This window comes from Hyaena hyaena, unplaced genomic scaffold (assembly GCF_003009895.1).
Source record: "Hyaena hyaena isolate Hyena2069 unplaced genomic scaffold, ASM300989v1 scaffold_1385, whole genome shotgun sequence".
NCBI lineage: Eukaryota > Metazoa > Chordata > Mammalia > Carnivora > Hyaenidae > Hyaena > Hyaena hyaena.
This window is the reverse complement of record NW_024082011.1, coordinates 126014-232363: the sequence shown is the minus strand read 5'-3', so window position 1 is coordinate 232363 and position 106350 is coordinate 126014. Positions and strand designations below refer to the sequence as shown.

The following is a 106350-nucleotide window of genomic DNA, read 5'->3' as shown; positions in this document are numbered from 1 at the left end:
CAGAGGCCATCTTGTGGGCAGGCCGTATGCCTGCTTTGTCCTGGCCTCTCCCATGCTGGGGAGACTTCTGGTTGCCTCCTCCCCTCTTCGGGCTGTGATGCCGGCTGTCCTGGCCTCATTTTCAACTCTGGTGAGAAGATCCCCTCCCCACAAAGGTAGCTGGTAAAGATGGGCTTGCTGTGGTTGGGACCTCTCTAATAAATCTAATCTGAATGTGAATACAGAAGACACCCACACCCCCAGCCCCCATTGGGTTTGGACATACTAACTTTGCAATGTCATGTTGGATTTAGCCACTTTCCCTGGGGAGATGCCTCAACTCAGGTGTCAGCCATCAGGATGCCTGCCTGATGGCCCAGCCCAAAGCACGGCCACGTGTGCTGGAGACCACTGCACCAGGCTCCCCGCAGGGCTGTGCTCACACTCCTGGGCTCCCCTGCTCCTACCTGGGCTGGATACTCAGTGTCCCAAGGTCCCAGCCCTGCCCGCTCCCCAGAGCACCAAGGTCTCCAGGTGTGAATGAGAACTCAGCCACAGGGGAGCCGATGGGGGCGTCCCATCAGTGTGTTCGGCCTTTGGGCCCCTTGCCCTGCCCCCCCTTCCCTGGCCCCCCCTTCCCTGGCCCCACAGTCCTGTGACTCCTCTCCTTTAGGGGTCATCAGGCCAAGGGCACGCTGGAGTGTCCCCTGATGCCACTGATTCTATCCTGACTTCTCCACTGCAGGCCAAGGGACCCACACCCGGGAGCCACACATCATCATGGGCCACGGGACACGGCAGAGTCCTAGTTCCCACAGAACTCACAGGCCAGACTTCCTGCTATAAGGAGTGACATATTGGCAGAGCACTGCACGGGAGGAAGACAGGCAGCGAAGGCTCAGGGCAGAAGGAAGGAGGGTCGAGGGGGTGGGAGGAGAAGAGCCCCAAAGAGCCCATCCCAGAGGGTCTGGGAGCCCAAACTTAGGAGGTAGTTTCTTATTTTAAGACCAGAGGAAAGTTTTGAGAAAGGGGTGATGTGCTCTGACTTACATTTAGCCTCTTTTTTTAAAAGTTTATTTATTTTGAGGGAGACAGAGTGTGAGCAGGGGAGGGGCAGAGAGAGAGGAAGAGAGAGAATCTCAAGCAGGCTCCGTGCTAGACGCAGCACTCGAACCCACGAACTGTGATCTGAGTGGAAATCAAGAGCCAGATGCTTAACCGGCTGAGCCACCTGGGTGCCCCTAGGCTCCTGAAGGAGCAGAGTGGGGCCTCCCGGGAGCAGGGCAAGGCCTGGGTGGGGGTCCTGGGCTTCACCAGGGTGGGCTCTGAGCGGAAGAGAGGACAGCTCCTGCTCACAAGAGCAGAAGAGGAGATCAGCTGTGAGCTGGGTCTTTATCCAGGTTGGATATGCAGGGAGGAAAAATCCTTTTCCTACATGATCTTCTACAAAAGCAGGTTCCCAGACCTGCTACCCCCCATCACCTGAGGCCCAGGGCATTCTCTGTCCCAGAGCCAAAGGACCTGGGACAGGCCTGGAGGACAAGGGCAGGAATGGACACAGGCCCTGACCCACACCCCGGGGATCTTTCTGGCTTCCTCAGGCCTAGAAAGGTGCCAAGGCCCAGGAGGGAGAAGGAAAAGTTCAACAGGACGAGGAGAGCCTGCAAGCAGATTTGCAGGTGGGGTGGGCCTTAGGTGAAGAGAACCAGAGAACTGGTAGGGAAGGTGGGAAGTCTGTTCTGAGAAGGATTGGGGTCAAAATGATGTTAATAGGGGAAGCTGTGTCCCTTGCATGAGCTGGACTAGGGAGGTCTGGAAGTCAGCAGGCGTCCTCTGTATATCTGCTCTTTTGGAGCTCAGGAGCAACCGGCCCAGCGATCGAGTCTGTCCGGGGCTGGGCTGGGCCACAGGGGAGTGCACACTGGCTCTTACGGAGCCAAGAGAGATGGAAACCCCACGATTAGGCCTGAGACTGAAGGTGGCAAAGTTTGCCATAAACCAGATGTTGGGGGGGTGGGGGGGGTAGTAATCCCGAGGGGTGGCCATAGGAGTCCGGGAGAGAAAATGGAGGGATTTGGAAAGTGGGGCAGGATTTCTGAAGACCTCAACCGCCCTCTCTGGGACGTGGGCTCCAGTTAGCCAAGTGGCTATGGCTTCTGGGGTGACATCTCTGTGCTGTTCTGGACCCTGCTGCAAGTCCACCAGAGCTGATACGGGTGCAGTGGGGTGGCTGGGAGTACCACCTCACCCCTCCTCTGGAAAGAGGCAGCCCGTTTTCCCAGCTGCCCTTCCCTTGGGCACAGCCAGGTATCCTGGTCTGTCAAGGGCCTCTGAGAAATGGAAGTAGCAGAAAGGATTGCTATTCAACCCTTGGGTCTTAAGCTTGCTGAATCAGCTTCGAGCCGGCCTCACTTTGGGATGGCAGCAAGTACCCCTCCATGTTGGTGGGGTTCTGGTCCAGAGTTTGGGCTGGGACACCCCTTGGGGTCTGATCCAACTCCCACCCCTCCCTCATTCAGCGGGTGGCTGCTCCCAGCCCAGGGGCTGGTCACTGGTGGACTTTCCAATGCCGAGGGGCACCTGGGATGGGAAGGGGTTCAGGAGACTGTGCAGCCCCAGCAGCTGGCCCTGGACCTCAGGCAGGTGGCTGACGTTCTCTGGGCTACGTTTCTTCTGACTCATGAGTATAATACCATCCATGCTCTCGCCCCATACCGTTCCGTTTAGGGAGCCACCACCGGCAGCCCCTACGGTAGATGCTCCCCTGATTGCTAAGGCCCTACACTGGCCCAGGGTTAAAAGAGGAAAATGGGGCCTGGGTATCCAGGGCATGGCTTGTCCACAGCTGCTGCGGTCGGCACAGCTGCTCAGAGCAGCAAGTCCCAGGGAACCTCACGGGGCTGGTGGCTGCAGGCCTGGGGAGGACAGCTACCTAGAAACTGGAATTTCAGTCTTTGCTTCAGCCATGCAGGCCAGCTTCTCCACTGCTTTTGCTCCTGCCTCAAGCCCACACAGCAAAAACCTTGTGGCCGGCTGCTGAACCTGCCCGTCCTCCCTGTGGCAGGGCTCTGAGGGGAGGAGGCCTGCTCAGGGAAGAGGCAGAAGGAAGTACTTGAAGAAGCCAGATCAATATTGACCCAAGCAAAGGCCCCATGGAGGCAGGAACACAGCCTGGAGCCCCAGGGCCCCAGATGACCAAGCTGTGAGGAAAAGGAAGGAGCCGGAGGTGGTGTGATGCCAGAGGTTCGTGGTGTGACCCCTGGGCGGGACACCGCAGCCCTCCCACTCTGGCCCTGACCCCACCCTGCAAGCCACTCAGAGGCCTCTCTGGGATGGCCACCTCTCAGCGCCCCGCAGAGCCCTGGCCGTGCCTGCCTGTCCTCATGATGACGACTCAGGGCAGGAGATTGGGGATCGTCTGTTGTCTGTTGTGGTGGTCCCAGCCCGGGGGACCTCCCTGTGAGGAGACTGGGGGCCGTGCCCTTGGTGGGGGGAAGGGGTCTCTGAGACAAGGCTGTAGCGTGGGGTTCCTGGGATCCAGGAACCTCTCAGGAACCTGCCCATTCTTCTGTGGGAAAGGAGCCCATGAGGGATGATGAAGGACACCGAGGGCACTGTTTCCAGCTGTGCGTGTGCACAGGCCACTGAGGCGGTTCAGGCCTGAGCAGCCTCCCAGTCACACCCCTAAACCCACACCGTCACAGTGCATACAGGTGCGCTCAGCAGCCTCCACACGTGAGTGGCTCACAAGGGGACTGCGCCAAAGTTATCATAGAGGAAGCAAAAGGTGGGCATGGAGACCTGGTGAGCTCCTGTGATGCATGGTAACGAAGGATGGGGGGCTCCAGCTGCCCACAGGTGTGGGGCGCAGGGCTGCGCCCCCCTGCCCAGAGTGGCCACCCTCTAAGAGCCGGAATTGGTGTCATGATCCACTGCAAGCTATCTAATTTACTTAGCCAGGCTATCAGGCAGGGCTCAGAAACCTCTGTTTCCGGACTTGGAGGCAGACAAGGCCAGCAGAGCAAACATGGTCAGATGCTGACCTGGCAAAAAGTGGATGGCAAGAGAATATGGGAGCTCCTGGGACTTCGGGGATGGAGGGCACAGTGCGCGGTGGCCCAGTCAGCTGTTGCTGAAGTCAGAGCCATGGGGGCCCAGGCAGTTGCCGCTGGCTCACTGCCTGAGCCCTGGCTCTAGGGTCTGGTAGGTTTCATGGTCCTTCTGTAGCTCTGAAGTCAGTAACTGACCCACACCCCCCGGGGCTGCCAAAGCACTTGTCTACCTTCAGCACCTCATTCTGGGAAAAGCAAACCAGCCGATGTTTCTTTTGGCCCAAAGGATGTCCTGTAAACACTGCCCAGGACAGCCTGACCATGTCATCCGCAGTAGGGACACCTCAGTGTCAACGCGGCCCTCTGCCAGCAGGAGGCAGGTGCATGTGCAGGAGCGGGCTCGGGGAGGCCCAGGTGGATGCTGACGGCCGCTGCCCACCCCGCACCCTCTCCTCATGCCAGCTAGGCTCCGACAGCCTTCTGGACACCCTCCAGTGGCCTGGCAGGGGCGGGAGGTGGACATGCCCAGCACTACCCAGGTCCTAGCTCCTGAGCCTTTGAAAGCTATCTTACAGGGAAAAAAACTGTTGGCAAATGTGATAAAGTTAATTAGCTTGAAATGAAGATGAGGACACTCTCCTGGATTATCTGGCAAACCCTGAATGCAAGCAATGGCCTATAATCTTAAAGAGGGACGCAGAGATGGGGCGCCTGGGAGGCTCAGTTGGTTAAGCGTCCGACTTCGGCTCAGGCCATGATCTCATGGTTTGTGGGTTCAAGCCCTGTGTCGGGCTCTGTGCTGAGAGCTCAGAGCCTGGAGCCTGTTTTGGATTCTGTGTCTCCCTCTCTCTTCTCTGCCCCTCCCCTGCTCACGCTGTCTCTCTCTCTCTCTCTCTCTCTCTCAGAAATAAATTAAAAAAAAACCATTAAAAAAATTTTTTAAAGAAATAAAAAAACAAAAAAACACAATTTTTAAAAATGTAACTCAAAATTGAATTGATCAATAACCTCAGTGTAATAGCAAAACACCTAAAACTCTTAGAAGAAAATGTAAGGATAAATCTTCATGACCAAATCTTGGCTTTGGCAATGGGTTTTTAGATATGACAACAAAAGCACAAGCAAGAAAAGAAGAAAATAAGTAAATTGGACTCCATCAAATTAAAAACTCTGTGCATCAAAGAACACTATCAAGAAAGTGAAAGAAACAAAACAAAGCAAACAAACAAACAAAAACACTAATAAAAGAGGAACTGAAAAAACAACCTACAGAATTGGAGAAAATGTTTGCAAACCATCTATCTGATAAGGGTCTAGTATGCAGAATATTAGAACTCTTACATAACTCACAGAAAAAAGACAAAGAACCCAATTTAAAAACAGGCAAAGGACTTGAGTAGAAATTTCTCCAAAGATATGCAAATGCCTATTAGTCATTAGGGAAATGCAAATAAAAAACACAGTTAAGGTACAATTTCACATGCACTACGATGGTTATAATAGGAAAACAAAGACCAGAAAACAAATGTTTTCTGAGGATGGAAAAAATTGGAAACCTCACATAAAACAGCACAGCCCCTGTAGAAAACAGTTTGGGAGGTTTCTCAATAGGCTAAACATAGATATGATCCAGGATTCCACTCCTGGGTATCTACCAGAAGAAGTGAAAACAGGTGCTCAAATAAATGCTTGCACACACATGCTCACAGCAGCACTATTCATAATAACCAGAAAGTAGAAAGAGCTCCCATCAGTGGATAAGTGGGTAAGCAAATTGTGGTATATCCATACAACAGAATAATCAGCCATAAAAAGGAAAGGGGCACCACACAGGCTACAACATAGATGAACCTGAAAATATTATGCTAGGTTGTATATTGTATGATTACATATATATGAGATACCCAGAATACCCAGGATTCATAGAGACAGGCCACGGACTGATGGTTTGGCTGGAGCCAGGGAGGAAGCAGGAATGGGGACGGGCTACTTAATGGGGATGGGGTTTCGTTTCGGGGGGATAAAAATGTCTTGAAACTACATACAGGTTATGGTTGTACAACATTGTTCACTTCAAAATGGTTAATTTTATGTTATAGGAGTCTCATCTCAATAATTTTTAAAAATTTTTAAAAATATTTATTCATTTTTGAGAGGGAGAGAGACAGAGCATGAGCAGGGGAGGGGCAGAGAGAGAGGGAGACACAGAATCTGAAGCAGGCTCCAGGCTCTGAGCTGTCAACACAGAGCCCGACGCAGGGCTCGGACCCAGGGACCGTGAGATCATAACCGGAGCCGAAGTGAACAGTTAACCGACTGAGTCACCCAGGTGCCCCTCAATAATAACTGTTTAAACTTTATTAGACAAACAGTAGAACAATCATTTCCAAGGTGGGGGTGGTAGGTGGAGGGATTGGCAGTGCCAAGGAAGGGAAACCCCACCATCTGTGCAGACACCACCCCACAGAGGCCTCAGAACAGGGAGTCTGGGCAAGGGATGGAAACAGGCTAGTTGGTTGATAATCCTATGAGCGGAGCAGCTGAAGCCCCATGTCCCCTACCCCCACACCACACAGCCAGTGACCCCTCCAGCCACATCCTGGCTGGAGCCTGAGTTTGACCTTGATCCTCTGGGGAAATTGAAGGAGACAATGGGAAACACACAACCCAGAAGGAGGTGATTCCCTGGATGGAATTCCCAGGATGGGGTGGTCACCGGGACCCCCTCACCTGAATGGAGCAGGAAGACATAGTTCTTGACATGGGTGTGACTCTGTAAATGTCCCCATCCCATGGACAACCCCAGGGACGACATCCATTGGAGCATTTGGGAAGCATCAGCAAGAATAGTAGACAAAACTTAGCAAGTAAAAATACAAGGCACTTGGGGCGCCTGGGTGGTGCAGTCAGTTAAGTGTCCAACTTCAGTTCAGGTCATGATTTCACAGTTCATGAGTTTAAGCCCCACATCAGGCTCTCTGCAGTCAGTACAGAGACTACGTCAAATCCTCTGTCCCCATCTCTCTCTGCCCCTCCCCCAATGGTCCTTTCTCTCTCTCTCTCACTCAAAAATAATAAACATTAAACAAAAACACAAGGCATTTGTGCTTGATATCAGAAAAAAATATATATAAAAATGTTAAATGTGACCTGGTGCAATGTTTTCATTGCTCCCTTTTATCTCAGATGCAATGAATATTTGTGGGGGCACTTGCCCCAGGCACCAGATCCAAAGATGAGAGCCCAGCTGGGGACACTGTGACCATGGCTTGGCTCTGGGGAGGAAGGTCACAACGGTTCAGATCCCATGTGTCCTGGCTCTGTAAGTCTGGGTCAACTCTTATAACTGTTTTCTCTGGTTGGGCCTTGGTCCTCATTTAGTACATTTAAGAAGGTGAGATAAGGCTCAAGGAAAAGCCATCTCTCCCTGGTGGAGCCAGTGTTAGGAATGCAGTTCCATTAGATGGGTCTTGGCCAAGAACCCAGGGAATTCTGCCTTGCTCTGGCCATCCCTTTGGGACCCCAAAGGGAGCAATGGTGGAGAAGAATAAAACACCAGAGTTCTTTGGGCCCCGAACCACAGAGGCCTGAGGCTGGGCTGGAGCCCAGAGCCTAGACTTTAGGGCTGAGGGTCCATTTCTGTGGCCTGTACCCAAGAGAAAGAAGAGCCAAGGGGCTGAAGCACAGCCACCTGGACAAAAGAGAAAGAGCGGTGGGCCCACCAGTGAGCAGGACCTATCAGCTACAGGGGCGCGTGGACTGGCAGGCAGCAGCTGTCAGTCACTAGGGGCTGCAATGCTCTGCTCAGGCTCCCATCTCAGCCGCAAACCTGGTCTATCCTTTTCTTTCTTCTGTAAACCCGCCATGACTACAGCAGAGGTGCGGGTGACCAGGTGTGGAGAACGTGAGATCATGACCTGAGCTGAAGTCAGAGGTGCAACTGACTGAGCCACCCAGGTGCCCCCATGCCTGCTCTTTCCAGATCCACGTGTCCAGCTCTCCAAGGAACAAGAGGCCTGTGAGAACATTCCAACACTGCCACCCCACCCCGACACACACACATTGGGTGAGCTTTCCTGGCAATTCCCAGCTGCCACAGCAGCTTCTCCTCCAAGTATGTGTCCTCACCCCAGTGGAGGAGCTGCTTCCTGGAAGGGGACGCCACAACGCTGTGTTGGGCCTAAGGAAATTCATGCTGACGCAGAAGGGGAAACCTCTTGGCTGGGTCCTCCTTCTTTATCCACGTTGTGCTGTTGTCCTCACTCACCCTGGAAACAGCCTCCACTTAGGGGGGCCCTCAGGTCCCCTGAGGTCACAGAGAAACCCTCTGGCCTTCCCCCCAGCTCCTGCATCCTGTTTGTGGAGGAAGGCAGAGCCACCCTGACCGGTGGGAAGGTGTCGTCCCACCGGCTGGCCCAGGCTTTGTAGGAGAGAAGCTGGCCGGAGAAATCGTCCCTTTGGTTACTGCGTCCTTGAGGGGATGAGGCTCAGCACACAGTGGGTGCGGCCCGGGGGAAGCCTCCCCACCCTGCTCCATCTGTAACCCCATCTGGCTCTCTTGTTGGGTCTTGTCCTGGCCTCAAGAGCAGCAACCCTTTGGAAAAAAATCCCTCGAAGGTGAATTTTTACAAGTTGAAAACGTATTTCCTATTGCAATTACTTCCACACTGAGAACGATAATGCAAAGCGCCCCCAGATAATCAAGGGAAAGTGTCAGAACTGCGTGAAGACCACACGAATGTGCACACACTGGTCACAGCTACTAATAAGTCCAGTGCTGTCTGCAGGCAGGAGGGTGCAAAGCGCCTCCCGTGGGGGCTCAGGAACATCTGGAGACTCGCCAGGCTGCAAAGGTCAAAACCCTCTTGTAACCAACGTGGGGCGGTGGGGGAGGGGTGTATTCCAGGACACTCCCTGAAAACTCAGATTTTCCCAGTGACGAGCCTATGTCGCGGGGCTAAATATGTTCTGCTAGTCCTCCATTGTCACACTCTGTAGTGACAGATGTGTAAGGACTTTGAAAGAAACTCTTGGTACAGGACTGATGGCAGAGTTGGAAAACTGTCCTGGGTCCTTGTGTTCTCACTGGTAGCGGGCTGAGGTCTGACCTGGGTGGGCTTGTAGTTTCCTCTCTGCCTCTCCAGGACCAGGAGAGACAGGAGGACCCCCACTGCCCTCCATTTTCATGGTCTGGCAGCAGGAGGAAGGACCGGGTGTCACCCATCTGCCCCTTCCTCACCCGGGGCCCAGAGCAGCACTGGAGGGTCGGGTGGGGTGGGAACAGAAAGCTCCTGCAAAGGCAACATCCTGGCTGGGCCTTGTGCGAACAAAGCATAGCCTACGTTCCTGCTCTCAACGAAGAGCCCAGCCCTCTGGTTTAGGGGGGCCCTGCCAACAGGAAGTCCTGAGCCCTGGGTGCGTAGTGGGGCCCAGGCTTCCCAGGGCCCACCAGGCTGAGCAGGAAGTTGGCCAGGGTTCTACTAGCTGAGCAAACAGCAGGTTTCCCAGGAGGATGAGGTGGGTGAGGCCCCAGCCTGGGAGAGGGGTGAGGGTGGGGTATATGAACCACAGCAAAGCCTGCCTCTGTTCCCAGGAGCAGCCTCTGAGCCTAGTCCGCCATGAAGCTCACCGCCGCCTTCCTGGTGCTCTGTGTGGCTCTGTTGAGCCATCCTGGTGAGTGCCTGCAGGCCTTAGTCCCCAGCTCCTGGCTATCCTTGGCAGAGGCTCTGGTCGGGTCCCCTGTTGTCTCTGCCTTGGGCACAAGGCCACTCCTCCGCTCACCAACTCCTGGGGCTCCTCATCCCTCTGGGCAGGATGTTCTGCTCCGTCCTGGGGCTTTTGAGGCCCTCTGTGGTCTGCCCTGCCCCATAACGCAGGCTTCCTCTCCTGTTCCCACTGGCCCTGGTTTCTCCTATTCACCCAACACCAGGCTGTACCAGCGTTGGCCCTGGTCTGGGACTACCCATCTGCTCTCTGCCTCCTCTTTCAAGGCACATCCCAGGTGCCCCTCCTCTGGAAAGCCTGTCTTGGATCCTACTTAGAGCTTTCTCCATCTCCTTTCACCCTTGGGCCACCTCGTAGGTCCCTCTGTCCAGCCACCTCCTTGCTGGGCCACGGCGATCTGCTTACATGACCACCTCTCCCAACAGGCAGGGACTCCTCAGGGCTAGGCCTCCCCTAACTTAGGGTAGCTGTCAGTGGGTGGTTAGAGGTGGACACAGCACCTGCAGGAGACAGTCCTTTGGCAGGTGTCCACGGAGGCCCAGTCCACACAGGGGGGCTCTTCTCTACTTGTGTTTGCAGCGGCCACTTTCTTCGTGGACACAGTGGCCAAGCCTGTGGCCTCAGCTCTGACCAACCTCAAGCCTGCTGTGGAGGCTGGGGCAGAGGCCCTGGCCGGGGCAGGAGACCTGGTTGAGACAGCAGCCATGGCTGGGGCTGGGCCCATAGGCAACCCCCTTCTCCAAGGCTTCAGCCCCCTGAAGTTCATCCTGAACATCCTGGGGGTCCCAGTGAAACATCTCATGGAGGGTTCCAGGAAGTATGCGGCCGAGCTGAGCCCTGAGGCCGTGGGGGCCATGAAGTCTCTGCTGGTAATGTGGGTGCACCCTCCCTGTGAAGGCAGGCCTCCCCAGCCATCCTCCCAGAGTGGAATGGTCCACTCCTCAAATTGCCCCAAAGGCATCCCGGCCCATGTCAGGGAATCCTCCTTGCCGGCCCCCAGAAGCAGGATTCCTTGGGTGGGAACCCTGTTGACCACATCTGAATGGCAAGGGGACTGCTGAGGGCCCTTGGGAGTGAGGTATGACCCTGCCGGGGACTCTGCCCAGAGTCCTAGCTGTGCCCCCCCAGTGCCCAGTGGGCAGAGTGGAGAACACACTCCAACATGGCTTCTCCTTTCCAGGGGGCCCTGACGTACCTTGGCTGAGCCGAGGCTGGAGGATCTCTGCCTGGGGACAAGGTGCTGCCATCTGCAGGTTGGGGACCTGCTGCCCAGCCCTGACCATGCAAGCCTTCCTTCCCCTACTCTCCCAATAAACATGGATAGGAGTGGCTTTGAGGCTAATTTCTTCTTACCTTGGTACCAATGCCCGTTTCTCCCCCTGCTGAAGCGATGGTGCTGAAGGGGCCTACAGGTGGGATGGTCCCTATGCCTCAGGAGGTACACCATGCCCCAGATTACGTGAAGGTGTGTGCATGTGTGTGAGAGGCACTACTGACATTGGGCAGGTGACTCAGAGCCACCAATTAAAGGTGACAGGGATTGGGCAAGTATTAGAGTTAGTTAAACTGGGATTTCCCCCCCCCCCCCGCACACACACCTATTATGCTCCACAATTGTTTATGAAGCATGGGAATTATTTAATCCTTGGAAATTGGTGAGAACCCTCCAAAGCTAGCCATTTGTTGCTAATATTTGAAAAGCTTTGGTTCCCTCTGACATAGCTTTCTTTCCTGGAATGGGGCAGGACTGAGGGCTGCAGGAAGTCTATGTCATGTTTGATTTTTCTCTGTGGTTTCTGGTAGTTTATTTTTGAAATAATTTAGTGGCTCTGGGTCCTTTGGTTCTACCAGAAGACCCACCATTTCTGGATTGATCCCCAGTGTTGGTGGGAAGGTGCCCAGAGCCTGAATATTGATGTCTGTCTTGAGGGAAATTTCCCAGAAAACTCCTTTTTGATTGATAAATTATATCTCTGGAAAAATGTAACTCTGCTTCATGTTTTCTGGGAAGAGCTCTCCCTGATTTGACTATCAACCCACCACGGACAATCTGAATCCATTTGTACATATTTTATATGAAAACATGAGTCTGGCTTTTTTCTGTTCCTATTTTGAACAAGGACATTCAGGGCTTTAAACGGTGGGTGGGGGGCAGTTGTATTTTGACAAGTTTATACATCAACCTAGAACAGGGGAGGCAGCCACTGGGATCCAGATGAACTTTAAATCTCTCATCAATACCACTGCCCCCAAGATTCTCAAGAGTTCTGAGTCTTTGTGTAAGGCTCTGGTCTGGACAAAAATGAACCGATAATTAGATGAATCTCTATGCGTCTCTGGTGAAGAAGGCAGTGGGGACATGACCTGACCTGAAATGACCACAAGCCAATTTCTGGGGACATTATGTATGCTCCTCAGTTAATGCACTGGGTTAAAATATTCAAGGCATCCCTGGAAGAACACTGTAAGCCACAGGAGCTTGTTGGAACTGATAGTGGGTTGGGGGGCTCAGGCAAGGACACCGTCCTGAGATGACCCTGCTACCTTCCACCTCTGGAGCCTTCCCAGGCAAACACTGGAGGGGAAATCACAGTTTAGTAGAAGAGGGCATCCATGAGTAGCACTTGAAACTCCAATGCTGACAGCAATGGTTCGCTTCCTCCGTCCTGCAGACTTCTGGGAAGATACCAACCATAATTCCAGGCAAAGAGGGAATATGGCAAAAGGCTAGATTTCCTTAAATATCCTATTTTGCGAGTCACCTGGGTGGCTCAGTTGGTTAAGCATCTGACTTCAGCTCAGGTCACTGATCTCACAGTTTTGTGAGATTGAGCCCCACGTTGGGCCCTGTGCTGACAGCTCAGAACCTGGAGCCTGGTTTGGATTCTGTGTCTCCCTCTCTCTCTGCCCTGCCCCTGTTCACACACACTCTCTCTCTCAAAAATAAATAAAAAATTAAAAAAACATCCCATTTTGCCCATTTGACTTGGTAACTATATAAATATTTTACATGATTCTAAAAGACCAAATAAAAAATTTTAAAGAACTCTAAAAATTGAAATTATAAAAGAGGAACAAATCTAACTTTATTTCCCATGGTGGTACAGTCTCTGCAGACTATTCCAAGGCACCTGGCTGGTTCAATCTGTAGAGCATGTGACTCTCAGGTTCATGTGTTTGAGCCTCATGTTGGGTGCGGAAATAGTAAAAGAAAAAAAATTATTCCAAGTAACATGAAAATACAGTAATTTAACTCTACATTCAGTGCAGGGGTGGTAATACCCCAAGGATGAGAACAGTAAACACAATCAAATTTTTCTTGGTGCTGGCACTTGAGATTTCTGGCAAAGTGGAAAGAAGGTGCTAATATAAGATTATTAAAGTTCAGTAAAAACTTTAGGGCTCAACATTTGAACAGAAAGTACAATCATAATTACCTGCTGTGTTTTATCTTCAGAGGAAAAAAAATCTCTTACCCTGTCCCCTGAAAGTATCTAGAAACTGACGAATCTGGACTGTGGCCTCTAGATATCATTTCTCACTGATGAAACCAGGAGTCTCGGAGAAATGGCTGGTTCCAGATATGAAACCTAGAACATCTTTTCATACCAGAATAGAATAAGCTACTAAAGACCACCAGGATGGTGCCAAAAAGACACAGGGACCAGTCTGAATAAATCTCTCACTGGCCAAAAATGGGGTAATTTGAATATCAGTGATGGTAATAAGTGCAGTGGATGACACTCATCAAATATGACTAAATCTATGTGTTTTGGGGGTGCCTGGGTGGCTCAGCTGGTTAAGTATCCGACTTCGGCTCAAGTCATGATCTCATGGTTCGTGGGTTCGAGCCCCACGTCGGGCTCTGTGCTGACAGCTAGCTCAGAGCCTGGAGCCTGTTTCAGATTCTGTATCTCCCTCTCTCTGACCCTCCCCTGCTCATGCTCTCTCTCTCTCTCTCTCAGAATAAATAAAAACATTTTTTAAAAATCTTAAAAAAAAATAAACCTATGTGTTTTTTAAACAGAAGGGAAAAGTAGCCTGTTTGGTAATATTCTGAGGACACAAGAAAATCAGTTCATCATTCTGAAAACTGAAAAATATTTCAAAATACAAAGTTAAAACATTTTTTAAATTAAAAGACAAGTGAGAAATTATGCAAGACACATTAACTGATAAAGGGTAAATACCCTGTGCACATAAGGAATTATGAATTAACCAGAAAAGGACAAAATCCTCAACAGGCATAGAATTATATGAGGAACCTGAAATAGCAAAAATATGCTGTTATTAATAAGGGAAAGATAGACAGAAACCACAATGAAATACCATTATACCCACCAGAGTGCCAAAAACGAAGTTGGAGAAAAACAGGTATTGGCAAAGTTGTGGAACAATGGGAAAATCTCATAAACTTCTGATGGGAGAGTAAGCAGAAACACATTGGACAGGAATAAGCATATCTAGTAAAAATCATATGCACGCCCCAACACCTAGCAATTCCAGTAATTTCTAGCAACTACTTCCAGCAATCCTGGCACCTAACAGAATGTTCAGAACAGAATCGTGTGTAATGGTTGGGAGAAGGAAACGGAAAACTAGAAAACACAAAGATAGTTGCAGAGAAGGGTAGATTTTGGAATATTCATACAACGCAATATCACATTGCAGCTATTACAGCTACACGCATTAACATGAGTGAATCTCAGGGGTGCCTTAGTTGGTTAAGCGTCCGACTTTCGCTTAGGTCATGATCTCACGGTTCGTGGGTTCGAGCCCCGCGTCGGGCTCTGTGCTGACTGCCGGCTCAGAGCCTGGAGCCTGTTTCAGTCTGTGACTCCCTCTCTCTCTGACCCTCCCCTGCTCACGCTGTCTCTCTGTCTCCTAGAAATAAATAAACATTAAAAAAAAAAAAACAAAAAAAACCCATGAGTGAATCTCAAATAATTCAAATCCCATAAAACTCGCCCTTTTAAAGTATATAATTCAGAGGGTTTTCAGACTATTCACAGTGCTGTGGCACCGTCACTACTGTTTAATTTCAGAACATTTTTATCACTCCAAAAAGAAACTCTGTCTTCTTGGAGAATGTCTATTCAAATCTTTTATTCATTTTATAATTTATTTTTAATGCTTTTTATTTTTTTTATTTTTGAGAAAGAGAGAACATGAGTTTGGGAGGTACAGAGGGAGAGGGAGACAAAACAGGCTCTAGGCTCTGAGCTGTCAGCACAGAACCCAACAACGGGCACAAACCCACGAACCGTGAAATCATGACCTGTGCCAAAGTCAGATGCTTAACCGACTGAGCCACCCAGGCGTCCCTCCTGTACCCATTCTTAAATTGCATTGTTTTCCATCATTGAATTGTACGAGTTCTTTATATATTCTGGAGACCAGACTCATCAGATACATGGTTTACAAATATTTTCTCCGATTCTGTGGGCTGTTGTTCCACGTTCTTTTCCTTTGAAGCACAGAAGTTTTTCATTCTGATGAAGTCTAATTTATCTGTTTTCCTCCCTTTGGTTGCTTGGACTTTAAGATGTCTTATCTAAGAAACTATTGCTCAAACCCAAGGTCATGAAGATTTATACCATGTTATTTTCCTAAGGGATTTTATAGTTTTAGCTCTTACATTTAGATTTTTTTTTAATTTCTTTTACTTTTTGTACATGGTGTGATATTGAGGTCCAGCTTAATTCTTTTGCTTCTGGATATTCGGTTGTCCAGTACCATTTGTTGAAGGCACTGTTCCTTCTCTACGTAGGTGTCTTGGCACTTTTGTCACAAATCAATTGGCCACAGATGTAAGGGTTTATTTCTGGCCTCTCAATTCAATTCCATTAATCTATATGTTATCCTTAGGTCAATACCACACTTCTTGATTACTGTAGCTTTGTAATACATTTTGAACTCAGGAAGCTTGAGTATTCTAACTTTGTACTTTTTCAATATTGTTTGGCTATTTGAAGTTCTTTGGATTTCCATGAATTTTAAGACCAACATGACAATTTCTGCAACAAACAAAAAGCCAGCTGGAATTTTGATGGGGACTACAGTGAATCTGTAGATCCGTTTCTGGAGTATCACCATCTCAATAGTACGTAGTATTTTAGTCCATAAACATGAAGTCTTAACACTTATTTAGGTCTTCTTTCAATGTTTTAGAACTTTCAGTGTACAAGTATTCCACTTCTTTCACTAAATTTCTTCTTAATCATTTTATTGTTTATTGTAATGCAATTGCTTTAATTTTATTTTTGGTTAGTTCATTGCTATTGAATTGAAATAATGATTTTTGTATATCGATCTGGATTCCATTAACCTTGCTGATTTAATTAACTATTTATTTATTTATCCCCACCCCCACCCCCCGCACCTCACGCCTGCAGAATTCATTTACTAGTCCTAATAGGTTTTTGGTATGTGGATTACCTGGAGTTTTCTATATACAAGTTCATGTCATCTACGAATATAGTTTTACTTCTTCCTCTCAGATCTTATTACCTTTTCTTTCTTGCCTAATTTCCCTGGCTAGAACTTCTAGCAAAATGTTGAATAGAATTGGCAAGAGTAAACATCTTCTTAGGGTGGAAGCCTTCAGTCTCTCACCACTAAGCAGGATCTCCGTTATGAGTTCTTTGTAAAAGCCCTTTATCCGGCTGAAAAAGGTCTCTTCCATTCCTGTTTGACATTTTGTCTTTAAATGAAGGGCTATAGAATTTTTCTGTGCCTAATAAATGATCCTGTGGTACTGCCCTTTATACTACTGATGAAGTGTATTACATTAAGTGCAAATATTAAGCCCACCTTGCATTTTTTAAAGATGAATCCAATTTGGTCATGGTGTATAATTTTACAAATTGCTGGATTTAGTTTTCTGGTATTTCACCAAAGATTTTCCTATCTGTATTCATTAGCAACACTGGTGTGTAGTTTTCTTTCCATGTGACATCTTTGTCTGGCTTTGATATCAGAGTAATATTGGCCTCACAGAAGGAGTTAAGAAGTGTTCCTTCCTTCTTCTAATTTTTGGAAGGGATTGTGAAGAATTATTTATTAAGTACTGGGGGAAATCACAAGTGAAACCATCTGGACTTGGTCTTTTCTTACTACATAGTTTTTGTTTTTTTGAGGGAGAGGATGTGCAGAGGGGCAGAGAGTCTGTCAGTGCAGAGCCTGACTCAGGGCTTGAACCCATGAACCGTGAGATCATAACCTGAGCTGAAGTTGGACACTTAACTGACCGAGCCACCCAGACTCCCCTAGTTTTCATTTTTTATTCAATTTCTTTTTATACATTCACTCAGAATTTCTATTTCTTCCTGTCAGTTTTGGGAATTTGTCTATTTTATCTACATAATTTCATTCATTAACCTAAATTGTCCATAGTATTCCATAATAATTATTCTGTAAATTTTGTAGTAATGACCCCCCCTTTTATTCTTGATCTTAGTAATCTTTTTTCCTATGCAGTATAAAGCTCAATTTTGCTGATCTTCCCAATCAACTTTTGTGTTTGTTGATTTCTCTATTTTCTATTGCATTATTTTCTGCTCCAGTCTTTATTATGTCCCTTCTGACTTTTTATTTTCCTTTGGCCCGTTGGTATTTAGGAGTACTTTAAACTTCCACATATTTCGAACTTTCCCAACTTTCTTTTTAGTTTCACTTCATTATGATCAGAGGATATATTCAGTACAGTTTTAGTTTTTTAAAATTACTGGCTTGTCTTATGGCATAGCCTATGGTCTACTGGAGAATGTTCCATGTGTGCACTTGACAAGAATGTGTATTCCGGTACAGTGTCCTATACGTGTCTGTTAGGTCTACTTATTCTACAGTATTGTTCAAGTATCCTGTTTCTTTGTCGACCTTCTGCCTAGTTGTTCTGCCCATTGGGAGTGGGGCGTTGGGATAACTATTAATGACGACCATCTATTTATCCCTTTCCTTCGGTCAGTTTTGCTTCATGTAGTTTGTGGTAATTGTTTAGCTCATATTGTTGTTCATCATTATAAAATGCTCTTTATCTCTAGTAACGTTTTTGGTTTCTAAGTCTGTTTTGTCTTATTAGTAGAGCCACACCAACTTTCTTAGTTTGGTTGGGTAATACCTTCCATCCTTTTACTTCCAACCTATTTGTGTCTTTGCATCTAAAGTGTGTCTCCTGTAGTCCGTGTATGCTGCCATTATTTTTATCCAGTCGGAGCTTGTTTAATCCATCCATATACAGTAATATTGGATTTATGCCTGCCATTTTACGTTTTCAGTGTCTCATGCTTTGGTCTATTCCTGCTTTACTACTTTTCTGCATTAGTATTTTCTAGTGTAATACTTAATTTCTTTAATGATTTTAACAATTAGAACACAACTGCAAAAGAAGATTCATATATCCAAATTATCCCAATTATACTTGTTATCCCATAACTGAATCCTCAAGTCATTAAAAGGGTTTTTTAATCTACATCAACATAACCAGTTTATTCTTTTATAGATGAATCTATTTAACTTTGTAGCAAAAGCTTATCAACTTCTCTCCAAGTTGAACACTTTTTCAAGTACTAATTCTTGTGCTGGCACTAGAGTAACATCAAAATCAAATTTGCATAATTTGAAAAGCAACCCTAAACTTCCCAACATACCATCAAATTGTTCCAAATTTTTCTTGTTAGCAGCCAACTTACAAAATGTGATTACAGTTAAAATGTTAAGACAATGTACAAAAATCAGCATTCTTAGTTTGTATCATGGTACAACATAAAATCCAACATAAACTCATGTACCCGTCTGGGAAGGTCACAAATACTCTTTTCTTGGAGCTTCAATTTTTGTTCATTCATATGCAGCTTGATATTGGTAAGAAAATGTGTATACGGTTTGCTTTTGATTACTAAATATTTGGCAAGCATTCCTTTTGTTTCAAGATAATCTTAAACTGGTATTAAAAGAACTGTAAACTATTGTTGAAATCTCTTCATAATTTAACCAATGAGCTAATATTAGCAAAAGAAGACAAGATCATTAAATTGTCTCCTCTGTCTCTGAAAAGCTTTTTTTTTTTTTTTAAATGTTTATTTCTGAGAGAGAGAGACAGTGTGACCAGGGGAGGGTCAGAGAGAGAGACGGAGATACAGAATCTGAAACAGGTTCCAGGCTCTGAGCTAGCTGTCAGCACAGAGCCCGATGCGGGGCTCGAACCCACGAACCGTGAGATCATGACCTGAGCCGAAGTCGGACGCTTAAAGGACTGAGCCACCCAGGTGCCCCCCTCTCTCTCTCTCTGAAGAGTCTTAACTGGTGATAGTTCTCTGATTTGAAATTACATATACTTAACAACTATGACACTTTTCAGTCTGTTTTGGAAAAGTAAGTGGAACTATTTTCAATCAGCATCATAAGGTGAAACAAAATGAAGGAAATCAGGCTCATAAAAAAAAATTCCAATAAATCCAGATTTTTGACCTAACAGCTGGAGCACCATCTGTAGTAATAAAAACAATTTTTCTTTGTATCTAGAAGAAAATTTCTGGCAGATGTAAAAGATGCAAAAATATCTATGCTGTAAGTTTGATTTTAGGCTGAGAGTTCCCATTTCTTTGTAAATTTGGAAGTCCGTTAAGAAAAAGCATACACAAAGTATTAACTGGTTAGTGCCTTTTATACTACAAAAGTCTTCTAAATTAAGTACTTTCAATTTTTCAAATTTTGAACCAGTTGGTCTTTAATAGTATTAGGAAGGTCTTGTAATATAGGTAACTGTTGGTGTAACTGAACAGATTTCATTTTTGTAAAATATTTAGTGTCTTCATTTTCTAACAAAATTTCCAAATAGAAATATAGGAGTTTTATACCATATCACCATTGAAAAATTCTTTTCCTGTGGAAGAATACTAGCCTTTATATAGCTGGCCAAATCTACAAGCTCACGTCCTGTTACAAATAGGAAAAAAAAAAACCTTCTGGTGGACTTTTATTTCAGGTGATTAATTTTGTCTATTATTTTTTTTAAGTGTTTATTTTTGAGAGAGAGACAGAGCATGAGCAGAGGAGGGGCAGAGGGAGAGGGAGACACAGAATCTGAAACAGGGTCCAGGCTCTGAGCTGTCAGCACAGAGTCCGATGAAGGGCCTGAACCCAGGAACCACGAGATCATGACCTGAGCCGAAGTTGGACAATTAACCAATTTAGCCACCAGGCACCCCTTGTTATTCTTTTTTGACTGTTGACAGGAAACACTGAATTCAGTTAAGTATTTAGAAAGCATATTTTAATGTTCACTTTATTACCTTTTTTTTTTAACAGAGGCTTTTCCTTTTCCTCTGGTGCAGTAAATTGTAATTGTCATCATGAAATTCGTGGATATACCTTCTAGTCTTTATTGTTCCAGTTGTGGGACTAGCTCACTTCTATTTATATCAGCCCTGATTTTAAATTTAATAATTTGACCATAGTTTTTAAACCAGAGAAGTAACTTCTTTGAAAATGAACAAAGGTATCTCAATTGCTAATAACTTAGAGACATAGTAACTCATGTTGCCAGCATTAAGCAAACACATTACAGTATAAATTGTTTAGTAAAATAGGGCAGAAACTGTTTTCTGACATCAACTGATGAAGTGTTTATGTCTAACACAAGCAATACATTGGTTTCTAATCTTACACAATGTGTCAGATACAGGGAAATTTGGTCCTATCACAACAGTGAAGTTTTATAGAAAAGCATTTTAGTTCCAGTCACACTAGCTATGTTTCAAGTTCTCAAAAGGCACATGTGGCCAGAGGCTACTAGACTGACAAAGGTCTAATCCTCTCCATAAGGGGATACTAATACTTGGGCTTGGAATTTTTGGATTCCTTCCATCTGATGCATTGCTGTATTAAAGTATCTTAAAAAAATTTTTTTTAATGTTTATTTTTGAGAGAGAGAGAGAGAGCACAAGCATGGGAGGGGCAGAGAGAGAGAGAGGGAGACACAGAATCTGAAGCAGGCTCCAGGCTCCCAGCTGTCAGCACAGAGCCTGATGCAGAGCTCAAACCCACGAACTGTGAGATTATGACCGGAGCTGAAGTCAGACGCTCAACTGAGCCACCCAGGCGCCCCTTAAAGTATCTTTTAATGCCTAGTAATTAATTGTTCAGTGGAGACACACTGGATCTCTTTCGTAGACTAAAATCTGCATGAAAAATAATACGAAATGCAGTAAAGCATAGCTTGAGAAACAAAATTCTTTGCCTCAATGTTTTAGTGAGGTCAGTAGAGGAAAAAAGACAGTTTGCTCTGGAGGCAAACACCTAAGAGATGTGGAGTCAGGGTTTGCTGCCTGATGAAAGTAAGGAGTGACTGCACAAAACCCACAAATGAGGGATAAATTGAGGTTCTTCCTGAACATTTCTAATTCCCCTTTCTTTCTTCGATAATGCTGCAAGCCCTCCTCAGCTTATGGACCACACCAGAAGCCAGTTAACTAGTTATATTGTTTTAATCCACCCCTCACACACAGCACTACTACAGCAACCTTTCTAAAACATAAACCTGGTAATGCTGCTCCCCGCTGCTCCCATTTAAAAACCTTCGAGGGGTGCCTAAGTGGCTTAGTTGGTTAAGTGTCTGACTTTGGCTCAGGTCATGATCTCACGGTTTGTTGAGCTCAAGTCCACACCTGCTTCAGATTCTGTCTCTCTCTCTCTGCCCCTCCCCTGCTGTCTCTCTCAAAAATAAACTAACATTATGGGGCGCCTGGGTGGCTTAGTCGGTTAAGCGTCCGACTTTCGCTTAGGTCATGATCTCGCGGTTCATGGGTTCGGGCCCCGCACTGGGCTCTGTGCTGACTGCCAGCTCAGAGCCTGGAGTCTGTTTCAGTCTGTGACTCCCTCTCTCTCTCTGACCCTCCCCTGCTCACGCTGTCTCTCTCTCTCTCCTAGAAATAAATAAAACATTAAATAAATAAATAAACATTAAAAAATATCTTAAAACCCTTGTACGGCTCTTTATCACCACCTATAGGGTTAAGTTCACCACCTGTGGCTCAAGGCTCCAAAGCATCCACTGTGTTCCCACCACTCCACTTGTGAGCTTCCCACTGAAATACCCACATGTCCAAAATCCGTTCTATTCATAATTGCACACATTTCACAAAGGGTTTTACTGTAGTAGCTATTAATCATCTGGGAAATAAGTTCTTAGTCCTTCAAAACTAGCTCTAAGGTCATCTCTGGACAATTTTATAGGCTCATGTAGGCAGAGATTTGCTCCTTCCATGGCCCGGTGTACCGTTAGCACACAGTACACTGGATTATAATGACCGATGAGCAACTTGACGTCAGAAACCAGGGCTGATAAATCTTAGCATAACATCCAACAAGAAAATTTCAAATGAGTATCAATCAGTATGGTTACCAAGAAAAGTACATAAAGAACAACTCTGATTCAACAAAATGGACAAGCATAGGGCTCCCACTATCGGGCCTGTTCTAAGTTACCACTAGCAAGCATCCTATCAACAAGGAGGAAGGTTCTAACTCACAAAGCTCACAACGTTGAGCATATACCCCTGACACCTATGTCACTGCCCTGAGAACCAGTCACCTGCATCAGCATGAGTATTAAAAGGCTTTGGTCATGCCGTCATTCCTTTTCAGTGTCTTTAACAGACCAGGTTTTCAAGAATTACTTACAGTTGGGAAATGGATAGTACAAGTGGGTTTGCTGTGCAGGGAGACAGGGAACTCACAGGGCTGGTGGAGGAGACAGGAACTAAGACACAGTGGTGCCGATGGGCTCCGTGGGGCCTGCAGCTTCCTCATGGTGCTAGGAAGGCCCCAAGAACCTTTGAGCCTGCCGCCTCTGGTCGCACTGGTGTAGTGAGCAAAATCTTAGGACAGGCCCCAAATAACTGAACAGCTTCTGAACACATTAGAGTGATGTGAGGGCTGGAGTTCAAAGAAAATTGTAAAAACTTACTTACTTGGTTAAATATGTTAATGTTGCTAAAGAAACCACAGAAACTGGTTCACAACCCGCCCTGTAATCCACTAGTTCTCCGAATTCCTAGAAGACGGGTCGATTAGTTATTTGGAGAGCAATCTACTTCGAACATCTTATGTTTTATCATTTGGAAGAAATTAACTTAGAGAAATGTTTCTCAACCTCTTGTAAAATTATAGTAAAAACTATCTTCTGTACGATTCTTCTAACACGTAATGTTTATCAAAACTGTCTTTACAAGTACTTGTGAAAGCTTTTTTTTTTTAAGTTGATTTATTTATATTTTGAGAGAGTGTGGGCGGGTAGAGGTGGGCAGAGAGAGAGGGAGAGAGAATCCCCCAAGAAGGCTCTGCACTGTCAGTGCATAGCCCCCACAAGTGGCTCTCATAACCAACTGAGGCATCCAGGCACCCTTGAGAGCTTATTCTAAACTCAATTTAAATGTGAACACCTACATAACACTCCAAATTGGAATTCTGAGTATACAAAACATGGTTACCTAGAACCCCAACAGCTTTATTCCAAATATTATTTCACTTCATGTTCCCTTAGGTACTTGGGTTCCTCTAAAGAACCTAAACTAGAACTGATAAAGTAACACAGGCTTAATACTTCATTTACTTTTTCATACTTACTTCTTGACAGTTATGAGAAGGAGCAAGACTTTTCTATTATAGAGGCAAAATCACATATAAAGGATTAAGTAGAAAATGCCTACTTTAAAAACTGGACAGTCTTGGCAAACGTTCATGGTCATCTGAGTTTAAAAGGACTTTTTCTAGGGGTGCCTGGGTGGCTCAGTTGGTTGGGTGTCCAACTTCGGCTCAGGTCATGATCTCAGGGTTCATGGGTTCAAGCCCCGCGTCGGGCTCCGTGCTGACAGCTCAGAGCCTGGAGCCTGTTTCGGACTCTGTGTCTCCCTCTCTCTCTGACCCTCCCCTGCTCACGCTGTCTCTCTCTCAGAAATAAATAAAACATTAAAAAATTTTGAAAAAAAAAATAAAGGACTTTTTCTAGCATACATAAAAACTCACATCTGTTACAGAAGTAGTTTCTAAAAAGCAAATGGACTTTTCGCTCAAGAGATTGAAGTCCCATTTTTAAAGTTTATATATACGATAATATATACAGGTGAAAAGCAAAACATCTAGTGAATTAGTATAACCCCAGCAACACGATGTTTGTTACCGTATTTAAAAGCATTTATTTAAAATCATTAAACTCCTTCCAAAAAAGACGGAAGACACATGAGCCTAATTCTTATACTGAACGAGGTATATTGGTAACAACGACGACGACGACAACAAAGTTCCTAAATGCAAATGGACCATCAGTTGCCAAATATCAAACTGAACTTTGGCAAAGATAGGAGTGTTACACAGAAAAACACAGTCAATACACTGTCTCCCCCTGTCACGGTCCATATTCACTCACCCTTTCAGAGGGTGAGTTACAATCCTGTCCCGGATGACCCAGAATTTTAATCATGTGGTCTGCTAACATTTATTCATCTCAAACCTCGGTACTACAGCTATACAAATTACACTTTTAGGATATTTGAAACAGATATTGAATTTATTGGTTGGCTATGAGTAGGAAAATACATCAGTAAAGAAAAGAGACCCTGTATATAAATATAATACTAGCTAGTTACAATTTGACCAAGAAGGTTCCACTGAAAAGAACAGTAAAAGCCCTTGTTACCACCAGTCCATAGGTACATATTCGGTTTCCCACGACCCTTACGGAAGAGCTGCCTAGGCAAATGCGACATTCTTCGAGCTTAGTGCAGATAGTGTGCTGGGTTCTGTCACAGGAACGGGAAACACAAACTAGCCCAGTGCATATTACACGAAATAACGTACTGTCAATAACGACTAGGTCCTCTATTTTAGAGGCTACTTCAACATACCGGTTATTAAACTTTATGTAACCAAAAAGAAGAGCCAAGTGAACATCTTAAAATACTGTTTCCAAGTAGGGTAGAGACACTTGCTAAAGGTGCCGTCTGCAGCATCTGCAGCATTTGTATGCAATACTCTGATCGGTTCATTAAAAGAACCAACCGCTGTAGTTGCTTTGCCGAGGTTGGCTTTTGTCTTACAGGTGACATGACCCCAAGACCTTAGAAGTCACTGGGGAAACGAATTCCATAAATTATATAGTAAAAAATGGAATACTACAACTGGAATTTGTCACTGAAAGCTTGAATACTGAAAGCTTGAATATTAGAAGAGCTTTGAAATTTTAAATTCAACATTTAGAAGTGCATTCCACCCAATTTAATCACGTCCTTAGGTTTCAAAGTGCTAACTCAAAATAAGTTTTCCTGGCTGTCACCAAATCAAGAATAAAAACACATTTCTTGGAGATGTTCCTTGCCTGTTTTCTAGGACCATTAAAGTTGCAATCAACAATTTATTTCTACAACTTTAGTTTAAATTATGTCATAAATTAATTTTGATGAACATTATTTCAATTCTCAAAGCATAAATAATTACCAGTAATACGGTAAAATGTACTTCAAGAGATTTACAAGGAATTGAGTGCCTCCAAATTTCAGATCAGCAAAAACAGAAAACATACCCCGAAATTCTCTGTAAAACATTCATAAAATAGATTTATCCAGCAAGAACACTGAAATTACATTATGGCAACACCACATTAAATATATGTGTTACAGAATTTTGGAAAAAAAAGTCTATACTGTGAAAACGTACTAGTTTTTATTGCATTTTAAGGAGTATGGATCATTGGAAATTATTCAGGACCCAGAAAATATTTAAAACACAAAACCTTGCTTAACAAAAGTTATCAGTCTATTTTGGTCTGACTGTTCATTCCCTACAGACCCAAAATATTTCTTTCTCTTTTGAAGGTGACAGTTGTAAATCTACACTCTTGGTTCAATCTGTCACTATATTAAGATGGAGAAGCTGTTCAGATGGGCCCACAGAATGCAGTGTGCCCAAAAGAGGCAAGAACAGTTTCGAAACACGACAGGCCCTCGTATCTTACTATGCTGTCGCCAAATTCAAATATATTGCAGACAATAACAAACACAGATGAAAACATTTTGTGTAAAGCTCAAACCTTTAGCATCTAACAAGTGCACTCTAGTTCCAGCATCTATGAAAAGAACATATCCTCCGCTAACAAATACAAGTGAGTAAGTGCTTCTCCCTCCCCCGTCCGTAAAGCTCTCTGGGCCTATTCTCGCATCACCTAATGCAGGTCACAGGAAAAGCAGTTCCCTTGCCTCAACAGCCCAACCAGCTCCAGCTCGCCCTCGCTGGAAATTGTCATGATGCACATTACCAACACAGTGTTTAGGAAAAATGAGTAAACACACCTTTTATTCACACTTTACAAAAAAATAAAAATAAAACAAAACAAAACAAAAACCCCATAAAAAGTTATGCATTGGTTCTACATCAGTAATACCAGCTTTCCAATGTACTGATTATAAACTGGATGTGTTTGGTGTCAGCACAACTTGAAACAAAAAGCAAAAAATAAAAAGCCATCACAACAAAATCCTTAAAAACCTCAAAGGAAAAACCAGGTCCCAGACAAAGATTCAAGATCAACACCTTTTGGAAAATTCTTTAAAAAAGAAAAAAAATATCATTTATTTAAACAGTATGTAATTTTATTTTCTCTTAAAAACAGAATAAGCACATTTAAGTGCTGAATATTTTTCATAAAATTTTAAGTCATTATCCAAAATGACTCACTCTCTGTATAAAAATTGTTAAGAACATCTCAACAGTTTTACTCAACGCGCACATGGTGCCCTTTTGCTCCCCTGCCTGCAGTGGAAACAAAAGCAGTTAGACCACGTTCCCTCCGAATTCATTTGATTTTTGAGAGAATGAATGAACAAGAACAGAATACGTACAAGTTAACTTTGCAAAGTTAAAAGCTGGCTTTAATCTCTAATCTACTCCTGGCACTATGGGCAAAATACAGGGTACGATGCAACTTTTACCTTGGTTGACCTCCTAAAATGACTTAGTCACTTTATAAATGATCTGAAGAATTGTCGTAGGGACCTGTTTTGAAAATATATCTCATTTATACTGTTTCATAAATGGAAAATTCTTTTCTTTTTCTTTCTTTTTTTTTTTTTAAAAAAGGAATGATTAAAAAAAAAAAAACATGGAGACTAAGGAGTACATGGAAAACAACAAGAATTCACATGATAGATAGTAGTATTCTGGGTGACGAACAGCACTGTGCAATGACAGACACCAAGAAGCAGTGCTTGGGTCTGATGAGCAAAGACCCAGGGACCCACCCTATGAATATGTTCAAAATGGGATATTCAATGCTTCACAATGGAAAAAAAGCCACAGCTCATACAAAAGCATTTTCATAAAATTCTCACAAATGTTAAAACAGTATTTAAAAAATATAAAAGAGGATGCACAGATTTTCTCTGCATGCACAGGCAGTGCTTGGTGAGAACGAATTTAGGCAGGCACAGTGGAGATAGGACAGGAAGTGTCTCAAAAAGGAGTTAAGAAGCTGTATCCAAGCAGCTGGAATTTTTTAACTTAAAAAAGTTAAAGATTTAAAAATATCAGAATGTACATATATCAACCATTACATTCAGTCCATAAATGCCTACAGATCATTCACTGCTCAGCTTATTTGTCCTGGTAGACAGTTTTTGTAAAAACCCAGGAATTCATGGATAAGTTGCCTCTGGTCTGAGAAAATGTCCAAAGCTTTAAGCAGATTTAGATTTAAAGAGCAATGTTCTCAGTTTAAAAATAAAGTAGTACAAAAGGGCTAACAAAACCCTAACAGTGCAAATCATCAGCAGAGAAAGTCTGTTGCAACTTCTTTTACAAGCTGGCCTTTATAACACATGAAACAGTAAAAAAACTTAGCCTTAGTTTACAATACAATCATTTCCAAATCTGATTTTCTCAGTACAAAATTTCATAAATCAGGTCTTCTGTGGATCATATACAATCATAAAGGCTAAATTCAAAGTCTATATTTTACAAACAAGTCTGAAAAGGGAGGGAGTAAAGTATGGAAGAATGGTCTCTGGATGTTATTATTACTGGCCTCAAAAAAGTAGTGCTACAGATTTCTGTGCAAAGAGAAGATGTGTTCAAACATTTTCCTATTTCAAGGCATGAAAATATTACATTGGATAGAAGAAACAGGAAAACTACTTGTAACAAGTTAAAGACAGGTGTAAACACACCGATCCCTGTCTAACAGTATATAAAGCATGTTGGGCTCAGAATTTGTCTGTTGCTAGCACCTGGCTTTCATACGATATCCTTATCAAATAATCAAGATCGAAAATTCAAATCATCAAGGAAAAGAAAAAAACAAAACAAAACCCTGGTGGCCATACCTCACTCCCCTATATTCAGATTTCATGAGTTTACAAGTGAAATTGAGGTCGTCCTGAAGGTACTTGACTACCTCCTGCCAGGAAGGTGAATGCCGTTAACTTGGGGCAGGAAAGGCAGTAAGAGCTCCAGTTGTGCAAAAAGTGAGAAGTGGTCGGAGGGGATGAGTGGATGTGGGCAGCCGCTGATGTTATTCTCAACTAGCCAGTGGTGGTCCAGAGGTCCCAGGATGCCTAAAGTGTTCAGCTGAGGTTTAGAATAGAAGATGTAGTCAATTATACCCTGAAAAACAGAAGGAAAAAAACGATAAGGCCTCACAGAAGAGAACACTGAAATACTGAGGGCTTTAAAGACATACCCTTACAGTCACGTCTGGTAAACAAGGGGAGTACTGGCATGTGAGAGGTGGTACGACATAAACCAAATTGTCCCCAAATGTCCAATCTAGCAGAATGAAGACGGTTTAGGGACAATAATTGTACATTCTTCCTCTTTCTGGACTTTCTAATCTTTAATGAGGCCTACAAGATCCTTCATGGTATGGCCTCTGCTTCTCTGCCCTAACTTGTACTATTTTCCCAGGCTCACTACGCTGTTACCATGCTAGCCTTTCTGTCGGGGGACAGGGGGTGGGGCGGGAAGACACTTCTTGTAGGTGCCAAGCTCTTTCTTGCCCCAGGGCCTCCACGTACACTGTTCCTTCTGCCTGGAACACTTTCTTGTACTTGTCAGTTGGTTCATTTCTTCTCAGCCTTTGTCTCTTGAGTTCAGTCACCCTCTTAATACCTGCCACCACCTCCAAGCTTGTCAAGTCGTACCCCAACGTGTAATGACACACTCATCTGCGTGGTTGAGACCTGCCTCTCCCACCACACTGTGAGCTCCATGAGGGCAGGGCCACATCTGCCCTGAACATCCTCAGCAGCCCCCATGCACGGCGCCTGGCGTCTCTCTGTTTGTCCCTCTCCTCCCTGTAATTTGAGCCTCTCAACATGGTTTCAGGCAAAAATACTGAAGCAAGTTTAAGTGTCTTCCTCCTATCATGTATTGCAATAAGAACGAGAGAGAAAAAATCTCTAATCTCTCCCACATTTTGGTTATCACCCTTGCCTCCTCTTTAAAAATTTTAATGTTTGTTTATTTTTGAGAGAGAGACAAAGTGTGAACAGGAGAGAGGAAGAGAGAGAGAGGGAGACACAGAATCTGAAACAGGCTCCAGGCTCTGAGCTGTCAGCACAGAGCCCGATGTGGGGGTTGAACTCATGAACCGTGAGATCATGACCTGAGCTGAGGTTGACACTTTAACCCACTGAGCCACCCAGGCGCCCCCGTTGCCTCCTCTTTAAAACAAGAATCTAAAAAGCTGGTTTTCACTGCCTCATCACCCAGCTATATTCTTTAACTCACCACATTCTAGTCTCCGTGCCTAGCTCTCCAGTGAAGCATCTTTAACCAACATCTTTCTGAAGCGTTAAGCACACTACTCTTTCCCTAGAAAGGCCTTCTTTCCTTGGCAGGTAAGCTCCTACACTGCCCTGGTTTTACTCTTCTGATTACTCTTCTGTCGCTCACATGTTCATTTTCCCCAGTCTCCTCTAGCCTCTCTTCAAACTGACACATTCATTTGTTCCCAGGGTTAAATTATTAACTACAGCACTGTGGGTCTTCCAAAGTCAAATTAAAAAGACTTCAAGCTTTTCAACAGTCTCTCAAAGAAGTCTAAATGGCCCTCCTCCTCTGAAATTAAAATCCAGCTAACACTAGTATTTACATTCTAACAATCTACAATCTAACCTGAAGGATTATTTTTCCAGGAGGTTAGAAATGGAAATCTAAGATTTAGGAGAACAGAAATTCATTAGATGGTTAAAAAGGACAGATGAATGCAAGCCCTAAACAACCATCGATATTAAAAATGAGGATATTAAAAAAGCTCTAAGGCAAGGCTCCATATTATAAGCCGTTAACTGTGTATGAAGGAATATAAATAGAAGATATATCTTAAAATGGCTAATATAAAACACATTTTAGCACTCAAGGAGTACCTTTCAGTTAAATTAAAATATGAGAGATGAAATATGCCACTCCAACTGACACCAAATTAGATACTACATGGTACTCTCTGAACAGCTGTTAGCAATAGCATATAAGAAATGTAACTGCCCCCCAGGGCGCCTGGGTGGCTTAGTCGGTTAAGCGTCCGACTTTCGCTTAGGTCACGATCTCGCGGTTCATGGGTTCGAGCCCCGCATCGGGCTCTGTTCTGACTGCCAGCTCAGAGCCTGGAGCCTGTTTCAGAGTCTGTGACTCCCTCTCTCTCTGACCCTCCCCTGCTCACGCTCTCTCTCTCTCTCTCTCCTAGAAATAAATAAAACATTAAAAAAAAAAATTAAAAAAAAAAAGGAAATGTAACTGCCCCCAAACAGTGACAGTTAACTCAGGATTTACTATCATTATTCCATCTGATTTCTCTCCCTGGAAATGATTCTATCAGGCACCTCTCAAGTAGGAATGGGACACCAATCACATCAAATTCCACAGAAGAGTGATAAGAGAACACTGATGTGAACGGATTCGAGATGGCTGCTTCCAGGCTGAACACACACCCACACTGGTTGAGAGAAAGCGCAACCATGTGTGCACACAGAGCAGCTGGGGGGAGGGAGATGGCATAGAGGGAAAGAAGAGAGAATCCAAAGCAGACCCCACACTCAGCAAGGAGCCCAACGTGGGGCTGCATCCCACAACCCTGGGATCATGACCTGAGCCAAAATCAAGGGTCAGACACTCAACTAACTGAGCCACCCAGGCACCTCTATGCAACCACATTTTAAAGACATAATAAAGTTACAAGACTCTCCAAAAAAGCTGGAGGTTTGAAAAGCTTCTCAATCTCAAAAGTCACCTTGAAATCAAACGTGTAATTTGTGTAAGGCATCAGGCCACTCTCGTAGGCACTCTTCAACTTGAAACCATGAGTGATCCTTCCATTGGTTGTCCCGTTTTTCCCGTTACAGCTGAAGTTTGTAAGACTCTCATTATATCTCAGTTCCTTAAAGTCTTTATGATTTGTTTCTACTCCACCGGTGCTCAAGTATTCTACAACACCTATAATGAAAATACAGGTCCTTTGTTCACTGTCAAGTCTGATACGCAGCATACAAAACTATGACATAACAGTAAATACTTTAAACCGCACGTTCCTCCTTCCTAAAATGGTTGGTTGTTTTACATTTCCTAGAACCTATCTAAATCCATTTTTACATGGTTTTGATCACAGTATACTGCATATTTTATACTTTCCTTTGCTGTGTCACATGAACTCATGTGTCTTTTTTTTATTGTTTATTTTTGAGAGAGAGAGAGAGAGAGAGAGACAGAGAGACAGAGCACACGCAGGGGAGGGGCAGAGAGGGAGACACAGAATCTGAAGCAGGTTCCAGTTCCAGGCTCCAAGCTCTTGGCACAGAGCCCAATGCAGGGCTCAAACTCATGGACAGTGAGTTCATGACCTGAGCCTAAGTCAGATGCTCAACCAACTGAGCCACCCAGGCACCCCGAACTCATGTGTCTTTTCAATCACCATTTTTTAATGGCTGCTTAATACAACTGCCCTGGTGTTTCCTATTTGTTAAACCAGTTCCTTTTTTAAAAAAAAAATTCAGGACCACCATAATCAACATCTTAGTATGTAGGTTTCTGCTTATGCTGAATTATTTACCTGGTATAAAATACCAAGATTAGGATTAGATGTGCTATTATACCTATTGCCCATTACACAAGAGAACATCACTGGTTAGATGGGCTCTACAAATAGTTCTTTTACTTTGCATTTCATTAGTTAGCAAGGTTGGACACTTCCCCATGCACCTGCCACTGTATTTTCTAACACTGAAATGAGGCTTACTATGTATTATTTGACTAGTCTCTCTTTGACCCTCAGATAGTTTGTAGCTCAACAGAATGAGCTACCACCAGAGACTAGACCTCAACTACTTCAGCAGCAGTAATCCCCAGACAGACAGCTTGATGACACAGACTAAAGAATTACGGATCTCAGCTACCTTTATTTGCCCTGAAAACGAATTTTAACATAGTTTTAGCTCCCATGTATCGTGATGGCAGTGATGTGCTAGTGAACTGACCACCCCAAGTGGACATATGTGCGTGTGCACGCAGCTCATGCACACAACACACAAGTCCCGGGAAAAGTGCTTTGTGTGAATCAGAGTACAATCAAGAAGGAGCTGAATATAAAAAGGAATAAATACTTAATTTGATATTATAAGAACGAAATGTGGCTTATAGTGTACTTATAGAAAGTACAGTGTACTTTCCAATGGAAAAGTATTCAAGAATAAGCCTTTCTGTATTCTTCTATTTTGTAATAAAAATCAAGATCCCTATTCTTTTTTCCTCAAATCACTTGCCTGATCTGTGTAAATAAAGTATCTCAATTTCCACCTAAGGTGTATTTTTCTAATCAAGCCCACCAAAACGGAGATCCTGTAAATATCCTATTTAAACTGCTTTATATTACTACTTGCTGGAATCCCAAAGTGGTGGTCCTACTAACCTTCTCAGAGTCTGGATTACGTGTCACCTGGGAATATGGAAATCTACTCACACATTCTTTCAAGCTACCGACCACGTGTTTATTGAAGATGATTAATGTCCTTCCTTAGATTTTCATGGTATCTCATTTTCAAAATAGTCTCCCTATTCGCACACAAAACGTTAAACCTGATTCACAGTTGCCGTTACGAGGTGAATATTCATTTTGACTAAATTTGGAATTATGAGAAATGATACCTTACAAATACATTTAAGTCAAAAAAAGCATTCTACATAAAAGAACTTTTCTTACCAGAATCTGGCAAAGAATTAAGATCTGCACATAACACCAGTGGAATAGTTCCAAATTCGCCCAATACACTGGACTGGAGGTTTCGTGAGGCTTTATCAATAATGTTCTTCACTTCTGAGAGGAACATCATAGTTTGAACCAACTTCACATCAGAGTATTCGGGGTCCCAATGCATATGAGCATTAGCCACAAGAATAAGTTGTTTTTCTGTTCCAAGATGGGGCTTTCCAGCTATATTAGATAAAAAGAAAAGAAACAGACAGACAAAACCCGCCCATCAGCCCATATATTCTTACAGGATCTGAAAGCAAGTAGTATCTCAAGAGTTTCCAAATGAAAAAGGACCCTAAAATCTACCTAACAATCTCCCACCTGACGACTAAGTCTACTGGACCACAAACCTGAGAAGTAATCATCTATGCCTCGGAGGGGAGGGCATTCTACTTGAACAAAGTCCATTCTTTTTTTTTTTTTTTAATGTTTTATTTATTTCTAGGAGAGAGAGAGAGAGAGAGACAGCGTGAGCAGGGGAGGGTCAGAGAGAGAGGGAGTCACAGACTGAAACAGGCTCCAGGCTCTGAGCTGGCAGNCTTCCAGTTCGTGGACTGAGCTCATATCGGGCTCTGTCTGGCAGTGTGGGGACTACATGGGATTTTTCTCTCTCCCTCTCTATTTTTGCCCCTCCACTGATCATGAGCACGTGCTTGTGTGCGCTCTCTCTCTCTCTCAAATAAACTTTTTTTTTAATTTTTTTTTTTTTTTATTTCTAGGCGAGAGAGAGACAGCGTGAGCAGGGGAGGGTCAGAGAGAGAGGGAGTCACAGACTGAAACAGGCTCCAGGCTCTGAGCTGGCAGTCAGCACAGAGCCCGACACGGGGCTCAAACCCACGAACCGCGAGATCATGACCTAAGCGAAAGTCGGACGCTTAACTGACTAAGCCACCCAGCCGCCCGGAACAAAGTCCATTCTATCTGGGCCAAAACAGTTGTCTCCTTGAAACTTTTGGCTTCGTCAAGATGTACTAAAATGAGCCTCACAAAATCAAACCTACAGCCTTTTTTCCTAGATATATTTAATACAGTCACTAAGCTCCATCTTTATTTTTGACTCCTCAGGTTAAACATCTCTAGTTCCAACTGTTCCTCAAGTGACAGAACTTTCAGTTCTCATGGTCACTCTAAATATACTTTTAGTTTGAAATAAATGGTCCATTGGGGTGCCTGGGTGGCTCAGTCGGTTAAGTGCTCGACTTCAGCTCAGGTCATGATCTCAGTCTGTGGGTTCAAGCCCACACTGCACTGACAGCTCAAAGCTTGGAGCCTGCTTCAAATTCTGTGTCTCCCTCTTTCTCTGCCTCTCCCCTGCTTGCACGCTGTCTTTCAAAAATAAATATTAAAAAAAATTAAAGAAAAAGACATAAGTGGTCCATTGTTCCAAAACTCAAGACATTTAAAGTAATGATTACAAGTAGGTCAGGAGAAGTTAGCTTACAGAGTATCTTTGCTGCCAAGAAATTACAGGGGTGTATGGAGTTCTTCTGAGCAGTTATTTTAACTAATATTTACTTAAACATTGCTTTTGAGTGAAAAATAGTGGGAGCAAAAAAAACCATTTTTTTCCTCTGGCTTTATGCCTTTCAAAGTTTGAAATACTTTTCTGGGCACTGCTTTCTCAACCTTAAGCTTTGTGGTACAGAGAAAGGGATAGGATATTTTAGAAAGGACTTAAATTCTCACTGAGTTTCTTCAGGTGTTAGACAAGACTATTAATACATAACTAATTTTCTGCTATTAGATTTTGGAGGTCAATTTTACAGGAAGTGAAAAGGTCACTCACATGACATTTCAATCAATTCCTTTCGAAGTTCTAGCAGTACTGCAACTCCAATGTTATCTTTTGTCATGACTCTGTTCAGCATGGCTTCAGACCCTTCTGAATTTGCCATTGCTAGCTGATTAAATTCAACAGTGTGTTTCTGAACCAAAGTAAATCTAAAACACAAACAAAAACACACACACAAACACAGAATTGGGAATACCAAAGTATTAGCTTTGTGGGAAACGCAGTTTTCCCAAATTTCCTGAACAAATACAATGGCATGTAAATCACATTATGGAAAATCCTCCACACTTAACACCAAGCTTCCTACATCCATTTCAAGTTGTTCTCAGTCTATTAGTGATACATATAACATCTTGAAATACTTTTATAACTTAAGATAACGTCATCTTCTGTGTAAGTTTCATGTTGAATATTCCATCTTGTAATTTTTAAATAAATATTTTCCAAAATCTGGGTTTAAGAATCCCTCTACCATCCTAGAGGGAATGCTAATTACAAGGTGTTTCAATTAACAATTGGAGTTAAACCCTAGTAAACACCTGAAGAAACAGCAGCACTTTCAACAAGTCTCCAAAACAAGATCATTTCTGGTGATTTAAAACAAAACCGTTCAAGAGTACTGTTTTACTGAGTAGCAATACGATGCTTCATTCTCTTATTTGCCAACTAATTTCCACACCCTTGACTTGCTGAGAATACTGAGAAAATTTTCTTTTTTAAATGTAAGAGGACTTACTTTTCCGTCTTGAAGAATATTGCACAGCCATCGACATGTTTTCTTTCTTGTTCTGACATTGTCCTAGCTCTAGATTTAGGACTAAAGAATCCATTATAGCCACGTTCTTTCAGTTCTACCAGAAAAAAACTGTAATACTGTTCTGTTTCAACCTCCTGAAAAATTGTAAATGGCAAAGTTATTTCATTAGACAAAATAAGTCCTATGCATTAACTTTATATGTATAGTTTGAGGGGCTGAGATAATTTCAAATGACTGATCTGCAAAATGAGGAATGTAACATCTTTTCAAAATAGTTTATCTGAAATCAGTCATAACACTTCCTTGTCATTTTACAGATACAAGATGGTATCCTATTGCTTAGGAATATATAATGGAAAGACACCTCCATGTGTATCCTTTCTTATATTTTATAACTTATGGGGAACAAGATTCAGATCGTATTTTCAGACCACGGGGAAAAAGTGACTTGTCCAAGGTCTATGAATCATTATGAGAGTAGGACTGAGACCCCCAAAGTTACTGTGCATCAGGTCCAATGCTCTTTCCTCTATGTCCTAATTCTTCTATTATTACTATGGTAAAGCAAAACCATACCTTGACAATGCCACAGTTTCAGTAATATTGCCATTCAATTAAAACACAGTGTGCAAGGGCATTTCAGAGGGAAAGATGAGTATTTTAACTGCCATAGCAAATGCCTAAAACCCAAATTAACTGATCTGCTTAATTTGGCAGCACAGTGCAGCTAAACAAAGCAGGGAGTGAATGCTCCCAGAAAAAAGAAAAAGTCAATTATTTTAAGATTGCTAAAGCTGGAACTTCAAATGTGTCAGGGTATGTATTCCCACTTTTGCTCCTTGCAAAACACTGGGGCATTTGTGTAATTTAAACCCTCTTCCGATGACTTACCTGAAGACTTATGATATCAGCATTGCAGCTCAATATTTCTTGAATAATGGCCTTTTTCCTGTAGTCCCAATTTAGTGCCCAAGATGGACAGTAGCCGTATAACTGCCGGGTCGCATATTTATCACAAAGAACATTATAGCACATGACAGAAAACAAGGCTGTAGGAAAGATAACTTTACTTATTCACACACGTGGCAGAAAAAAAAAAACATAATTAATATCAATAGTTTTCACTTAAATGCTAAGTTTGGCTTTATTCATTCAACATATATTCGTTGAAAGGCTACTATATGCCAGACATAGCGGATACAAATAAAGACGGATAAGGAAGGAAGGACAGATAGGTGAACAAATTATAATAGTAATCTAATGCCTCAGAGGTACCCACAGAAGGCAGAAAGCTCAAAGACTAAGATTTTGAGCCACTCGGTCTCTAAGACCAGGGCTCCTAATTTCTATACTCCTTCTACCACTTTGCTAACTGCTAGTGTATAATGTGGAAAACTGACAGTTTTCTTAACAGGCATTTTCTTCTAAAGAACAACTATTATTATTCATGCAAAAGGAAAGAGGTAATATCATAGATCAAATCCTATTACACACATAATGTAATTCCCAAACTATTTTCATACAATTTAAGTTAAAAGGAAATTAGGGGTCATCATTTCTGTTTCAGGTAAGTGTCTTAGCTGTCTTAACAATTCTGTAGTATCACATACATTTGGAACACAACAGGGTTTGAAAACTTTCAATATAAAGATGGTGGTATATTTATTATAACAAATGAATCTGATCAATTCTTTACAGCACAATTAACTGTGCAAGGGCATCTTTTCAACATAATTTCTTAACAATGGCACTACTGACATTATGGGCAGGTAAAGTATTTGCTGTGGGGGGTTGTGCTGTGCACTGTAGCACACTTAGCAGCATCTCTGATCTCTAACCATGACACGTCAGTAGCACTTCCCTATTTGTGACAATCAAAAAATGTCTCCAGACATTGCTAAATGTCCCTCAGTGGATAACAATGCCTCGGGTTGAGAAGCATTGCTTTACAGCATATTACAGAGGCCAGGTAAGCAATAACTCTTTATTGTGATTTCCCAAGCCAAATCAATCTCAAGCATTCAACTATAACACAGCCCATAATCTAAAGAATGCCAACAACACTGTTAGATATGTAATACCAAGTAAAAGTAAGTTAAAAAAATAAAAGGCTACCAACCAGTTGGCCTTGTTCTGTCCGGTTCTTGTAACATAATCCAAGATCTTGGAGGTGGCTGTTCTGTTGAAACTAGTTGAAGATAAACACAAAATTAAGTAATATTCTTACACAGCTTCTTAAAAAAATCATTTAAACAAATGACCACTTACTTCTTTTTGCAGTACCTGCCAAATTATCAAGCAAATAGTTCAGTAGCCTTCTTGTTCCATCTGGTTCCAGATAGAGGTTCATTATATCCTGGGTAAGTGGATTTCCTGGAAATATTTTTTAAAAAGGTAAAATGAAACCAAGAAAGGTAATAAAATATTGCATAAGTGAAAAAACATACCAAAATTATTAGATCTATAGCAATATATATAGTTATTAGTAAGATACCAAACTAGAGAAAATATTTTTTCAGTTCTTGATGTGAAGAACAAAAATGACTGATACCACATTCTGCAGAAGTATCCAGAAAACAATTATTGGGGACTGATGTCAATCCAGAAGATCTCGAATAGTGCTCTGTATCTGGCCCTGCCTCATCAACACTTTTGAGACAATCAAAAGCAAGTGAAACTGACAGGGAAGAATGGGGAGGAGGACAAGGCAAAGAGGACAGCCACTATAATGAATCAGAGAATCATAACTTAAGAACACAACAAAGCTAATAAGAAGACATCCTCATGATAGATGTAGTCTTCATTTAGATTTTTAAAAACTCTACAAAGTAATAAGATTGGACAGATCTGATTTAAGGTTAAGTCTCTGGGGTGCCTGGGGCGCTCAGTCTGGTTGAGCATCCAACTCTTGATTTTGGCTCATGTCATAATCCCAAGATCCCAGGTTGTGGGATCAAGCCCTCTGTCAGACTCTGTGCTGAGCATGGAGCCTGCTGGAGATATTCCCTCTCTGTCTCCTCCTCTGGCCCTTTCTCCTGCTCATGCACTCTAAAATAATAAAAGCATTTTTTAAATTAAAAAAAAAAAAAAAAAGAAGAAGAAGATGAAGTCACTAAGGAAAGGAGAAAACCCCAGGGCTGTGAGCCATCTGTAAATTTAATAATTGTTTCTGAAGTGCCAGTGACAGCAAATAGTAATGATTTACATACATCTACAAGAGTCTCAAATCCACTCAGAAGAATTTATGTGCTTATGAACAGTACAATGAACTGTTTTGAATACTGAAGGTCCCAGATACCACAGCTCTACTTTATGAAAGGCTAATACATTTTATATATTGAAAAAGACACATGACTTATAAATTGTTATAAAGTGATTATAAGATATTAACTATGCCAAATGAAAAAGGATATTCCAAAGATATTGACCCCCCTCACTTTCTCTGTCAGAGCAGTTAGAAAGAGTCAGCAAAAACAGGTTTAAGTAAGATCCAGAGTTTTATAATATAATATGACTATGTCCAGTTTCAGGTGAAATCACTCATTCTACCAAGAACTAGGAAGATTTCAAACTAAATGAAAAAAGATAAACAAGACTCCAACACCAAGATGGCAAAAACATTAGAATGATCTGACCTAAATAGAGGAAGCATGTTTCAATGAGAAATTCAATAAATGCTTCAATGAGAAATTACAAACATGCTTGAAATAAATGAAAAAAATAGGAAGACTCAACAAAGTTTTGACAAATGAACAAAACATTTTTAAAAATAGGGAGATATTAAAAACTGAAACACTGAATAAATGAAATAAAAAGCTCAGTGGATGGCTTCAACAGAAAAATAAAGCATCAGAGGAAATAATCAGTGACCTTGAAGATAGAACACTAAGAATTACTCAATCTGAACAACAAACAAGAAAGAAAACTGAAAAAAAAAAAATTAATGGAGCCTCAGGAACCTGTGGGACCACAAGAAAATTCTTAGGTTCATGTCCTCAGAGTTATGGAAGCAGACAAGAAGCACAGAGCTGAAATAGTACTCAAAGAAATAACAGCTGAAAAACTCCCCAGATCTGGAGAAACACAAACATGCGGATTCAAGAGTCTGATAAAAATCCAAATAGGACATACTCAAAAGAACCCACAGCAAGCCACACAATAACTAAACTTCTAGAAACTATAGACAAGGAATATCTTGAAGGCAGCCAGAGTAAAACACCTTCCCTCTAGGTAACAACTAGAGGAAACACAACTTGAATGAGATTTGTCACAAACCATGGTGGTTAAAGGTAAGTGGCACAATATCATTAGGTGTTGAAAGAAAAGAACTCACAACCCAGAACCAATCCCCAGTGAAAACAGCCTTTAAGAATGAAGGAGAAATAGGGGCGCTTGGGTGGCTTAGTCGGTTAAGCTTCTGCCTTTCACTTAGGTCATGATCTCGCGGTTCGTGGGTTCGAGCCCCGCGTCCGGCTCTGTGCTGACTGCGCCTGGAGCCTGTTTCAGTCTGTGACTCCCTCTCTCTCTGACCCTCCCCTGCTCATGCTGTCTCTCTCTCTCTCTCTCTCTCCTAGAAATAAAGAAAACATTAAAAAAAAAAAAAAAAGAATGAAGGAGAAATAAAGACATTCCTAGAGGACTGAAAACTATGAGAATCTGTTGCCAGCAGACCTACCCTAAAAGAATGGAAACAGAAGTTCTCTAAATAGAAAGCAAATGATAAAAGAAGGAACCCTGGAAGATAAGAAAAAAGACCATGGTCTTTAAAAGGGACAAACATAATAGGCTTTCCTTTGCTTAAGATTTCTAACTCATGTTCAGCCCATAAAATATCTTTGTAACACTGATTTGGTTCTAAATATAGGTAGAGAAAATATTAAGACAATGATACTATAAACAGGGAGCAAATCTAAGGTCATAGAGTTGGAGATTCTATATTTCACTCAAAATGGTAAAATGATAGCATTAGGAGACTTGATAAGTTATGTATGTTATCACATGAAACTCGCTTCAAATATAACAATACAAGCAGGCTGAAAAGGATAGAAAAAGATATGTCATATAAACCTTAATCAAAAGAAAGCAAGAGTGACTAATTAAGATCAGACAAAGTTGATTTCAGAGAAAATAAATTTACTAGAGACAGAAAATGACATTATATAAAGATAAGAGAAGACAGCAATTCTAAATGCATCCACAAAATGACAAAACTGAAAAATATTTTAAGCAAAAACTGATAGAACTGGGCAACAGAGAAATCTACAATTATGCTGATATTTTAGCACTCTTCTCTCAACAATGATAGGACCCAAAAAAAAAAAGAAGTAGACAATAAAAACCCTTTAAATACTATCAATCTAATAGACCCAAGAGTTAATATAGAGGATCCAGTTGAGATAAGATTCTACCCAATTGATATTCTTGTCCAGTGTCCAAGGGACATAAACTAGTATGAACCAAATCCTGGGCCACAAACCAATGAACTCCAACAAATGTAAAAGAACTGAAATCACATGGAATTCTTCAACCACAAGAGAATCACACTAAAAATCAATAACTGAAAGACAAAAGGAAAATCTGCAAACACTTGGAAAATTCTAAATAATTCATAGGTCAAAGAGGAGTTTTTAAGGAAATTTTTTAAATGCACTGTATTAGTGAAAATGAAAACATACCAAAATTTGTGCTGGACACAGCAAAAGCAGAGCCAAGAGGGATATTTATAGCACCTAATGTATACATTAGAAAAGGGAAAGTCTCAACTAAAAGGCAATCAATAGAATGGGAGAAGATATTTGCAAACAACATATCATAGAAAGGGTTAGTATCCAAAATCTATAGAGAACTTACCACATTCTATAAAAACAAATAATAATAAAAAAAAAAATCCAGTGAAGAAATGGGCAAAAGACATGAACACACACTTCTCCAAAGAAGACATCCAGATGGCCAACAGACACATGAAAAAATGTTCAACATCACTCATCATCAGGGAAATACAAATCAAAACCACACTGAGATACCACCTCACACTTGTCAGAATGGCTAACATTAACAACCCAGGCAACAACAGATGTTGGCGAGGATGTGAAGAAAGGGGATCTCTTTTGCACTGCTGGTGAGAATGCAAACTGGTGCAGCCACTCTGGAACACAGTATGGAGGTTTCTCAAAAAATTAAAAACAGAACTACACTACAACCCAGCAATTGCACTATTAGGTATTTATCCAAGGGATACAGGTATGCTGTTTCAGAGGGACACATACACCCCAATGTTTACAGCAGCACTATCAACAATAGCCAAAGTATGGAAAGAGCTCAACTGTCCATCAGTGGATGAATGGTTAAAGATGTGGTGTGTGTGTGTGTGTGTGTGTGTGTGTGTGTGTACACACAATGGAGTATTATTTGGCAATCAAAAAGAATGAAACCTTGGCATTTGCAACTACATGGATAGAACTAGAGGGTATAATGCTAAGCAGAATTAGAGAAAGACAAATATATGACTTCACTCATGAGGACTTTAAGATACAAAATAGATGAACACAATGGAAGGGAGGCAAAAATAATATAAAAACAGGGAGGGGGACAAAACATAAAAGACCCTTAAGTATGGAGAACAGAGGGTTGCCGGAGGGGTTTTGGGAGGGAGGACAGGCTAAATGGGTAAAAGGCTTAAGGAATCTATTCCTGAAATCACTGTTGCACCATGTGCTAACTAACTTGGATGTAAATTATAAATAAATAAATTATAGAAAGAAAAAAAAGGTGGAGGATACAACATAAAAATATAAAAACCCATCCAATTCAAAAAGATATATAAACCATGTCTGACTTATTTCACTTAATATCTTGTACATCCATCCATGGTATTGCAAATGGCAAGATCTCTCTCTCTCTCTCTCTCCCCCTTTCTCTCTTTTAATGGGTAATATTCCATGAAGCATTATTTGCAATGCCCAAGATATGGAAGCAACCCAACTATCCATCCATAGATGGATGGATAAAGATGTGATGTGTACATTCAATGGAATATTATTATACTAAGTGAAATAAGTCAGAGGAAGACAAATACATGATCTCACTTATATGTGGAATGTAAAAAGCAAAACAAATGAATGAGCAAAGAAAAATCAGATTCTTAAGTAGAGAAAACTAGTAGTTGCCAGAGGGAAGAGGGGGGGAGTTGGAGAATGGGTGAAATAAAGAAAAAAAAGTCCATTGTATTATGTTCAGGAACATATATATGGAAAGCAAAATTTAATACAATATCATTTACAACCATTCAAAAAAAAATCTGCCCAAACAAAAAGACTTAGAAATAAATCTAACAAAACATTTACCTGACTTATATACCAAAAACTATACAACACTGATGAAAAAAAAAATCAAAGTTCTAAATATAGGGAGAGGCATGACAAATTCATGGATCAGAAGACTAAACATATTCAAGACGTTAATTCTCCCCAATATGATATACAGGTTTAACACAATTCCAATCAAAATCCCAGCAATATTTAACTATAGACAAGATTTTTCTAAATGTATATATGGAAAGGCAAAGGAACTAAAATAGCTAAAAACATTTTGAAAAAGATTATTGTAAGGGAATCAGTCAATCCTATTCCAAGACTTAATTACCTTATTTCCACTTTGAAGTAACTACTGGCAAAGGGACAGACACATACATCAATGGAAAAAAGAATCCAGAAAAAGATCCACACAGGTATGTCCAACTGATGTGGGGGAAAGGTGTAAAGGCAATTCAGTGGAGGGCAGACTTCTCCACAACTGGTGCTAGGGCAACTGGACATTCACAGGCACAGGAATGAAACCTGAACTAATCTTCACTTCTTTTAGCTCGATTTTAACTCAGATCACAGACTTAAATGGAAAACATAAAACCATGAAACGTTCAGTACAAAACACAGGAGAAAATCTTTGGAACCTAGAACTATTCTAAACATTATCAGACTTGACACCAAAATGCAGGATCCATGAAAGGAAAATATGATAAGCAACTTTAAGAAAACTAAAATCCTCTGCTACATAAAAGACCTTGTGTGATATTGTGATTTATAATAAATATATATCTCATCTTCATCCACTGTTCCTAAAGCTCCTAAAATCCTGAAAGTGATACCAGGTTTTCTTCTGAAGTGAAGTTGTAGAGGTGTCTCTTGTGTTGATGAAGTAACTTTCGGCACCCACAGGAGGATGGGGGCTTGCTGACAGGAACCAACCATGTGACTTCCAGTCCCAGTGAGGGGAGGAGGGCCTGAAAGTCAGCTCAATCATCAAGGCCAATGATTTAATCAGCCATGTCCATGTTATGAAGCCTCCATAAAAACCCAAAAGCATGGGGTTCAAAGAGCCTCTGGGATGGTGAACACATGGAGATTTGGGGAGAGTGGCACTCCTGGAGAGGGTACGGAAGCTCTGTGCCCTCTCCCCATACCTTGCCCTATGCACCTTTTCCATCTGGCTGCTCTGGAGTTATATCCTTTTATAATAAATCGGGAAATCCAGTGAGTAAACGGGTTTCCTTATTACTGTAAGCCACTCTCACAAACTCATCAAACCCAAGGAGGGGACTGTGGGAACCTTGATCAGAAGCACAGGTGACAACCCGGCTTTGTGACTGGAATCTTAGTAGCAGTCATGTAGGACTGAACCCTTTATCCATGGAATCTGAGGCTACCTTTGGGTAGGTAGTATCAGAATTTAGTTGAATTACAGGACACATAGCTGGTCTCCTAGAACTGCTTGTTGGTATGGGGGACAGCCTCGCAGTGCTGGAACTGGGTGTATTAAGTGGGTAAAGGCTACACACTGGGGAAGAAGTATCTGTAAATCACATATCTGACAAAGACCTAGTATCCAGAATATATAATGGACTCTGAAAATTCAACAGTAAAAAAAACAATCCAATTAGAACATGGGCAAAGGCATGAAGAATATTCCACAGATGGTAACATACAGATGACAAGTAGGCACATGCAAAAATGTGCAGTATCTTTACCTAACAGGAAAATGCAAATTAAAACCACAACGGGATATCACTATACATCCATCAGAAAGACTAACATAACAATAGTGACCTGACAACACCAAAGCTTGGGAGGATTCAGAGTAACTGGATCACTCATTTATTATTGGTGAAAATGTTAAAAAGTATAGCCACTATGGAAAAGTTTGGCAGATACCTAAAAAACTAAATGACACTAAAATATAACCAAGCAATTGCATTTCTGGGCATCTATACTAGAGACATGAAGACTTAGGTTCACATAATAATCTGTGCATAGAATTGTTCCTAGCTGCTTCATCCACAACAGCCAAATACTGGAAACCAGCCAGATGTCCTTCAACAGGTGACTGCTTAAACAGATCATGACTCAGCCATACCATGGAACACTGCTTATCAATATAAAGAAGCAAACATACAACAGCCTGCATGAATTGCAAAGAATTAACCTGAGTGAGTGGAAAAAACCAAACTCAGAAGGTTATATACAGCATGATTCTTCTAACACAATATTCCCGAGATAACAAAATTATAGAAATGGAGAACGTATCAGTGGTTGTCAGATGTTAACAAGCGAGTGGGGGCAAGCTCAGAAAAACAACAGGATTTGTCCAAAAAATGGTATAATCAGTCAAACTATACTTCTAAGAAAGAAACCTAAAACCTAGATATCAAACATTAGAGGATCTTTCTGAAATGAAAGAGCAAGGGATTCTCAATACGAAGGTGCCACAAAGACTGCCCTAAAACTCCCCAATGCTTCAAAGGCTTTCATACACATTAATTCAATGCAGATATTTGTGACCAATGACCCTAACTTCAAATAAAGTTTGTGACTCCTTAGAGAAATGAATGCATTTTTGTAAAATAAACACTGTTAAGATCACAAAACCTGAAACTAAGGGGACATAAAACAGTAGCTGCCTCTGGGATGACAAGGGGAGCTAAAGAGGAACAAAGAGGGTTTTTACACTCTGTAATGTTCTATTTCTTTGCATTAGAAAACATTAGACACAAAAGTGACACAGTATTAATTGTTGATTCTGATGGTCAGTATACAGATACATGTTGCTACATTTTATATTTTTGATTTTCAAAGTTACAACAAGAAAATTTTAAAAGGCTTTTAAGAAGCCTTACTCTAAGTGCGCCTGGGTGGCTCAGTCGGACTTCAGCTCAGGTCATGATCTCACGGGTCATGAGTTCGAGCCCTATGCTCTGTGCTGACAGCTCAGAACCTGGAGCCTGNGGGAAGGGAGGCAAAAATAATATAAAAACAGGGAGGGGGACAAAACATAAAAGACCCTTAAGTATGGAGAACAGAGGGTTGCCGGAGGGGTTTTGGGAGGGAGGACAGGCTAAATGGGTAAAAGGCTTAAGGAATCTATTCCTGAAATCACTGTTGCACCATGTGCTAACTAACTTGGATGTAAATTATAAATAAATAAATTATAGAAAGAAAAAAAAGGTGGAGGATACAACATAAAAATATAAAAACCCATCCAATTCAAAAAGATATATAAACCATGTCTGACTTATTTCACTTAATATCTTGTACATCCATCCATGGTATTGCAAATGGCAAGATCTCTCTCTCTCTCTCTCTCCCCCTTTCTCTCTTTTAATGGGTAATATTCCATGAAGCATTATTTGCAATGCCCAAGATATGGAAGCAACCCAACTATCCATCCATAGATGGATGGATAAAGATGTGATGTGTACATTCAATGGAATATTATTATACTAAGTGAAATAAGTCAGAGGAAGACAAATACATGATCTCACTTATATGTGGAATGTAAAAAGCAAAACAAATGAATGAGCAAAGAAAAATCAGATTCTTAAGTAGAGAAAACTAGTAGTTGCCAGAGGGAAGAGGGGGGGAGTTGGAGAATGGGTGAAATAAAGAAAAAAAAGTCCATTGTATTATGTTCAGGAACATATATATGGAAAGCAAAATTTAATACAATATCATTTACAACCATTCAAAAAAAAATCTGCCCAAACAAAAAGACTTAGAAATAAATCTAACAAAACATTTACCTGACTTATATACCAAAAACTATACAACACTGATGAAAAAAAAAATCAAAGTTCTAAATATAGGGAGAGGCATGACAAATTCATGGATCAGAAGACTAAACATATTCAAGACGTTAATTCTCCCCAATATGATATACAGGTTTAACACAATTCCAATCAAAATCCCAGCAATATTTAACTATAGACAAGATTTTTCTAAATGTATATATGGAAAGGCAAAGGAACTAAAATAGCTAAAAACATTTTGAAAAAGATTATTGTAAGGGAATCAGTCAATCCTATTCCAAGACTTAATTACCTTATTTCCACTTTGAAGTAACTACTGGCAAAGGGACAGACACATACATCAATGGAAAAAAGAATCCAGAAAAAGATCCACACAGGTATGTCCAACTGATGTGGGGGAAAGGTGTAAAGGCAATTCAGTGGAGGGCAGACTTCTCCACAACTGGTGCTAGGGCAACTGGACATTCACAGGCACAGGAATGAAACCTGAACTAATCTTCACTTCTTTTAGCTCGATTTTAACTCAGATCACAGACTTAAATGGAAAACATAAAACCATGAAACGTTCAGTACAAAACACAGGAGAAAATCTTTGGAACCTAGAACTATTCTAAACATTATCAGACTTGACACCAAAATGCAGGATCCATGAAAGGAAAATATGATAAGCAACTTTAAGAAAACTAAAATCCTCTGCTACATAAAAGACCTTGTGTGATATTGTGATTTATAATAAATATATATCTCATCTTCATCCACTGTTCCTAAAGCTCCTAAAATCCTGAAAGTGATACCAGGTTTTCTTCTGAAGTGAAGTTGTAGAGGTGTCTCTTGTGTTGATGAAGTAACTTTCGGCACCCACAGGAGGATGGGGGCTTGCTGACAGGAACCAACCATGTGACTTCCAGTCCCAGTGAGGGGAGGAGGGCCTGAAAGTCAGCTCAATCATCAAGGCCAATGATTTAATCAGCCATGTCCATGTTATGAAGCCTCCATAAAAACCCAAAAGCATGGGGTTCAAAGAGCCTCTGGGATGGTGAACACATGGAGATTTGGGGAGAGTGGCACTCCTGGAGAGGGTACGGAAGCTCTGTGCCCTCTCCCCATACCTTGCCCTATGCACCTTTTCCATCTGGCTGCTCTGGAGTTATATCCTTTTATAATAAATCGGGAAATCCAGTGAGTAAACGGGTTTCCTTATTACTGTAAGCCACTCTCACAAACTCATCAAACCCAAGGAGGGGACTGTGGGAACCTTGATCAGAAGCACAGGTGACAACCCGGCTTTGTGACTGGAATCTTAGTAGCAGTCATGTAGGACTGAACCCTTTATCCATGGAATCTGAGGCTACCTTTGGGTAGGTAGTATCAGAATTTAGTTGAATTACAGGACACATAGCTGGTCTCCTAGAACTGCTTGTTGGTATGGGGGACAGCCTCGCAGTGCTGGAACTGGGTGTATTAAGTGGGTAAAGGCTACACACTGGGGAAGAAGTATCTGTAAATCACATATCTGACAAAGACCTAGTATCCAGAATATATAATGGACTCTGAAAATTCAACAGTAAAAAAAACAATCCAATTAGAACATGGGCAAAGGCATGAAGAATATTCCACAGATGGTAACATACAGATGACAAGTAGGCACATGCAAAAATGTGCAGTATCTTTACCTAACAGGAAAATGCAAATTAAAACCACAACGGGATATCACTATACATCCATCAGAAAGACTAACATAACAATAGTGACCTGACAACACCAAAGCTGGGGAGGATTCAGAGTAACTGGATCACTCATTTATTATTGGTGAAAATGTTAAAAAGTATAGCCACTATGGAAAAGTTTGGCAGATACCTAAAAAACTAAATGACACTAAAATATAACCAAGCAATTGCATTTCTGGGCATCTATACTAGAGACATGAAGACTTAGGTTCACATAATAATCTGTGCATAGAATTGTTCCTAGCTGCTTCATCCACAACAGCCAAATACTGGAAACCAGCCAGATGTCCTTCAACAGGTGACTGCTTAAACAGATCATGACTCAGCCATACCATGGAACACTGCTTATCAATATAAAGAAGCAAACATACAACAGCCTGCATGAATTGCAAAGAATTAACCTGAGTGAGTGGAAAAAACCAAACTCAGAAGGTTATATACAGCATGATTCTTCTAACACAATATTCCCGAGATAACAAAATTATAGAAATGGAGAACGTATCAGTGGTTGTCAGATGTTAACAAGCGAGTGGGGGCAAGCTCAGAAAAACAACAGGATTTGTCCAAAAAATGGTATAATCAGTCAAACTATACTTCTAAGAAAGAAACCTAAAACCTAGATATCAAACATTAGAGGATCTTTCTGAAATGAAAGAGCAAGGGATTCTCAATACGAAGGTGCCACAAAGACTGCCCTAAAACTCCCCAATGCTTCAAAGGCTTTCATACACATTAATTCAATGCAGATATTTGTGACCAATGACCCTAACTTCAAATAAAGTTTGTGACTCCTTAGAGAAATGAATGCATTTTTGTAAAATAAACACTGTTAAGATCACAAAACCTGAAACTAAGGGGACATAAAACAGTAGCTGCCTCTGGGATGACAAGGGGAGCTAAAGAGGAACAAAGAGGGTTTTTACACTCTGTAATGTTCTATTTCTTTGCATTAGAAAACATTAGACACAAAAGTGACACAGTATTAATTGTTGATTCTGATGGTCAGTATACAGATACATGTTGCTACATTTTATATTTTTGATTTTCAAAGTTACAACAAGAAAATTTTAAAAGGCTTTTAAGAAGCCTTACTCTAAGTGCGCCTGGGTGGCTCAGTCGGACTTCAGCTCAGGTCATGATCTCATGGGTCATGAGTTCGAGCCCTATGCTCTGTGCTGACAGCTCAGAACCTGGAGCCTGCTTTGGATTCTGGGTCTCTCTCTCCCTGTCCATCCCCCGCTCACACTCTGTCTCTCTCAAAAATAAACAAAAAAAAAAAAAAAAAAAAAGCTTCAGCCAAGTCCAGCCTACACTTTCCAAAGAAAAGTTTATAAAGCTGATGTTTGCTGAATGTGGTTTTGCATACATTTACAAATGTATTATTTATATTTTTCCATTTAAATTTGCTTTTGTGAAAGTCCTGTTACCTTTATGATATGAAAAGGATTTTCTAAATGTAGTCTTAAGAAACCTCATTTTCTAAATGTAGTCTTGAGAAACAAGACTTCATTATGTGACATTTTTTAGGAATCGATTACAGGATGAGGTGGATATAAGATTGGCAAATAATCACTTAATGTGATAAAAAAAAGATTCTAGGTATTGACCAATTATTAAAATAGGGCTTTTAATCTTGCTGATGTAAAAAACATACTTCCCAATAGTTCTTACTGGATCAGTTATGCCCTCAAATTCTAATAGATTAATGAAGTCCTCACAAATCAAGTTTTAAAAAATGCTCAAAACTGAATGTTATTAGCAGGTCCCAATGGATCAAAATTTTCTACTCAATTTTTGTACTCTGTGAGTGAGTCTCCGTTTTCTTGGGATTTGCATACAAGGGAAAAGAAGCCATTTATAGTAGGATGACAAAGTATGACCTGAGGAATGTATCATCAGAACACGGAACTGACTGGAAGATAGAAAAGCCAGGCTAGGAGTGAAAAGGAATACAAAGATTAGCAGAGTCTCCAGGTGCAAATAAGAGAAAACCACTGGGATGTATCTAAAAATCTGATAAAGTTTGGGCAAGAGGGAGCCTGAAAATCCCTAGCAACAGGATCCTCCTTTTACAGCTTCTTTAGACTCAAAGACACAACATACAAACCAGAAGAAGCACAAATAGGAGAAATCGTACCTTTCAGGCCTAAAGTCTGCAACTGAAACAGTTTTCCCAGCTCAAAAGGTAGAACTCGTAACAGGTTGTTATTTAAATGGAGTTCCCTGTGGATGTAAAAATTCCATGTGAGAACATATATTACCTTTTAACCCATGGGCAACCTCAGCAATGTAATTTCTAAGAATATAATCTAAGAATGAAAAATTTTATATTTTCCAATGTCTAGTACAGTGCTTCTCAAACGATGATGTAGTAAAAAAACAGAACACAACAAAAAAACCCCAGACTGCCACAGACCAAATGTTTTTAAAATACAGAAAAGTGGGGTGTCTGGGTTAAGCGTCCGACTTTGGCTCAGGTTATGATCTCACAGTCTGTGAGCTCAAGCCCTGCATTAAGCTCTGAGCTGACAGCTCAGAGCCTGGAGCCTGCTTTGGATTCTGGTCTCCCTCTCTCTCTGCCCCTTTCCCCACTCACACTTTCTCTCTCTCAAAAATAAACAAACATTAAACAAAATTTAAAACACAGGAAAAAAATGAATTAGGAAAAAAAACAAACCAATAAAACACAAGCCATATTTTTAAAGTGCATAAGATTCAATAGATACAAAACTGCTCCCACAGACTGTGTATTTCACTGCAGGCTGATGACACAGTTTGCAAATGGGCACAGTCCACAAACTGCCGGAGAGCAGCACAGATCTGGCACACGAGGAGTCTACAACACAGCTCTAAGAAAGTGGAAATGGGGGAGCCTGGGTGGCTCAGTTGGTTAGGTGTCCAACTTCGTTCGGCTCAGGTCATGATCTCACAGTTTGTGAGTTTGAGCCTCTCATCGGGTTCTGTGTTGACAGTTCAGTGCCTGGAGATTGCTTCGGATTCTGTGTCTCCCTTTCCTCTGCCCTCTCCCCACTCACACTCTTTTTCTCTCTCTCTCTCAAAAATAAACATTTAAAAAGAAAGAAAGAAAGAAAGAAAGAAAGCGGAAATGATGAAACAGCCTAAGACAGTGAACTGTTAAATGAGCTTTAAAATGATCATGTAGCACCAAGTGAAAATTGTTTATGATAGCTGCAAAATTAAGTTTATCATTAATATTTCTCCAAATTTTAAAGTTTCACTTTTAGAAATAACGGCAGCTGTATTAACAACTAATAATTTTTTGTACAGATAACCATAATGTAACTAGCAAAGGAACTTTCAGTAGGGAAAAAAACAAAGACCCAATATTGAGATACTTACAATTTTCTACAATAAGTTTTAATTATCAATTTTTAAAGGTGACTAGAACTACTTCCAAAAAAAAGACTACTATAATCCCTGGTTCTTGGAATTTAAATGAACCTTGGTTACTACTTAGTGAACCAGAGGCTAGTGAGGCCATAAATGAAACAAATCTGAATAATCTGTTCCCATTTATTCCCACATGGGAAAGGAGGTCTTTTAAAGAGATTAAAAATGGTCATGGTATATTACTCCGTAATTAATCCCAAAACAATGTCAAAAAGTGGGAACAACAAAGGTACAAAAACTCTCACGAGGTCCTTACTTTATTTTATTATGCAGCAAATGGTAGAAATCAGCAAAAAAAGCCAGGGTAATCAGAGAAAAGGCAGGTAATATAATACAGGGCAAGATTTTTCCATTGGGATAATAACCACATTGGGAAAGCACCACAATCGTTTTTCCCAGGAGAGTCCATATGTGGGAATCAACATAACTGCCTTCTACTTGTTTACCCCCACTTTATCCAAAAATTTTGTTTAAGAATAAAGTACATTACACAAAACATAGCAGTAAAACAAATTTTAGGTAATGAATCTACCTATTTTACTATTTCTTGTTTGACATTCAATTTTCCTGAAAAACTTTACATTAAAGGATATAATTATGTTTGCTTTTGTTCAAATACCATTCAATTGGTAGTGCAGTTTCCTAGCAAAATAAGTGCTCTATTTTGTTTTTAGGGGGTTAAAGTCACATAAGAAGTCGAATCTGCACACCTGAGTGATACCATGTTTCCGAGTTCTGCCGGTAAACTCCGGATTTTATTAGAGGACAGGTCCAGATACACCAGATTGTGAAGCTTGGCAATGTCTGAAGGAATGCGGGACAGGGAATTGTCACTCAGATGCAAAGCTGTCAAGTGAGTTAGTGACCACAAGGATGAGCTTAAGCTTCTTACTTTTCCTGTAAGAGAAGGAAAAAATGGAGGAAAGATTATATGGTGCTCTCTACAATTAGGTCCTTGGATTAAATAACATTTAGATGTTTCAACAAATAATGTATCATACAACAAATTGTGAGGAAGGGTTTAACAGGAGAAAGCTTACCTATTCTAGGACAATGCACTGCTATGATTAGGTTATAAACTTGCTTAGCAAACTAAAAAAAACTGTGTTTAGATTGCATCATTATTTTTTAGAGCACATCAGTTAAGACTTTATCCTTTAAGGTTGTCTCAGCTATGACACGAAAGAGAGGGTATGAATGACTAATGAGAAATCCAGTATGTCACCATGATTAATTTGGAATTATGCAAAAAAAATCAAATCCACTATCTCTGACGCTGTTCCTATCTATACTCTAGAAAACAAGAATTCTGCCTGCAAACAAAAGGTAAACCATATGTTCTCAGCTTAGCAAAGTTTTAAGACCAGCGTACTCAAGTGATAACTGCATCTAAGAATCATAACTAACCAAAAGCTGTACTGAATAATTACAAGCAAAAATACTTGCCCAGAAACATTACAGATATGAAGTCATAAATATACAATCAAAGAGCATTAGACCCAGGGTTCAGTAACTAAGGAAAAAATAATTTCTTTCAATGCAACATTAATTCAGTACTTTGTTACTTCTTGGTAAGATGCCAATCATTTTTACAGTCCATCTAAGAATTTTCCTCCAGTCTCTTTAATGGTAAAAGATCTAATATGAGACAGAATGAAACAAACAGATGTAATGGAAATACACTAGTCTATGAGAACTGATTTTTCTATCGGCTGAAAAAGCAATCTTAAGATTTCTAACAACGGTGGAGTAACAGGGACCGAATTTACTATCCTACCTGAACAACTACCACATCAGACAATATATATGAATCAACAAATTTCAGCCATCAGACATCAACCAGTGAAGACTGATCCTCATCACAAACAAGGCAGGCCTTACAACTGTCTCAGCTTCCTGGACTGCACAGGTAGGGGATCCCAGGGGCAGCACCGTGATCTCCCCCAAGTTCTGGAGCAGGGAAGCCATGATGACTAGAATTTGACCAGAGTACCAGAGAAGAGAGATTAACAGACATGGAAATCTGGAGATGGGAAGAAGGTCCCCTTCAAGTTTTCAGCTGAATACTGATCAGTATAAACATGTGAGAAATTGCCTGAGCCAGAGGGAAAACACCCAAAAGAAGCAAAAACAACAATCCCCACATTTATACAGAACTGAGGCTGGCAGGTGTTGCCACCAACAGAGAGAAATGTTTCATAACTCCAAGGTACCGGACTTATTAGTGGTATAAAATCAGCCTAAAGATTGCTCTGGCCTCACCTAAGAAACTTTAAGAGCAAGCCTCAAAAGAATTAAACCGTTTTTAGTAACCTAACTATATCTCAAAATAAGGTTCAATACTGGTTATAGGAATACAACAATATGCATCTCCCAACAGGGCAAAACTCACAATACCTGGCACCCAATAAAAAATTACCAGGCATGCAAAGGAGGAAAACAACAGTTATAATGAAGAGAAAAAATAATCAATAAAAACTAGCCCAGAAAAGATAATGATAAAATTAGTAGACAGTTATTAAAAATTACTAAAACTGCATTCTATATGATCAGAAACTAGAAGACTAAATGAGTGCTAACTAGAGATACAAGATAGCACAGAAACACAAACAACTTCTAAGCTGAACACCATGCCTAAAATGAAGATACAGCAACAAAAATGAAACACAGAGAGAAAAATACTGGAAAAAAATCATAAGCATGGGCACCTGGGTGGCTCAGTCAGTTAAGCATCTGACTTTTGATTTTGGCTTGGGTCATGATCTCACGGTTTGTGAGATCGAGCCTCACATTGGGCTCTGCACTAGCCTACTTTGGATTCTCTCTCTCAAAATGAATAAATATTAAAAAAAAATCACATCCATAAATTCTTGGACAGCTTTAAACAGCCTAATATATATGTAATTGGAGTCCCCAAAACAGGTATGAGTTGGGGAGAGAAAAAAAATATATCTTAAGTAATAAACCCAAAAGATAACTAGATACCCACATGCACAAGAATAAAGTTAAACTTGGGGTGCCTGGGTGGCTCAGTCAGTTGGGTGTCCGACTTCAGCTCAGGTCATAATCTCACGGTTCGTGGAGCTCTGCCGTCAGGTTCTGTGCTGGCGGACAGCTCAGAGCCTGGAGCCTGCTTCGGATTCTGTGTCTCCCTCTCTCTCTGTGACCCTCCCCTGCTCACACTGTATTTCTTTCTCTCTCTCTCTCTCAGAAATAAAACATTAAAAATTTTTTAAAAAAAGAATAAAGTTAAACTCTTACTTTACACAGACTGATCCAGAAAAGTGAAAAGACGATACTTTCAAACTCATTCTAAATTTTTTTTTCTAGTTTATTCATTTTTGAGACAGAGAGACAGAGTATGAGTGGGGGAGGGGCAGAGAAAGAGAGAGACACAGAATCTGAAACAGGCTCCAGTCTCTGAGCTGTCAGCATAGAGTCTGATGCGGGGCTCGAACCCACCAACCGTGAGATCATGACCCGAGCAGAAGTCGGACGCTCAACCGACTGAGCCACCCAGGCGCCCCTCAAACCCATTCTATATGGCCAACGGCACTCTTGATAACAAAACCAGATAAAACTAGTAGTACCAAAAAAATTACAAATCAAATCCTTCATGAACAAAAATGCAAATTTTAACAAATCAAATTCAACAATAGATTAAAAAGATAGTGACAAAAAAAAAGAAAAAGGGGCGCCTGGGTGGCTCAGTCGGTTAGGCATCCAACTTCAGCTCAGGTCATGATCTCACAGCTTGTGGGTTCAAGCCTCGCAGTGGGCTGTGCTGACAGCTAGCTCAGAGCCTGGAGCCTGCTTTAGATTCTGTGTCTCCCTCTCTCTGACCCTCCCCTGCTCATGCTCTCTTTCTCTCAGAGATAAAACATTAAAAAAAAATTATAAAAATAAATAAATAAAAAGATAATGACCAGTAAGACTTGTGCCAGGAAATTCAAGGTTTGTAAAACATTCAGAATAATTTTTCAAAAAACTTTTTCTTAATGGAAACCAATTTGACAATAAACTATTTGTAAAAAAAAAAAAACAAAACAAAACAAAAAACTTTTTCTTAGAAAAGAAAATCATATACGCAGATGTAGAAAAGCATCTGACAAAATCAACATTTAAAAACCAGCATTTAGGGGCGCCTGGGTGGCTCAGTCAGTTAAGTGTCCGACTTTGGCTCAGGTCATGGTTTCACGGTTTGTGGGTTCGAGCCCCGTGTCGGGCTCTGTGCTGACAGCTAGCTCAGAGCCTGGAGCCTGCCTCAGATTCTGTCTCCCTCTCTATCTGACCCTCCCCTGATCACGCTGTCTCTCTCTCAGAAATAAATAAAACATTAAAAAAATTAAAAAAAAAACAAAACCCAGCATTTAATCAAATCAAATCCTGATTTAAAAAAAAAAAAAAAGCTTGCTCTCAGTAAGCTAAGAAAAGATCAGAGCTTCTTATATCTTAATAAAGGGCATTTTATAAGGAGGTTAGTGGTAAGGGAGTAAATGATTTCCCCTATGATCAGAAACAAAGCAGTTATGTCCACTATTACCAATCCCAATCAAAATTATGCTGGAAGTTTTAGCCTGTGCTATAAGACAAGAAAAAAAGTTGAAAGAAGTAGAGCCATGTTTATCTGTAAATGGCACAATCATCTATGTGAAATCCTATGACTCTATAAAAATACCACCAATAAATGAGTTTAGCAAGGTTGTAGGATGAAGTATCAATATACAAAATATCTACTGTATTTTTATAGATAGCAATGCATAATCAGTAACATATTTAAAATAACATTTACACTAGCACCAAAATTATGAAACAGGAAAATGTGACAAAAATATGTGAAGGACCTATATACTAAAAACTACAAAATACCCTGAAAGAAATTAAAGATGTAAATTAGTAGAGAGATATACAGTGTTGAGAGATCAGAAGATTCAATACTGTTAAGATATTAGATCTTCCCCAAATAGAGTCAACACAATCACAATCAAAATGGCAGCATGTCTGAAACTGGCAAATGGATTCTAAAATTCACATAATAATTCAAAGGCCTTATAAAATTCAATACAACTTTGAAAAAGAAGTTGGAAGACTAAAACTACCTGATTTTAGAACTTATTATATAAAGGAACTCTCAAAACTCAATTAATAACAATCCAATTTTCAAAATAGGAAAAACATGGAAACAGACACTTTACCAAAGAAAACATAAAGCTAGCAAATAATCACATGAAAAAATGCTCAACATCAGGGTCATTAGGGAAATGGAAATTTAAACCACAATGTGATATCCACTACACACCCAGAAGAATGGCTAAAATTAAAGACCTGTCAAGTGTTGGTGAGGATATGGATCAAGGATATCTAGTAAGAATGCAAAATCGTTTGAGTTTTTAAAAAGTTAAATCTTACCTACCTTATGATCAATTTCATTCTTAGGTATTTGCCCAAGAAAAATAAAAGTTCTATCCTTTACAAAGAATTGTACACAAATACAGCTTTATTTGTAACAGCCAAATACCAGAAACTATCAAACATTTTCATTAACAAAGAAATGGATAAACAAATGCTGGCATACAAAAAGAAGATACTACTCAATAATGAAAAGTATGAACTATTAAAAACCCAACTGCACGGATGAATATCAAAATATGTAGCGAAACTAAACCAAAAAAAAGTACATACTCTATTACTTCCTTTATATAAAAAAAATTCCACAAAATTTAAACCAATCCTATGGTTAAAGAAAGCAGAACAGCAAACGCCTGGAATTGGGGGAAGGGATGGAGAAATGAAGAGGGCAGGGAAAGGAATTACAAATTTGGGGGAATGATAACTATGTCCTTTGAATGTGGTGATGATTTCAAAGATGTATAGACAACCAAATATATCACATTATTCACTTTGCATACATGCTGATTATTACATGTCAACTCTACCTCAGTACAGCTGTGCAATAAAATCTATTTCAATCTAAGAAAGAGTTTTTCCTTACTGCATAATAATTAGAGTAGAACCTACAGCATCTCCTATTTGTATAACAAATTTATTTTTCAGTTCAGAAAACTAAAGCACACAGCTAATATTCAATATAAATAAAGCACTTAAAATATCACAAACTACTTACTGGGTACATAATAAGTTTGGTTCATATTTGGTACATAATTGGGTACATAAGTATTGTGTTTCAACCTCAAGATACGACTTAACAAAAAAAGGTAGAAGGGCTTGAGAATTACATTTTCATACTTCAATTTAACAGGGTGGATACAAAATTCTCAATCAAGAAGGTAGCCAGAAAAAAAACCAAGAAGTCCGTGAAGAAGGTAAGAGGGACTGGGTGGCTCAGCTAAGCATCCAATTCTTGATTTCGGCTCAGGTCATGATCTCATGGTTTGTGGGTTCAAGCCCTGCGCTGGGCTCTGTACTAATAGTGCAAGACCTGCTTGGGATTCACTCTCTCTGCCCCTCCCCTGTGCTCTCTCTCTCTCCCTCTCAAAAATAAACATTAAAATTTTTTTTATCAAGTATAAGGAGTCATGTATTAAATAAATCAATCATGCAGGATTTAAGGGAGAGGAAAAGGAGGAATCAGATCTCTACCATATACAGAAAAGTAAAACAAATTTCCAAATGCCAAAAAAACCCAGAAAAGTAATGGAAGAGAATATTTCTAAACATAACTCAAGTCTGAGAATCCAAATAACTGTCAGGTTTGAATTCATTACAATTTAAAACCTCTCTAATGTGGAGATGCCGACACATATAGCAACCAGAGAACATTCAGGGACACTCAGGTGACTCAGTCAGTTAAGCATCCAACTCTTGATTTTGGCTCATGTCATGATCTCACAGTTTTGAGATTGAGCCCCACGTAAGGCTCCATGTATGGCACTGCATAAGGCTCCACGCTGGGCATGGGGCCTGCTTCAGATTCTCTCTATCCCTGTCCCCTGGCCACACCCCTGCATGAGTTCTCGCTCGCTCTCTTAAAAAAAAAAAAAAAGAGAGAGAGAGATAACATTCATTTATTCAAGCAAATTTCAGGGACTAGTATGCTGGTGTAGGGACAGAATAGTAAATAAAGTCCTCAAGAAAAAACAAAGGGTCAGTTATTTAAAAAAATGTTTATTTCAGTAATAAAACATATGCAAGCTTAAACAATAAAACATTCACTTCTACTTAGGCAAATAGCAAAATAAGATTACGATCCAATATTCATATGGCTAAGAGGGTTGAGAAACTCCCTAATTGATTATGGGGAAAAAACACAACTATATTTTGAAACCAATCCTGAAATAGCTACTAAAAATTTAAATGTAAATATCCTTTGTCCCATCACAATTCTCAATTACATAAAACTCTATTGGTGGAATTATGTAACCTAAGAAATTAAGGTTCTTAATTTTTTTTTTAATTTTTAAATGTTTGTTTATTTTTGAGACAGAGATAGAGCGCGAGCAGGAGAGGAGCAGAGAAAGAGGAGGAGACACAGAATCTGAAGCAGGCTCCAGGCTCTGAGCTGCCAGCACACAGCCCAATGTGGGGCTCGAACCCACAAACTGTGAGGTCATGACCTGAGCCAAAGTCAGATGCTTAACTGACTGAGCCACCCAGGTGCCTTAGGGTTCCTAATTTTTGAGATTAATGAATAAGAAAGAGTCACTTTTTGAAGTTCTGAGGATATCTATTTACTTCTCCATAAAATTGTACATATTCCTATGCATCCAAAAAATCTGCATTCAATTTTAGGCAGCTTTGTGACTTGAGAAACAGCGGGATTATCCTGACCTAAATTAAGAGCTGTGTTTTGAGAAGTAATTTCATTCTAACACGTCCAGAATCCTTTATTGTTAAATACTAGGAGACAGAGGGAATCTAACTAGTGTCTCTAAAATCAGAGGGGCAGTTAGCAAACACTAAAGGGACCAGATATAATTAACATCCCTATGAATAAAAAATTGCCATCTCTACATTTGCAGAAGAAAAAATCTTGACTGAATCTTTAAAACTGACATTTTAGAAGAAAAAGAAATATAGTTCATTTGCATTTTTCCCAAATTCTGTTATCTGTGAATTCTCCTACCCCCCCCACCCCAGTTTACCTAACTCCAAATGCAATTCCTGTATCTGTCACACTCATTCACAAACATGCAGAGTAGCAAAAAACTGTAGTCACCCAGAAGAGTTCCTATGAGGTCCAACAAGGTAACATTCTGGCTTCTTGTTCCACCTTTCACAATGTGAACAAGTGTCTTTTTCACTAAATAGTGCCACAGATTTTGCATATTTGTGCTTTTTGTGGGTGAATCTGAGGTTTTAAATGGCCCCAAAGCATGGTGCTGAAATGCCAACTGCAAGGCTGTAAGGTGCCTATTGTTTTAGGTAAGCTTCCTTGAGGCATTCATTGCAGTGTCCAAGAGTTCAAGGTTAATGAGTTGACAATATACATTACATAAGGGGTCTTTAAACATAAACACACATAAAACAAGCTTATGTATTGATTAGTTGATGAAAAGTGTTGTGGCAGAGGTTCACAGGAACCTAACCATGAATCTCCTCTCAGAGAAATGGTTCAGTACTTGCTAATTTCATGCTCAAGGTGACCACATGGAGCATAACTACTGTGAATAACAATAATCCACTATAATTGGAAAAGGTGGCCATTTGAAATTTTCCCCACTCACAACTCCTAACGAAGTTAAAGACCAGGATTTCAGGCTTACAGCAAGGTAAACTTTACAAAAGGAAGAAGATTGTGCTATGAGAATGGCAAATTGGATTAAGAAGAAGAAAGACCTGATTAAATTACATGAAGGGCACTAAGGAGAATATTTGGCAGATTAAATCCATTGATAGTGCTTAATTTAAAAATAGTAAAGTTCGTGGGAAAGGAAACAGCCTTAACAGGGCATGTGAGTTAACAAATGCAAGTTTCAACCATGAAGGAAAACACATCCGCAAAGCTACACTCATCAAACTTTGGTGGGAAAGAATTTAGGTCTTAAATGCAAGGAAAGAATGACGCTTGCTCAAATTAAAGAAATCTAGTTTGAGTAAAAGATTAGGCCTGAAGGTAAGAAGCCTAGAACCTGAGAATGGAAAGACTGATAAAAGTATTAGGAAAAAGGCAAAAGGACAGAAAAAGGCAAGAATATCAGGTTGAACACAGAATGATGGCTGTGGTGTGATGCAGATGAAAAAAGGGCCGCACTCAGGTCAAGGGACTGACACTACAGTCTGAGCCTCTACCACTAAGGAGCTCCACCATTTGGCAACCGTTTGACCTTAAGAAAAGGAAATGTTTGTTGCAAAGCTTAGTCAGCAACACCTAAAACTGTTATATATCTTTTACATTTTTCTAAAAAACTTAATTTTTTAAAGATTTTATTTTTAAGTAATCTCCACACCCAACATGGGGCTCAAACTCACAACCTAAAGATCAAGAATCAAATGATCCACTGACTGAGCAAGCTAGGTGCCCTGTTAATAAAATTATTTTTAAATGAATATACTTATTAAATAATTCAGCACTGTTTAAAAATACCAAATTCCATCACTCAATGTAACTACCATTATATCACACTCATGTTTATAAAAAAAAAAAAAAAAAAGGAATCAGTGAGCTGAACTATACATGATTCTGTAATGTGATTTAAAAAAGAAAAAAATGATGGGACTATAGAACTTTTTTTGCTATAAAAGATTTTCTAAAACTGATCTGAGGTTAACAGAAGATTCTAAAAACATTAAAGGTTAGAAACTTTACAGTTTATTTTTTATTTAAAAAAATTTTTTTTAATGTTTTATTTATTTCTAGGAGAGAGAGAGAGANAATGTTTTATTTATTTCTAGGAGAGAGAGAGAGAGAAAAAGACAGCGTGAGCAGGGGAGGGTCAGAGAGAGAGGGAGTCACAGACTCTGAAACAGGCTCCAGGCTCTGAGCTGGCAGTCAGCACAGAGCCCGACACAGGGCTCGAACCCACGAACCATGAGATCGTGACCTAAGCGAAAGTCGGATGCTTAACCTACTAAGCCACCCAGGCGCCCCGAAACTTTACAGTTTTAACTGCGTGTTTTGCCTTTAAACTTGATTGCCTACAATCAAAGTGAAATAGACCATCATTTTACACTTCCCTCATCCCATTATATACTTTTTCACTATCAAAAGTATGTATCATCTCCAAGGAAGATAAACAAATGGCCAATAACACATGCAAAGATGCTCAATTTCATGAACCATCAATGAAATGCTAATCAAAACCACAATGAAATACTTCTTTCAAGCCCACGAAGATGGCTAAATCAAAAAGATGTAACCATTGTTGCCATGAAGTATAGAAATTGGAAATCTTGTACAAGTCTGGTTTAGAATGTAGAATGATGCAGAAATTTTCACCACAGTCTGGCAGTTACTCAAAAAAGTTAAACATTTACCATATGATCCAGCAATTCCACTCCTAAGTACCTACTGGACAGAAATGAAAATATCCACAAGGAAACTTGTACACAAGTGTTCATAGCAGTATTATTCTTTATAGACAAAAAGTAGAAACAATCTGTGATGCTTTGATTTATAACAAAAAATATACATCTTATCTTTATCTCTGTTTCCAGAACAGAGCTCCTAAAATCCTTAGAATTTCTAAAGTGATTAAGTGGTAAAGGTGTCTTTTGTTATAGGTGCTCCTTTCAAGGACACCAGAGTTTAACCTTAAATGAGGTGACTTTTTTTAAGCCCTCATAAATGGGGGCTTGTTGCCAGCAAAACCAAATAGGACTAGAGAGCTGAAATTTTCAGTCCCAACCGGCCCCCATCCCCAACAACTAGGGAGGAGAGAGGGCTGAGAGGCTGCCATCACCAGATTTAATCAGCAATGCCTAATGAAGCCTCCCTCTGAGGGTATCCGCTAACTATGGAGCCCTGAGCTTTCAAGAGTAGGGAACACAGGGAGGTATGGGGAAGGTGAGGGGTCTGGAAAGAGCATGGAAGTTTCCTGCCTGTTCCCTACATCTTGCTCTATAGATCTCTTCCATTTGGCTGTTCCTCAGTTTTTATAATAAGCCAGTAATTTAGTAAGTAATCTCTTCTGGTTCTGTGAGCCAATTATAGCAGATTAATTAAACCCAAGGAGAGGATGATTCTGGGAACCTCTGGATTTAGAGCTCCTCAAGTGAAAGCACAAGATAACAACCTGGACTTGTCGCTAGTGCCTGAAGTTGAGGGGAGCAGTTCTATGGGACTGAACCCTTAACCTGTGGTACCCAACGCTAGTGTCAGAGCTGAGTTAAATTATAGGACACTCAGCTGAGGTGGTGTCACAGAATTGCTTTCAGTGTAGAAAACCGGCCCATCTGGTGTTGAAGTAGTATCGTAGTAGAGTACTGAGAGCAGAGAAAACGCACAGAAGTGTGTTTTCCACAGATAAATAAATGTGATAATATCCACACGTGGTATATTATTCAGCGACTAAAAGGAATGAAGTACTAATACATGCTACAACATGGATGAATCTTGAAGGCAGTCACAAAGACAAAAAATGTTTAGGCAAATCTACAGATGTAAAAAAAATAAATTACTGGTTACCTACGGCTAGGGGACTGGAAGGAAATGGGAAGTGACTGCTAATGAGTATTGGGTTTCTTTTGGGGTGCTAAAAAATGTTTTAAAAGTGAATGTGGTGGGGCGCCTGGGTGGCTTAGTCAGTTAAGCGTCCGACTTTCGCTTAGGTCACGATCTCGCGGTTTGTGGGTTCGAGCCCCGTGTCGGGCTCTGTGCTGACAGCCAGCTCGGAGCCTGGAGCCTATTTCAGAGTCTGTATCTCCCTGTCTCTCTGACCCTCCCCTGCTCACGCTGTCTCTCTCTCTCTCTCTCTCCTAGAAATAAATAAAAACATTAAAAATTTAAAAAATAATAAAAATAAAAAATAAATGTGAATGTGGTAATGGCTGCATAACTGCAAAAAAACTAAACCCCACTGACTATGCACTTTAATGAGTGAATTATAGGATATGTGAATTATATCTCAATAAAACAGTTACATAAAAAAGTTAATAGCATAACAGAGAATAAAATTAACATATACAAACCAATAATTTGCATGCATACAATAATCAGATGAAAAAATAACAGAAGACTCTATTCATAAGAACCAGAAGGTAAAATACCTAGGAATAAATCTAACAAGAAGTATATTAGACTTCTACAAAAGGAACAAATGGAAAGACATCTTATAGGGGCACCTGGGTGGTTCAGCAGATTAAGCATCTAACTTCAGCTCAGGTCATGATCTCACAGTTCATAAGTTTGAGACCTATGTGGGTCTCGGCACTGACAGCTCAGCGCCTGGAGCCTGCCTTGGATTTTGTGTCTCCCTCTCTCTCTGCCCCTCCCTGCTTGTGCTCTCTTTCTCTCTCAAAAATAAATAAGCAAACAAAGAAAGATATCTTTTTTTTTTTTTTTTTTATTTCTAGGAGAGAGAGAGAGAGAGACAGCGTGAGCAGGGGAGGGTCAGAGAGAGAGGGAGTCACAGACTCTGAAACAGGCTCCAGGCTCCGAGCTGGCAGTCAGCACAGAGCCCGACGCGGGGCTCGAACCCATGAACCGCGAGATCATGACCCAAGCGAAAGTCGGACGCCCAACCGACTAAGCCACCCAGGCGCCCCCAAAGAAAGATATCTTACAAATCATCCTAATTTATAACACAACATGATCATGATAAAAATGCCAGGACCAGGTAAGTTGATTCTGAACTTCACTGTGTCAAAATTATAAACACACACACTCTTTTGACCTACAGATATATTAGGAGAGATGCAAAACAACCTACAAGGTTATTCACTGTAGCAGTGGTTTGTCACAGACTGATCATCAATATAGTACCACTTAAATAAGTTACAGGGGCGCCTGGGTGACTCTGTCAGTTGAGTATCCAACTCTTGGTTTTGGCTCAAGTCATGATACCAGAGTTACGCGATTGAGACTTGCATGGGGCTACACTGAGGGACTGATTCTCTCTCTCCCTCCCTCCCTAATACCAAGAAAAGGAAAGGAAGAGAGAGGGAAGGAAGGAGGAGAGAAGGGAAGAAAAATTACAGTGACAGAAGAACTGTCTATTTAGAATCTCTCCACAGTATATTACTATACGGAAAAAAAGCAAAGCGCAGAAATATGTACAGAATATACTACCTTTTGAATTAAATATAAGGTACAGGTGTGTCTGTGTGGCTCAGTCAGTTAAGCACCCAACTCTGGTTCAGGTCATGATCTCACAGTTCATAGATTCAAGCCCCATGTTGGGCTCCGTGCTGACATCTCAGAGCCTGGAGTCTGCTTCAGATTTTGTGTCTCCCTCTCTTTCTACCCCTCCCCTGCTCAGGCTCCATCTCTCTCTCTCTCTCTCTCTCTCTCTCTCTCTCTCTCTCTCTCAGAAATGAATAAACATTAAAAAAAGATTTTTTTAAATAAGGTGTGGAATAAGAACCTATATTTATATTTACATATGCGTGGAAGGACTCCAGAGCTGTACAAAAGAAATAGCCCTGTGTATGAATGCATACATGTGTGCATGCTGGAAGGTATAACAGGGAAAGGGGGATGAAAGGGAGACTTCCACTGTATACTTTATGTTCTCCACGTCCCCTTTTCCTGAGATGTCCTTAACACCACTTTCCCCTGTCTAATATCATTAACTCAGTAGTCAGCTATTCTAGGATGTTTTCCCTGATCCTGCCAAGCTGGCTAAGACGGTCTTAAAGAAAAGATAATAATAGGTCAAGCTTTCTGTCCTGTATTTATCATGGTTTTCTAATTATTTTCTTGTGGGAGTCTTCTACAGCCTGCAAGATTCCTGAAACCTTATGTCTCATCACCTTCCACATGAGAAGTTTCAGAGTAAATGAGTGAATGACATGTAAGTGATTTCTAATGAGCCAGTGATGGCCTCAGAACTACTATTCTGGATGTCCTGCCTCTACTTGAGTTTCCCTCCTATCCTGTTTACCTGTCCCCACTCTAAACTTCCCTAGAGCAGACACCAGGGTCACCCAGAAGACAGACAGCTGCACAAGCTGATAACACTCTGAAAGCTACTTGACTCTGGAGTTATACTTACCACAATTATCAAAAAGAGCTAAATACAATACCATCTTTAAAAAAAATCAGAAGAACTTAAGACGCCTAGGTCGCTTAGTTAATTAAGTGTTTAGTTAATTAAGCGTCCGACTTTAGCTCAGATCATGATCTCACGGTTTGTGAGTTTGAGCCCCATGTCAGGCTCTCTGTCGGTACAGGGCCCACTCTGGATCCTCTGTGTACACACACACACCCGCCCTCCTTTGCGTGCTTTTCTCTATCTCTCTCAAAAATAAATAAACATTTTTAAAAAATCAGAAGAACTTGATCCAGAATTTGAGAGGCATGGTCTACTATTCTCCATGGAAAACCATGAAGAGCGCTTACTCAAACTAGACTCGAACTCGACTGAAGCCTTCCAAATGCCAGAAAATGTCACAAACTAGAAAAGACAAACGTGTGACCCTGTAGCTAAAGGCTCTTGATTTCTAGGTCATTTAAAGGAGGCCCTCCACCCTCTGCCATGGATGTGGCTCCTGCGCCCTCTCTCCAGGGTGCCCCGCAGGCCAAGGTGCTGGAGGACGTGCTGTGGGAGCCATGTGGGCTGCTGCCCTAGCTGGCTGTCATCTGCCAGTTCAAGTGGCTGCCTCAGGTGGCTACCCCTCTACCAAGGACCTCCAACTGGAGCTGGAGCAGGAGTACATGGCCAATGCCAAGGAGCACAAGTGGATAAAAAAAAATCTCAATCTTGGTTTTGCCAAACTGAATGCACTTGTGCCATTTCTTCTCCAGAGCAGGAAGCATAGCAAAGCGGATATCCTTAAAGATGTTTTCAAAAGAGCCAAAGACTGAGAAGAAACTGGATCGCCAGAAGTATAACAACAATACTTCTGAACCATATATATCCTTGGCTAGAAATCTATCATATCAAGAAACATCCCCAACATGCTAGCTGTACTGTGAGCTTGAAGAAAGAAGAGGAAAGGCCCAGGGCAGATGGCAGCAGTGGTGAGTCAGCACACATTTAGTCACCAGAGCATGATGTCTAGGACTGGAGCTATCTCCCCAACCGGGAGTCTGGAGAGATTCCTAGAAGTGGAAGTCCTGAGTCACAGGCTTCCCCAAGTATATAAAGTGAAAAGGCCAGACCAGGGCTACCTCACAGAGACACATCCAGTCTTGAAAATTAAAAAAGAAAAAAAACAAAACTAAAAACAAAAAAACAAAAACAAAAAAAACCTACCAAGGAGTCCAGACCTAAGTTCGGTTCCTTAGTGTGGCTCTGGTCAGTACCTCTCTCCATACCTATACTGCCGCCTCAAGGGCCTGGAACGAGTAGCTGTTCTGGGCTACAGATATACCTCAGAAGCAGGCAGTCACCGTGCTGCCACCACACAATGGAAGAACAAGAGGAACATGAAAGTTGTTTGGTACCTGCAGATTCTTTAGGTATAGTTTAAAAATGTGTACACATCTGAATTTCAGCTTCCTGTAACATCAATTTGTTGACCAACCGTCTTACTGAAGGAAAGAAAAACTTGATGAAAATAGGGTACAAAACACAAAAATGAATTTGAAAACACCAGAGAACTATCACGGCAGCAAAGAGATGAGAGACAAAGAGCTCAGAAGAGAAGTACCAAGCAGGACAGGTCCCACATTACCTTTGGCAAAATATGCAGAACCACAAGCAGCTAAGGCAAATAGATGAGGCGAAAGCAGAGAGGCTGAGGTGCTAAACAAAGCTTTACTCTCTCTTCCACCACTGGGGAAACAATACAGGAATTCGGGAACCATCATGGAAGAAGACCCTGCTAAACCATCAAGATTCTAGTTAGGGTCTAGAAGTGGGGGGCACGCCTGGGTGGCTTAGTTGGTTAAGGGACTGGACTCTGGATTTCAGCTCAGGTCATGATCTCATGGTTTGTGAGTTCAAGGCCCGCACAGGGCTCCATGTGGACAGTGCAGAGCCTGTCTGGGATTCTCTCTCTCCTTCCCTCTTTCTGCCCCTCCCCTGCTCATGTTCTTTCTCTCAAACATAAATAAACAAACTTGGGGGAAAAAAAAATCTATAAATGTATTAAGTGTGACCTGCAATAAGCCAACCCAGAGAACACCACACAAAATGAAATAAATCCCTGATTAGATTATGGTCAGCCGCTCCTACCATTACTAATTGCCAAGGACAAAGGTAAATCCACTCCTAAGGAAAGAGAACACCATCCAGACCATCAAATTACTCTGCCATTTCATACAATTTCCAGCACTCAATGAAAATTACCAAAGTGGGTTGACTGGCGGCTCAGTCAATTAAGTGTCTGACTCTTCATTTTGGCTCAGGTCATGACCTCATGGTTGTGAGATCAAGCTCTGCAGCAGGATCCACGTGGCACCCGCTTAAGAGTCTCTCTCCCTTTAACCCTTCCCCACTCACATGCATAGGCATACTCGAAGGAAGGAAGGAAGGAAGGAAGGAAGGAAGGAAGGAAGGAAGGAAGGAAGGGAGGAAAATTACTAAAGTATTGAAAACCAAAAGACAAACAACAAAACAGAACTCCCAGGAGATTCAGATATTTGAGTTATCAGACACAATCTTTAGGGGCACCTGGGTGGCTCAGTCAGTTGAGTCAGGTCATGACCTGCGGTAAGTGGGTTTGAGCCCCACCCACATCAGACTCCTGCTGTCAGCCTGTCAGTGTAGAGCCTGCTTTGGATTCTCTGTCCTCCTCTGCCCCTCTACCACTTGCACTCTCTCAAAAATAAACATACATTAAAAAAAAATTTTATGACGGACTTGCACTTTAAGCAAGAAAGAGTGACATATGCTAGCTTTACCCTCCCACATAAAACAACTGAAAACGAAACAAACATGAAAAATTGAGTTTCAGACATCTAGCAGCATAGGGCAGTAATCACTGACAGGTGGGAAACAGACAAGGTGAGCCTCTGAGACTGCTCTGCCTGGACAGCTTCCTTAGAGGGCTGCAGGGAGATGGAACCAGGTAGAGTCTGGCGGTCTATGCGCATGGAGATAAAGCTGGCAGTCCAGGGACGCCAATGTGGCTAGAGGTCACAGGGCACAGTGCCAGAGAGAGCTACAAAGATAGAAAGCTCTAAAGACCCGAGGATCCTCCTGAGTCTTCAGCTGAGTAATGATTGGCAAATGCATGTGAAGAGAATCTGAGGCCAGAGATGGGGGAGGACAAACAGAAAAGGGCAGAGGTAGCAAACCTTAGGATCACACAGGACCAGGAAGAGTGTGTGTTCCTATAAGAGAATTTAGAAAGGCAGTACTTAAAACAAACCTTGGAAAAAACCAAACTGTTTCCAAATATTTCAAATGCATCCCAGAACAAGGTTAGGAGTATTTATAGGAGTACAAAAACATCAAGTACCAAAAAAAAATAAACTTCACAATGCAATGTGACTAATAAAAAAATTACCAGGCATGCAAAGAGAGGAAAAGAAAAAGAGAAATGGATAGGGGGAGTGAAAAGGAATCATAACCAATCCAATCTATCTATAAGGACATTAGCAAATAAGGACATTAAAAGTCATTACAACCATAATACATACCCTCAAAAAAGTTGAGGCAAAGTGTGAAGACATCAGTACAGTATTAATACAGATTTTTTAAAAAAACACACTTTTAACTTCTAGTTATGAAAAATACACTATTATTGGATGAAATTAACAGCAAATTAGATATTGTAAAGATTAGTGAAATTAAAGACAGAGCAATAAAAACTGTCTAAAAGAAAAAAAGGAACAAATTAAACAGGATTAGTGAACTATGAGCCAAGTTCAAGATACAAGTACAGTAAAACCTTGGATTGTAACTTGTTCTGCGAGTGTCCACAAGACGAGTAAACATGTCTAATAAATTTTAACTTGATAAACGAGCACTGTCTTGCAATATGAGTAGTACGTGACACCGAATGTCACTGAGCCAATGATTCTCCTTTCTCTCTCTTTCTCTCTCTCATTGTAGGATTGTGGGTGATCATCTCCCGTGCTCAGGTACTTGGTCTCAGGCCGTGGTGTTGGCAAAAATCAGTAATTTTTTTCAGAATGTTGGAAGGTGCCAACAACTGGCACTAGTGTATTTTTTGTCACTTCAAAGCACCTATGGACAGTTCTTTGTTTTTCTACACAAGAGTGAGCTTAGGAATGCTTAGCTTCATTCTAGGTCAGGCTGCCTGCAGAGACCCTTTCCTCTGCCTTCTTACTGCCAGTTACATTAAATACAGTATATGACAAGGGTTTACTAATACTGTACTAGAGTCAATATCTGTGTGAGCGTATACAATGGCTCCCATGCAGAAAAAGGTTGGAAAGAAAGGCAGTAAGAAGAAGGAGCTAATTACAGTGGAAGTTACAAAGGAAATCATCGAGAAGTACAAATGAGGTATCAGGGTGGCCGAAACGGAAAGATTTTTTTTTTTAATTTTTTTTTTAGTGTTTTTATTTATTTTTAGGAGAGAGAGAGAGACAGCGTGAGCAGGGGAGGGTCAGAGAGAGAGGGAGGCACAGACTGAAACAGGCTCCAGGCTCTGAGCTGCCAGTCAGCACAGAGCCCGACGCAGGGCCCGAACCCACGAACCGCAAGATCATGACCTAAGCGAAAGTCGGACACTTAACCGACTAAGCCACCCAGGCGCCCCCGAAACTGAAAGATTTTATAAGAAGTCTATGTCTGCATCTCATCTGTAGAGGAGGAGAAAAAGGCGGAGGAATCCCTCACTTCAAATGAGATTAGGAAGCACCACCCGAATAAGGCTGTAGCAGTGTGGGAGATGAATCTGTTTCATGACAATACAGCATCACATTTCTGAGAAATCCTCAAGAGGAGACAAAAGCAAGTGTTACTGGATAGGTTCCTTGTTAAAGTTGCACCAAAAGAAAAAGATTCCACTGAACCAACAGATAGCAGTAATTCTGTTAGAGATACTGGAAGTCATCCTATACAATAACCTTCGTATCTCTCATACCAGCCACGAAGGTTTTCAAAGGTTAAGTGCAGGTTAATTTATTTTTCTTTATAATTTTGCATTATATTACAGTATTGCAATTATTTTTATATGCATATTTTTAGTTGTGGAACAAATCATCTGAGTTTTCATTATTATTTCTTAGGTAGAAATTTACTTTGATAGACAAGTGCTTTGGATTACAAGAATGTTTCTGGAACGAATTATGCTCAGAAACCAAGGTTTTACTGTAATTGTATTCTAAAAAAAGGTGGGTAGGAGAGGAGAGAATATAAAAAATTACTTGAGTAGCCTAAACTCTTTCAAATTTTCTGAAAACTATAAACCTACAGATCCAAGATGTTCAACATAAATATGTACAAGAGAAAAAGAAAAAAAAAAGACACCAAGGTACATCATAATCACAGTGCTTAAAACCAGTAACAAAAACCTTAAAGCAGCCACAGAAAAGGGACATACATAAAAGAAACAAGGATAAGAACAAAAGCAGACTACTCATCAAAAACAATGCAAGCAAGAAGATGGAATAGGATCTTTAAAGTACTTTAAGATGAAAACTGTTAATCCAAAATTCTATACTCAGAAAACTTATCTTACAAAAAATAATAAGACTTTTCAAACACGAAACAGCACACCTCCACCACAATATTAAGGGAAATCTTTCAATCAGAAGGAAAATGAGAACAGAAAAAAACCTGCCTATACGCAAAGAAATCAAGAACACTGGAAATAGTAAGTACACGAGTAAATAAAAACAACTTTTCCTAATACTTCACTGTTTAAAGCAAAATTAACAATATATTGTGAGATTTATAACACCTTCAAGGAAAATGTATGACAGCAACAGCACAAACACCATGAGAAAAGGAACAAGTTGATTGTTAAGACTCTTATACTAAATATAAAGTAACAGAATATAACTTGATAATACTTTATATTATTAACTCTAAAGAATTAGACATTAAACAAAGAATTATAGCTAAGTAGTCCACAAGGAGATAAAATGGAATTTTATCCCTCACTGGGGGTGGTGGTGGGGGGGAACCCTCTAAAAATAGAATTAAAATTTAGTGAGACAGGCCTAAGAGATGAAGGGGAAAAAAAAGGTCTAGGTAAAAAGGGAACCAGAATCAGAAAGTTTCACTCTGCAAAAACCAGAAGAGGAAGCTCTCAAGTTAGAAAAATAATCCTGAATCACACCTCCTAAAACTTCAGAAAAACAAAGTTTAAATAAAAATGAACAGAAAATTTGTATGGTCAAATCTCATAGAAGCTAATAAGTATTTTAGTTACTTTTAGTTACCAGAATAACTCCCTATATACCACAAATATGCCCAAAAACTATTGTTAACATTAGTTACAATTTCAAACTGAGCTAAAAATTTGGCATTAAGAAATGATAAAACATAAGAATTAGAAAGACTCAGGAAAGGAAAACTAAACTACCAAGAACTTAATGATGAATACCAAAAAAAGTATGCTATTACAAAAGGAGGAAATTTTTAAAAAGCACAAATAAATGAAGAACTAAGGGTTCAAAATCAATTGTTTTCTTATATACCAGCAATGAACAATTGGAATTTGACATTACAAAAACAATACCATTAGTACCCCAAAAATGAAATACAGTAAAACCTTGATTTCTGAGCATAGTTTGTTCTGAAAACATGCTTATAATCCAAAACACTCGTATATCAAAGTGAATTTCAAGAACCACTGGCTCAGTTGTGATCATGTGATGTTTGGCATCATGTACGACTTGAATTGAAAGCCACTGCTCGCTTATCAAGTTAAAATTTATTAGAAATATTTGCTCGTCTTGCAGAACACTTGCAGAAGAAGTTACTCACAATCTAAGGTTTTACTGTACTCATGTACAGATCCAACAAAATGTACACACGACCTGTATGAGGAAAACTAAAACTCTGATGAAAGAAATCAAGGAACTAAATAAATGGGTAGATATTTCACATTCAGGGATAGGAAGACTAAATATTATCAAAATGTCAACCCTTCTCAGCTGAAATTCAGTGCAATCTCAACTGAAAGCCCAGCAAGTAATTTTGTGGATACTGACCAACTAATTGTAAAGCCTTATATTGCAGAGGCAAAAGATCACAGAATAGCCAATGCAAAATTGAAGAAGAACAAAGCTGGAGTACTCATGCTAGCTGCCTTTAAGACTTACTATAAAGCTACATTCATCAAGACAGTGTGGTACTGGCAAAAGAATAAACAAACAGATTAAGAGAACCCCGACACACCTATAGAGTCAACTGATCTCTGACAAAAGAACAAAGGCAATACAAGGGAGAAAAGCTTTTCCAACAGACGTGCTGGAATAACTGGACATCTACAAGCAAAAAAAAAAAAAGAAGTAGATACTTCATACTCTTTATAAAAGTAAACTCAAAATGGATCAGACTTAAATGTAAAACACAAAACAATAAAAATCCTAGAACACAGCAGACTTTTTAGCTGTAACACCAAAAGCACAATCCACTCAAAGAAATGATAAGCTGGACTTGATTAGAATTAATAACTTCTGCTCTGTGAAAGCCACTGTCAGGAGAATGAGAAAACAGGCCATAGACTGGGAGAAAACATTTGCAAAGACCGAGCTGGTAAAGGACTGTCAAAGAACTCTTAAAACTCAACAACAACAACAAAAAACCCAATTTAAAGTTGGGCAAAATATACAAAGAACTCTTAAAACTCAACAACAAAAAAACCCCCAATTTAAAGTTGGGCAAAAGAGGGGCACATAGGTGGCTCTGTTAGTAAAACATCCAACTTCGCCTCAGGTCATGATATCATGGTTCATGAATTCGAACCCCATATTGGGCTCTGTGCTGACAGTGAAGAGCCCACTTCAGATTCTGTCTCCCTCTGTCTCTGCCTCTCCCTGACTCATGGTCTCTCTTTCTGTCAAAAATGAACAAACATTAAAAAAAATTTTTAATGGGCAAAAGATATGGACACCTTACCAAAGTAAATATGCAGATAGTATATAAGTATATGAAAAGATGCTCTTAATCGTAGGTCATCAGGGAAATGAAAATTAGTAACAGTAACAAAGAGATACCACTACACATACTATTAAGAATGGTCAAAATCCAGAACACTGACAACATCAAATGCTAGAAAGGATGTGGAGCAATAGGATGTCTCAGTCATTGCTAGTGGGAATGCAAACTGATATAGACATTTTGGAAGAGTTTAGCAGTTTCTTATTAAACTAAACATATTCTTACCATATGATCCAGCAATTGCACTCCCTGGCATTTACCCAAAGGAGTTGAAAACTTACATCCACACAAAAACCTGCACATGGATGTTTATAGCAGCTTTATTCATAACTGCCAAAACCTCGAACAACAAAGATGTCCTTCAGTAGATGAATGGATAAACTGTAGTACATCCAGACAATGGAATATTATTTAGCACTAAAAAGAAATGAACTATCAAGCCATGAAAAGACATGGAGGAACTTAAATGCATATTATTAAGTGAAAGAAGCCAATCTTTAAGGCTACATACATACTACAGGATTCCAACTATGTGACATTCTGGAAAAGGCAAAACTATGGAGACAGTAAAAAGATCACTGATTGCCAGAGGGAAGGAGGATGAACTGGCAGAGCACTGAGGTCTTTTGGAGCGGTGAAAATACTCTCTATGACTTACAATAGTGTATACATGCCATTATATATTTGTCCGGATCCATAAAATGTACAACACCAACAGTGAACCCTAAAGTAAAGTATGAACTTTTGGGTGATCATGTGTCACTGCAGGTTCATCAACTGTAATAAATACACCAATCTGGTAGAGGATGTGAGTGGGTGGAGGGAGTCATGCACTATACTTTGTCAAATCTGCTGTGAACCTATTGCTCTAAAAAAGAAAGTCATTTTAAAAAACACAAAAAACTAGGGGCACCTGGGTGGCTTAGTCGGTTGAGCGTCCGACTTTCGCTTAGGTCATGATCTCGCAGTTCGTGGGTTCGAGCCCCATGCCAGGCTCTGTGCTGACTGCCGGCTCAGAGCCTCTCTCCCCCCTAGAAATTAAGAAAAAAACAAAACAAAACAAAAAAAAACCCCACAAAAAACTAGATCAGTGGCTGCCAGGGGCTGGAAGTCAGGGAAGGATTTGCCTAAAAAACGTGCATGGAGAAGTTTTTTGGGGGTGATAAAGCTCGTGGTGGTGGTTACATAACTGTATTTATTTTAAAAAGTGTACACCAATAAAGTGAGTTTTTCTATATACTTTTTTATTTTACTGTAAATTATACCTTAATTTTTTAAATGTTTGTTTATTTTTGAGAGAGAGAGAGAGAGAGAGAGAGAGAGAGAGAGAGAGCGAGCGAGCACGAGTAGGGCAGGGCCAGAGAGAGAGGGAGACACAGGATCTGAAGCAGGCTCCAGGCTCTGAGCTGTTAGCACTGAGCCCGATGCGAGGCTCGAACTCATGAACCTCAAGATCATGACCTGAGCTGAAGTCAGACACCTAACCCACTGAGCCACCCAGGCTCCCCAGTTATACCTTAACTTTTAAAGAGTTTTAAAAATGACTCAAGAGACAAATTAAATCTCTGAAAAAACACAAAGGAATTGGCATAAAAAATATTATCCAAACTATCCTGAAATGGAATTCTTTCAAAATAATGTGTAATTTGAAAATTTTTTTCTTTATATACTATACCTAGAATATCAAGATAGAACAACCAACACCAAGATATATTCCAGTAAAATTACAGCTAATAAACAAAAAACCCTTCGGGCATCTAGGCAAAAAGAACACCTAATAAGGGAAAGAAAAATTATACTAGCATAAAGACTATAGCAAAACTGAAGCAACATACATAAGGTATTTAAGGAAAGAATATGAGCCACCAATTTTACATTCAGCCAAACTGACTTTCAAATATAAAGGACACAAATTGTTACCAACATTCAAGAAACTCAGAGAACACTGCTCCCATGAGCCCTTTCTAAGGAAACATCTACAGAACAGACTTCCTGAAAACCAAAATGAGTACAGATAACTGGTGGGAGGCACTGAATATATACTTACACCTACAAAACAAAGTCTAAATGGGGAGTTATGCAGGTTAAATGGAAAGGCTGATAGTATGAAAGGACTATGTACTCTGACAGTATAGATAGAGGACAACTATTTAATGCGAGTAAGGTGGGGAATGGGGATAATATTCCAAGCAGTTTTACCTGCTTTCAGGACTCATATCAGTGGCAGTATTTTTAGTACAGTTATTCTGAGACTGCAATGTAATATGGGATAAACCAAGTAAGTAATTACAGGATATTCAAATTCCATCATCCCACGTCCATGAGAACTAGGACACTCAGTATTAAAGGAGATACACATGTAATTACAGAAAAGGTTAACTAAAATCCCTGTTATTCTGAATCTGAATCAAAAGTCTCAATATATTTTTACAAAACATTTTAACTGAAAATATACAAATGTATTTTACATATTTTAAAACATTTTATAAGTGTGTATATATCATATAGTTATATATCTTTCAATCATAACGTGTATGACTATACATATATGATACATACAGTCTTATTTCACAGCTCTTTTCAATAAAAAGACCTAGCTAGAGACAATGACCAACCAAATAGCAACAAGCATCCCTAGCAACAGATATTTTGGTCTTGAAATTTCGTTTCCAACTTAAAAAAAAAACCCACACATTTTAGAAAAAGTTATAAATTTAAGGTTTGAGGCAGGAAATACACAAGATGAGTCAAAAAAATCTTGTTCTTTCAGGAACAAGGAAAGAAAAACTTTCCAAGCAAGGAAACTACCAAAGACAGTTAGGGTTGTATCAAAAACTCAAAAATACTTTAAGAAGTTCTCCCATTAGCTAACAGGGCAATTTAAGCATCAAAATAAAATGAATCACAGCCCACAACATACATTTGAAACTCAAATGTTTAGATATAGTAGTTAATAATGACACTTAAAAAAAACCTAATTAGTTACCCTCAAAGGATGACAGTTTATCTTGAAAACTGATAAATAAAAGGAAAGAAGCTTTCTTTTCTAATCAATCAGTAAGTGAAGGAAAGCACGTCTTGTAGATGTAGCTCACTTAATGAAAAAGATGACAGAATTAGAGTATCACTATTTTGCTTAGATACACATAATTTACTATTAAAACTATAAAGAAACAAAGGAAGTGATTAAAAGAAAATAATGGTTACTTTTGAGAGCAGAGGTGGTTATGATTAGCTGTGGCAATGGAAGGGGCTCTGGGTTAGGTGAGAAAGTTCTAATTCTTGACCTGGAGAGTGGTAATGATTACAAGGTTTTTGGGCTTATAATAATTAATAGATTTGTCTGCGTTGTTTTCTTTACCGGTCTTTCATTTTATAATTTAAAAAAAGGTTTTCTTTAATAAGTAATGATGAATAGCTATTTGGCTTATGTGGTTACCACCAAATGGCAAAAGGAACTCACAACCATCCTCCTGGAACCAGAGGAGTATATGAGAGAACTGTGGCTCCAGGATTCAATGACCTCAGGTCCCTAGAACTCTGTGTCACAGAATCTTAAGAAACTGGTGCTAAAGCATAAACATGAACTATCTTTGCATGAACTAAATTCAGCCTTGACAACTTCTACGCATAGGAGCTTATGTACTCAACACTGGCTAAGACAAAAGGTGACCTTTCTGATACTGGCTTTATTTCAAGATCCTGTTCCACAGACCAATTTCAAACAACAGTTTATCCTCCATGATATTTGGTATATCAAGATAAGACTATTAAGAAAGTTACTTCGGAGGAATCCCTTCTTCCTTTCTATCTTGTATACAGATTTCTTACCAAGACTCAGAGCAAGCAGAAAACAGTGATTCAAAATTGCCAAGTAGTTCCCAACATAAGGTAGAGGGAGGCAAGAGTGAGGTAGTGGGAGGAAAGAGTGGAGGAGAATCCTCTTAACCTCAGAGATATAGTATCACTGACCACTTTTTAGCTTATCCTGGTATTGTAAGAAAATGAAAACTTCCCTACATGCAAAGGACTTGTAATTCAAAAACCACTAATACAGGCTAAAAAAAAAAAAAAAGAGAGAGAAATACAGTTAAATACCAATCCTAAGGAAATTAAAAGGAAAAAGCAAGAAATGGGTGACTGCCTGAGCTTTGAAGGTAACTGGCAAATCAGACAGCATCTTTCCCTTTGGGCTTGCCTGATGCAGAAAGCCAAATTTGACAGGAGAAGGAGAAATTTTACTCTCTACCGCACCTACTCTATGAAACTGAACTCCCCTTACATACCATGAGCACTTTAAAAACCGAGAGAGGGAAGCCAAGAGAGACTCATGAGGATACCCAGGGAGAGTGTTTAGGTTTACGGAATAGGTTCACCAGAAATTTTGAGCTGACAAGGAAAGAATACTGCTATCAATACTTCCTTTTTTGCCTCATGCAAATACTTTTCTACCTAGTCTTGGCCAATTATATTTTGTCTATTAGTTCCTTACACTGATGCATTCCATTCTTCTCACTCCCGAATATGCCATAAGCTTCAGAATGCAGGGACTGTGTTTTTTTCCATCCTATGTATCTTCCATATACCTAGTATAGCACCTGGCAAGACATTTTACACACAGCATATGCTCAGTATGTTTGCTGCATTAAATTTAAAAAAAAAAAAAAAAATCAAGAACAGTCAGGAAAAGAGGAGAAAACTTATTATTTCATAAGGCAAAAATCAAGACAGATTGGGAAAAAATTATGAGGAGACCTATTAAGCCAATATGAACACAAAACCTCTTTAGCACTGGCTGCCTTGAGAATAATATCCCTTTACCACCTTTGAAGTATTAAAAAAGAGACTGCAGGCCCCCTGGCAGGGATGATGGGGATATCTCTGTGGCTCTGGTTCTAGCGGCTCCCCTATTTCTTTGACTGGGTCTAGAGTGCATTAAGGTAGAAGGGAAGTTTGAGATTTGCTTTAAATTCTTTAAAGACTTTGTGTTTCTGAATAAGGCTGTCCTTGGAGACTCAGACTGAAAAGCAAATGAAAACAATAAGGAGAAACAAATCTATTGCATTATCTATTCCAGAACAGGCATTTCCCACCCCACTGGAAATCTGTAATTTGATAATACAAAAGCTCAAAACTACTTTATCAGGGAATTAAGTATCAGAACAGTATTAAGCTCTAGGCAGTTCATGTGTTATTTTCATTTCATCCTTGTTATTATTTCCATTTTTTAAAAGGACACTGACACTGGGGCGCCTGGGTGGCTCAGTCGGTTGAGCGTCCGACTTCGGCTCAGGTCATGATCTCACGGTACATGGGTTCGAGCCCTGCGTCGGGCTCTGTGCTGACAGCTAGCTCAGAGCCTGGAGCCTGTTTCAGATTCTGTAACTCCCTCTCTCTCTGACCCTCCCCTGCTCACGCTGTCTCTATCTCTCTCTCAAAAATAAATAAAACATTAAAAAAATTAAAAAAAAAAAAGGACACTGACACTGAAATAATCAACAAATGGGTTTTGAACTTTGACCAAAACTATGTTCTCTCCACTGAACCTTCCCGCTTCTAAGATAATTAGCACTGGTTAAATACAACATTGCCTCTTTTGTGTATTGGCATTAGAAAGCTTAATTTTCTACTATCTTGATTTCCAAACCATTAAATTTATGTATGCACATCTTACCACTTATTTCAAGCTCTGCCCAATGTGATTTCTTTCCATTTGCTGCTTCTTCAGAGGACATAATTGTGTACATCCTCCTAGGGTCAGGAGGCTCGTATTTTTCTTTGGGCATGCCTGTTGAAGTACAAAAAAAAAGCAATCAGTATTCTGAAGAACCAATTAACTGAAAATAAGCAACATCTTTTTAAAAGTAAGCATCCATATTATGATCTCTAAATACCACTTCCCACTAAAAAGAACCAGACGCTTTTTGGAGAAACAGAACTGCAGATCCAGGATCAGAAATATATAAAACAAGGCTGGATGCTAACAAAGATGCTGTGACTGTGGAAGATGGCAGACAGCTTGGAGAAGCTCTCAGTGGCCACAGTTAAGATAACATGAACATCAAAATAATAGCTATGAGACATTATAAACTGCATGAACTCAAAACTTCAATTAAAAAAAAAAAACTCAGTCATCTAAAAATTGGGAGAAGGGAAAGAATTAAGCATTTATCCTACATTTCTGGCTTAAACTAAATACATGAATGTTCTTAATAGAATTTCAGCTAATAAATGCAGAAAGAGTTTACATAATTAGAAATGTCACTATTTCACAACCCAAAATGAAGGGAAAAAAATGGATCAAGGTAATGACCATCAATGATTAATAAAAGCATTAGGTGAAAAAAGAATCCAGTGAAAAATTACAAATGGATATCTAGGCTATGAGACATCAACCCAACAGTCCATCTCATCATTAGGATGAGACTCATGTGCCAACACATTTTGCCCCTTCTTCAAAACATTGAAAATTTTTTAAAAAATGAATGTGAATCAAATCAAGCCCTTCTACTCCTGGTACCGGTTGACACAAAATGAAGAGGAGAGAGGAATATGTTAAAAATAACACATTCACGCCCGAAAAACAAACAACCCAGTGAAGAAATGGGCAGAAGACATGAACAGACACTTCTCCAAAGAGGACATCCAGATGGCCAACAGACACATGAAACGATGCTCAGCATCCCTCCTCATCAGGGAAATACAAATCAAAACCACACTGAGATACCACCTCACGCCAGTCAGAGTGGCTAAAATGAGCAAATCAGAGAACTCTAGATGCTGGCGAGGATGTGGAGAAACGGGCACCCTCCTACACTGTTGGTGGGAATGTAAACTGGTACAGCCCCTCTGGAAAACAGTGTGGAGGTTCCTCAGGAAACTAACAATAGAACTCCCCTAGGACCCAGCAATAGCACTGCTAGGAATTTACCCAAGGGATACAGAAATGCTGAGGCATAGGAGCACAGGTACCCCAATGTTCATAGCAGCACTCTCCACAATAGCTAAAACATGGAAAGAGCCTAAGTGTCCATCAACAGATGAATGGATCAAGAAGATGTGGTTTATCTATACCATGGAATACTACATGGCATGAGAAACAATGAAATCTGGCCATGTGTAGCAACATGGATGGACCTTGAGGGTGTTATGCTGAGCGAAATAAGTCAGGCAGAGAAGGACAAATATCATACGTTTGCACGTATAGGAGGATTAGGAGGAACTTGACGGAGGAACAAGGGGGAGAAGAAGGGCGGAAATGGTGGGGGAAAGGGAGAGAGGCAAACCATGAGAGACTCTTGAATGCTGACAAAAACTGAGGACTGATGGATGTGGGGGGACGGGGGGATGGGCATGGAGGAGGACACTTGTGGGGATGAGCACTGAGTGTTATGTGGAAACTAGTTTGACAATAAACTATTTGTAAAAAAAAAAAATAACACATTCAGGGCACCTGGATGGCTCACTTGGTTAAGCATCCAACCTCGGCTCAGGTCATGATCTTGTGGTTCTTGTATCTGAGCTCCACATAGGGCTCTGCACTGACAGCTCAGGAGCCTGCTTCAGATTGTGTCTCCTCCTCTCTGCCCCTCCCCTACTTGTACAGGCAAGCACTCTCTCAAGAGTAAACATTAAAAAAAAATAACAAAAGACTTAACAACATGAACATACTGAACACTACTGACTGTACACTTAAAAATGGTGAAGGCAGCAAACTTATATTTTAATCAAATTTAAAAATTTCTTAAAAATTAAGAAACTCCACAAAAATATGGCCAACCAGATACAGAATAAGGAAAATTCTACATGAGAAAGACCCAATTTCTCCAAAAATAAAGGATATGGAAAAAAAAGAGGAGAGGAAATTGACATGGATTATACAACTTACAAGGCACAGCAATCAAATGTGATACATACACCTTGTTTGGGTCCAATTTGAACAAACCAAGCATAAAAATTTTTGAGAATCAGATAGTAAGAACTAAATTTAAGTTGATGCTGAAAGACTACTGTTCATTTCACTTGTGGTTATTTCCTTAATTCTTATCTGTTATCAATACATTCTGAAATATTTAGGTGAAATGAAGTTTCACCCTTGCATACCCCCCCCCCCAACTCCTTGCCCAAGTCTCACTTCACCTTATTCGTTTGGATGAGCCCAAAGTCACTTCAGCCAACTCTCCACTTACTCTGGATACATATCCAGCTAAATACAGCCAGAGAAAAACCTACTACCATGTGAACTTAGAGTGAGCCACTCAGCAATCACCTACCTCAAATGGACTATTTATGCTGCCAGGAAATTATTTAAGTTTTCCTAGTCCCTTCTACGTTACTTTTGTCTTCAAATCTCTAACATGTACCCCTCAACCTTACCTTTCTTACTTCCATTTTCTCATTGAGACAGAAAACCACAAGAGGCCTTTCAATGATCTCCCACCCTCACCCATCTACACTCTCATTTAGTAGAACTGCCCACCCTCTGAACACTCAATCCTACCCCCATCATCTTGCCTATTCAAGGACATTACTTGGCAATTCTCTCCTACATCACTTTTCCCCTCTATAGATCTTTATCCTTAGTATACATATACATGGTATTATCTCCTCTATCTTAAAGTCCTGACCCCATTTCCCCCTCCAGTTACACTTTTTTCCCCTCATTCTCTTCACCAAAAAAAATCATCCTCCTGAGTTACATATACTCTCCGTCTCCTACTCCTTTTTTCCCAGTTAAAATCATTCAAATCAGTATATGCTTTTAACATTCCACCTAAAACTGCCAGGAAGAAACCAGTGACCTCACATTGCTGTATTCAATGGTTGTTTCTTAGACCTCCTTTTGCTTGTCCTATGATCAGTACTCAATACAGATGATCACTCCCTCGTAGACAGACCCATTCACTTGGCTTCCAGGATACCTCTTCTTTTGGTTTTCCTCTTAGTTCACTAGACTTAGTCTTTTGCTAGTTCTTCCTGCAGTCAGAATTAACTCCATTCTGCCAACAGAAGCCCGACGCCCAAAAACTTTTAAGAAATTTAACCAGCACTGTAAGGCTGGGAAGTAGCAGTCTGTCTTTGATTGCATCTGATTAAAAAGTTAAAGCTACTTTATAAGTGAAATAAGCCAATCACAAAAAGACAAATAATGCAGTCAAACTCACAGAGACAGAAAGTAGAGTGGCAGTTGCCAGGGCTAAGGAAGGGAAGTTACTGAATGGGTGCAGAGTTTCAGTTTACAAGAATTATGGAGATGGATGGGGTAATTGTTGTACAACATTATGAATGTATTTAATACTACTGAATGCTACACTTAAAAATGGTTAAGATGATAAATTTTATGTATATTTGCCACAATAAAAAAAGACTGGAAAAAAGTCAAAGCAACTTTCATTATACTATGCTGCCTCCCTAACTGATGGGAAGTAAAGCTGTTTTGAAACAGAAATGAGCTTTGACTGGGTAGTCAAAACATAGGAGGTAAATAATCCTTAAGAAGCTGCTTGAAAAAATGTAAATGAGAGACTAAGCATCTGCCCAAAAATCAGCACACTTATTTTTTTGCTTTGTTAAGTATTATTGATAAAACTGTTCTCTTAAATGTTAACTTCTTCAGAATACAAATACAATGTCTGAAGTTTTTAGGCTGTTACAACATACCTAACAGGGAGCTATACAGTCAGAAATTGTTCCTATTCCAGAAGACAATTTGGCAAAGCCAAGTGCCCTTCCTGAATGATATGAATGTTCTAGTAATAATCTTGAAAATATAAAATGTTGTGTAAGGCTACCAGAGCTTGATGAGAATAGCCCTTAAGATCACCCAAATGCCATGATTCTGACCAGACGCTGCTTAGAAAACAACCATCTGGAAGTGCCTGGGTGGCTCAATTGGTTGAGCATCCTATCAGCTCAGGTCATGATCTCTCGGTTCAAGAGTTTAAGCCCCACATCACGCTCTGTGCTGACAGCTCAGGGCCTGAAGCCTGCTTCAGATTCTGTCTCCCCCTCTCTCTGAGCCTCCCATGTTCATGCTCTGTCTCTCTCTCTCTCTCTCAAAAATAAATAAAACATTAAAAAAATTTTTAGAAAACAACCATCTGATCTTCAGTGGCTTTTCCAAATAAAATTCAACAATGATAAGAAATTGGCTCTCTCCAGCTAAGGTTAATATTTTGGTCCTATTAATCATCATTTGACTTCCTGGTGAAAGTTCAGAAGTCTGATTTACCAACTTCATGTGAGCTTAATTAGTTGAAGGTCCAGAGTTTGATCCCACTTCAGAGAATGGACAGAAGTGTCACTGAACTAGGAAATCTGAAAACTAGGCCCTGCACCTAGGGTCATTCAATCAGAAAATCATAATTTCTGCCTAGGTAGCCAACCACTCCCTTTCTTGATTTTTCATAATGTGGGACGGGTGGTCTTAAAACTTAAGGGACAGCTTACTGAAAGCAGTGAGGAGATCATCTTTATTTGCAAATCCCAGAGACTGAGGATGCGGGGGAGGGGTGGCACAGGGAGTATGACAGCACTGAAGTTGGCCAATCACTATACCGTACACCTGAAACTAATTTAACACTGTGTCAACTACAGTCAAATTGAAAAAAAAAAAAAAAAAAAGTAGCAAACTGGACAAACTCCAGAAGCAGCAAGACGAGCATATCTGCCCACTGAACACCTTTCCTTTTTTTTTTTTTTTTTTTTTTTAAGTCTGGCAAAGCTTAGCATTGGTAGGGAAAGGGATATAAGAATGCATACAATTTAGGATCTTTCCCAAGACTTTGAAATCAACAAGCAGATCTCTCCTCTAAATAATCTGCAGTGGCATACCTTATTTTTATCTAAAAAGACTAAACGGTTTCCAAAACAGACTTAAAAACTGCCAAGGATTACAAAAGAATTAGAAACAGGTCAGAGTCAGCAGGTATGTAGCACCTGACTAGTCAATTCCCTATCCAACCCAAAGCCAGACATCACTACTGACCCTGGTAGCATAAAATCCATCCCCATTCTGGATCTCAAAGAAAAGTTTTTCATTATCTTAGAATTATTATTTACCTTAAAGAAACACAGGACAAATTTACCAACATAGAAAGATATGCTTTCATAATTAAACATTTTAAGAAATGGCCTCAAAATACAGAACTATAACCATCGTGGGAAAGTTGGCACTGCAAAGCAGAGTTACAAACCATAACACAACTAATAAGATTATCCTGGAGTGTTTAAACTAAGAATGACCTAACTGCATACCACAAACTTAGAAAACCTGTGTCTAGACGGGGGGTGGGGGGGGTATGAATCTCCATATTCTCTACCCAACATTTCCAGAAATGATGTGGGGGAGGGGGGATATGGTGCGGAGGGGAGGCTGGGACAGGAATCACAGGGAGGGGTTATAAGGGAATTATCAGAATCTAAACTAGAGAGAAGAAAAGAAGAACACCTAATGAAGCAGACTGGAATGAAGATACAAAAGTCCTTGCAAAAAGTTATGCCCCATCCCCACAGCCCCAAACAGATTCATAGCTCCCTAATTAAAACCCTTACATTAAATCTATTTTAACCATCCTCTGGTTAGGAGTGGAAAGACACAGCCACTAGAGACAGGAAACAGAAAGAAAAGGATAGGAACACCTCTGGTCTTATTTTCTGTCAGGAACCAAATTTCTGCTCAATGAAAACTGAGGACAATCAGATATCTGAATGCTCCCCATGGGAATGAAAATGTAATTACAAAAACCAACTGGGAGCTGAAATCCACTAATCATAACTACCCACAGCCAACAGGTATGCCACAGCCTTCCTCTCCCTCATCTTCAAAGTCAGTCTGAGGGGAAACCAACAGAAGTGCCTAAGTACCTATCCATACCATATCTGTATAAAATGCAAAGAAAAGAGTGGTCAACGTCAAACACAAGTTAAGTAGAATACACACAGAACAATGATTATACAAAATCACTAATACAAAAGAAAAAAGAAATATTCCACAAGAAAAATTGTTTCTTGTGCTTAAAGAAGTCATTCATAAACAAAAACTACAAATAAAAAAGTCAACTGTGGGACCAACACAAAGGGAGATAAAGAGCGGAGACCTAATGGGAAAAAGTATTTGAATATTAGCATCTCTAGAACAAAACTGAGGCAAAAAAGGAAAGTCACAGCCAACAACACAATTTCTACTAAAACAAAACAGGCAAAAATTAAACACTCTTTTTTATGGAAAAACAAAAGAGATGATTAACATAATATCTAAGAGAGTAACTGAGTAATGCTGTAACTCAGTAAACCTACACTTTGGTATTTACCAAAGCGGAAAAAACCTGTATTTCCACAAAAGTACATTTATATAAGTGTGCATAAGAGCTTTATTCATAAATGCCCAAAACTGAAAATCCAAACATCCACTGACAATGAAAGGATAATCAAATTGTGGTATATCCATATAAATATTACTCAGCAATAAAAAAAGAATAAGTTGGTTGCGTATATATTGGTATGCGTATCAATACGTATTACACTGAATGAAAAAGACCCAAAAGAGATTCCATTTACATGAATTTGTAGTGGTAACAATGGCTGCCCTACTGGGAAATGATGAAAATACCCAATATCTTAAATGAGGTGTGATTTATATTGGTATATATATTTATCAAAACTCTAACTGTACATTTAAGGCCTATACATTTCACTTTACATAAACTTTACCTTAACTAAAAAACTTTGTCCTCAAACACTTGGTCAAATGTGAAGACAAATAAAAGGACATTTTCAGACAAGCAATTACTAACATACAACCCATGTACTTTTCTAAATTACTCATTATAGCATTATGACAAAAAATGCAAACAACTTGAGTGGCCATCAACAAGAACGTACAGTTAAATGAGTCACTCTATGGGGCGCCTGGTCAGCTCAGTCGGTTGAGCATCTGACTTCGCCTCAGGTCATCTCTTCTTGGTTCATGGTCAGCCCCACATCAGGCTCTGTGCTGACAGCTCAGAGCCTGGAGGCTGCTTCAGATTCTGTGTCCCTCTCTCTCTGCCCTCCCTCTGCTCCCACTGTCTCTCTCAAAAATAAATAATCATTTAAAAAAAATTTAAAGATAAATAAATGAGTCACTCTACAGCCACACCAGGGGAAATCACACAGCTGTGGAAAGAATGATGAGAATTATTGGCGTTACATTGATTTATTTACTTCATATTTTAGGATTAAGCAAAGAAGGACTTATGTCAATGTTAGGAACCAAGATTTTTAGGCTAAGAAAGCATTTATAAATCAAGTGAAAACACCAAAACCAAAACTGACTTGAGAATTATAATAAACTAATGACTTTAAAACTGTTTCTAACTATGAGTTGGAGTGTTCCAGAAGCAATGCTATCTCTGGAATAACAGCACCCCTCATCCTCCGTTTTGATCTCTAATACTAAGAAAGCAAAATTCTTTGTAAAATGGACAATTACAAGTCTGGGGCAGGAAATATAAAAAATGTATTAAACCTGAGAGATCCTTTAGTGCCAAAAACCTAAGTTAACAGGACACAGGAGCCAGTTAGAAGGGGTCCTCACTGGCCAAAACTGGACAACTTGAGCAAAAAGAATCATAAGTATAATGGAATGAAATACACTGAATCAAAAAAGATGTGTAGATAACACGATTACCTGTGCTGCAGAAAACAGAGCTGGCAGCGCTATAAAAGGCTGATTAGCAGCAGAGGAAACTACTGCAGTAATCAAGGCAAGAAGCAAGAAAGGGGAGGGGGAGGAAAGGGAGTGCCACAGGTACAAGTGAGCCACCATTTGAGACAGCTTTTAAACTAAGAAAACTGGTACCAAAGAGAAAAGATTTAGGTGTTTAACTTTTCATCAGGTACTGCATTTCAGAGTTAACCAGTTTCAGCTGGAGAACAGTCCTACTTTACAATGACAGCTAACAAATGAAGAATGAATTTTTTTAAAAAAGCAGTATCATTTTATAATTCCTTCTTTAGGCAAGGATTCTAAATCATGTTAAAACCATTAGATGAATCACTGGCACTGATGTAATGCTAAGGTAACACCATCGCCCAAACTGTTTTTGAATTACAAGGTAGAAAATGTTCAAGGGAGGAATAAAAGGTTATTAGCTTCTTCAATCTTCACATTACTGATGGGGGGAGAACCAGATACTGAGTGTCTTGATATGATGGAACACCAAGTACACATCAACAATGTTCATCTTGATGAAGAACTAGAGGAACTGGCCAGATGACACCTAAGAAGCAAAGTGAGAAGGCAGAAGCTTCTGCAGGATAACTGGTCTGCTGCCTTCAACAAGCTGATGCCAGGACTATTTTAGATTCTAAGAGAATTAAGGAATATATAATCAGATTCAATAAATGGTCCCTATGTAGGATCCACAAATCAGCAATAAAGGACATTTTTTGGGCAGAAGGAGAAACATTTACTACGTACTTCATATTTAAAATATGAATGAATAACAGGTGCCGGGGTGGCTCAGTCATTTGAGCTCTTGATTTCAGCTCAGGTCATGATCTCGCAGTTTGTGAGACACTCTGTGCTGACAGATTCTTGGGATTCTCTCTCTCTGCCCCTCCCCTGCTCATGCTCTCTCTCCAAATAATAAGAAAAAATTTGAATATTAATGAATAATTATGAAGCCATGTTACTTTGGCCATGTACAAAAATGTTTGTTAAAGGCACTCTGAAGTTGAATAATTTATTTTAATTATATTGGCCAGATCTTTTTTTAATGTTTATTATTTTTGAGAGAGACACAGAGCATAAGCAGGGGAGGGGCAGAGAGAGAAGGAGACACAGAATTTAAAGCAGGCTCCAGGCTCCGAGCTGTAAGCACAAAGCCCTATGTGGAGCTCAAACTCACGAACCGCAAGATCATGACCCGAGCCGAAGTTGGACACTTAACCAACTGAGCCACCCAGGCACCCCTTGGCCAGATCTTTTTCAAGGAAAATGAAATTGAGTTACATTCATCTTCAACTGACAAAAAATGCTAAATTTAACATCTCTCTTTTCCTTTTTACATTATCTCCTCCATTCTTTGTGTATTTCTTTCTCAAACATGGAGGAGGAAAAAAAAAAAAAGGACAGGGGCAGAGGAAAAGGAGGGAGGGAAGCAGAAAGAAATTCATGGGCAGAAAGATCCTTTTGACTGACTTATCAGGCCCCTGTCAGAGCTGCAAATTAGGGTATACAGTTGACACTTGAACAACAGTTGAAAATCCACATGTAACTTCTGACTCCCCCAAAACTTTACTAACAGCCTACTGTTGACGGTAAGCCTTACTGATATCATGTTACATGATAACATGGACATCTGATTAACACATATTTTCTATGTTATATATATTATATACTGTATTCTTTCAATAAAGCTAGAGGAAAGAAAATCATAAGGCAGAGAAAGTAGTTACAGAACTGTACTGTAAAAAAATCCACACATAAATGGACCTGTGCAGTTCAGACCTGTGTTAAGAGACAATTGTATTTGACATATGTATTTTTTTAACATTTATTTTTTTAGAGAGACAGAGAAAGAGAGAGAAAAAAAGCAGGGTAGGGGTAGAGACAGGGAGACACAGAATCCGAAGCAGGCTCCAGGCTCTGAGCAGTCAACACAGAACCTGACACAGGGCTCGAACTCACAAACCCTGAGATCATGACCTTAGCCAAAGTCGGACGCTTAACCAACTGAGCCACCCAGGCGTCCCAAGAGCCAATTGTATTTTAAGCTAATGACACTAACCTTGGTGCCAATTTATTTCTTCTAATACAATTTTTCACTAAATCAGACTGATTTTTAACTCTTCAGATTTCTAAACTTGTCTTCTCCATTTTCACTGCTATTGAAGCAAATTTAGACCCTCCTCATCTCTCAACTTCAAGTATTAAACAATCTTCTCTGTATCTACCTTCCAGATAGATGTCTGCTCATGTCACTCTTCTGCTTAAGAACCAAAGATGGCCCTTTCCACCTACCTACAGTCCAAATTTCAAATTCCTTTACTATCTAGACTTAGCCAACTATTTTCTCACTCTTTATCCACTTACACTCATGCTACCCTATAAAGTCCTAAATTGATTACAACATACCTACTGCTAAGGGGTAGTCTTTTAATATGTGCTAATCCCTTCCCCAAAGACAACCTTCACCCCAGACTTCTACTCGCCCTTCAACCAAACCCAAGTCACATGATGGAGCCACTGTAAACCCTTTCCAACAAAAGCACATGTTAACTACTGCCTCCTCTGCACATCAAACACTTTCTCCAGCATCTGTCACCACAAATGGTTTGCATCTCCCAGGGTCTTTTGGAAGCACTACTAGATATTCCACTAATGAATGGGTCTAAATATTCTTCATGACCCAGAATCAGGTTTTCATAGAAATCCCAAAGCAACTCAGTACATCTGAACCATGCTTCCTTAGGGAGCTTTCTTTACAGAATAATTCATTCACCAAATACTTACTAATCACCCTCTATGTGCCAAGTACTCTGCCAGGTGCTAGGAATAAAGAATAAATAAGAAATACATGATCGCGGTGCTTTGTCTGCTGGCAGAGCAAACAAAACTTTCACAACCATGTAATCACACTATAACCCTTTCTTATTTTTATAGACATCACTCTAATTTAGGACTTTATTTGCTTTTTTTCAACTATTATAATGATCTCTTGTAATTGGTATTTATGCCTTATGGATTACAACCAGCCTATATAAATAACACTCAAATTATTCTTCCTAAAGTTGAGTTCGGATAACACTGCAAAATTCAGGAAAAAAGAATCATTCTTTGTAAAGAACTGGGAAATCCTCTGGAATGATTTCTGGTCCTATACCAGCTTTAAAACTGGGATTCTAAGGCATCCTCTCTCCCATCACTGCCCCCCACCTCAACTTTCTACTGCTTAGAAAACAAATTCAAACTTCTTAGTTTAAAATTCAAAATATTCTCCTTTCAGATTTTATCCAATACTTTTGTTTCTTTTGATACAACTGGCAGACAACTGCCATCCTTCAAATATACTCCACTGTCTTCTTTAAAAAAAATTTTTTTTAATGTTTTATTTTTGAGAGAGAGAGAGAGAGAGCGCGCGCGCGCGCAGGTCAGAGAGAGGGAGACACAGAATCCGAAGACAGGCTCCAGGCTCTGAGCTGTCAGCACAGAGACCGACGCGGGGCTTGAACCCACAAACCGTGAGATCATGACCTGAGCTGAAGCCAGACGCTTAACCAACTGAGCCACCCAGTCGCCACCCCCCCCACTATCTTCTTTCTATTCCCATTTCAAAAACACCAAGCCATTACAGGGATGCCACCAAAAGGAAAAAAATTACTCCCTCTTTGAATACAGTCCAAACAATTTATTCACCGGCACATTAAAATTTGCCTAACAATAAACACTAATTTAACTTCTATTCTGTTCCTACCAAGACATTAAGAAGACATTTAAAATGTCATATAAACACAATAATTCGATGCTTTTTTAAAAATGAGAAAATACTCTGGAATTTTAAATCGATAGTAATTATGGCTGAGATGGCAGGCCTAGCACACCCTGTACCTTATCTTCTGTTTCTTCCAAGTTTATTAGTTGAATTCTACACATGAGAAACATGTGCCTCTCTGTAACTAAAAATCAGCTACTTCCGACAGACTACATTTAAGTCTTTTTTAGAACATCAAGTCAGTTAAGGCACTGCTACATCTCATTTTAAACCCCAATCACCCTCTCAATGTCATCACATTTGTCTTCTTTTTCTATCCAGACTTCCACCACGATTGATGGCCATTTAAAAGTTTGCACAAAGGATAAGCCTCATTCAGGAGCTGTCCTCAGTGGCAAAACTATCACCCTATCACCAGTGCCCGGTGGCAAGCCAAGCATAAAAACCTCTGCAAAAGGACTACCCTTATCTAAAAAGCAAAACTTAAATCCTACCTTGATCTGTAGAGTCCAAGGCTACTACTAAAACAGCCAAAGATACAGTAGGTATCTTACATTCCAGGATAATCTCTCAAAACAGGTTTCTGAATTGCATAGGAGACACACAATAAAAAGCCAGTGAAAAAAACAAGACACCACAAAGATCTTACAAAAAGTGAAATTGTCATGTTGGTCTCCCAACCTCCCCCACCCCAGTTCTCCAAACCAGAAATAGGAGCACTACCTTAACTCTTTCCTACCCAGTCCCAGCCTTCATATCCAGCTCCCTAGTTCTAGTCCACTTGACCTACTAAATCTTCCTCACTTGATCTGCTCAACTCCCCAGGCTCTGCCCTGAGATATGAGCTAATCCAAGAGTCTCAGATCCACATTCTTCTGCTGCGCCCCAACTCAAATGCAGCCTAGACACTATCCAAAATGACCCCTAAAAACACAAGTACTTACCTTACCGTCCTAAAACCCCATCTCCTTCATCTTTGTACCTGTGGACTGACGCTGTGCCTGACACAAAGGAGGCTCAAGTATGAGTTGAACTACAAAGAGGCAACCCAGGCTCGTTTACAAAGCAGGCCTCTGTGTGCCTCTCCAGTCATATCCAATTCCCACTTACCTCTCACAAACCCCTGTGCCTTACCACATGCTATCGCTCCCGCCTGAAATGCCATCTCTCCCTCTCCTCCAGATACCTTAAGGAACTCTAGTCATCTCCAAATGCCAAATCAGATATCCGACTTCAAAAACGTCCTTCCTTCCCTATCCCTCCCAAACAAGGGAGCTTATCATTCCTTGCTTTGAGCTTTTCCGAACCTTGAAGATATTTCTATAATAGTATCTTTAACCCCACCTGACTTTTTTTTTTTAATGTCTCACTCACCTCCTCTAATATAGCTCCTTGCACTTCTATTTTTAATATTTTTTTCCCCTTCAGAGCCTGGCAAATAGTAAGTACTTGGTGAATAACTATAAGAATTCAAGGAGATAAGCTGTGATAGTTTAAAAAAAATGGAGGGGGGGTGCAAACATTTTGTAAGAGACAAGTGTGCTAACAGTGCCCATTTTACCAGCAATAAAAAAAAACTAATATCTAGGCTTCTAACCTTGAAAGCAAAATCTAGAAAAACCAGACAGAAAGGAACAAAAACCGAAGAGTACTGGTTCTAGGATAAGAATCTAGGGGAAAAACTTAAAGATTAAATTGTATAAACATAATTTTAGCGACATGTCCTACCAAAACAAGAGCAAACCCCAAACAGATGGGAGTAACAACAAGACTGTGTTGTATTGCCCATCTGCACACTCTGCACTTGGCAGGAACAACCAACGAAATCTAAGCACTCACCTAGTGACATGCCTACCAGGCCCTTCACATACATTGTCTCCTTTAACACTTCAGGACTCCCGTAAGCAAATACTACTATTCTCCTTACAAACAGAAGGGAAGGTCCAGAGAATGAGTAACTTGCCCAAGGTCACAGAGATACCAGTGGCACAACTATGATTTTAACCCAAGTCTGATCCACAAGTCTGCTCTAACCACTACGCAGTCTTCTATTATTCTCAATTTAATTCTCAAAGCAACCCACGAAGTAGATAATATTGCATTTTATTTTAGATGAAGACACAAAGGTTTGAATAATTTGCCAAGGTCCCACACGCCTGGTAAGTAGTAGAGAGGGGGTTTGAACCAAGGACAATCTAGCTCTTCACACAACTCCAGAATTCTGTCACTGATAAGGCCAAGATCTCATGTTCAGTCTTCAAATCTTGTGTGGCTGAGACTATGAGCCTCCAGTTCCCCTCTCAGGTGTATCATCTTTCCAAGCTATTCCCCACCTGCCTTCTCTACTCCCAAACTCTGCCTAATAATCTAAGACAAGCAGATCTCCAACACTATCATCTCAGAATGCTTACATACTCTTAAAAATTCACAAGTACCCCCAAAGAGCTTTCATTTATGTGGGTTATAACCTGTCAACATTTGCCATTCTAGAAATTAGAACTAAGAAAATTTTAAATATGTACTAACCTGTTAAATATTATACCTCCATCCCATGTCAAAACCAACATTTTTATGAAAAGGAACTATTTTCAAAAAGTAAAATTTTGCGAGAAGAATGACATTGTCTTGCATTTTTGCACTCTTTAATGTCTGACATAATATAAGACAGCTGGATTCGCCTATCTGCTCTGAAGTCAATCTGATCAGATATCACACATTTTTTTACCCTCTAGAAAACTCCACCATACACTCGTAAGAGGTTAAGAATGAAAAACACAAATAAAATCTTAGTAATATTTTTAAGAACTTAAAGTTTCTGTAGCCACCTCCCCCTTCCTTTAAAATCCCATATACAATTTCCTTACATCCTTTTTCAAGTAGTACAAAAATAAGTTTCAGTCCAAATTGGTTTAACTAAAATTTCCAGTCAGTAAAAGACCTAGGCGAAACAGAGAGATTTTTAAATTATAGTAAAATATTCCTCCAAAACACAGAACTGAACAGCAGATATAAGTCAAAACCAAGCTCTAAGAGGAAAAGATGGGCATACCCATCTGCATCGCAGTGCCCAGCCTGTTACAGACAGCCTGCAACAGCCTGTTACCAGACTGCTGTCGCAACATAATTCTAACCGCATGCATCTGCCTGATCACACAAGTATAAAATATAGTCAGCAAAGCAGAGAGAGAAGTTTCCTGTGCAACAACCATAGCAAACTACAATTTGAAAGGTCAAAAATGGTTCAGGGGGGCACGGCTCAGTTGAGCATCCGACTTCAGCTCAGGTCATATCTCGCAGTTTGGGAGTTCAGTTTGTGAGTTTGAGCCCCAGATCAGGCTTCCTGTTGTCAGCGCAGAGCCCACATCAGATCCTCTGTCCCCTTCTCTGCCCCTTATCCCACTTGCACTCCCCTTCAAAAATAAAAATTTCTAAAAAATGGTTCAAACACTAGTAATTTCATTCAATCCAAGAAATTAACTCAAAACACAACTATGAAGATATACCAAATATAGGTTAAAATTTTATTTCCCGTATTTGAAGTCAAACAAAGCACAGCATACTAAGACAAATAAGATTGGCCATCGAATCAGCAAAAGCTAAGTGCCCACTAATAAGCAAGGTAGTAAGTCAAAACCTCACCAAGATCAAAAAGGCAAGGCGAGGGACGCCACCAACCCTAAATCTGCTCCTTAGCATGATCCATCCAAATGATGGATGCTAACAGAAATCTCTTCACTCCCTTATCTTTTGTCAGACCTTCCATAACCTATTTGCTGCTCTGTCTTATAACAACTCATGATAGTCTAGCTACCAATATTTAGTGGGGATTTTGGCCTCTTGAGGCATTCAACATTTATTCTAGCTAATTCATATACCCAATCACTTGGGCAGTTTTATTTACTATACCAGCAATCAGTTTTAACCCACTAGGCCTTTTTTTCCCCTACAGGAAAATTATTCATGAAATGCTGACCTTACAAATCTTCAAGAAGCCTTTAATAACACTAGAATATTGCTCTAAAGCTACCTATTGACGTTTCAGAAGGTATAGAAAAGTATCTTAAGCAACTCTGTTGAAATGGAGTTCCACTATGCAATGCTTTCTGACCACATAAGTGACTGCCTTTTCCTAAAACAATGAAATGCTTTAAAACTGGATTTTTGGCCAGCATGAATAGTATTCTTAAGTGGACGCTCATGAAGTTTTTCATCCATAACCTAAAAGAGAAATCATAAATATTAAGAATCTTCCAGGTAGCTCTATTATATCAACACAATCAGCCACCAAAGTAAATGGTTATAAATTTGGGACAGCAATTGGGTCTCCCTATATTATCAAATGTGTATCAAAGGTCCATTCCAAGCCACAGCACCATGAGAGTGTGTTATAACGGAAGTGGGGGGTGTAGAGTGAAATTAATACAAACTAGAGGGGCTCCTGGGTGGTCAGCTGGTTGAGCATCTGACTCTTGATCTCAACTCAGGTCACAATGTCATAGTCCTAAGATAGAGCTCTGCCTCAGGCCTGCTTAAGATTCTCTCTCTTCCTCTCCCTCTGCCTCTCCCCTCCCTCTGCCTCTCCCCTGTTCACTTGCATACTCTCTCAAAAAAATAAAAAACAAATTTAAAATAATGAATACAAACTACAGTCAAATAGACCTATATCAAGAAAGACATGCTTGGGGCGCCTGGGTGGCTTAGTCGGTTAGGCGTCCGACTTTCGCTTGGGTCATGATCTCGCGGTTCGTGGGTTCGAGCCCTGCGTCGGGCTCTGTGCTGACTGCCAGCTCAGAGCCTGGAGCCTGTTTCAGAGTCTGTATCTCCCTCTCTCTCTCTGACCCTCCCCTGCTCACGCTGTCTCTCTCTCTCTCTCCTGGAGATAAATAAAACATTAAAAAAAATTTAAAAAAAAAAAAAAAAGAAAGACATGCTTAACATTCATCTTTAAGGCTAAAGCTTCCTCATCATTTATAAAATGATATCTACCTCAAAATTTTGGCCTGAGGATGAAATAAAATAACACATGTAAAGCACAATGCCTATCACATCATTAGCATTCAACAAAGCTCCTTTTTTCTTTGTGACTGCAAATCCCTAAGTCTGAATTTCTCTAGTCTCCCTAAAATTAGAAACCAAATGATAATTCTTTAGATGTCCCAAATAAAGTACAGTTCTCACTTTCAACAATTTTAGATGAAAATATATGAAAAGCTTTCAGTCCACAAAACATAGCAGTTAGCTTCATCAGATACTGCTTTATGATGCTGCAGTGTTTGCATACAACGATACACAATCTTACGGAAGAAAATAATTGCCCCTCAAAAAGCTGAGTGCAAGAAATATTTTTGACTTAACTTGAATACATCTTCTTTTCTGTTTGGTCTCAATTAGTGAGGACTCCTCTAGTATCCTTTTTCGTCTATCTCACCACACTACCCCACTCAAAGTCTGCTTAGTTAAAAAAAAATCTACATCGGACAGCTAGATTTGTCCAGAGTCACTTGTAATACTCCTTTCAGATACAAAGATCACTGCCTAATTTCTGTTTTGTTAGATCTCCACATGTTTACTTTATAAGGTATATATTTGTAGCAAATAACTTTGAAAGAAAATGACTATGCCTTCTTTGCTACTATTCTACATTTAAAAGTGCATCAAACATTTCACTCAATCGTGGACTGTTGAGCAAAGGACAAATACAAACCTAGCAAGGGAATATGAAGAGTAAACTTTAGTCTTTCAGTAACTGAAGACTGAAAGTTTTAATATGATCTAATCTAGTATGTGATCCACTAAAGAGTCTATCATTTCAGCCAATTTATCAGGGAAAAGTCTGAAATACCTAGAGTAGAAATTTATTTCTTAAGTTTTGGGCTTAAGGAAAACATAAGGCTGGCAACTAATATAGGTGTCTACTACCTTCACTCAACCCTGTCCTCCTCTTTAAACTATTACCCTTTTTCCTTCTTTTCCACTCCAAACTTTTCGAAACAGCAGTCTATGACATTTTTCCATCTTAACCTCCCATTTGCTCCCAGCCTAACCTACAGTCTGACCTCCACCTCCCTAGTCCCAGAAAAATCTGCTCTGCTTACATGCACTGACTGCCAAATCCTAGTAAACCATTCTCAGAGCTCATCCTACCCTAAACCTGGCCATCGCTCGTCAGCACCGAAAACTCCCTTGCTCGGCACTCCTACCTTTCCTGGCATCTGTAATTTTACTCGCTCTTATTCTCCTACCTTTTTAACCATTTGATTGCAGTTCTGCGCAAAATGTAATCTTGGCTGTTCCTAAGGGTTCCCTTGGTCCTCTCCTCTTCCTGTCCTATATTAACCTGTATTTCATGAGTAAGTTTCAGACTTAAGTGTATGCACATTTTCATTCTCTTCAGCAGGGGCCATAATTCTCAACTGATTCTCAAATGGGGACTATACCTCTCTTACAAAAAGGTGAAAAGCATTTGTTCATACACTCTTCCTGAGTGATCTCTTAACTTCCAATACTAACTATATACTGACCAAGTCTTTAAAATTCCCAATCACTCTCTGGTCCAGACACCTATTAGAACCTATCCACCTAAATATCCAACAGGCATGTGAAACTTAGAATCACAAGCAAACTATTCCACTTCCCTTGCCCAAATCTGTTCTTTTTCCTCTACTTTGCCCAAGTTAAATCACACCAGGTTACCCAAGCTAAAAAAACCTTCTGAATGGTACTCAACTCCCTATTTTTATAACTCACTACTTGTCTGTCCCTAATTCTAGTATCTTTCAAATTTATCCTATTCTTGTCCAGCTCTTATGCTGATGTCCTTGGCCTCTCACAAGGACTTAAATGAACTCTGTGACCCCAGTTTCTTAACCTGTTTCACCCACCAACCACATTTTTACTATGTGTCTCCTGAAAAAAGTGTGTCACACACAACTGCCCCACTACCATCCACTCAACCTCTCAGTGGATCCCCAGCACATACAGACATAAGTTCCAACACTTTAACAAAAACCCTTAGACTATTCACAAACTATTTCTGGCCACCCCTCCTGTCCCTCCCATCCTTGCGTCGTATATTTCACAGTCAAAGTTGTGTGTAACTTGACTTTGCAAATGTCATGAAAAGTCCTACTCAGCCTAGCAAGTGCCTATTCACCCTTCAAAACTCAGCTCAAAGACCTTGGAGATGTCTCTATCAAGTTTCCAAAGCAGAATTAGTTGTTCTTCCTTAGCACTTGCTTTGTATACTCATTACTGTATAAACTGTTGAGAGCTTTACTGGTCCATTTGTCTGTATATGCCACTATAAGCCCCACCTGGGACAAAAGACCATAAGCCCAATAAGGATAGCAAGTCTATACATGGCGCCTGACATATGGGTGTTTGGATATTTTTGGAACTGAGTTTCAGTACTATTTTAAAATGCTGTATTCAAGTATAATTAGTTCTGCTATATTGCTGGTTATGAAATGTGAATTTGTTCCAATGTGATTGATATATTAGGGAATTTGAGCATAACGCAAACTTCTCATTTGCATCTACTGCACTAAATGAAGGTAGAAAACTGCACCCCACTGAACTGAGCTGTGCAGAAATACACAAAACACACACATCTTAAACACCTACTCCCCCTGACAGTTCTCCATGTGTGTGATGAGGCACACCCACCCACCCACTCACGTCTGGTGTTACTACAACATTCTATTTGATTTTAGATAACCTGCCAGCTACCACTTCAGAGTAACAAGCAGCAAACATTTTAATGCCCATTTCCACAAGCAAATGAGGTCTTTCTCAAAGTAAAGTGCCACATTTACTTGATTATTTAGATATTCCTCAGCCATTTCACATGTGTAAAACTTTGCTACCATTTTCATCAGGTTCCTTTTTCAAAATAAGTCACTGGGTTTTTGAGTGTTGTGCTCCAATCTCATTTTTCCCCACAAAGCCTGTAATTTTTCCTGTGCAATCTTGCAAACCATGGTAACTTTGGGGAACCGGTATGTTGCTTCACGGCAATATCGACTACATAAATTAACAGCTAGCTGTATGATGAGCTCAGAGACTTTAATTTCAATACTCCAATTGCAGTAAATTACTGGAGAGAAAATTCTGCCCTCCCACAAGTTTCACATACATATGGCCTATGTCCCAACAGACTATTAGCATAGTTGCAACCTTTAAAAGTTGGTGCCTCCCACTTCTGGTGAGCAGAGGGTGTTTTTTCCAGCTTCAGCTCTACAGTCTGCCTAAGCAGAACTCAAAAAACAAGTTCTTAGTGCCTGGATTTTCAAGTATACCATTTTATGGGTTTCATTGTTTCGACTGCTTTTAACTTCTTCCAAAACATCCTGACATTTTGATTCTAAATTACCCTGTTTTGTAGAGCAATTGGGCAAACCCTCAAGTCCATTACAAAAGGAACTACAGAACACAACAGGCACTATATCCAAGTTAAAAACATTCAGTCACTAACTCCATAGTATCTCAAATGTGACTTTTTAATATGTAGGGCCTCCACTCAATCCTCCACACTGATGCCAAAGTAGTCTATAAATCACCTTGTTCCAGTACTAAAAATATTTTTGGCTCCCTCCTTTGCTACAGGATGAAATATAAACCTCATTTTTAGTTGAGCAAGCATGATCCTTCAAAATCTAGGCTGGACACACCTTTGCACCAGCCTTCCTGTTCCATTAACACCTCACCATTAGTCTTAGCCCAACTTTTGGCACCTGAGTGCACCCACCGTTCCTTTCTGTTTGAAATGAGCCCTTCTCTGGAGGCACCTGGGTGGCTCAGTCAAACGTCCGACTTCGGCTCAGGTCATGATCTCACGGTTCGTCGGTTCGAGCCCCACGTCGGGCTCTGTGCTGACAGCTAGCTCGGAGCCTAGAGCCTGTTTCAGATTCTGTGTCTCCTTCGCTCTCTCTGCCCCTCCCCAGCTAGTGCTCTCTCTCTTTCTCAAAAATAAATAAACGTTAAAAAAAAAAAAAATGAAATGAGCCCCTCTCCCCAGTTTGACAAACAGCTATTCTACTGTTATTTTCTGTAAACTGGTCCCACGTCTTCCACAAATTTATTTCCTTCTGTTCTCTCATAGCACTTTACATACCTACGATACCTAGAAACTACATGGCAAAAACTAGGTAGTATTCATTTCTGAACCCTCAGGGTCCAATACTGTGTCCAGCAAGTTTTATTCCTTGACACCTAACTGAAGTTACCAAGAAAATATAAACTGATGATGGAGAGGTAAAGGCCATAGAAGGGTAAGGTTAAGGAAGCCTACATATGGGTCCTCATTTTGGATGCAAAAAAACCTTCTCCTTTTAATTACTTGCTCAAATACCAAAATATGGTGTATTGCACTGTATTCTAGCACACCAGGCTCTGTGTACAGGAAGTTTCCAGTTTAATTTATCTAGGATATCTTAATTTCACAGGGTGTTTCCTTAATCACACTTGCTGTAAAATGGCTACCCTTGGAAAGTGAGCAGCAGCAGGCAAGGTGAAAGAAAAAAATACACCAAAACTGGAAGCTAAAGATTTGAAAACTGAAATCGGAATTTTTTTTCTACATTAACACTGAGTTCCATTCACAACAAAAAAAGTGTAAATAAGTGCTACAGGACCACAAATCTAAGTCTTTTCTGCATTAAAATATTATCCTTGCTGAACCTATTTGGACTTTTCCAAAATGATAAACATTTTAAAAGAAGAGCTTCCCAATCAGCGTGCATATGGGAAAGTCAGTGGTCCCTCACCCCTCATGGACCAAACACTACAGCTGTGAGCAGTGATGACCATTTATTCCAGGATGCCTTACATATATTATCCCTTTCCACTGCACTACGATATGGAAAAGGTTTATGCTTCAGGGCGTCTGTGTGGCTCAGTCACTTAAGTATCCAACGTGATTTCAGCTTAGGTCATGATCTCACAGTTCGTGAGTTTGAGCCCCACATCAGGCTCTTCACTTGCAGAGCAGGCTTGGGATTCTCGCTCTGTCTCAAAATAAAAAACTTAAAAAAAAAAAAAGTTTATGCTTCAAAGAATATAAGAAGGTTAACACAAGTGTAGTGGCATGCCTAAACATTGACCAAAATGCATATTTATAAACAAGTACAGTAGGCAAAACAATGCCTTTCTTTGCAGTCAGGACCAAGTTCTATAGCCACCTTCATTCTAGTCAAGAGAAAATCATCTGAAATTTTCCAACAATTGTAGTCTTTGCCACCAAGATTTAAGAAACGTGAAAACACCTACAAACCAAACAGACATTCAACAGGGCTTCTTCATCCACATCACCACAGCTCAAGACATTTCTGAAGCTATGCAAGAATCAACTTTGAGTGAATCTTCTCTGAAAATGTCTTCTATCTTATTAAGTGTCTTGTTCACCTGAGAACTGAACAGACACATCTACCCCAAATAACTTCTACCCATTAAAACACCTTCTCCCAGGGGCGCCTGGGTGGCTGGTGCTGATTGCCAACTCAGAGCCTGGAGCCTGTTTCAGAGTCTGTCACTCCCTCTCTCTCTGACCCTCCCCTGCTCACGCTGTCTTTCTCTCTCTCTCTCCTAGAAATAAATAAAACATTAAAAAAAATTTAAAAAAAACAAAAACAAAAACAAAAAACCACCTTCTGCCCTCCCCAGCAATTACATCACCCTTTCATGTGCTTTCACACTCACACAAAACCCGGTCCTTTCCCTCTTAACAGTCAGTACCTTGGGCAAACCACTTTAACCTTTCTAGGTCTCCGCGTTCACAGGTAGCTTTACAAATATTTTGCTTAAAGCAAGTTGGCTGAGTCAGATCACTGGTCTAAAAATATTTAGCAATTTTAACTCTAAAAGTCATCACTTTCTGAAGACTATCATAACTGCTCTGACAGTTACAAAAGAGTCTTCAAAACCTCTTGATCAATGACCATATCGACTGCTGGAGCCAATAAAACTGTTTTTGAATGGTAAACCCTAGTGTATTGTGAAAAACACAAAGTGCTATTAGATGTCATTTTATTTTTCACTTGTTCACGTTCCCTCTTTTCCTCTCCAAAATTAAATTTCCAGACACAAGAATGCAAGAAACTCTGCATTACCAATGACCAAGACAATCCACCTAGAAAACAGGTAAGTGCAGGAACTCAAATTCAAGTAGATTATTTAAACAACGTCAGTTTAACACAGTAATTCCAGGAAGGTCAAGCAAGATGACTATTCACAATGTTGTCATCTGCAGTAACAGTTAAAGAAAACGTTACAGGTGTTCGCAGGCTCTCGGGACCAGACGAGGGAGGAAAAAAGTCGAAAAAGCTTCCAAAGAAAATAACGATTGGTGTTTAACTATAAAAAGAAAAACGAGGTTTGGGTTATTGGAGAAAACCGCTTCAAGTAATTAGGGCTATCTCCGCGTTCTGAGCAATACTATAAACCTTTTCATCTGGTACTAAGTACCTCTTCAACCAGGTCCCCTCCCCCTCCCCCCAGATCTGAGTTAAACTGAGTTTTAAATACTTTTAGGTAGGGGGTCAACAGTTGGTTTCCCGCGTTGCGGTAACTGCGAAGTTCCACACTCCACGGCGCACAATCCCACACAGCCACCCCGCCAAAGTTGCCCCCCATCCTGGCCAAGAGTCCCCGAAACCCACCCGCCTCCTCGGGAAGACCAGAGTCGGGGTCCCAGGGCCCGGGCGCCGCTCTCCCGCGCCCCCGCCCCCGCCGTCAATCAACGCCCCCGGGTTGGGCGCGGGGGCGCGGCCAGGAACCCGGCCGGATCACAACCGTGGCGCGTCGGGAAAGGCCCCCCCCAAACAGCCGCCAGCTCGGCCAAGCTACGGGCTCGCCACCCACAAAACTCAAGTTGCCCGCGCCAAGGCCCCGCGCGCTTTGGTCCCGGGGGCACGACTGAGCGGGGCCCGTGCGCGGCCAGTGCGGGGAGCAGCGCCCGGCCGGGCCTCGGGCCCGTCTCGCTCACCTCTCGGGGTGCGCCGCCTTCCTCCGCCGCTGCCGCCGCCTCCTCCCTGTGAGTGCAGCGGGGTCTGACCTGTGGAACCACCATACCAGTCCCGCCCGCTGCTGCAGCGCCGCCGCCGCCGCTCCTCCGCCGCCTCAGCCGCCGCTCTTTGTTCTCCCTCCGAGCGCCACCGCGTCAGCCGCCCGCCTCAGCCGCCCCGACGGGCCGCCACTACGCCCTCCCGCCCTCTCGGCCCCCGGCCTCGCCCTCCTCGCTGCGCCCACTGCCGCCTTCAGCTCCGCGCCGCCGACGCCGCCGCCACCGACGCCGCCGCCTCCTCCTTCGCGCCCCCCTCGTTTTCATTGAAAGCAAACAAGCATCATGGCGGCGGCCGCCGTCCCCCAGCCAGCGAGTACCCCGACCGCCGCCGCCGCTCCAACATCCCGGCCGCCCATTGGCCGCCGCCGCTGGGCGCGACCATTCGATGTCCGACGGGGTGGGTCGCTCTCCTCTCGCCGCTTCCCAAGCCCCGCCCCCTCGCCCCCCGCGCTGGACGGCGGTGCGCCCGCCCGGCGCGCTCCGAGGCCAACCCTCCCGCTTCTCTTCCCGCTCTGCTTGGCTCCTTTCCTGCTCCGTCGTCCCTTCCCTCTCCTCTCCTTAACGGTCCTCCGTTTTTCCATCTATCCTCCCCCCTTTTTTTTCTGGTCTCAGGCAGTTCACTTCTGTCCCTTCTCTTCCCTCGCTTTCCTCGATCTCTTTCCCCTTCGTTTTCCTAGCAATCACGTTGAGAAACGGACTTTTGCCTTTAGCCAGTTGATCTGCCTAAAGACGAGACGTTCAATCGTGAAGTCTCACGATTCCTCTTGCCTCAGATATGCAAAAAAAAAAAAAAATTAATTAATTAATTAACGGCTTGTTTCGGTCCATTAATGGCCATTCAGTCCAGCAAGTTAAGGGACGGTTCTGGTGGTGGGATCCCCGTCGGAGTAACTGTCCGAGGCCGCCTTCAAAAATCAAGATGTTCCATTCAGGTGGTGGTTGAAGATGAGCAGAGAAAGGACCGGGCTAATTGATGATGCTTGCTTGCATCAGTGCACTTGGTTGACTGGTGGTTGGAGCCCTGTGCTGGAGCCAGGATGTAGAGATGAATCAGGCCCCACCCTGCCCTGAGTAAGCTCAAAGTCTGGGAAACGAGAAACACCCAACAAACAAATCCATTAGAGAGGCATGCACAGGGGCGTGACGTGAGGGACCTACATGGCAAACTAAGATGGGCCACTGGCTCCTTTTTGAAAAATCAACGTGGAAGAAATGTGTGAAACTGATTCCAGGAATTAACAGTAGCAACAAAGTGAGAGATTCCTCCCGTTCCCCCTCCCCCCCAAAGCTGTTTTGGGCTACAGGACTTGGGAAATGGGTGGCTGCTTCTGCTGGGACAGAGGAGAGCTGGAAGAGCAAGGAAAAGATTGAAGGATAAAAGCTGTTTGAGTTCCATGCTTGCCTCTCCCGCATGGCCGTGGCATGGCCCTTACCTGTCTTCTTCCAAGAAATCAAGGGACGGCCCCTGTCTTCAAGTGCTGGAGGACGCTGGACAGGGTAGGGCAACAGCAAAGCCCAGCAAGGGTAAGGCATTGATAAAACAAGGACAGATTCACCCCTGCTCATCCCTTCACATCCTCCAGCCCCAGACCACCGAGTACTGGGGTTGTGCAGCCTCTGCTATTCAGTATCACCTGGCTGAGGAGCTGCCATCTATCTGGGTCTCTGTCCCCCACTTGAGTACTGTGTCCTGGCAACCTGTGCTCTAGCCCGGACAGTGGGCTGCCATTTTGTAATTGATCTTTCCAGAGGGATCTACTGTGTACAATTGGCATGGTGTGTATGGAGTATGGGAGTTCATAACAACAACTTCAGTGCATGAAACAACTAATTTATGCAATCTCATGATTCTGGTGCCCAGTGAGCTCTACTGGTCTCACTGGGGGGTCTCTCATGCCTATTCCTTGGATGGTGGCTAGGGATTGGCTGTCTGCCGCTTTAGAGGCCCCGCAGTGAGACATCTTATCTCTGTGTAATGTCTCATCCTCCTGCTTTTCTGTGGCCTCTCCCTCCAGCAGGTGTCCTGATGTCCTACTTGGCAACCCAGGGCTCCATGAGGGAGGAAGGGGAAACTGGCAGACCTTCTAAGGAGTATCATTCTCTCCATTCTATTGGTCAAAGCAGTCACATGCCCAGTCCAGATTCAAGAAGGGAAGACATAAGCAAGGCAGGAGCTGCATGTACATACAGGGAAGATGGGCTTATTTGATGCCATCTCGGGGGGCTAACTACGAGAGAGTACCATTGGTGGTCCCCTGCCTGAGAACTTCCTGGCGTTTTTTAAAGTTTATTTATCTTGAGAGGTGGAGGGGCAGAGAGAGAGGGAGAGAGAATCCCAAGCAAGTGCCACAATGTCAGAGCAGAACCCAATGTGGAGCTTGAACCCGCAAACCATGAGATCATGACCTGAGCTGAAACCAAGAATTGGACGCTTAGCCCACTGAGCCATCCAGGTGCCCATATCCTGTTCTTTCTGAAGAGAAACCCACCAAATGCCTCATCTTTCCAGTTCCAGATCTAAGAGCCCCATGTATGAGGCAGGACCTCCCACTGAAAGTTGTAAAACCCCAACCCAAGTAGCCTTTATACAGAAAGAGGTCATTTATGGAATTGAAAAGTTTGGGCATCATAAGATGTCATCAAGAATTGATCTCACTCCCCCACCCTCTGTTCTTCTCCCCCACACAAGTGTCCTCTCCCAGGCTTTGTGACCAGGTAGGGAAGATGGCCACTAGCATCTGCTTCTACCAGATTGTACCAGTTTCACCACCTGGATGGGGTACCTCTTTCCTAATCATTCCAGCAAAAAGCCCAGGACAGACTCTCATTGACCTAGACTTAGCCCCATCTCTAACCCTGGTTGGCCCCACTGAACCAGACGTATCAAGAGTGAAGAAGGGATTCCTCAGGGAGAGTTG

At 40.8% G+C, this 106350-nt stretch overlaps 2 protein-coding genes and 1 pseudogene across 5 annotated transcripts; 2 read left to right on the top strand and 1 right to left on the bottom strand.

Moving 5' to 3' along the window:
* Positions 1-9649: 9649 nt before the first annotated feature.
* Positions 9650-11029, top strand: SCGB3A1 (secretoglobin family 3A member 1). Its single transcript, XM_039223575.1, has 3 exons — positions 9650-9704; positions 10335-10624; positions 10936-11029. The coding sequence occupies exons 1-3, from the start codon at positions 9650-9652 to the stop codon at positions 10957-10959; spliced, it is 369 nt and encodes a 122-aa protein (XP_039079506.1). The 3' UTR covers positions 10960-11029.
* Positions 11030-24003: 12974 nt separating this feature from the next.
* On the bottom strand, positions 24004-103489 carry CNOT6 (CCR4-NOT transcription complex subunit 6). 4 transcript variants are annotated; one of them, XM_039223578.1, is made up of 13 exons: positions 92319-92419; positions 91869-91957; positions 79572-79685; positions 52517-52703; positions 50533-50618; positions 37860-37964; positions 37711-37779; positions 36483-36640; positions 35571-35725; positions 34829-34983; positions 32992-33222; positions 31030-31232; positions 24004-28406 (listed from the first exon to the last, which is right to left on the bottom strand). In XM_039223578.1, exons 3-13 carry the CDS (start codon positions 79681-79683, stop codon positions 28194-28196), a joined length of 1674 nt encoding a protein of 557 aa, XP_039079509.1. In that variant the 5' UTR covers positions 79684-79685; positions 91869-91957; positions 92319-92419; the 3' UTR covers positions 24004-28193. The 4 variants fall into 4 exon arrangements, with proteins under 4 accessions (XP_039079509.1, XP_039079511.1, XP_039079508.1 ...); XM_039223580.1 differs by lacking the exons at positions 91869-91957; positions 92319-92419 and adding an exon at positions 103355-103489 and having other exon boundaries at positions 37875-37964; XM_039223577.1 differs by lacking the exons at positions 91869-91957; positions 92319-92419 and adding an exon at positions 103355-103488.
* Positions 58557-70284, top strand: LOC120225365 (annotated as a pseudogene).
* Positions 103490-106350: the final 2861 nt, after the last annotated feature.

Bases quoted from the DNA above. Each gene is read 5' to 3' on its own strand.
- CNOT6 (XM_039223577.1), bottom strand. From the start codon at position 79,683: ATGCCCAAAGAAAAATACGAGCCTCCTGACCCTAGGAGGATGTACACA. The intron at 52,704-79,571 runs GTAAGATGTGCA...CTTCTCTTACAG, and splicing joins GGCAGAGCTTGAAATAAGTG to GAAAAGTAAGAAGCTTAAGC. The intron at 37,965-50,532 runs GTACGATTTCTC...AAATATTTCCAG, and splicing joins GCAGACTTTAGGCCTGAAAG to GAAATCCACTTACCCAGGAT.
- SCGB3A1 (XM_039223575.1), top strand. From the start codon at position 9,650: ATGAAGCTCACCGCCGCCTTCCTGGTGCTCTGTGTGGCTCTGTTGAGC. The intron at 9,705-10,334 runs GTGAGTGCCTGC...TTGTGTTTGCAG, and splicing joins GGCTCTGTTGAGCCATCCTG to CGGCCACTTTCTTCGTGGAC. The intron at 10,625-10,935 runs GTAATGTGGGTG...TCTCCTTTCCAG, and splicing joins GGGCCATGAAGTCTCTGCTG to GGGGCCCTGACGTACCTTGG.